This window comes from Pomacea canaliculata, linkage group LG7 (assembly GCF_003073045.1).
Source record: "Pomacea canaliculata isolate SZHN2017 linkage group LG7, ASM307304v1, whole genome shotgun sequence".
NCBI classification, from domain to species: Eukaryota; Metazoa; Mollusca; class Gastropoda; order Architaenioglossa; family Ampullariidae; genus Pomacea; species Pomacea canaliculata.
This window is the reverse complement of record NC_037596.1, coordinates 7,271,860-7,413,990: the sequence shown is the minus strand read 5'-3', so window position 1 is coordinate 7,413,990 and position 142,131 is coordinate 7,271,860. Positions and strand designations below refer to the sequence as shown.

At 40.2% G+C, this 142,131-nt stretch overlaps 11 protein-coding genes across 19 annotated transcripts in view; 7 read left to right on the top strand and 4 right to left on the bottom strand.

Moving 5' to 3' along the window:
- LOC112568007 (BTB/POZ domain-containing protein KCTD21-like) overlaps positions 1–734 on the bottom strand; it is a 9,817-nt gene extending 9,083 nt beyond the window's left edge. Inside the window, exon 1 of the mRNA XM_025244989.1 lies at positions 308–734. The gene's annotated coding sequence lies outside the window, so the exon portion shown is untranslated. The remainder of the gene's footprint in view (positions 1–307) is intronic.
- A 1,651-nt stretch (positions 735–2,385) lies between these two features.
- LOC112568005 lies at positions 2,386–11,369 on the top strand. Its single transcript, XM_025244988.1, has 6 exons — positions 2,386–3,162; positions 3,793–3,829; positions 4,440–4,541; positions 5,354–5,452; positions 6,519–6,692; positions 6,885–11,369. Exons 1-5 carry the CDS (start codon positions 2,812–2,814, stop codon positions 6,602–6,604), a joined length of 675 nt encoding a protein of 224 aa, XP_025100773.1. The 5' UTR covers positions 2,386–2,811; the 3' UTR covers positions 6,605–6,692; positions 6,885–11,369.
- LOC112568002 lies at positions 11,130–13,198 on the bottom strand. Its single transcript, XM_025244984.1, has 3 exons — positions 13,013–13,198; positions 11,960–11,994; positions 11,130–11,698 (listed from the first exon to the last, which is right to left on the bottom strand). The coding sequence occupies exons 1-3, from the start codon at positions 13,179–13,181 to the stop codon at positions 11,144–11,146; spliced, it is 759 nt and encodes a 252-aa protein (XP_025100769.1). The 5' UTR covers positions 13,182–13,198; the 3' UTR covers positions 11,130–11,143.
- A 688-nt stretch (positions 13,199–13,886) lies between these two features.
- Positions 13,887–65,925, top strand: LOC112567987 (histone H4 transcription factor-like). The gene is given in 11 exon segments (XM_025244955.1): positions 13,887–14,121; positions 15,397–15,661; positions 16,360–16,586; positions 17,233–17,332; positions 17,880–18,032; positions 61,443–61,520; positions 61,908–62,028; positions 62,329–62,467; positions 63,120–63,182; positions 63,184–63,248; positions 63,960–65,925. Coding segments are annotated over 11 exon segments (1,878 nt in total). The 5' UTR covers positions 13,887–14,091; the 3' UTR covers positions 64,597–65,925.
- On the bottom strand, positions 20,688–40,655 carry LOC112568003 (estradiol 17-beta-dehydrogenase 2-like). Of its 2 annotated transcripts, none has more exons than XM_025244985.1 (6): positions 39,945–40,655; positions 23,902–24,173; positions 22,178–22,390; positions 21,719–21,902; positions 21,130–21,267; positions 20,688–20,801 (listed from the first exon to the last, which is right to left on the bottom strand). In XM_025244985.1, the coding sequence occupies exons 2-5, from the start codon at positions 24,155–24,157 to the stop codon at positions 21,201–21,203; spliced, it is 720 nt and encodes a 239-aa protein (XP_025100770.1). In that variant the 5' UTR covers positions 24,158–24,173; positions 39,945–40,655; the 3' UTR covers positions 20,688–20,801; positions 21,130–21,200. The 2 variants fall into 2 exon arrangements, with proteins under 2 accessions (XP_025100770.1, XP_025100771.1); XM_025244986.1 differs by lacking the exon at positions 39,945–40,655 and adding an exon at positions 30,478–30,978.
- A 14,071-nt stretch (positions 65,926–79,996) lies between the features above and the next one.
- Positions 79,997–86,526, top strand: LOC112568004 (BAG family molecular chaperone regulator 1-like). Its single transcript, XM_025244987.1, has 7 exons — positions 79,997–80,067; positions 80,509–80,643; positions 80,795–80,886; positions 82,088–82,150; positions 83,301–83,414; positions 83,918–84,088; positions 84,220–86,526. Exons 1-7 carry the CDS (start codon positions 80,022–80,024, stop codon positions 84,277–84,279), a joined length of 681 nt encoding a protein of 226 aa, XP_025100772.1. The 5' UTR covers positions 79,997–80,021; the 3' UTR covers positions 84,280–86,526.
- Positions 86,527–93,886: 7,360 nt separating this feature from the next.
- On the top strand, positions 93,887–101,925 carry LOC112567992 (NADH-ubiquinone oxidoreductase 49 kDa subunit-like). Its single transcript, XM_025244966.1, has 13 exons — positions 93,887–94,034; positions 94,511–94,620; positions 95,363–95,472; positions 95,698–95,778; positions 96,446–96,566; positions 96,849–96,961; positions 97,538–97,612; positions 98,234–98,397; positions 98,623–98,742; positions 99,218–99,347; positions 100,182–100,277; positions 100,806–100,947; positions 101,416–101,925. The coding sequence occupies exons 1-13, from the start codon at positions 93,943–93,945 to the stop codon at positions 101,451–101,453; spliced, it is 1,392 nt and encodes a 463-aa protein (XP_025100751.1). The 5' UTR covers positions 93,887–93,942; the 3' UTR covers positions 101,454–101,925.
- A 2,104-nt stretch (positions 101,926–104,029) lies between these two features.
- On the top strand, positions 104,030–113,411 carry LOC112567990 (homeobox protein PKNOX1-like). Of its 5 annotated transcripts, none has more exons than XM_025244961.1 (11): positions 104,030–104,110; positions 105,875–106,014; positions 106,346–106,423; positions 107,167–107,338; positions 107,741–107,936; positions 108,428–108,600; positions 108,708–108,831; positions 109,108–109,250; positions 109,637–109,713; positions 109,974–110,224; positions 110,463–113,411. In XM_025244961.1, the coding sequence occupies exons 2-11, from the start codon at positions 105,911–105,913 to the stop codon at positions 110,669–110,671; spliced, it is 1,527 nt and encodes a 508-aa protein (XP_025100746.1). In that variant the 5' UTR covers positions 104,030–104,110; positions 105,875–105,910; the 3' UTR covers positions 110,672–113,411. The 5 variants fall into 5 exon arrangements, with proteins under 5 accessions (XP_025100746.1, XP_025100748.1, XP_025100747.1 ...); XM_025244963.1 differs by lacking the exon at positions 104,030–104,110 and adding an exon at positions 104,143–104,395; XM_025244962.1 differs by lacking the exon at positions 104,030–104,110 and adding an exon at positions 104,640–105,380.
- Positions 113,412–113,761: 350 nt separating this feature from the next.
- On the bottom strand, positions 113,762–126,127 carry LOC112567984 (cilia- and flagella-associated protein 91-like). Its single transcript, XM_025244948.1, has 18 exons — positions 125,931–126,127; positions 125,441–125,517; positions 124,752–124,909; positions 124,193–124,282; positions 123,555–123,611; positions 123,016–123,200; positions 122,548–122,725; positions 122,084–122,179; positions 121,360–121,421; positions 120,826–120,970; positions 119,707–119,884; positions 119,247–119,363; positions 117,826–117,897; positions 117,073–117,219; positions 116,329–116,550; positions 115,620–115,768; positions 115,347–115,438; positions 113,762–114,709 (listed from the first exon to the last, which is right to left on the bottom strand). The coding sequence occupies exons 1-18, from the start codon at positions 125,998–126,000 to the stop codon at positions 114,522–114,524; spliced, it is 2,283 nt and encodes a 760-aa protein (XP_025100733.1). The 5' UTR covers positions 126,001–126,127; the 3' UTR covers positions 113,762–114,521.
- Positions 126,128–128,009: 1,882 nt separating this feature from the next.
- Positions 128,010–132,991, top strand: LOC112568000 (tetraspanin-3-like). The gene is made up of 8 exons (XM_025244980.1): positions 128,010–128,148; positions 128,263–128,420; positions 129,058–129,276; positions 129,818–129,892; positions 130,739–130,840; positions 131,051–131,281; positions 131,866–131,949; positions 132,379–132,991. Exons 2-8 carry the CDS (start codon positions 128,367–128,369, stop codon positions 132,493–132,495), a joined length of 882 nt encoding a protein of 293 aa, XP_025100765.1. The 5' UTR covers positions 128,010–128,148; positions 128,263–128,366; the 3' UTR covers positions 132,496–132,991.
- Positions 132,992–135,482: 2,491 nt separating this feature from the next.
- Positions 135,483–141,040, top strand: LOC112567986 (zinc finger protein 572-like). 4 transcript variants are annotated; one of them, XM_025244952.1, is made up of 4 exons: positions 135,483–135,619; positions 136,484–138,224; positions 138,738–138,983; positions 139,402–141,040. In XM_025244952.1, exons 2-4 carry the CDS (start codon positions 137,576–137,578, stop codon positions 140,487–140,489), a joined length of 1,983 nt encoding a protein of 660 aa, XP_025100737.1. In that variant the 5' UTR covers positions 135,483–135,619; positions 136,484–137,575; the 3' UTR covers positions 140,490–141,040. The 4 variants fall into 4 exon arrangements, with proteins under 4 accessions (XP_025100737.1, XP_025100735.1, XP_025100738.1 ...); XM_025244950.1 differs by having other exon boundaries at positions 138,738–138,995; XM_025244951.1 differs by lacking the exon at positions 135,483–135,619 and adding an exon at positions 135,696–135,769 and having other exon boundaries at positions 138,738–138,995.
- The last annotated feature ends 1,091 nt before the right edge of the window (positions 141,041–142,131 follow it).

Sequence of the window (142,131 nt, the reverse complement as noted above, 5' to 3'; positions counted from 1 at the left end):
TAGACCTATCCGATCGAACAGCACTAATTTGTTTGTCCGCAGGTGCTACACACCACGAAGGTTTCAAATTTTCAATTTACTATTTTCCACAGGGAAGTGTGCGTTCAGCCATGTATGCTCGCTGTTGTGTCAAAGGTATGACAGCTGTTGTGTCGGCAACGAGTAGTCACACTGTGTGCTGACACGGAAATACGTGACAGGAATGGTGAAGGTAAAAAAATGGACAGGTGACAGGTGTGCAATTCCGAACGTGAACAAATGAACAAATCGGGATGCAGACATTAAACACAATCTTACTTGAACCTACCTTTCTCATCAGGTAGTACTCACGCAGCCTCGTTGAGCATCTACACAACTGACACACCGAAGCCTTTGAACCCTGTCAGGTAAAGAAATCAGTCGAAAAGGAAACCACACAGGTAGCTCAACGAATGACGTAACCTTGCCGAGGCGCGATCGGTGTTGACAACCGAGTGTATTTGTTGAACGGAGCTTTTCCTCCGTTAAGCTCCCTCCTCCGTCACCTTCAACAGCTTAGAGGCTGCCATCTTGGTCACGTGACTAGAAGCCGACGTAAGAATGACACACTGACAAAAGCAAAGGTTGTAACCAGCAGTCAGCAGCAGGCAACCCAGCGATGTACATTATCGATGTGCATGAGTGTAGACGCTGTGGTCGGAAAGCCCTGCGCGTGTCCTCTGTCACCCTTCGCCCGCGCGTGGCGGCGCATGCGCGTTAAAGAAGTACGCAGCGGGCTGTTCCTGTCGTCTGCAACACTCGTGGTCCGTCGCTTTCCGTTATTCATCGTGCGTTTACAACTCTCCGTCGAATTTTAAATAATTAGTCACTATAGAGAAATTAAAAGCGAAAGATGTTTTAATAAATTTCCTTTTTTTGAACATGTTTTTGCACCTGGTACGAAGCAGAAACTGGGAGCCGTTTTTGTCGAGTTTTTTATTTTTCATTTTAAAAAGAGTTCAGGTATGATGTTTCCGCGCATACCTCTGCGTCGCCGGATACAGATGACGTGTACATGACTCCATCACAGGTCCCTGCGTCCTGATCAATTTACAGATGAAGCGAGTATTGCATCCGACTTCGCAGCTATATGATGACTTTTGGTATTATTTGATGGATTTAAGCATCACAACCGACATCATCCCATGGAACTCTGTGTGTGACTATCGAAAGAGAGGCAGAACTGAATTTAGCCACAACCCAGAGCAGATGCCACCCCATATCCTACCCTCATATACACCAAACAAGACGCCAAACCTGAGACCGGAGTGGATGGACATCACAGACCTTCATAGCCAGTGGTGAAAGGCAGCAAACAATCTCTGGCCGACAGTTTTGCTTCATCCCTCGCGAAGAAAGCAGTCAAAACAAACAAACAAACAAGCAAAGTATAAGAAGAGGAACCAGAAAGTAGATCACTAAATACAAGAATAACAAGAAGTATGCTTTTACTTAGATGGAATTTAGCATCACAACCTGCATCATCACTTCATCACTATGGGCACTGTGATGACTTGTATGTACTATTTACACGGAATTAATGTCAACCATCATTACAAGGCACTTTTATGAATCGTATAACTTCTTTCACTGAATGAGCGATAGAGAGAATAAGAGAGAGAATGAGAGAGAGGAGAATGTTTGTTTTTGTTGGAGTTTTTGATTGTTGTTTTTTTTTGTTTGTTTGTTTGTTCTTTGTTGTTTGCTTGTTTGTTTGTTTTGTTTTGTTTTTGTCTTTTTTCCTGAGTCCTTATTTCTTTCGTTTGCTACTCTAATGGTGTGCACTGGCCTCTAAGACTGATGTCGACAATACTAGTGATAGTAGTTGTGTAATTATTGGTGTTCACATTTCTAACTTTTGAGCTTATCTTCATGAAACACAAAAAAAGAAAGGAAGAAACAAATAATTCCACCGAGTTCTAACAAACTTAACTCGCAAACTGACACCGCACTTGATTTTCCCTGTCTACAGAAATATCTCGTACATCACTAGACCAGCAACGCGTTTAGTTTCTTTCATACTGTAATGAGGGGGAGTGTCAATGGGGAAACCATCTGCATTCTCGAAATCAAGATGCTGTTAACTTTTGACCTGTGGGTTCCGTTGAAAATTGCGTTATGCCTTTTTCCCTGTATATGAAACATACATATGTCATAAATCCCCATCTTCTTGTGATTACTTTTTGTCTATCATACAATACAAGACTTCAAGAATTTCGAAGCGATCTTCCTTTTTTTTTCGAATATCTGCCTATTGTCTGACAGAAAATCGGGAAAATTTTAACAAGGAAGTCCCGTTACGACGAACCGAAAGTGTAGGCCTGGGGTCGTAACGGGAAATGTGAGGTCATGTGAGTAGGAAGCGATTGTCTTGATGCAGCTTGCCTGCTCTTCACTGTGTCTGTAGCCACAAAATATCTATATATGACCTAAGAAAGGGACTCAATTCAAATGCTGTGGATTTTTCCCTCGGGGGATGTTATACTTACCGGGAACTATCTCTCAACTTAAATTACCGACCGCCAGCTGATATCTACCAGTCGGCGGGACGATAAGGAGGCAGACAAGACTGATGGCTGATGATATCCTGATTTCAGACAGTCCCTGCAGGCCGGCTGTCATAGCAACCGGTGGACAACAACTGCACAATACCAGCCAAGAAAGTGAGGAGAGTGTGTCCTATGCTCAGCCTGTTCCACGTGGTGTACCTCGGAGGTGCACCTTGGATGTCTGCGGACATCTGAGAGGAAATCAGAGCGAGGTCGGCATCGCCAAGAGGGTCAGACCACCATCATGTTGCCCAGCTACCACCGTCATTACTCTCGTTCAAAAACATCGAAGACAGTGCTTCGAATAAACTACTGTTTGATGTTCGTCTGCTTGACTGTGGTCTTTATCTACGTGATGACACTGTTGTATCTACACAAAGTTTTTCGATGGCCGGCGCTGGATAGTTTCAGACAAGCACTGCAGTCAGATGGAACTGAGAGGGACTTTCCTTTCTGTGTTCAAAAGTCGATGTGGACAGATAAAGACCGTTTCTCTTTAGAGAAAGAATTTGAGTACAGGATGAAAAGAGACAGCAAGGGTGAGAGGATGATTTGCTTCAACTCCCTTGACTGGATTCCTGTAGTCATTGAAAAAGTGAGTTACTTGCCTTACTTTTTTTCCTATAAATAATCAAAACTTTAAATATTAATATATGTCTCAACTCTTCCATGAATCAAGTACCACTCGTCCTGCCTTGGTGGATCCCATAGAAACAAGTGTCCATCGTATTTTGTTGTAAAGTTTCGAGTGATTTAAAAGTACCCAAAGAGGTCAACATCTGAGTCAAGTAGGACACCATAGTGCTAATACTTTTTTGTACTCAGGACAGTCCAACTAATGGAAATGCAATTACCATCACAAGTGCGGTATTTCCTTCGGACAAAATGTTTCTTATTCGGTTTTATATATAAATAACATCGTTTCATTATATCGGGATTACCCAAACAAACAAGAAAGAAAGATTTAAATATTTTTAACATTATATGATGCGTTTCGCTGTCTTTAAATAATTGATTTGTGAAATTAATGTTTTGTCAAAAAAATACTTTTGATGTATGAACTTTTGTCGGGATTTTGAATGGCTCGCGGACATCATCTGTATGTTATGTAACCTGAAAATCCTACAGAATAGGAACCCATTTCCTCTTACCATCTCCTGTTGCTATTGTCGCTTTTCTTATCAGCCAAGTCACACATTCTCTCGATTGTTTTATCTGTCTGCAGAGGTCTGAGCAGCTGCTAGCCAGGCTTCCTCGTGATGGTGAGTGACATTTCTTTAGTTAACACTTCTGTGATGTCCTATGGTGGACGAAACCTTTGGAGGTCGGTGTTTCAGTTGCCAGGCTCACATCAAGATTGCTGGATGGCTAACATGGACAGTCAGCTAAAGAAATCACTAGAATTGAAAGAAATTTGTGAAGACGAATCCGAGATTGAGAATGCATGTAAACAAAGCTACTACTGATTGGGGATTGTTAGTTACTCTTTTAAGTTTAAAATAAAATTGACCCACTTGTCTTGTGATATAATGATTATTTCCCTGCAAGAGCTTGCAGTTAAGATTAAAATAAAATTCGACTCACTTGTTAATGTCTAGTGATATGATGATTATTTCCCTACGATAGGTTACAATTAAAGATTACAATTAATAGAACACGGTAGTCCATGTAGATATCTCCAAACTTTTATGAGTTTCGTTCTTCTGTTCGGGATGACAGACGCTGACTCTCATCATTGATAAATATTAAAAGTGTCGTGGCTGTTATTAATATAATGCCAATAATGCTTGATATCAAACTCCAATGCTAAGGTGTGATTATTTCATACAAACTCAAGCATATTGTTAAGAACAGTTTTCATCTACCTTTCAGATGACCAGGTACAGAATCTCACGGATTCTGCTAGAAGACTTTCCAAGAACGATGCAAAGGTCTTTCAGCCAGGTTCGAGTTTAAAACTGTTTGCTGACTCAGGTAATAAGAACACAAATTTATGGTAGTCATCAGTAATGAGCTCGTCAATAATCCACCACGAAGAAAAAAAATATCATGATGATGATGATGATGATGATAATAATAATAACAACACTAATAATACACTACGCTCGCTGTATGTTTTTACTTTCGTTCATCCATTAGCTTGAGCCTACTATAATTGATGATATGATCATAAACGTGTTTATAGTATAGAGTGTGAAGATAATAATGAGGCATTGTCATTATTAAAAGCGATGCTAGAGAGATGAATGAGAATGAGAGAGCGCGTGTGTGTGTGCATGGGTCCCTATCTTGCACAATCATGATGATGACTTGAGGATGAAGGTGTTGTGAAGCCCCATTTCACGAAAATGAAAGACACAAGTTAGAATTTCTTTGATGATATTCTACAAATTTAACAGTGTTTGACCAAAGACTTCAACAGTTTCGTTTTAAATACGTAGCAGTCGACGGTTATTATTCACAGAATTTGTTTCAAAGCGAAAACGAAATAGCCGCCTCAGAAGTCAATTGGAGTATTCAGTAGGTTCCCCAGCACAATAAATAGAATTTTAAAAGTGGAATTTTAGTATTATAGAATGAAATGAAAAACAAAAATACACAGTAAGGAGAAAATAGCGCTGCATTGTTCCTCCTCAGCCCTCTTTGAAATCAGGTTCCATTCCTGGCAGTTGGGTTAAGGGTCATTATTTTTCTGGAATGACTACAACAGGAGCTCCTTGCTTATAAAATAATGATCCCATAACCTGCACATATATTTTAACGAAGATTCCAATTTGTGTTTCTAGAAAGTTCTTCGATTTCGTCGTCTGGTCAAGACTCTTTTCCGACTCGGCTGTTGCATCCCATGGTGTATCTCTGTGCCAGGGACAACAATCAGCAAACAGGTAAACAGCTATGAAGAATTTTATTTTAAGTTTAGCAGTTCGTTACAAAAGACCATTGGGAGCGAAAGTAAATAAGTTACAGATAGATTTCATTGACTTATTAATTGCAGTTATTTATTTATAGCTGATAAGTTTTTCAAACTGACTTCTCTTGACAGCTGTAGCATATTTCAAAAATTGTATGAGACGGAAATAAGAATAAGTTTATTCTGGATATTTTTGACTCTAATCAGTTACACCAAGAAGTTCCGTTACTATTATAGCCTTTGTTATAGCCACTTCCTTGCTGAGGAAGTGTCATTAACCACAGGAGAGAATCTTATATCCGGATATTTATGTACATATATATTTACTATCACATTAGTTCCTGTGTATAACGTAAGCTGATCGAGTGCCTGAGGCGACTCAAGTGGAGAATAGTGTCGACTATATTTAGTAAATGTTTATATACTAGCGCCATGTCAACATTCGTAGGGTCTTCCCCGATTTTCTCCTAAACTTTATTTACTTCACCAAACAGGAAATATTTGCACTACAGTCTTATAAAGTCGCGGAACTTCGTGATGATTGAAAGGCGGTCTTTTTGTTAAACATAATGCCAAACTTGAGTGTGGGGTGGTACTGGGGATTTAGGTCATAGATTTCCCTGAGAAACCTCATATATAACTTATAGTGTAAAAGTGTAATTGCTCGCTGTAAAGGTACTTTGACATAACTTATGGAATAATTAATTACCGTTATGTCTAATAAAATATCAATTTTGCATTGTATATTATTAAAATTCTCATACTACTTGTTATAATATTCTATCATCGTCCTGCGCAAACATCTTGTATGAACTCGCATCCATTTAGCCTGCCAATAGAATGAGATATAAGCTTCGAGCGCATGTATATGCCGCGGCTCATCCACCCTGGTGATGGAATCATAAAGAGCTGTATTATCTCGATCTTGGGCATTATCAAATATAATGTAAGCGTATGTCTTTACAATGTTTCCTCTATCAACATTCATAAAAGACTACTCGATGGTATCAGCACTAACATCATTTTGTTGAAACTTCCAGCCTCTACTTTTGTCAAGTGGACTGCTCCTGATGGGGAAACGACTTACCTGAAGTCTGTGCAGCTGAATGGGAGAGAGATGCGTTAAGAGTCACGCGATCTGGTTACTATTTTGTCAACAGTCACCTGGAGTTCAATACATCGATCACTCATGAGCCAACACACTACCTTCGCAGGTAAGATAAGCATCCGAGCGTACGTAACACCTGACATAGTCAAGATTTCTACACCTGAAAACGAGGTGTAGAACACAAAGTATTCAGCACTAATTATGATGAAAAAAAAATTGATGTTTCAGATAAAGGATATTCCTTTTTTTAAAAAAATCTAGGCATGTATGTAAAACATGGACTATTACTTTTTTTCAGGGTCAGGAGAGGTACTCAACAAAACCCTAGTGAGGTCCAGTGTGCTCAGCAAAATCTGGGTCCATGTCTCTAGTGCAGGGTGTATTTGAGCTAGTTGAAAATGACACACTCAGTGTGGGCACTCACAGCTCAGTCCACCTCATGCCTAGCACATGCATCAGTCTCTTCCTTATTTGACAGCAAGACTATTTTTAACATCTGGTTTTAAAGCAAACAATTATAAGTGTTTTCTTCTTCTTTGTGTCATGGAATTAAAATCTGAAATGTTTATTCTCTAACAGTCATAAAATCTACTATCCTTCTAAACTCATTAACCTATTGTTCCTTGCCTAAAGTGTTCTATGAGCATAACTTTTATGTCAGTACACAAACAGTTATAAAAAGCCATTATAAGATATATATAGTATCACTACCGTCCATTTGTTTTGGTACTACCTCTGATGGTGTATATTTTCTTTCCAACCGCCTAATATTCATGTCAACCTTACTATATAGATACATCATTATCACCATGAGATTTCTGCAAGTATTCCCTAAATAAATACAGATGTTCCCCTTTCATCACATTTTTCTTAACATATGAACTTTTCCGTTTTTGTCTCTTCGGTTTTATGTTGCCACTATAAAGGTTCATATTTCTTTCACACTGCCATCAATACCATTATAATAATAACCTAACAAACCTGATCATGTCACCTTTAGTACCCTTCTACATAACATTTCCAGGTCTTTTTCTGGAACAGATATTATTATTGCTAAACGGCCACTAATTTATTCAAGTAGTGATGCACACCAGGCAAGAATATCACAGTCTTGAAACACTTATGTGATATTATTGTTTACATTTTCATAGTACATCTAGAAGCAATGGTTGTAAAAAGCAAGTTTTGCTGCTTGCGTTTTGTGTAAAATCACTTTTTCCTTGCATTTTTTTTTAGTGAAATTCAGAGGAACCAATTTTTTGCATGTTTAAGACCATGTGTCAGACAGTTGCAAGCACATCTTACCTATTCTGCTTACTCACAAAGCCTTGACTGAGAGAATAAAGGTGTTTGTATTCTGACAAGTTTATACATAGACAACCATTTTATACATATGTATATAATACATATTTATTTATAACATTTTTATTCACATAGTTTTAAATGTTATATTTACTATACTTTGATTGCCAGTTCAATTTTTAATAACCTTTATATTAATTTTTAATATGATGCACACATTTCATGGATTTTGACTATTTTATTGATACAATTGTTCAAAAGTTGCATAATAAAACAGTGTAAAAAGAGTGCTAGATTATGTGTGCTCGTTATGATTCTGTATCCAGAAACTTGTCAGGTCTGCATGTGTGCAAGCGTGTGTGTGTGTGTGTGCATTCGTTTATTTGTGCATGAGTAATGTTAATGTTTGCTTGTGTATAAGTTGTTGCAGATTGGAAATATCTGCCGACTTACATAAAATACGCACCAAATAGCTTCAAGAACTCTCTGGATAATAGTTCAAGATGTAAAAATTAAACCAACTATTTTTTTTTTTCATTCACAATTTGACCATTTCCCAAACTCAGAAAATATCCACACAAAAAACATTCACACAAGAAAAACTCTGGAAATGACATATTAAATGACCCATCTTAATTAACACCAATAACATAAACAAAATGTTAGTCACTGAAACTTTGACACGAAATCATTATTTTCATTCCAAACGTTTGCATATGTAGCATCACTACTAAACAGACTTCTTAGTCCTGTTTGCCCCCACTGGAGCATAGGACTGCAAACAAATCAATAAACAGAACCCAAAGAAATAACAGATCAATAAAAACAATTCGAAGTTGCACAGTAGTTGACATGATCGTTGGTAGAATATGGAGGAAATAATGTCGTGTTTAACATTTGTTTTTCTCTGTACCTCCCAGATGTTTGTCTGTTGAAAGAAAATAAGACTTTTAAACTAAATGCAGAACAAATTAAATGTATTTTACTTTTCTTGTTTTACCTCTCCCCTCACCAGGCAGTCACATTGTGTTTTTTTTGTTTGTTTTTTGTTTGTTTTTTTAATATAAAGTCGTGAAATTATATATTTTCAGATAAACTCATAAAATTCATATAATCAGCCAAGCTTATTATAAATTTCTGCAATTTCATATTAACAAGTGCGCTAAATTCCTCAATCTTGTATTTCCTATTTAACTGCAGAATAAAAATTCTTAAGTCTGGCTGTTTCTTCTCTATTTTACATTTATAGATAAAAAACTTTGCTTCTAGTAGTATATTCTCTAATGTCTTATCTATTGGACAGTTTGCTTCATATCCAAATAGTATTACAGATTGGTTAAGTGCTAATTTATTATTTTTAGAGCATTTTTCCCTTATTGCCTTTCCTAGGCTTGTCCAAAATAGTTTGGTTGCCTTACAGCGCCAAAATAGATGTTCAATTGTCTCCCTTTCGTTGCCCCAGAAAGTGCATTTATTATTAACTTCTATCCCCATATATTCTGCCAGGGAGTTTGTACCTAGAATTCTGTGTGTAATTCTGCACTGAAACCATCTCAGTTTAATAGATTTTATGAGCAAATAAGCTGAAAATGTTGATAGAGCATTATCTGATGAATTATGTGCAATTGCACAAATTTTCAGTTCGCACCACCCACCTTGCCACTGGCTGATTCTTTGGCCAGTGCTTTGGTCTTTTCTAACGAAGCCAAAAGATGGCCATCAATTTTCAGGTCGGATATTGTTGATTTGGTCCAAGGTGTGCACAAGATTGCATGATTCAGGAATGTTGTGCCGGATGATGAGCGGAAGGCACAATCTGAGCTCGCACACATGAACACCTTGCTGTTCATGGCTCCTGTCCCCATCAGCTCTTTTCCCTTGTGGCAGTACACAATGTGATTCCTCAGGTGACTTAGCATGCGAGCACTGTAGTTACAGTGACAACACTTGATGGCGGTATTTTCCTTTGCTTGAATTCTTGGTTTTGGAAAGGATACTTTCATTGGAATAATCTCCTCTTCCTCAGCATCTACTGGCTCTTGCTTGATGACAACCTGATCGAAACCTCCTGTTTCAGCAGATATTTCTGGATTAGCGTTCCCTTGGGAGGTACCCTGTATGCTACCTTCTGCATCCAAACCACTGCAGGAAAGCTTCTCGTCTTATGTCAGAGGACTCTTTGCGAGAAATGCTGAGCTGTTTCTCTTCCTCCAATGCAGTTTCTCCTTCCTGCTCACCAGCCTCTTCCAATCTGCCTTCCTCGTGTTTGTCTCCCGCACTCATTTTCTTCTGGAACTGCTTACACTTTTCCCCCCTTCTTTTCCACTTGAGGATGATTGTGCAGGGGAAGAGCTATCCTCTGCTTTGATTAATGCCACATACCTAGGAGCCTTGCCAATGTGCTCGCGGTCTGAATGATCGTTCACCTCACTCTGACTTTCGCTGGTGAACGGGCAGTAGCCACAGTTCCAGTACAGGTTGAATCGCATTGGCTGCATGCTGCTAGCAGAAGATGGTGAAGGGCTTGGTGATGACATGGTGCTGGACAAAATGCTTTGACTGGTTGAGCCCAGTATACCGGAACCTGTTTCATCAGGCTGAGGGGAACCTGCTGAGAAGACCTGGGTGATGACTGGCCCGCTTATCACAGCAGGTGAGGCAACATGCGTGGTCTGTACAATAACAGCTGGTGTGAAAGAGACTGGATTAGATGCTATACTACTCTGCACTGTTTCCTCCGTACTCTCACTTGTGTTATCTACCTCCATGTCAAAAATATCATAGTCTGAGGTTAAACTGCCCACAAGTTTCATGTCTGTGTTGGTAGACTGTCCCTTGATCTGAGAATCATCCAGCTTCCTCAGCTTGGCTGGATTTTCTTTCTCATGGCTTCCACCATTATTTCCTTTCTCTGTGCCATCTTTTCTCTTTGGTCGATTGTCGAGCCGTGTTGTGTTGGGATTTTGGACACGCAAGTAATCTGAGAGTAGAGTGCAGTACTGCATCAATGATGCCATTTCCTGAAACTCTGGGTGGGTATGGAAGGAATGCTGTATGACATCAGCCCTTGAGAAAGACTGATACCGACAATACTTGCAATGAAAGCGATGATCCATGATGTGGGTTATTAGCTGGTTCTTGTTAGATGTAGAAAATGAACAAAAGTTGCACCAGTAACATTTAATATCAACCAAAGCCATAAGCCGTCCCTCTCGACTTAATAGCTGGGTGTTTGCGGATACCCCACAAACCATTTCATGCTCTTGCACATGAAAGTATCTCCTCTGATTCTTTGCTGCCAATTTTCGTCTCCATCACTGCCGATGTAAAATGTGACTTATCTTTCTCAACCATGTGACACCGCAATGTTGGAGTCCTTGGTCTCAGAATTCTGCCCATAGGAATACCATCATCACGTTCTCGGACGCTTCCTGATGGCAACACTCTTCCTCTTTGTCCAAGCCCTGTGGAAAATGCTGCTGTCTGACCAATGCCAGGAAATGCTTCTGTCTTTCGCGCCATTTCAGCTGGAAGCCTACCTCTCCGATTTGGTTTAAACCCAATGGCATCATTCTGTGACAACAGGTCTTCATTCTTTTTTAGCAGCTTTTCCACAACATCCTGTACATTTTGAACAGTGGCATTTTGATCTGCAGACTTATTTCCAAAAATTTCTCTTATTTCTGCCCGAAAAGTGCCAGACCAGAGGTCCTCTACTGTCTGTGAATGTGCATTTTGAAGTGAAGTAACGTTGCAAATTCTTGGTTCCCCTATCTGCTCATGGCCATTGTCAACTGGTTCTGTCTTCACCTGCAGCAAAGGAGGCAAAGCCATAGTCAGATTTATAAACACAGTTGCTAATACTGAATATTTTTGTCTCTGCAGACTTTACAAATTACTTTACAGATGCCAAGAAAATTATTATACAAAAACAATAGTTCTTTTTTTATCTTTTACTTGATTAAAAATTGTCTGTATGAAAATAAACTTTCACACTTCAGTTAGGTTTTATTAAATATATTTATGCATAGATGATATTTCTTGTGACCTCGACATCTAGGTCAGTCTCACCTCTACTGCTGGTATCAGGCCTGGCTGATCTTTATCTGAAATAATTGACAGTAAGCATTTTACACAAGGTATTTATAAATCCCTGTTACACAGTATGTCTGTGAAAAAACTAAATAGGCAATAATTCTGGTATATTTATTACAAACAACACAACTACAAATTTTCTCTAGACTTCACACAAGTAAAAATTAATAATCAAACCACTTGATCTTGCACATACTGACCAAATATTGTCTATTAATATGGATGCAAGTCTACAGTTTTAGCTGACTTTCAATTAACTACTATCCAGTTTAAAGGAGACAATAATTTACATGTGCTCCAGATCAGCTCAGTTTGCATATGCAATCATACCTTCCATGTGAAATTTTAACTTCTTAACATCCAAAAAGGTTTCAAAATAGCAGATGATAATACTATAACTTTTTTAAAAAAATCCAACAAGAAGCTAAAATCGTGGATATGAGCTAAGAGCAAACGATCACTACAAGTGCTCCTTTATGAAAGGAAAATGAATACCAGGGGATCGATTGAAAAATTAAAAGAAATGTAAATGTTTTTATCTTAGATTCTTAATAAGAACTCTTTTTTACGTCTGGAACACATGCATACAATAAAAAAAAAAACCTCTACTGGTATGCTCTTAAACAGGGTTAGACAGACGAGGCATCTGCCTAGGGCCCTGAATAGTCATCAGGATCCCTGTCAGGGTTCCCAGGGATCAGGGATGGTGCCAAGTATGGACCTTTCATGCATTCGTAAGGACCTAAGTGACAGTCATCAATGCTTAAGTTTTTCTCTTGTATGGTCGGAAAGATGTATTATTTATGAATCTGTGGTCCTCTCTATTAAAATCTCAACTTTTTAAATTAAATAATTCTTTGCTATTTACTGATCTTTAAGCTATTGGCTTTACCGTAAATTAGACTATAGGCTTAATAAAGTGTGGAAAAAAAACGCAAAATGTTATGCACGCTTTAATTTAATGTGTTTTTTAAAGTACCCACATCGTTAACTAAATGAATCGCTTAAGATAAATAATTGTCAACTTACTGGACACACTTGCAGAGATGGTCGGTGCCGTCTGATTTTGAGCAGGTTTTGGATGTTCTTGATTACAAAAGTAATCAGTTACACAAAAGCGTGCATCTTTCAGAAATACTTTTATTCCCCTTTTGTGTCTTTCGGTAACCATGTGCTTCTTCAGAACACTTTCGCCCATTGACGAAAGATTCAACGATATTTTGCAGGCAGCACATCGTGCCAAATGTTTATCGCTCGAGTCTCTTATTAACCAATCTTTATACTTGTCTTCCTTTAGCCAGTTCTCCTGAAAAGAGCACTTTCCCGGCATCTTTCAAATTGTTAAGCAGACAAAGAAATGTGGTCGACACAACGAGAGTGAACTCGCGAAAGGCCGAACGGAAGTTCCCGTCGCGAGCGAGACTGGGTAGTCATGTGATTAAAATTGCAATGCGGCGAAAAAGTCGACTCCGAAAATAAATTTGTGGTAATATTTTATCGATATAAGGACTTGTAAGGGTCACAGAGAAAATGTAAGGACCTGTGTGAGAATTTGTAAGGACCACATGGCAAATATAATTGGTGTTTGGCCTTACGGCGCAAAAAACGTCAGAAGATCAGCGTGCCCGAGACTGAACTCAGGGCAGACCTTCCTGGTAAGGGCATAACCGTTGCGACCGGACCGCTCTCTGTATATGCAAGCCAATGTAACATTACACATAGTGCTGTACATGGCATCTCATGGTCATCCTAGTTGAAGCATCGTGCTCACATTTATCGACTCTCAACTGCAAGTTGTTTTTTTGTTTTTTTTTTTTTGCTGCGCAATGAGCATTCTTCTGAATGGATACCTGCGCATTACAAATAGACATCCTCATCATCAAGTAGTTGACATCTTCATCATCGCCATGTCAATGTATATGTCAGCACGTAAAGCCGTAGCCAGATTCTTGAAGACTGTTATTTTTATTTATCCTTTATAATTATGGATCCAAGTAATACTAAGCATTTCAAACGCTGTGCATGTTAAAAGAAATAAAGTATCTCGATTGTGTGGGGAGGCTGTCGATGAATAACTCTGAACCCAAAACTTTGAACCGGAAGTAAAAATGTTTATTTCCGTTTCTGCTACTTTCGAGGTCAGTTGAGCCGCGGATTGTACATTATCGACTATTTATTGCTGTAAGTTAGAAGTATCCAAATATTTCTTCTAGATCGTGATAATAGTTAATATTTTAAACATGTACACAATTTGAATTCCAGCCCATTTACTATGCTACTGTGTTGAACTGTTCCCGTCTTATTCAAAGTTCTGTTTTTCTCTTCTATTATTACTTTGGATTAGTTGATGTCCACGAGTAGAATAATACAGCTCTAAACTCAGATTTACGGACTTCATCGAAATCAGTGCTCAGATCTTCTTAACGTTCGCCTCCCCACACTTACTTTGATTTAAAAATAACAACTGTTAATTGTATTTATATTCGAATCATAAGCTGCAACAGTGAGAACTAAGTTGTGCAACGCGCATTATTCGAAATCGAAATCGAAATTGAAAAATTATGTTCTGAAAGGATATGCCACAGCTAGTGATTTGTGATGATTGGAAAATAAAACGTCACCTCCATCAGACGAGTTTAACAGCTCTAGCTATTGTTTGTGTATGTGTTATCGTTTATGACCGTTATTTAGGCAGTTTTAGCCCGATTCTCAGCTTGCACAAAGGCAGTTTAGTAGATAGTACCACTTGCTCACTCTGTCCTACACTTTGGAGTCAGGAGAAGCTGATTAGGAGGCTAATGCTTGTACAGAAACAGACCTGATACATAGCGAAATAGACCGATCTTCCTCAAATTACCTCTCATTTAACTTAAGAGGGTTTTCTTCAATCAACTTATCTTTATATCTGTATATAACTAGATATATCATCACATTCTGTTTAATAATTACAACAAGATTTATACGTTTGTAATAAAACTTTTCTGCACTTTACTGAAAGTGTTATACACTGAGCATATTCATTATGATGAAAAGATGGGACATTTAACAGGTCATGAATAAATGGCCTAGGCTCTAAAAATATGGTTACTGACAGTACTATGTCTAGTAATGGAAATAATGTGCTTGAACTAAACTGTGCATTGTGGATACAAATGTTAAGCCTTGACCTCTGACTACCATGTAGATGTAATTTATTTTATTGTAGCACAGTAATTACATCATGTAAGGAGACATTACTAGCGTATACTTATCTATTATGGGGTTATAAGATATGAAAAGGAAATATCTGTATAGTTGTATTGTTGGCTGTTTACATTTATAAATTGATTATATTAGTTTTCAGTCTTTTTTGGGTATGTACACTCATCTCTGTTTTAAAGTCTCATTTGTTATTCTATTTTTCTTATCTTCAGAAGTTATATCTTTCAAAAAAGACATTCTCTTCAGTCCCAGCAATGTCTGAGGCAGAGACAAATCAATCTCAAGAAAGTGAAGGAGGCAACATGCTGAAAATCAAATGCAAACCACCCCCAGTGATTAAAGAAAGCGAGTTCCGCTATCAGTGTGAATGGGACACTTGTGACCAGATTGAGACTGATATGTCAGCATTCATCAAGCACGTTGGTACCCATGTAGTGAAGTATCATCAACAGACTCTGCATGCAGATTTGGGTACAGGTATAAATAATTGTGCTGTGCACTTTTGAACAACAACAACAAAAAGAAAACAGAAGTTTGGTATTTAAAACAAAAAGCTTGTGTGTCTACAGCACTGTCATTTAGTTCTAAGTCACATGCTTACAAAAGATCAGTAACAGAGTCGCAGTGCATTAACTTGGCAGAATGGTGATAGCTTTGCTTCTCTGGGCTAAGCAGAAAAAAATAAACAATGCTGGTTCAAAAATGCACACTGACACAGGTACTTGATTTCACATTCACACACCTGCATGCACACAAAATGTAGGATGTGCGGTGCACTTTCAGCTGTCTGGTATTCGTTGTGTTCACTGTACTTTGAGAAATGATCTTTGGTTAATCGGGCAATTTTCTTAATGTCCTTCACCATTAAGCACTTTGTGCTAATTACCATGAGGAATTCTAAACTGGACAGCTGGTTGTAAGATTTAAATCACAGATTGGTTTTGGAATCGATAGAGATAAATGCTTGTTTCTTTAATTAATTAAGGATCATAAATGTCAGCTTAAAAAATTTCTGGGCAAGTCCTCACTTTGAGCAGGCATTGAAGTAGGAAAATAATATTGATAATAGATGTGATAAGGATTTTAGAACCTTTGATAGTTTAATTGAAGATGTCATATACAAAGATGAATTTTATGTTTGTTATATTAAACAGCACCATTACATTTTATTTCAGGTATATGTTACACTTGTGGCTGGCGAGCTTGCGGCACCCAAATTATTGGCTCTGAAATAGATTTTAACCGACACATATATTTCCATGTGTTCCACGTCCGAATCAAGTACGTTGGCACTCACCTCAGCAACACCCTTCGTCTGAATACTTGTCAGATTGGAACACAGAGCCGCAACTGGATACCAGAACTACCAGAAAATTTAGAATGTTCTTGGCAAGATTGTGGTGTGAGTGTCTTAGTTAATTATCTTGTTTAGTGTTACAGTTTTAAAACATTTATGTCTTTGTAATTTTCTTTTTTTTTTTTTTTCATTGAAATACCTACAGGGTCAGAGTGACAATTACAGTAGACAGTATGAAAGGCATAAGGTGATGAATGACAAATGAGTAACAAGACAAACTGTTCACAGAAAAACAGAAAGGTTGTTTTATGGCCCAGTAGATTTTTCTATTTTTAATCAGAAGTATTTGTATTTTATGATGATCTGTTTGTCTTGCAGTTGGAATTGCTACATAGCGTTTGCTGTTGTTTACAAATTGTTTTTTTTTTTTTTTCATAGGAACCAGTTTCTTTTTATTTTTGTGCCATTCTAAAATATTTCTTGATCTAGGTCTTTATGTGCTTTACTAAGTCTGCAAGAGTGATGTTGCAATGTGATGCATCTCTATCACTGTATTTTGCTATCCGGTCTATGCTCCTTGTTGCCATTATGGGTGTTATTTAATAAAGGGGTAGCTTTTCATGTGGTTGGTCCTTAGTGTTTGCTTTATTTCATATACAATAATATTATCAATTGCAGGGTCTTTTTTCCCATTGTAGGAAAATTTTCTTTCGCTCTTCAAGATATATGTGAGTAGAATTTTCTGTTCCAGATTATCTATGACAATCCATATTTGTTCTATTGCCATGTCAGTCTTCATGCTCAGGTCTACTCTGAAGGAAGAGATGTGCCCTGCAAATGTTTATGGGCAGGTGAGAAGGAAAAATCAAATGTAAACTGAGCTAAATTTGTACATGACATGTTGATTAAAGCATGGTTACATCCTGTCCTAGGCAACAGCACCTTTTCTAAATATTTCCAACTGGCTTTTCAGTCACAGCATCAAAACTGCCAACTTGCAGCACACTTTACCCCATTCTAGAAAAGTTCTGCTTTTTACTGTGATGTAAGTCAACAGACTCTATAAATAATACTTAGTCTGTTTCCACAATGTCCTGTGATACATTTATGTTGACTGTGCAAATCATATGTAAACGTATGCATGCTTCCATTATATATCATCATCATGAAGTTCTAATACAAAAGCATTAAACCACAATTGTTATTTTGTAAAAGTTACTTGGAGTTAGTTTAGTTTATTCCTTGTTACTCTTTGAGGAGCTTAGGGCTGCATAGTGTATTGGGGGTTGTTACATAATGTTCTACAAGTAGTGCACGTGTATCAAAAAGTTTTTCTCTTTGTGACAACCTAAAACGTCTTGATAAATATTCAGCGGTGTTATGTGGTCTCCTTTTCAGATTGTGATGCAGTTGTGCGCAGCAGGCACAGGCTGAAGGAGCATCTACGCAGTCATACTCAGGAGAAAGTGATTGCCTGTCCCACTTGTGGAAGTCTTTTTTGCAGTCGAACAAAGCTTGTAGATCACTTCCTTCGCCAGACGCACTCAGACTGTGAGTATCACTTTTTTTTGTGTGTGTGTGCTAGTGTTAATGATCTTTTGAGGTAGAGGATGTGCATTAACATAGGATACTAGGGTCTTATGAATGAAGCATCACTTCATTTTATATCAAACAGCAGGTTCAGATTGTGACCAAAACTTATTTTCTCTGACTCTTTAATGTTGACAGTTTTTCTCCCAAACAAAATCAAAGAAAATTTTGTGCAAGCAATTGTTTTTATGGCTTTAAGGAAAAATGGTTTATTAGGACTTTAAATTTCATAATTGTCAATTCTTTTCTTTCTCCATGTTCGATATTCTTATTTCAGTTTCATCTTTTATACATATTTTAATTAACCTTTTCCTTTCTTTATGGGTAATTGTTTCTAGTGGGACTGGTAGTGTTAACACACATTATTAATCTTAAACCATGTTCCTCATTATGAATATAGGAAGAAAAAAACATGGGAGGGGAAGTCGTGTAAAGAGATGGTAAAAACTTTGTTCTCTGCAGAGAACAAAGTCTTTTACGTTATTATTATTTTCCAATTGTTTTTGTTTTTAAGGTGGCAGTTTTAGAAAAAAAGAACAAATGAATGCACAAACACAAAGAAATTTACTGGAGATTGTTACAATTTGTAATGATTGTGTTACAAGGAAAGAAACCACAAAATGTTTTTACTTTGCAAAAATGCTGCACGTAAGATTAACATGAGCATTTGTGTAAATCAAAGATGCATTTGTGGTACCCGTTGATCATGCTCTGCTCTAAGATATATATATGATACAAATGAGGCATAAGTATTATATGTAGGAAGGTAGAGAAAAAAATAAAACAGCAAGAGAGTGTGACAAGCAGATTCGGCTGGATTTTTAACATCTCCCTCTCGCTCTTAAAGTTGCATTTTACTCCTTTTGCAGTATATATTTTGCCATGCACTCTTAGGTTCATGCACAAATTATTTTGAATGAGTATTTCAGTAATTTTTTTTTTTTACACACGTGGTTAAAGTGGTTCCTGTCTGTAGAATGTAAACATCTTGCGAGAATCTTCAACTCCCTTTAATCAAACCTTTTAGAAATAAATCTCCAGAAGACATGCAGTTATAATACAGTATTGTACGGATTCTCTCACCTTCTGAAGTTTTAGTGGGGTTTGCTTTTTTAAAAAATTTTTCAGAAGTCCTTAACAGGCCTCAAAGCAGCTACATCACTGTCAGATAACTTAAGCAGTAGCATAAGCCATTACTCAAATGCAGGAAATTTTTAACTGTGCCTTACAACAAAAACCAAGGATGCTAATCTCTAAATACAAAGTTATCAAAATGATTGGCAAAGAAAACAAATCTTTCCTTGATAAACTAAATGTGATATGCAAGGCTTTACCAGCAATTTTTTCCCTGTCAACAAATGTTTAATTTGAAACTGTGAAAGACGTTTTTTTCCTTACAGGCCTGATGGAAACAGAAAAAGGTAGTTCATAGTCATGTAAATTTGTAGGATAGCTTTAAAAAAAGTCCCTTCACATATATTTTAGACATCTTAACATTCTGCTTTGTTATTGTCACTTTATTATGCACAGTAGTTTCTAAGGACTAGAATTAAAGAGCACACTGGTGTAATATTGGGATATTTGTTTTAATTGTGGAATACTCTTTTCCACATGCCTCCTGAGTTGAAAGAATTCTTTTGAGAATTCTTTATAAAAGATGAAAGATTTTGGCACATTACAATAATTTTTTTTTTCATCGTTTAACTTTGTAGAATATCATATGAAGTTCTGAGCTAGTGTGAAGTCACAAAAAGATGTGATCAAAACAAACTGAAACAAAAATGTAAATGTTAATGCAACAAGTATAACATGAGAAATGCACAAGTTAGAAGAAAACATAAAGCAGGCAGTATACCCTTCAGATATGATTGTTCACACCATTTTTAGCACAAAGGCCATAACTGTGATGCTATAACCTTTCCATTGGAAAGCCTTCACTTTGGTTAACTTTGTTGGAAGGCTCAGCATCACATTCTTTGCAAATATGTATGATTACTGTCACAATCACTCAGTCTTAATCTGGCCATTAGAGATCTTGTTGTGAATCCCAGGAGGATCAAATTTATACCATTTGGTCAGGGTAGGTACAATTAAATCAGATATGGCTGTTGGCAGGTGAAGATAAAGAAAAGGTATGGATCGTGCCAAGAATCCCTTGTAGTAGAATGCTTTTGGTGATTTCTCCAGTAAGGCATCGGCCATTTTGTCCACAACACCAGAAAAGTCTGAATTTAGCATATTTGTGTAATCTGCAGTTTAAAGAAAAACGGTTAATGAATTACAGCAGGGTTTCCCCTCAGATAGAAAGGTCACATAAATCACAAAGTTCTTAATTGTGTAAAGAAAATTTGCCAACAGTGTCTAAAAACAAATGATTTGGCATCGGGGATTTGAAAGCAAAACTTAGGTCAGAGGTCTCATTGTGTACGACATTTTGTTATAAAATGTTAAGGATACTTGTTTGTGCATAAAAAACATCATCAGAGATTAAAGCTATATCTAGGCATATCTTTGAAGTTCGTTATAGTAAATTGTCATGTGTTGATTTTCCTGCATCACTCTGCTTTAGGAACTGCCTTTCTAGTTCTGTTGTCGACCACAAATTAGTGAAGTTACCTTGAACTATGCTTTTGGGGTAAAAACTCTCCTGGCCGTAACTTAGCCGCACTTCTTCTGTTGCTGCTTTCCACCACCTGTCTCCGACATGCTGCTTGTCATACATCAAAATGCCTGAAATTTTTTTTAAAATTTAGGAATGAATAAATCATAATTGAGTATTTGTTAGCTGTGCGTCTCTAAAATGGTCATTTTTATTTAAACACCACTTTAAACATTAGTATTTATGCATTTACTCATCCAACACGTTCAGTATGCTTATCTTTCAAGCTCTCAAGGTTTGTGAAAGTAAAATCCAAATGTTTTTAGCTGATTTCTAATGGGTTAAAGGAATCGCTTACGCAAATATGCTGGATTCTGGGACTGGTAGCTCAGCATATCTGGATTTATGCTGGTGTCTTATCTGTGCAAAGTCTCTCTGAACTCCAGACCAACAACATACCTGTTCTGTAGCCACTGGGGATGATGGTAGAGACGTTGATACCCCAGCATTGCAGCTCTATCCTCAGTGTCTCAGTGAGATAGGCCACTGCAGCTTTCGATGCACTGTAAGTGGCTGCATATGGAGTGGGGAACAGACCTGACACACAAGAGTGAAATGACTTTACCCAACCACTAGGCCAGGAAGCTTTCATTGCAGGCTATATGCCAAGTTGCTAATCATTGCTGGTACAGCATCATTCACACAATCTTCTGTAATTCAAGATTTGATAAATTGACTTTAGCTTCTATCAAAATCTGTCTTCTTTCTTACTGCTGACATCTGCTTTAGCCAGTAATGTGTGATGAGGTACCAATCGGAATGACAGTATCAATAAACCGTGGCTTAAAACAGGTATCATTGCTGTCATGTCAGTTCCATGTATCAGTTATGACATTTAAATAAATTCTGTTCATATCGTACTCTAGCTGAATTAAGACAAGAGCAAAATTTTGTTTTAATTGGAAAACATTAGAATTGTTGGCTGTGTTTTACACAGATGCTATAATTGAAATCTATGAGGGGGGAACAAAAGAATGTGATTACCCACCAGAGTTGCTTGCGACGTTGACCAGCCGACCATGGCTTAGCACGTAGCAGAGGTAGAAATGCCCGAACCACGTGCACCTGTCCCATGAAGTTTACATCCACCAACCGTCTGATATCATCTTCTGTTAGAAGTTCTAGGCAGCCAATATACAACATGCCAGCGTTGTTCACAACTCCCCATAGCTCTGTTACAAGAGGACATTTTGTCAGACGTTTGTAAAAATTTGTAACTGCCAGTGGTCAGTCTGGTCTAGTGATATTGTGTATGTAGGAATTTGAGGTCCTTTTGTTGTATTTTTGGGTTTCTTTTGTTTTTTAGGCTTTGGAGTTTATCTGTGAAGCGGACAAAATTTGTTATTTTCATCTTTTTGACATGAAATTTGACTACCTCAGTAGACAGGAAAAGTTCTTTTTAGCTACTATTGATATGTCAAGAATAATTTAAGATTCTGTCACAAACCTTTGCCGTGGAGCTCCTGCTTGATGCGTTCTGCCGCTTCCCTCACTACGGTGGGATTACACACGTCAACGGTAATGACCTTTAACCTGTCCGAGCATTCAGACGTAAGAGTGGTTGCCCCTTCACCCCCAGGGTATAGGCAGCCAGCGAAGACGTGCATACCCATGGCATCAAGCTTTTTGGCCAACATATGACCCAGACCTGTGTCGCACCCTGCCGACAGAGAGAGAGAGTAGTTCTGTTTAGAAACTCCAGCAATCACTCTTTATCTTTGTATTTACCAGCTAGGAAATCATCAATACGTTCAACCAGCTGAAATCCCATTTTAGTAACATTGTTTAAAAAGAAATGAAAGAAGTAATAAGAGTAATAAAAATGGTTTGATTCTCCCCTCTCATACAACTTGTTTTTTGACGTACACTATATGCTTTGTAATTGTTATTTCACTGCATTCTGTTAAAACAAGTGCTTCTCTCTTTCATCGCTACTTTCACCAATATTCTATTTTATTTATTTGGGTTATGAAGTTTAGGCTATAGGAATCCTGATCTCTGGATTATTGACCAAATATATCAATCGCCCTCCCCCTCGTTCCAAATTTAAAAAAAGAAAAGGAAAAATTCGTTCTTTTTCTGCAACAGGCGATATTTGACAGTTGTTATGTCATCTTTCCTTCTTAATTACTTTCATTAAAGTTTTGTGAAAATACGTTCACATCCTTAGCACGGAAACATGGCGGCTTCAAATTCTAGGCTGGAAGGTCATTTCCACTGTGCAGTGTCACGTGTCACGTCCGGTCGCTCCTTTCCTGCCTGCCCAGGGGCCAGAAGCAGTTTGTCGCACAGCAGTCAACAAAGTCGGCTTATGCTATCGTCTTAACGGAATGCTGCGCGCTCTTTATCTACCCCAGTGCCGAGCCGTGCTCATGGCCAGTTCCAGCCGAGATTCTGGAGACTGAGAAAGTTGGAACCAATCACGTTGCCTCTTTTTTCCGAAAATGTCGAGTTGTCTATGTCTTCGTGTGAAAACGTTCATGTAGTGTTCCACCTCTCTTATAAAAACTTGAAACGGTTAAGCACGAACAAGTTACGTTCCTTAGTTGGTCTTTAAATCAATTTTGTACGCAAGTCGGAACACTAATCGCTTCATCTTTAACATCTATGACTAAAATATTTTACTTTTGGATGCACATAAAAGGGCTCACCAACACTTCAAAATGCCGGAAAACATCTTAAACCTTATCGTATCGTAGTTGCTGCATTCGTTACTACAAACAGTTTGTCTGTCGTCCGGACTTTTAAATAGGTATTGCGACAGGTTGTTAGTACGGATATCGGCGACTCGGGGTTTTCTTAACCGGAGACTACTGGTACCATGACATAAATCCGAAAACCACCCTTCTCTTATTTCGTGACCATATAACCTTTGGACCTGCTTTTCTCGAAAAGGTCACCACCCTACTTCCACACTTCAAACCTTTATGACTCGCTCAATTTTAGGACTAGAAGAATAAATTTCGTATCGAAAGCAAAGCCAAAACCTGTACATTTCGAAAATATCCAATTTGTCAAATGTCAACTTTCTGACTTAAGACTCATTTCGCCGTGGCGGCTCACAAATCATGAAGAAAAAAAATCTCTAGCACCTCTGGAGCAAAATGTGTTGTCTGAAGCTAGTGACCGCCTAGCCTTTCCAAGAAAAGAAGCCGAAAGCGCACCATCTACCTGTGATGAAGACGGCGCGGCCTTGAGGTGACAGCCTGGGGGAGGGCAGCGAGTGGTAGAGGCAGTACGCGACCACGAGGGTCAGGGTCAAGGCCACCGGCGTGCAGCACGTGGCGCTGGCCAGAAAGGCCAGTGCGGACAGCTTGAGAATGGACAGTAGCATCTGGCTGGACAACCGGACTGAGCCACAGGACAGCCCCAGGGTGATAACGCCGACATAGGCACCAACTACAGCAGCGGCGGGCCACAGCTCCATGGCACGTGATCTTGACCTGGGGACAAAACAACATACGTCAGCACGAGTTCGTAGTCATATCTAGTTACCTAGTGCTTCGCCAAAGGCTCTTCTGAACACTGAGTTAGTAGTAGTACCAACAACAGCTGACAAATATCGAACATTTGTCCAAGTCTAACAATGCTCTGTGTGTGAATGTCACATCAAAGCAGTGATTTGTAGGAGAATTTCGTTACATTAGGACAGTCGGTCAACATACTGAGCACTTGTTTGCCAATACATTGCTGATGCAGTGGGACTATTGGGCACTGGAAGAAATTTGCCGCTTCGGCATTTTGATTGGTCTTAAATCGCCTTCTAAATCGTGTCGTCTATTAAAGCTTCTTTTGGGATGTTTAAAAGTGAAAAGCCTAAACAGCGTTGTTGTCTCGCAAAGTATGAGCAAAGACGCCAGTTAAAATTTTATGAATACATGGAAATGTTAAAATAAAATACAATTGCTCTTTTTCATCGAGATCAAAGTATTTGGGTGGTGGGGACATTCTTTCGATCTGAATCCTCCTGGTTTAGTTACCGCCGAGTGCCAGACAAACCCACTCCTGTGGCAATCCTTGGCGCTACCGTGCCGTGAGGCTAATCCAAAGATCCACGGACCGCAAGCGGACGGGGACATCAGCAAAATGTGTTGAGGGTCCATAGCATCTCAGAACGCAGCTTTGTGCCGTGGAACCCTACGCATGCTGTACTGAAACTGCTAGTCTGCAGCAGTCTTTGGATGGAAAGCGGCAGATGATTCCTCTGTGTATCAACTAAACCATCAACTGTAAATTTCACCAACTCCACCCTCTCTCTCCTTTCTATTTTTAATATTCCCTCTTCCCTCTGTAACCGTATCGCTGTGCTTACCCGGGGTTATTAGACACGCACTTAACGCCGCTGAGGATTTTTAAGACAACACCCATGTTTCGCGTGAACATGGTTTTTATCGACTATTTGCAGAGACGATTACACATCGGTGTACAGTTAATGGGCTAATATTATCTTGATTCATGATGTCAAGAAGATGGCACATGTCACGTTTTAATGTAAATGCATGTAAATTTATGTCACTATCATTTGAGAACCAATAATTTAATGTCCGGTTTCTTGCAAGGCGTAAAGAATCCTACGACAGTCGTAATGTTTTCAGATCCTTCACACCGGATACCTTCGTTTTCAGGACCACTCGCTGTCGGAAATTTTTTTTTAACATGGTTTAAAGCGCATTACGTGATTTGCGCATGCATTAACGTCCCGGTGACGTATACAAAACGGTTTCATGACATACAGACTTGTCCATGTTTCAGTAATCGCGTTATTACTCGATCGAAGTCTATAGCAGTCGAGCTTCTTTGACGAAAGTAGGAAAAACCGCCATTTTGCTTACAAATAACGGAAAGTTCACTGAAAGACTGGCCTTCTTAAACTGTGTTACATATGGTGAAAAATATGATTACTAAAATATATGTTCTTAAACTATTTTACATACAGTTACAAAATACTTGCTGTTCTCTGGGTGGTCATTTTGTCATTCATCCTGGGTATATTATCAACAGCGTAAATGACTAAGAAGCACTCTCGTAGCATCGATTGTTATTGTAGATTTTTTACTTTTCTACTTTGAAGTGGAGTTCTTGGGGGCGGCCACGTGCATCGTGTTGACAGCTCGAGCAAGTCTCTAGTTTATAGGCGCTATCGTTTCGTTGTACCTCGACAGCTAGTCATGAACTGCCACAAATAGTCTTAAATTATCGCAAACTTCCTGACATGTGCATGATGTGCAGGTAAGATAGGCTTACCTGTAAAGGGAAGTTATTCTGGTTTCAAGTCCGTGTCGAATTGTTGCATGCTTTCGTCAAACACAAAACAAGTGTAAGTCAACTCTTCGAAGAAGGAAGAGGGTGCGCCAAAGTCTGTCCTCTGTACAACATGTTTTGGTTGCTTCTGCGTCTTTTATTGGTTTTTCTTGCGGGTTTTGTTTTCTTTTGCGTTCTTCTTGCATTTTATTGTTCACCGTATCCACGATATTTTTGGTTTAGGTTCTAAGCTTCCTGGCTGTCACTAAAAGCGTGTTAGTGCAGGAACAGGTGGCTGCGCCGTGATTCGACAATATCTTTCTCCGTGTTGTGATAACCGTCCAGGCTAGCTGCACATGTTTCTAAAACTGTTAAAACTCTTTAAAGTCGGAAAAATCGCTTTTTTGCAATTTAGATGCCATGCACAAGCATACATTAAAAATGTTTGATGAGGACGAAAGTCAGTTTGAAAATTCTAAAATTGTCTTGATGACTATAAAATTATCTAAAGAGAATTAAGGCCTGAAACGGTTTTAAATTAATAACGTGCAGCTGGCGCATGGTTTGCACCTCATGACAAGAACTCACTGGGAGTTGTATCCCTTTCCTTGGATGGACGGTAGTCAGCACCTATGTGTGCGTGCAGGAGGGGGACGAGGGAGGAGTTGAGACAAGTTCTCTCCGCGCCGCGCTCGCAGACGATCGCTTGCTGTTTGCACGTGCAGGCCGGCCTTTTGACCTGCGTAGGGGCCGCCTACGGCAAAGGCGGCTCGGTTCTTTTCGCGGCAATCATTTCGGTGTTTATATTCCGTTTCGTGATTATTTTGCCGAACGTGCCTAATAGGTGAGATGAGGTGCGCTTGACGTCACGCGGTTGCACCCAACTGTATCGCACGCATGATGCAACTTTTTTGGTTCTGAAAGGAGTAGCATGATATCACCTAGTTTGTTTATTTGTTTATTTATTTTTTTGTGAATTAAAGGAAGACCACGGAGTGCGATATTCAGGAAAGCTTCGTCAGCGAACTTGGCTTCCCTTCCCCCCTCAACCAACCCTTCTCCACGCATACCTAACTCAGGCACGTTGTCTTCCTGTAAATTCACTGGCACGCAAACGCACAAGAGCTTAGCGCGTTCCAGCACATCTTGGCTGACTCGAAGGAACGAAGGAGAAGTTTCATTCATTTGACCTTTCACATCCGCGTGGAGTTACCTAGACTGTAAACTATGCAGACTGATGAATCTTCCAAAATTGGCTTTTTGGCACGAGACAGCAAGGCTTGGTTTGTGTGTTTTTTGTTTGTTTGGTTTGTTTTGTTTTTTGATATTGCTTTGGTTTGTTTGGTTTGGTTTTTTGTGGGTTTTTTTTTTTTTTTTGTTTTTTTGTTTTTTTTTTTTTTTGTTTTGTTTTTTTTTTTTTTTGGTGGGGGGAACTGGAACTGAATTTTTTAAAGTACAAAACAAATTACACAGCACCACTATCAGTTCCAGTAAGATGGATGGTGTTACAGAGGACTTAGGGTAGTGATATGTTATGCATGCCATCGAGGCATCGTGCGTACTGTTTGATTTTACGACAATTACGTTAAACCTGATGAACGTTTATTGCTATATAAAACAATTCGTTTTGAAGAAAAAGAATTAAGTATTGGTCACCTTCGGTAGTCCTGACGACATTTTTGGTCCAACACATTTTTCTGAAGATGCGACTATGACTTTGAAAAAAATGAGAGTTATGGGTGAAAAAAAAGCCAAAGTCACATACTAGTCAGTGTGTCCAGCTGCACGTTTTGTTTTTTTGTTTTTGTTTGTTTTTTTCAACAGAACTAATACGGTCGAATGTTAGACGAAGCTTTATAACCGTGATGTAAAATCTTTTGCCAAAGTTTGTCACACGTCCATATTTGTCCGATTAGGAAGAACTTTTTGTTAATGACACGTGCGCGTTTTGTGTACTTGTGATGACCTGTGGCGGGAATTTTTGTTTCCCTTTTCCTACAGGGTGTGACTCCAAACTTAGTCGAACGGTACATTTTTCAGACTTTATTCTTTTTTCTGCGATTGCTGGGCAGATTTTTCGTACGACCTGTACGTTTTGCATCACGTAGAAGCGAACGTAAATCACCTAAGAGAGCTTTAAATCACGTAAACAAAATTTGGGTCAACTGGAGGGGGTCGACTGCAAACGTAATAGAGCATAGGTCAGAGGTCTCCTCACGTAATAAACAGAGTATATGCTGGGGGGTCTCATCGCGCAATAAACCAAACCTACAAAACCTGGCTTTCGTCATTGTTTGCTAATGTTAGTGACAGGTGTGAAGGCATACAAAAACCATCCAGCTTTGATTATACAGTTTCTAAGACAGACCTGGGCAAAGCGCGGCCCACGGGCAGGATCCGGCCCGCCTCCTGTCTCTGACCGGCCCGCCCGCTGGCCCGCCCGTCAGTATATATACTATATACAGTATTGGGTAAAACTGAGTTAACTATATTAGTCCGGCCTTCTAAAACCATCCCAATTTCTCATGCGGCCCCTTGGGAAAATTAATTGCCCACCCCTGTTCTAAGACATCATGGTCACAACAATATGAACACGGGTGCATTGATTATTAAAATCTTGTGATCTGAAAACCGACAACAGTTTTAAGATTTATTGAAAACACTAAACACTTTTAAGTGGGGATCTGAAAACCTCTTGCGTTTTGTGGATGGGAAACACTGCAGACTGTCAAGTTTCAACAAAAGGTGTGTTGGAGGAGGGGAGGCCAACACAGTAATCTACAATAGGTTTCAGCACTTATTTTGTGAGGGTCTTCTCTTCATAGACGCCATTTCGGTAGACCAGATATCCAAAATGTTCTTGGCCAAGCCGTTTCTAACGAAAGTCTTTATGAGTCAAAGAAAGAATTACAAGAGAGAGAGAGAGAGGGGGGGGGACGATTATTTTCATCACAGAATATATTGAAGTCAGTGTTAGCTACGGCGATGGCGTCTCCAGGTAGTCGGCTGGGTTGTCGGTTAGCTAACACTATAGGAAGGGAAGCTACACGTGGCCGCCTGTTGTGCGGACAAGAAAGCGAGCGTGCAGACTACAAGCCGAGCGAAGACGCTCCGTCCCCGAGAGAAAGTCTCACTAGTATAAGGAGCTCTTTGTCATAAGGCTCTGTGGGATCCCTAGGCACTTTGTCGACATGAATGTATTGCAGTACCCGAGCATGCAGCATGTTCTCGGTGACACGAACACGTTTATAACTGACGTGAACAACGACCACACGCACAGTCAGTGGAGTCGTTAACCACGTCATCGTCTTTTTCATCGTTTGTCGACGGAATGGCCGACTCCAGCTCCGGGAGTCCAGGGTGGCAATCGCCAGACGAGTTGGCTAGTAAAATAAGGCTTTTGATTGGCTAGAGGTCGCGTTGTGTGACTTTTGCAACAGGTAAAGTAACCGTGGGTGTAAGTATTTGACTTTTAGGTGGATTTACCTGCAGGGCTTATTGTCTCCAAGACTTACAGAAGACAATGACAGTCGGCGTGGTGGATAAGGTGTAGCCAGCAGTGAGGTAATGGTGGGTGTGAAGTGGGCGTCTGTAGAGGAGCTCGACGCTAAGGAAGCACTTTAAAAGTATTTTATTTATTCTGATTGCTGCTGACTGCCGCGTTGCTGCAAGGATGTACACTTTCTCCTCATCCTGGCTATTGCACTGACCGAACTGGACGGAAATGACGTCAGCCGCGAGCAAAATTTCGCTGTTAAATCGACACGAACGGAAACGATGCTATCAAAACTCTAGGAAGAGGCTTGCAATGAGGTTCGCATGTCCTGAAATTTATGAAGGCGTACCATACAGCACAGTACAAACACTAGTGTGTGACGATGTCCATAACCACACCAATAACCCTAACCATTGTTACGATATCCATCGCCAAGTTATCTTATGATATTCATAACTATGATGTGTGTGATATTCACATTCGATGCACGAGGCCTGTTAACATGCTGTGATGCCGCACTCTGTTCTTGTTCAGGCCTAGCAACATCCGCAGGCACCGACAGCAGCTTCCCAGAGAACATAGCTGTCCGGAATATCCCTGCACGGTGTCGCACCGCACGATATCACTCGTAACAATGTCATAGCATAACACGACATAACAGTCATAATATATCGGTAACAATGATCAGTGGGGTATGTTTCAGGTGGGATAAGACACTGGTCTCAAGAGCAGGATGGAGCGCGCGCACGCAAACACACACGTGTCCTTCCTCTTGTCCTTTTTCGGTGTTATACCTACTAAGGTAGGTCAGTGGCAAAGCTTCCAAACAAGCGTTTAACCTAGAAGTCAAGTCTGGTTACACCAGCACTTACTCCAGTCACTGACTTTAAGATCACCTAACTCTTGAGGATTAAATGCCGACAACGCCGCTTTATATGTTAGTCTATTTATCTGTGTACATTTGTATCTATGTATATTGTTTTGGATGACGGAAAGATCTTGGTACTTACCTTGCACTCAGTGCCCTCGCAGTGCGGTGTTAAGAGTATATAACCCACTCGTCAAGTAGACACCAGTACACTTGTATCGGTCACGTGTAACCGCGGACAGATGTACCGCTGCAACCACGGACCTACTTACTCGGTCGTCGTCGTAACCGCGGATAGGAGTGCAGCTACGAGCAGTCGCCGGCAGTTGAGATGTAACTGTTGTCACCCCAGTCGTGACGTGACAGCAGTACAGACAGTAGCAGTGGACAAGACGTATACAGTCGGCAGCAGCCCCGATGTAAACAGTTGTCGGGAGAAGAGTTGCTGTAACAGATGACGGGGGGGGAGTGCAGTGACCGGTATCCCGCAGTCACACCAACCGGCGACCAGCCCTGTTTGTCCAGCCAACAACAGTAGTCTGTATGTCTGCGCGACTCGTGCCCGCCCCTGCCGGAGACACGCCGCCGTAGTCCCTGCACCCAGCGACCTCTTGTCTTTCTTGCCTTCGCTTAATTCGTCACACCAGAACGGACTCGCGGTGAAAAGGGGGAGTCTATGGGGGGAGTACAGGGGGGGGGGAGCGGCCTCCTTTTTCTACTCCCTAGTCTTTTCACTGGTCCGTGCAGCGTCTCCTCCTTTTCATGGCCGCGGGGTGCATGTAAGTGCACATTTCCGCCCCCTGTATGTCGCAAACTTCGCATGTATGATCTCTCTCTCTCTCGTGTGTGTGTGTGAGGGAAAAGTTAAAGCGTAGTCTTAATTAAGATACCCGTCCCAAAGAACTTATTTTTTTTTTTTTAAATAATCAGCGATCATTACCGATACCAGTTTTGTTCTTCGGTTAGGACTGGAATCGCAGACTTGGTTCTGGGTGGGAGAAAGGTTCCCACAGGATGCCATAAAAACCTTTGGCGTTCTTGCAGCTGAGCTCTTGTGTTGATAGAGGCAAAGAAGGGATGCAAAACAGTTGTCGCTGTACAGGGGCGCGCAGGGGTACTTCAGTAGAGTGAGAGAAAACAAACGGGGGACAGTATGATTAATTACAATGTAACAAAATAAGCATGCATGATAAAATGTTGTCTAAAGGAGGGGTACTTCAGTAGAGTGACAGAAAACAAAAGAGTGACAGTATGGTTATAATGTAACGAAATAAACATGTATGATAAAATGTTTGTCTAAAGGAATGTTAAGATAATTAAAATGTAACTTGCAGATAGGAAATACAGCTCAAAGCCCAGCAAGAATATGTAGCAACCCCATTCCTGTTGACTTGCCTACGTGCGGCAGTGGTGCGTGTCGCTGCCATTTTGTTTGTTTTACCACTATAGTAAAAGAAAAGCTAGTGAAAAGTTGTCTGCTCAATATTCGATGCGTCAGCTGTTGATTTGAGAAAATTAAGAAAGGGAACCTTGGACACCTATCTCCAGTGATATTATTTCTGATGCTATGTGCACAAATGACAGCGTACCTTCTCCCTCCTTTTTGTCTTTCTTTTTGCTTGTTTGTTTACTTGTAAAAGGACAGTGGACACAAATATGAAGGCTGCCCCATAGATACATTTTCAGACGGCACCGGCCTTACGGAAATGATTTCCATAGATGGCGGCTCCTGCTACAGACAAGAGATCGTTATCTTGTTCCATATTTAGCGATAATTGTAGAGTTGAAAACGAGAGAAATGGTTGTTGGTTTTATGGTTGTTTTGGTGAAATACTTATTAAAGGATAAGTAGTAAGAAGAATGAACAGTTACAAATATTAAATATTATAATTATTGATGACAAACTTACTTGGAATGCTCACGTAGAAAACGCAATTAAGAAAATGCACATCCGCCTGTACAGTCTACGAAAAAATGTGCGCTTTCAGTTTCTGCAAATATTTTATATTTTCATTATATGGGGCATTATGCCATTCAGTCTAGTGTTCTGTGGGTGGGTGGAGGACATTACATAATACGACCGCCACAAAATGAACAAAAACATTTAGAAAAGCTGGAAGGGTCATTGGGTGGAAGCTGAACGATATAGAAACACTGACAAGCTTCTGTCAACAAACAGAAATTGTTGCCGAGAAGTAGTACCCACTGCGACAGTGTTTGACATCAGATGCACTGGCTGAAGTGATGGATGTAGAATTGTGCACTCACTTATCGCCGCTGCAATCCAGACATACAATCGGCTGCTGGGTGGGACAAGCACGTGAACCCAGATGACCACACTGCTTGCTCCCACCTCGAAGCGTCCTTTTTGTAGACTTGTTAATTGATGACATTCTCTCTCTTTGTTTTGCCATGGAGAGTGAAAGTGTGAATGCGTACAATTTTTTTTTTTACAAATATCTGTGAGAGTGACTGCAAGTGCCAACGTAAATAATTACAGGTGAAGAACTAAAATTGGATGGCGACATTTTAGGGTTTGTTGTTGCTGTTTTGTTTTGTTTTTTGTTTGTTTGTTTGTTTGTTTTTTACTGTATTTTATTTTTTTGCTAAAGTTTTTATTGTTACCGTTAGCAGACACATCAGTTTCCTATAATGAAAATATTACAGATGTATTGTACAGTACTCAATCCAGTTTTAGTTAGTAGTCTTTTAATTAAGAACTAATCTTTTATTGCCTGAAATGGAAAATTCTTCAGTTAAGATACCGCTTTTAGAGACATGGGCGTTGAGGAATACGGTAATGGGACACTACCCTCGAGCCCTGCCCACTGGCCAGGGAGGAGACATCCCACCTTCTCCCGCCACACGCGCAGCTAAGATTCTTTGCCTCGCTGTCAGGAGGTCTGACAACTGCGAACGGGTCTGGAACCGGCTAGCGCTGTGTCGAATGTTCGAGCTTCTGCTTTCTCTGTGTGTGGCATCTGTTAACAGGACTGGTTGCCTTGCCATGATAAAGCCTTAGTTGCATACACGATGTAAACAATTTCCCCCTTCCCTACTTTCCCATTTGTTGCTTATCTGTGATCGACAACAGTTGGCACCAGTCACCTGTCCTCGGCTCGCTAGGTGAAAGCTCTCTTCTGTTGGCATTCACCTAAATGGCTGCACATTTTTTGGCACCAACTGGAACCGCAGACTGTTGTCAAGGCAGAAGTTCTAGAATCATCTCATAACCTTATTTTGTACAGTCCGACCACAAGAAACGTACCTTTTCTTAACGCTTCCGGAGAGTGCTCTTAACCAGGCCAAAGGCCGAAGCGGCAAATCTCCGAGTGTTTAAACTCCCATTGTACTGGCATATGTATGGACAATGTATCGGAAACAAGTCTGGTTTCACTACCTTGACCAAACTTCCGATGTTCTGACAGTTTGCCCCAAACCACTGACCTGTGACCTTCACACACAACTCCGCCAAAGTTGCTCGAACGTTAAACGGCCTTTACACACTGACCAGCGTGTGAACGGATTCACCTGTACCCGCTATACTATCAACAGCTAGTATTGTTATCTAGGGCCGTACCCGTCTGTACGGTGCACAACAAACCCCCACACAGCACCAACAAACTGAAAGCAACGGTCGGCTGCATCATCGCCATGCGCACGTAACTGAGACATAAGAGAGACGTAAAGACGGTTTAGAGTTAAGATACCTACCCGGAATTTGCGCGACAACCCATTTCAGCTTTACTGCATTAGACGCGTACCTCACAAAATTTCGGCTTTAATTGTTCATTGTTGTTTTCATTCACGCTTTCATGATGTAAAGAAAAAGTAAGGAAGTGTGTATGTTAGGGTGGTGGGTAGGAAGAAAGTATGTCTTTGCTCCACATGACTAAGCCTTCTTTGACGACGATGATTATCAGATTTCACAAATGATGAGAGAGCGATAAGTCACAAAACAGATAGAGCTGTCATAAATATTATATCAATTATAGTGTTACCTCTCATCCGGGCTTTATTAACTATGATAATAATTATATGGACTTAATTGTTTTTGTTTGTCCTTCTTAACTGGACAAATATGGACGAAGGTGGCAGAACATGGCGGTTTTACAGACTGCCATACTTGGTCAAACATTCGTCCCTATCTTCCGGTTAAGAACGGCGCTCAGGAAAGAGGGAGAAGGGGTATGAAAGGGGCGAGAAGCGGTGTTTGGGTGACAGGCGCTAACCGTTGCGCAAGCGGGTGGGGAAAGGTGAGCTAATGAGAGTTTTCCAGGTGCGAACTTTGGCTGTGACGTCAGTGTGTGAGGGCTATGATGTCATTTCCTAGCAGCTGCTCATTAGAACGTTATACCTCGGTGGCAGGGGAAGGACAAGGGGTTGGGGGAAGAATAGTTTCGGCGTTAGACGATGATGGTAGGATGGGGCCGGGGAGGGAGAAAAGACTGGAGCGGGATGGGTGTTACTCCCCTCCCTCGAGTAACACCCATCCTGCTGTATGCCCGGGACGGGAGAAGGAAAGCTTGGTAATAGGAAAGGAGACAGGTAGTCGAGACTAGTCAGGAAGAAGACAGGTGTGCGTGTGGTGCACCTTGAGGCTACTGGCAGGCACTTCACGCAAAGAAAAAATGAGGGGGCGACCTTGGGAAGTGCAAGCCGCGGCGAGTACCAGGCGGCCACTTGAACGGTTTAAATCCCCCGCTCACCCACCTCTTCAGCTTCTTTTCTTTTCTCCTTCCATGTGACCTTTCTTCATATGCTTTTGTACGCTTCTGTATGCTTTCCAAGCTTATCTATTGTTAGAAACAGCGGTCTCTCGCCGCGCTTGTCCCCTTTCAGGTCATCGTTGCGACAGCGAGACCGGGTGGGGTGAAGGGAAGTGGGAGGAAAGACTACGAGGTTGCGCGTGTCTGTGAGAAACCTGTGTGTCAGCATGTCCGATTGAAGTGGGGGTAGAGGTGAGCTTGAGAATGGAGCAGCGAGAGAAAGAAAGAACATGTCCTGATTCGGTCTTGGGGCTGCGGACTGCGTGCCGAGGACGTGTGTCAGAGTGCGAGACATAAATGTGATGACACGCGACTATGCCACATTACATTGTATCCTCCCACCATCTACTTTGCTCCTCCAAAATAGAGGACCTGGAGGAAGGAGATGGGAGGCGACTCAGCGCAAGTCAACAGGGCGCCGAGCTTAATGGCGCGGCAATTGCCGGGGTGTGTGCAGTGGCAAAAATGTTGTGGAGTGCTTCGTTATTTTTGAAAAAAAGAAGAGGTAAGCACTTTTTGAATAACATAAAAAAAGACCAAACAAACACACTTGCAAGCAGCTTATCTCATTTTGTCAGTGCAGTCAGTCAGTGCATCAAAGGATTGGCCATCAAGATGCAGCGTGCAGTGTGAATAACAAAGGTCGCCACACCACGGTGCGGTTTGGCGATATGCGACAGACTCGCCTGTGATTTCTTTAGGAACCTGAACGAGTCAAGGAGAGACCTATTCCCTCCACCACCCCCACTCCATCGCATATACTGGTGTCAGAGTGGTTTCACCACTTTCATGTCCTCAGCAGCTTCCACAGCTGGGTTGCCGCTTCTCATTGGTAGACTAGAGGCGGCAGGACTTTTCCTTTCCCTGTTGCCCTTCTCCGTGCTGGAAGCGGTAAGCAAAAGATGTCACTTCTGAATGCTCTCAAGAATTATGCGAAGGTTTGTTGGCTAAATGGTTAAACTCAACCCTCATCATCAGACGAGAACAAGCTGTCGTTATCATCACTGTTTATCAACACCTTGTCAACTCATCGTCCCCTGTTTCACCACGTCCATTTCTAGCTTTACGACCGCAGTGATAAACAACGCTGCCTTTCGTCAATGGCTAGACTGCTTTTTTTTTTTTCGTTAAGGAAAAGGTCTTTGGTGGAAAGTTGAGAGCTTATTGCTTAGCTCCAGGCGCCCATCAGCCGGTGGATATTATTGGCTATTGATCTTCGCCAGTGACATGACCGATCGGGGCTACTTCGTGTTGTACGAGGATCCATGGACGTTATGCTAAGGCTTCAGCTACTAGACAGTAAAAGAATACAAGGTTTCTACTATTTAAATAGCAGCAAATTAGCAATATCAACACGGACGCCACATGGTCCTTTGAAGAGACATCTGTCCATTGTTTATATAGATAAACCTGTGCCATGGTAAACTGCCAGGTATTGTGCCCGACAGCCATGTAGGAAAGTGTATTCTTTGATACGTAGTTTTCTTCCTGCAGCCACCCTCTAACAGTGCCCGGGGTTGAAGACAAGCCAGCAGGACACGGCAACATTTATCTGCGTGATCCGACCTCATTTTTCTTGTCTCACCCTCGCTCACATCGAGGTCCTCCTGTGTCCAACACTTTGACAAGACCAAGCAACTGCCAAAACCACATCTCCGCTCATCATTTGATATCCTTTACCTGCAGGTAGGGGTGGTGAGTTTGTTTGGGGGGAACAGCTATTTTGCTAGACTGACACCTGCGAGGCGTGAGGGCGGGAGGGGGTGAATAGAGGGGAGATAACGCCGTTCGTTGTACAGCTTTGCTTCTGAAACGTGAAACTGCTTTTATTATGCTGTCAGGCACCTTTCCAAGCGCTGGCCACATGACTATCTGTGAACTCTGCAGTTTACATTGGGAGTGAAAAGGAAGTTGCCGGGTGCGTGTGTGCGGAGAAGGGTTGGGGGCCGGTAAAGGAGCAAAAAGCTCAGTGGCCAGAGCCAGGTGTGACAAGTGGAATCAGTCAAGCGTATCCAAGTTTTTGGGCTTGTGCCTACTTTTCGATTTGGCAAAGATAACAGGAACGAAATGGGATGAAGATAGAGTGGAGGGCGCAGGAAACAGATAGGAAAAGATGATTGATTGTAAGAAGCTAATTTGCAAGCAGGACAGGTCTGCCTCAAGACAAGTAAACTCCAAAACAGATGTAGACATTGATCTTATCTGCTTCAGCCCTCCCATGGCAGTTTGAAGCTGAATGTAGTTACCAAGTGTAGTGACTATATTTCAGCAGCTGTTGCTGTCATGAAGAAGTATGTCTTGTGTTGCAAGTTTTTGTTTTGGTATAAGTAAATACGGCAAATGTTATGGTGATGTGTGAGACAAGTGTTTTAGCAGATAAATAGGATAAGTGTCATTGAGTGCATACCTTCTATGCATTTAAGAATTTTTATCTTTAAATCAGTCCCTAATGGACTAAGTAGCAGAAAGTCATCCTGTCTAATGGTATTTTATAGACATTTGCATATTCTGTTGCATGTGTCTCTATGTTATTCTGTATTTTTTGCCAAGCACTTTGAACTAACCTTTGATGGATAATACACTTTATAAATTATCTTTTTTATTGTTATGATTAAAGTGTGCATACCAGGTATTATAGAGATGAATGAATTTTTCTGTCTTGCCCTCTGCAGCATGTCAGATTCTGTATAACAGAGTATCCCATCAAATCACACTAGACCTAAACAGAAGACTCTACACGAAATGTTTCATTCACTGTTTTGTCAGGCTGTTGTCAGTTATTTACAATAAAATAGTGTTTTGTTTTAAGAAGATCCCTTTGAATGAACAGAAGTCAGCCATTTCATAAGAATATTGGCAGTTTGCCTATAATGGCAAGAGTATTGAAGTCAATGCCCAAAAGATTTTCTCAAATGCTATAAGCTAAATCTTGAAGGAGGGTATTTACCAAGTTTGCCAGGTTCCACTAACACCTGCACATGCTTTGTTATCACGCTGGCCTCTGAAATAATCCTAATGGCATTGTATTTTCTACGTTCATTAGTCTTAGACATTAATGTAGCCATGTCAACTAAATGCAATACAACATGATAAGTTTTGTGTGCACTCAGTCTAGCATTAAAACCAAGAAATAAGTTTTAAAAAGTACTCTTAGGAAGATTGAATTTTTTTTTTAAACTCATGCTTGTAAACAAACTGCTTTTGGCCTTTTTTCCTCTTCTTCCTAATGTGTTTCAGAGATAAGTTAAAGGATGATAGCAAGTTTGGTTTTTTTTAAAAAAAAGGAGAAAGAGGAAGAGACAAGATGTAAAGCCTTCATCATAGACACTGTTTTGGCTTTTGCAACAGACATACAGATATCAAGAAAAATCTCCGACAGTTTTGAAGATGAAGCTTGTGACATTAACAGCAGACATGACGGTGTTGTGTGTGAATTTTGTAGTAATAGGTCTGCCTTTCCCTGGCATTTGTAGCTTATTTGATTCTGCTCTGTTTTGATGGGTTTCTGGTTTGTTTTTTGTTTTTGTTTTTTTTTTTTTTTTGGTCGGCTTTTTTAAAATTTAACAAGCAGCACATTTTATCGTTTCTCTAACTGTTTCACAGAGGTGTAACTTTTGAAAATTGGTTTTGCCTTTACGAGCAAGTCCTTGCATTTCCCCGTATTTTCGGGGACTGTTCTTGGAGTGTAGTTAGGGGTTTGGGGTGAGACTAAGGTAGTGTTGGTGCTCAGTCATCCATGAGGACCAAAGCCTCAACACTTCTCTCACCTGGTGTCGCCATACATCACCCGAGCTCTCTCTCTCTCTTTTTTTTTTTACCTATGACTGGATAGGACTAGCAACCACTACCCACAAATCGCTACAATGCTATCCCTCCCCCGCCACGACTATCCTTATGTCTAACACATAGGTGAAGGGTAGGAGGGGGTGAGTTCATAAATATGCATTTGCCGACAAAGCCGTATGGGTGGTCTTTCAAACTAGGTTTTAGCAATAGGAGAGGACAACCGTGCGAGAGGTGAGGACGCGAGTGGGTCGCTGGAAGACCGGTGTGTTGTTTTGTCTGGGATGACGGGCCTTGATGTAAGTATTAAGACCACACATCGGATGAGTAATGTGGAAATATACGAGCCTTTTTCTTTTAAGATGGATGGGAAGGAGGCGAAAAAAGAGGAGGAGAAGGGCGGACATTCTATTCGACACACCAGCGAACAGTTTAAAAGCCCTCGCTCTGGGTAAGAGACATGAATGAGGTCGGACAGGGTGTTCACGCACGACACTTGCAGTTAATGGCCCTCGGGAACACAGGAAATTTTTCTGTTGCTGTTACCAACACAGGAGAGTGTGTGTGAGAGAGAGAGAGAAAGAAAGAACGACGACACAGAACTATCTATTACAACTACCTAAGTGCAGTCGTTCGAATGTTAGCTCATTGTCATTGTTCTGGAAAAATCTGTTAGAAAATCATTAGAATTATTATGTTCCCTAACAGTTGTTTACAATTCGGTGGCCGTTACGGCTAAAACTACATCCGCAGCTGTCCTGGTTGTTGTTTTGCTGCTGATGCTTTCATAGGGTGGAGCATAACTAGCGCAGCCTGATATCACGATAACACTAAAGAATATTTACTGGTGGTTAAGGATCCTTCCCTCGCCGGGTGCATACTGAAGTAGTGCACTGTGGTAATCGCGGGTACAAGCGAAACGTTATAAATTGTGAGACGAAAGGAGGGAGAAGAGAGAGAGAAGGTCGCGAGTGAACTAAGTCGCCAAAACGGGTGTGTGGGGTTGGGGGATGAAACCTTACTTCGGGTGTTGTTCCCGGCGTGGTTGATTACCGACCTTGTTTTTGCAGCGGGTGGAATCCTCTTCTTGTCGTTGCAGTAGACCGCTCACACCTCCCAGTGCTCGAGTACGTGTGTCTGCAAGGTGGGCAAGTGACCAGGTGCGCGGCCGCTGGTCCGTGAAGCGTCAGGTGTGCGCCCGTATCCCTTGCGCTTGTCTCGCCTCGTTTGTCGCTTCGTCGCCAGTCGGGTGTGGAACCAGCCGCCACGCCACGAGCGTGTCAACAGCGGGCCGACTCGGCACAGCGGCGGAGAGCGAAGTCGACAGCCACTCGGCGTTAAGGCGGGGCTTTTCTCCGCTCCTTGCACCCGGGATCTTTCTTTCCGAGAGTGTGAGAGAACGTCCAGCTTTTACATACAAAACCCCAAGTGCACCGCCGGGTGGACAACGGGGTGGTGAGCGACAAAAAAAAAAAATCTGGAACTGCACGCGGATGCGGTGGCTGGCTGGTCCGAGAGACCCCGCGCGTGCTGTGTGTGTCCTCGCCTTCGGTTCCTGGGCCACGCCAAGCTTCAGCGTCGAGGATTTGGCCGTACTGCGACGTGCAGCATGGCACTGCTGCTGCTGTTGCTGCTGTGTTTCTGTTGCTGCATACCTCGGGCAGCGCCCGCCGGTCGGCTTGTTGCGGCAACCCGCGGCCGGCGGCAAGTGCTGTGTGTCTGCGGCTCCTGGCCGGTGCGTCTGCACCCTTGCCCGGCCTCTCTCACCCTCTGCCGGGTGAGCCAGTGACCTCTGGCAGGTCAAGTTACACGTGTGGTCTTCCGGGGGGAGCAGGAGCGGAGCGGGCGCGCGTACAACTGCTGGGAAGTCATGGTCGGGATGACAAGGGGTTGCAGACAGGCCAACTGAGCCTGGCACTTGTCTACAGTACTGGCGTATTTTGTCTACAGTAGTAGTGTATTTTGTTTACAGTAGTAGTGTATTTTGTCTACAGTACTGGCGTACCTGGTATACTTTGAAGTTTGTGCACACTTCAGTATGTTATGTTGATGTTTTTACTACATGACTGTTGTTTCTTTTACATGTGGGAACGTCTACATCACTTCTATATCACTAGTACATGAAGTAGTGACCTGTCTGCTTTTTTTTTTCTGTTAGTAATCAGGGCTTCTGCTAAGGCTAAATTCTTTGGGGTCCCAGGGACCCCTTCTTCAGATTTTTAAGGGGTCCCTGTTCTTCGCCCAAATTTGAAGCCTGGGACCCCATTGACGAAAATTGAAGGGGTCCTCCGAACTTTTAATGCGTACTGTACGCAATTTTTTTGTGTAAGCAGAAGCCCTGTTAGTAGTTTGGGGACTTGTCTACATTACTACTATTGCTAGGGCATTCATTTAGTAGTAATGGTGGTGATGACTTCTTTTACTGGTTATTGGCTGTTAGAAGTAAAGTTTTTCGTGCCATCGGCTCGGTGTTCTACGTGGAGTATCGACGAGACGAGATCAGTTCACGGTTTGTGCACCTACCAGTGGACCACTTGTCGCTCCCTGACCTGTTAAACTGGTGTTCACAGACAGTGCCATTCTGTTGTTATTGTTGCTCACACAAGAGAAAATGCCTGGAGGAAAACACTTAATTTCTTATCTCGAAATTGCTTTTAAATTCACTGAAAAAAATCCCAGCATTTTAAAGAAGCACAATAAATAATAAGTTAATAAACATTTACTGCAGACAAGCTGCATAATTATCAAATGGCGATGTTCATACAAATTGTTAATGGATTTGAGCCCCCCTCACCTCTTTCCTCCTCCCCAAGGAAAAGCAAAATGAAAGAGTGTCGAGTGATGCAAAGTGATGTAAGGCGACGCTGACGTTAAATGGACAGGTTTTCTCAACAGTTGTCTGGCTGTGCATGTAATTATTGGTTGATGTATGTGTGTCCGCCATCCAGGAAGGACTTCTTGAACCGGCCTTAGAGAACGGATGTACTTTTCGAATTTATTTTTGAAGGAGGCGCAGTGGGTGGCTTGTCCATCCACGAACTCTCGCTCTTTCGTTCCTCTTTTTCTCTCTTTCTCTCATTCTATCTTTCCCTTTCCCTTTACAAATTTCTGACTTGCATCCCAGACGCTGCCTAAAACATGAATTACATTTACACAAAAGAGAACAAACCCACTCCATCCACAGATATACCCTTTGTAACTTGTTTGTTTACTTTGACCTTTGTGTTTGTAACTTTTGTGTGCAAAAAAATTTTCCTTTTTTGTTTTACGTAAAAGCAATAGTCGGTACTTGTGACAGTTCTGTTTTTCTCCATGGTGATGTCCACATGCTCAAGCATTGCTAGATGCCCCCTTCAGGCATTAATATTAGGGAGAAAGAAACCGTCTATGGAAGTACACTTTTCTATTTTTTTGAAAATAAAAATCCACGCTTAGTGCACAAATGGACTGTTAAAATTTCATTATTGTATTAAAAGAACAATCAAATGCGGCGTGCAGACCCTCTGACAGACATGTTCTATTTCGGGACACTTTTGGTTCCGTGTGGTTTGGTTTTCAGCGCCCCGTGACCTCCTGACCTGCTAAACGTCAACGCGATGATCGAGAATTTTTTTTTTTGCGGCAAACATTTTTCCTCTCACCGGGTGACCTTCCTTATTTCGCAGCGATGTCTATTTTGAAACAGTCAAATACTATTTGTCATGATGTAGCCACTGAGGCCACTTTTTTTCTTGGTCCTCGTGTGAGGTCTTCGCAAGTATTCGTAAGTAGCAACTCTCTGTTATTAAAGTGAAGTAACATGGTCATTCAATAAGGCATAGTCTTGAGAACGGTGTCTTGTAGCAAATCAGAAACCTTTGCGGCCTTCCAACAGCACTTGTGGATACAGTAATTTAGTTTGTTTAAGGACGGACATATTTTCCAAATTATGTTCCGTGATGGAGAGGAAGAAGAGTGGTTGCTGCGGCTTAAAACCCATTATCTCCCAAATTATTATTTGAGTAATTTTGTTTCCTTTGTACAAATTGTGTTAATGTGAGTCCCGGAACACAGACAAATAATGTTGTTGTTGTTGTTGTTGTTGTTGTTGTTGTTGTTGTTAGATTTGCGTGTGTAGATGCCCTCTAAATATGAGATTGGGAGGGCTTAAGATATTTTAAAAAATCCCTGTTTATAACTGACCTCTGAAAAAGGACACTGGTAAATCACGGGCAAAGCTTTTACAACCTTGGCGAGTGGTAATACACATCATGTCAAATGGCTTCTTTCTCATCACTTATTAATGCACCGAACATAAAAATCGCCGGAAAAACACGAATCTCCTGCAGTATCAGGAATTAATAAACAATTTCATCGCTTGTTGAAATGTTTCCTCTGAGCTTGTGGTAATGAAGCAGGTTTGCCTTCCCGAGGTGAGTAGATGGGCAAACCAGAGGTAGCGGTAAAAGCCCCACATCCAGGGACCCGGGGAAGGCCTCCCCAAATCGTTTTGCCAGCCGGTGAAAGGTGTCCCCTTCCGATAACTTTCTCTCACCTAAGGTAAATATTGTTGAGATGGTGATTGCTTTAACCGACGCGAAACAGACTTTTTTCTTTTTTAAGCTCATACACATAAACTGAGCAGGTATAATGATACAGAATTGTTTGATAATACTGTTCTCATTATGAAGTGATAATCTGGGAGTAAACGACAATAAAAAAGACTGAATATCACAATTTTGCTTTTCTTGCCGTTGGTCATATATTTTTTTATTATTTATATACTCGTAAAATCGTTTGGATCATAAGGAATAAATCTGGCTTCCTGTAGTTTCTGCGGCCCTATGCTCCTCGAGGAGTAACAAGAAATAAACTAACCAGTAACTTCTTGCTTACTTTCTGGATTAAAAAAAAAAATTCTTGGTTCGTTCTAGGTTTATCGCTTCCCATTCGACCCAACCACGCATGCGCAGCGGTATCCTTTTTCAGGAATTTCCACTTTGCCGGTCGGTGGCTCATGAATCAGAAGTTACTTTGCCTGTCAGGTTCACTCAGCCAGACGGTTCTCTTCCCGAGTGCGGGCAATTTTACCCATGGGTAGACTGCCGATGTCCGTGAATACCAGTCCTAGGTGAAAATCGGAAGTGACATCATGGCGGTGGGTGGCCAGTCGTCTACTCCTTGTAAATATGGTTGAGCAGGGTGTCTCTAGCAATAAAAATTGCACGGAAATTACTAAACCTCGAAAGCGCAAGTTGAATGCTCGGGAAAGAATTCAGAATGATACAGTCTCAAATGATCCGACATTGAGAAGACAGCGGGTCGGTTTAGTTTGTATTTCTAGGACCAGCTTCATTGATGATGAAGTCTTCTCCATCTTGATGAGACTTCCGATGTAAAAATGGTCGTGTCAGCTGGAACAGTTAATTATCTTCATTCAGTTGGTAGTGGACTATCATGTCTAGCCACTGCCATCCATATGCAAAAAGAAGAAAAGGAACACTGTAGAATCTCAGCGGTGACTAGATATTATTTAAACTGTCACCAAAAAAAAAAAAAAAAAAAATCATGAAATTTCAGCAGCAGCATGGTTCATATAGATGCAAAGATACCGTTTGGGTAGTCTGATGTAAAAACACAAGTTACAATATCCATCTTTCTGGGAGGACTGTAGACAGTAAAGCACACGCCACAAGCAGAGATGCTAATGCAAGTCTACTGCCAACATGTAAATACTTGTAAACATATTGAAACGAAGATGGAAAAATAGTTGATGAATAACGTGAAAGAAATGAAAACAGGTATTTAGCGTGAGTGGGGGAAGAAAGTGCAGAGGTGGTCTAGCAGAAAAAGCGCTTTTAAAATACAAAGTCAGCTCAGTGCTGCCACTCATAAGAAGACAATCCAGAAAATATGCTGGACTAGCTGTGCTTTTTCACACCGTACTTTGACGGTTACGTACATCCAGTAAATCCTCGATCATTATTGCTTACACCAGTGTTTCTGTGTCTTTGGCTTATTTTTGCTATTTTTTCTCCATTTAAAAAAAATTCTGTTTGATGCTGGGGTTTTTTTTTTTTGTCTCTTGTTATTTAAATGTTCAGCTGCGGCTTGTAAAATTTGAAGAACAGCTTCTCATTGTAACCATGATAGCGTGAAGAAGTTTTTTGTCTGCTACCTTGGCAGCTACTTTCAGTATTTCTGAATTCCCACACTCCTTAGATTACAGACATGGTACTTCATGTTCTACGGCAACTTCATCTAACACGAAGCCACTCTTATAACGAGTGTTGAGTGTGTAATCTATTGACTATTGTAAGTGAAATTTTTTTAAAATTTTAAATACGGTTTCTATTGAATGCTTATCGTTTTCATGCCAAACGGAAAAGTCGGGTAGCGACAACAGTACTAAACTCGACTCATCATCTCTGTTGAGGACGGCAACGTGCACTGCAACTCATGGTCTCATCTCTGTTGCGCGCTCTTCATTCAATCCTAGTCCTTTTTCACACCTTTCCCCACTTTTCCGCTTATTGCTACTTTCCTGCTCATCTTCTTTTTGCAAAATCACTATACTCTCAGTTCTTGTTACTTAAATCCTCTTTTTTCCCATTTGTCGTTTATTCGCCATCAGTACTGTTATTTATCTTTCCGTCGTTCATAAGTTGTTTGATAGTTCTTTTGTCCCTCTGTTTCCCTGCCCATGTTTCGTTCTAAAAGCATGCTCCTTAGGAGTGTGAGTATGCTCTGTACAAATTTTACATTTATTATTATTCACCTCAGCTGGTGAAATCAACTTTTTGTCTCCGCTGTGCAACGAAGGCCTCCGCCAAGCGAGACGTTTCTTGGTAAGTTGACCCTCCACGCTGGTCCCGGAACTTGAAGGTGAGCAGCTCACTTCGTGCAAGAAAACAGCAACACCAGGCTTCCTGCTGGGCGTCTGGGCCGTCCTGAGATGATGCTATCCTACATGAAAGTGCAGTAGCTTGCTAGGGTTGCTGGGCCCAGCTGCATGGCGGGTCGCTCAGGAGGGTGCTGTGTGTTGTCATTGCATGCTGTGATTAGCCTCGGGCTTCAACCGCATCGCTTATTAAATAACCTACTCAGTCGACTAAGTAAATAATGGTAATATATAAAAACAGACAAGAAAACAAAACAGAATAATAATAAATTACACTTTTTTAATGTTGACGTTTGATGAGAAATGAATCCATGGCTTCAGCACAAAAGAAACTTCTCTTGTCACACTGTCACTGGCTTCACAACATTGGAGCAACCGTTACAAACGGTATAACTATCGGCAAGTCGCCGAGCTTTGGTAGAAATGTTAACTCTCAAGGTAGACGCCTTACGCCATTCAGTCTGCTGATGTGCTTCTACTGAGGAGCTGGGCTCGCAGTCATCTGATTTTACTGATGGAAGTTGATTTACCACGATATTATTATTTGTTTTGAATGTTTCCTTTTTCGAAGTACTTGTTGCGCAAAGTAGAGTTAGATAATCCTTTCACTCATCCCTGTCTTTCTGTTTCTCCCTCTCGCCACTTTTGACTTCAGTGTACCAGGAGCCATGGTTAGGAAGTGATAACAACAAAAATGAGACATCTTTGATTTCCCCCACGTACATCCCCGGGAGGGGGTTGGGGAAGAATGACTTATCCTGGCTTCACAACTACGCCCTCAGGTGTCTTCAGGCTCACGACACGCGGGACGCGGATGTTGAGTACACGGGCTTCTGCCCTTGATGTTCGGCGAGACCAACCGCCGGAGATGGAACGCAAAGGAGAGGCTTGTGAATATGCACGGCGTTTGTCTCCCTCCCCTCTACCTCCCCCCCCACCACCACCACTACTTCAACCTCTCCCTACCTCCACGAAGCGATCTCTTCCGCTCCATCCTTCTTCATGGCTTGTGATCCACCCACGCACTTACCCACTGTTTGACCTTCCTGCACCGGACAACCTTCCCCCGCGCGTGACGTCACAGCCGCTCGCGCGCGGTAGTAGATGGAGGTGGATGATACCCAGCGGTGTCTCTCGCACCACCCACCCACCTACCCCAAATCCCCTTGGTCCCTCCCCACTACCCCAACTCATCCCCTCAAACCGATCCTCCTGGCATACCGGTGACAAGCGCCAGAAGTCATTAATCAGCCCTCGCTAGCATCTGGCCCGTTGATTGCCGAGCAGTGATGAGCGAGTGGGTTACAAATTGGCTTCATTTAATTGGAAGCCATAAGGTGGAGGCAGTCTGTGATACGCGCGGTTCCAGCTTAATCTAATTTGGCGGAAGCATTAATTTGGACAGTAAAGCTATGTTTAGCACTGATTTTTGTTTGTTTTTTTAAACACGCTCGCGTTGTTTCTTTTTATAATGACACAAGCACGTGTGTGCGCTCACTTCTCCATTCTTAAGTACTCAGAAATTTGAAAATGCCGATTTCATGCACATAGAAGTGAATAGACAGAATATTGTCAAGGTGTCTGTTCTTTTAATACTTCATTTGAAAACTTCCTCTCAGTCTACCGACCTGTTTGCTCTTAGTCAGGATTCCCGATCGTTATTATTTGAGTCTTTATTCTATAGCAACATTGAGAGCATAATAAGTACACGAACAGTACAATCCCATATCAAAGTTTCATAGTCATTCTCTATTTAATAATAATATCCTTGCTTATGTCTTTTCTCCCAATCTCGGCATTAATTATAATTTCAGTTGCACAGCTTCTATCATCATGATCATCTCTTTACTCTCACTTCCTCTTTTCCATCCCCTTTTATCTGATTCATTGCCAGTAATTGCTGTCATTATCCACCACAGCCATTAGTTATCATATTAGTTATCAGTCTCATATTATTTATCACAATAATTAACTCTTATTTTCTCTCTCACTCTCTTGCTATCCATTCCTCACTCGTTGTTAACAGTAATTCTTAGCAACCCCCAGCACTGTGCTTATATCACAATATCTATATTCACCGTTGTCTCTCACTTTCGCTCTTTCCCTTTCTAACCTAACCCTGTAGCTTTCATATAGCTCGAATGCATCAATAAGTGATGAGAATAAGTGATGCTGAACAGTTGCAGTTGAGACTTCGACGACCTGGGGTCACCGATGGCACACGATCACCCATCCTCCCACGCGCACGTAGGCACTCACCCTGGCAGACGCGCCACCCGCAATGACCGCCGTCACGAAGACTTTGACAAACCTGACAGTTGCGAGTTTCCACACATCGTCCATCCTACCCAGCTACGCGATGAGCTACCCGCTGTTGTTTGCCTTGCTCCCACGTTCTGCCACCCCTCCACCCCAGCTTGTCTGCCATTCCTACCACCCGTCGTACGCACCTGTGTCGATCTGCAGGTTCACTGCGGTGTAATGGCCATGACGTAGTTGCAACATGGCAAACACACGTCTGCAGAACTACGGGACCGAGGAATCGTGTGGTGCCAACTTCCGGGGCGGTGTAGGGGAAGGGGATGTAGAAGTTAGGGTGGGTTGGAGTGGTGGCGCTCCCCAGTACCCCAGCCATGGAATATCCTTCTCAGAGACCTTCCTGCAGCGCTTTCAACACCTTGACAGATGGATTGAAAAGAATAAGTCGCGCTTGTGGATATGTGTTTATGTGCTTGAGCGCTCATGTTTATGTTTTTGTGTGTTTGCACCCATCCGTCTTTTTTAAGACCATGGCTGTCGTCTGCTTATACACATCATCTCTGTTCCCTCCTTCAATGTTTAAAGGGTGGACGAACGTGAAAAAGAGGCATGTGTGTATGTGTGCGCGCACGCACGTGCAGTATTGTTTACAGCTGATGATAGTTTATCAGTCTACCGCTCGTTCATCAACGACCACAGCGGAGAACACTTTTAGCTGCTCCATCCGTCACTTCACCTCACACACCTCCCCCTCACCATCCCACAATCCCCTCGACAACCAGGAATGAGGAACGTTCGCCCGAAGTCATTTGATCCGGCCCGCCACGGCAACCGCAGATTTCAATAAATCTGAAAGGTATTTTCATAGCAGCATAAATATATTTTAAATGGACAAGAATAATAACATTAACATACATTTTGAGGGACAATCAAAAAATTTACAAAGAATATTTATAATTACGAAATACGATGCATACAAGACAGACACGCAAGCTTGTAATGTCAGCAACACCTGTCAAGAAGGCATCCGCAAAAATAATTGTCGGAGAAATGCAGAGATTAATTTTAAACAAGGTGTAGCACCGAGAATCAAACGGTACAAGAATATCTGTCGGCCTGTCTGTCTGATTCTATTTGACACACTAAATGTCAGCTGCTTGGCGTTACATACTGCAGTATCCACTTTCCAAACAGTGGCAAGCAACGGAAGTTTAGGTAATCCCTTGTGGCATGATGAGAGCCGATGGACTCGTTTGATAACGGAATGTCATGACGGTAAGGTCTTCCTTTAAATAAAAACGAAAGAAAACGAGAGATCATGTTGCCACGCAGGCCTGAGGAGTGGGAGGGACGGGGAATCTGGTGTACCCGGAACCGCGGCTGTGAAAGGGCTCTGGCCGTGGTCACTGTAGTTTTGTTTTTGTTTTCTTTCGGCAATTTTTGTTGTGCTTTGTGGAAAGAACTCGCGAGTAACGGTGTGTGTTGCACAACCACACAACAGTTCCTAACGCGCGCGCTCTCTCTCATACTCATACACGCGCACACACATATATCCCGCTTTTGATTTGACATAGCAGTTCATCATAGCCACAAACAAAACACTCTCCGAGTCCCTACCCCCGCCAGCTGCATGGCTGCAGTGCCCCTGGGTGCCCAGCCCGTCGCGCCATCTCGCGTTGACCTCTGCACTAATCACGTGGTCCTCCCCATGCAAAGAGCGAGTGCAGGCCGCTGACCGAGAGGAGCGAGCATTGACATGGACACATTGTATTTGTCAGAGCTTAGAACTCTTTCCGTGTTATCGGGATTGCAGGGTGTCATGGGGGTTCCACCAGGTGCTTTCCGCCCCTAGACTCATCAGACGAGGTGCTGTGTGGCCCCTTAGGGCAAATCGGGGATCAGTGGACTGGCCTTGTTTGTGCCCAACAAGCTTTGTTTTTCTGACTTTCTTATTTTTATCTTATCCCTTTCTTTTTATTTACTATTTCACCAAATTTCGTTGATGCATTTGTTGTTATTTTTACACGTGTTTATTCAGTATTCATTGATAAAATGATTTCATACTAACACTATAGGAAATATGTAGTAGAAATATGTAGTGAAAAATGTAGCGACAAAGCGCAAGTCCGATTGAAATGAGGACAACACGAAAAGTTGCGTGATCAGTGTATCAAAACAAAAAAGTTAAAATTGCAATCTAATGAAGGAGAAAAAAATTCAAAGATGCCAGAACTTAATAGACAAACATTTCTTCCTTAACTTTTAACTAGCTTATTGAGGATATATTTAATTGTTTTCCTTACCTGCTTTGTATACTGAGGGTGAGTGAGATGGGCCGAGAGTACCTGCATGTTTGTGTGCGCTGTAGCTTGTGTTTGTATTTGTGTTCGTGTGCGCACGTGCACGTCCTCGGTCCCTCAGCGCATGCTGGCACTGGGATCTGCATGTTGATTTAAGAGCGAAGGGAAACCCACCTCTGACCCCCGGCATCCCGCGAGGGGTTAATTACTCGACGGTCCCTCTCTCTCGTCATCCAGAGGGTTAACAGCCTTTGTGGCCGACACTTTCAGGGAATCGTTACAAACGACCCATCTCAATCCGCCGCGCTTGCCGCTTGACACTCCAATAAATAAATCTGCCAGCTCCGTCTGGTGATATCACTTCACTCTCGCCATCTTACAAACTTCTTCGCCCTCCTCCCCCGTCAACCTCAACCCAGTTACCCACATCTGTTGACGGCGTCTGCAGGTTTATCAACGCATGATTGATATGCTTGCCGCACGTGAGATTTCGGCGGATTGGGAGTAGGGCCCTTGTTAGCATGTGTGTATGTGATTTGGATGAATGGGTAGGTTGGTTCTGTTGTCTTTGGAACCATGCCATTTGTTTGCTAAGTGGTACCCGATAGGAGTATAATAACATCACAGGGTTTTGGTGTTGGGAAAGGGGTCCATCGTGACCAAGTTTAGTTAGAAAGCGTGTAGCCCTGTAATATATGATCTCTGTTGTGGCCAGTTCCGTGCCAAGAACGAGTCTGCTTATGTTTACCACCCGGACAAATGAATGTAAACTCGCGGCACGTTCGAAGTCACCACACCTTATCGTTGGACGTAATGGACGCCAGTCAAGCGTCGACTTGACGTTGTTATCACGTTAACTGTTAGTGAGACATGTGTGCGCGCGTGTATGAAAGAATAGAAGAGAGAGAGAATGTGTGAGATTGAGAAATGGAGCGATAGAGAACGGGAAAGAACGGGCGTGTTGTGTTGAGTAGTTCGGCAAGTAGGAGCCAGACGTGAAAGGTGCAGAGACGAGAATGGTAGAGTGGTGGAAGTGGGGTGGCCGGCTGGCTGATGTGTGGTGGTGGTTGGTGGTGGTAGGCCTACTGCGGGACAAAGACACGTCGGGTGCATTGTGGAACGAGCGCGGAGTCTGCATAGCTCGTCTTGCACCGCCTCGTTACTAATGTGCACCCGAACACCCGCCGGCGATTGTCAGTTCCGCGCATTCCTGGGAGGGCACACCAAACCGGCATCACCCGCCAGCCCCCTCCCCACTACCCTACTTACCCTCTACCCTCACCCGGGTACTAGGTATGTGTGTTTGCATGCGTGTGTCCGTGATACTTTTTCTCGCCTTTACACACGTGTGGTTTACAGTGCACTCGTACTGTCTTTTCAAGCCTCGAAGTTTACAGGAGAAGCAGGACGAAAAGTTTTACGGGGAGTGAAGTGGGGGCTGTAATCCCTAGTCTTGTTTATGACCCCTGTTCCTCCGACTTTTATGGCCTCGTCTTGCCTGTGTTGAAGAGACTTGTTAAAAAGGGAATTTTTTTTTATTTTTACGAGACCGCGAACTTACATTTCAGTGAAATCGTTGTTCGCTGCGCTGCACTGTGGCTAAAAATAAAATAAAATAAAATAATAGTAATAGTAATAAATAAAATACAAAATTTAAAAAACTACCCATAATGAAAACGAAGTGAACTAACTGCGAACACACATATAAACACGCACGCGCGAACAGAACAAATAAAAGTCCGTCTGTAAGTTTAGAATAACCCTCATCCTGTATCTCCAGCTCCTCACCCCCTACCTCACCCTGTCCACACCCCCTTACCAATGTGCACGCACAGTCGGGTGAAGGTGACACCCGGGGTGGCGTGGCGGCACCCGCCAGACGATGCAGCTGAGAGACGATTACCTTGCAGCACGCGCGCACGCCGAGGGAAGGTGTAGGGAGTTTGGGGGAAGGAGGACTCTTGCACGGGAGGGGCGGTGGCTGGGGCGCCGCCTAATAAGCACTTACGGCCCCGCCGTGGTGGCACAGGTACTCGTTACCTGAAGCACGGAGCCGTTCCCCCTGCAACTAGTCATTTACTTGCAACCTGTAACTTGACAAAACAGGTAAAGCATGTGCCGCCAAAGACCCTCCCTCTGTCTCCTCCTTCGTCTCCTCCTTCTCCTTCACGGAGGATCTGGAGGGAACTGTACCAGGTTCCTTTCTTTGTAATCCTTTTTCTTCCTGTCTGTCTTTCTCTGCCAGTATTGAATCGCAGACGAACTGACGTTGAAGCTTTAATCTGTCAGTGGTGTTGAGTTTTTGTTGTACATCTTGCTTATATATTCTAGAAATGCAGTTTTATTTTGGATTTTCTGTTAGATGAGGTACTTGGAGCTACGTGACCTGTAGACGTGTCTTCCTGCTTGTCTGCTATGTGGAGTGTTTATATTGTATGTATGGAGGAAGCCAACTGTTACTGTACTGGACTGTGATGGGACAGGAGCACTTGCAGCCTTGCTTACAGTTCTTCAACAGAAGCACCAAGGTATGCCAAGGCACCTTACCTCCCATAGTAACTGGCCTGAGTCTGCTAGAGATAAGACTCGGCATCATACCAGTGCCAGAGTCTGTCTGGTCTGTTTAAGGACGGAACACAACTGTCCAGAAATGGTTCACCGAGGCTAAGATGACAGTTTACCCTGGGTACTGAAGCTTGACTGCAGGTGGGAAGGCTAATAACCACCAAGCTTCAGGTGTGCTTGAGGCGGGGGTTGAATGTCTTTGTCAGCTTCATCAGCTTCTGCTCTTGCTTAGCAATTTTTTGCCCAAGGCCACGTCACGCGGTGTTTAAAGCAGATGATTGGTGCTTCAATCAGTGGAGGTAAATTACAGGTATCTGTATGGCAGTGTTTATTATTCGCAGACTTGCAGCTCAGGTGATCGGCGACGATTTGATTGGTGGAAGCGAGGCAGGCCTTTCATTGGTAGCTGGCTGCCTGGGCCTGCTGGGGCGCCCTGTGATTGGCTGGCGGTCGACATTTCTTCGTCTTCGCGATGGTTCGGAAACAATCAGATGCCATCGATTCCTTCCTAGTAATTACTGCCCCGCGTTCTTCTGCCATGTTGGTTTTCTTACCACGTCTTAGCTCATCAACGGGTCTTTTTGTTTGTTTGTTTGTTTGTTTGTTTGTTTGTTTGTTTGTTTGATTGTGTTTTGTGTGATTTTTTTAACGTTTTTTTTTGGTGTATGTGTGTTTGGATTTTGGGGGGAGGAATTGTATTTTTTTTTATTACATCTCAACGGCAAAATTTCGAGCTAAATAAGAATTCGTTACATAATTTAAATGTTTCACATTATCGTTTGAAACTTTTAAAAGCATGTTGCTAGTTTTGAAAACATCTGTGTAGTTTGCATTATAGCATTTGACAATAACAACAGTCTAACAACCTCTTTAATGACAGTACAGATGTACGGACCTCTTTCAGGTTCCAATATGAACAAATGCGGTCTAGAGTCGTGTCTTTTATTAGGCATGGATTTCTTAGCTTTTCATCGTTTGCGTATTTTTTTAAAAATATTTGGGGGGTGGGAGGAAGGTAAGAGATGGTGTTGCCTCTTCATTGATGTTTTGTTACTTTCTGGCTTTGGTACCTTTTTTTGGGGGGGTGGTGGTGGAGTGGAGTAGAGGTTGGGGTTTGTTTCTTTCTTTGTTTTGGTTTTCACTGCAACTTACCATCTCATTCACTTCATTATCTCTCTCTTGCTCTTTACATGCTCAGCTCATCATGTTTGTCTCTTTTAGGCGTTTTCTTCGTACTTCATCTCGGTTCATCGTCTCTACTTTTACTCGTTTAAGCTGGTTGTAGATAAGCCGAAACTTGAATGGAAGAAAAAGAGAACCTGCTGGCTTAGTTTCTGCTTTCACCCCTTCCCCTTTCCCTTCCCCCAGCTTTTCTCTCAATATCACGCGCCGTGAGCAATTATTTTTTTTTTTTAATTTTTGTTTTATCGAGGTTAGGGGGAAGGAGGCGAGACTTTGCATTGGTAAGCAAGGGAAGTGCTGTTTGCTGTGTGCGTGTGGCTGTGTGTGTGTGGCTGTATATGTGTGTGTGGCTGTATGTGTGTTCATGTGTAGGTGTGTGTGTGTGGCTGAAAGCGTGTCCATATGTGTGTGTGGCTGTGTGTCCGTGTACGGCTGTATGCGTGTGCATGTGTGGCTGTGTGTGTGTGTGGTTGTATGTGTGTCCGTGTATGGCTGTATGTGTGGCCGTGTGTGTGTGTGGCTGTATGCGTGTCCATGTGTGCCTGTGTGTGGCATGCAGCAAGAGGAGGTGAGAAGTAAGAAAGTTTGCTTACACGTATTTCCCAAGGCCGCTCCGTTGTGCTGCACCTCCCGCTTGTACAGCATCCGCTGTGGTCTCACACACCGACAGCCACTTACAAGCACATAAAGCCAGTGGCAAAACTCACAGGAAAGGTGATTCTCCTTGGCCACAGGGCCTTTCTGAACTAGTGTTAGCAACAATGGAGGTAAGGGGGAGGGCTACATTCAGCTGCTGAAGTAGGCGAATGGAATTAGCAGAGAAACTGCCTTTGTTGGAAACTTCACAGATACCTGATCCCTGCCTGGAGAAGAGAGGACGGAGCAGAAGTATATACAGTAGCAGTAGTCTTTTCTAGAAGAGTTGATGGCGTTGATGCTGATGGTGGTGATGTGGAGGAGAAAACAGAAGAAGATCTCATTAACACCAATATTTAGTAAGATACTAATCAAGTAAAAAAGCCAGATTGCCACTGGTGAGATCGAACATTCTGAAGTCGACTATGCAGTAGATGCTTATTTCTCCTGTTTGTTTATGCAGCCGGCAGAATAATGAATGAGGACAGAGAAACTGTGAAGCCCTACATGTATATATGTTCGGTGCGGAAAGGTGAATCGCGCAAACAAGCTTAAGCCTCAGTGTGGAGTATTTAGGTTGTGCAGGGATAAAGGGTTGTCGTTCATGTCACCACTTTTTCGTCCCATTTACCCATCTCCCCCATCTCCCCCGCCATCATCTTGATGTGATTTCTTTATTGTGCGTGTGTGGGTGGGTTGCATGTGTGTGGCTCGAAGCTTTAATATCCACATGTTACCTGGCATGGCTTTCTGATCCCGTAGATTTATGGAGTTCCCAAAATAGCAAAACAGATACAGTAATCTGATGCAGGGCGGTGTTTTTTTTTTTTTTTTTTTCTTTCTTTTCTCTTTTTATTTTCCTTTTAAGCCTCGACGAATGTGGGCGAGTTAATCAGTTGACCGGACATGAAATACGCGTAGGCTACAGGAGCACTCGGACACGCTCACATACACACTTAATGAAGGTGCGAGGGGTGTGTGTGGGTGAGCGGGGTGGGTCTTTACACAGATACTGAATGTGCTTGGTCTCAAGTGTATTGTGCATTGTCCCTCCTTCAGTCTTGCTGTTTCAGATGATGCAGGTTAAATTGCTTTGATGCTCGTCGTAATGAGCACGGCTTAGTAAGGTGCGCGGGCGTTCACAGCAAATAGAATCTGAGAGAGACGGACAAAATGTCAAAGAAAAAAGACATCTTGGATGAGTTCCTGCCTGAAGGCAGAGTGCTTGTTGATTCTCTAGTCTGACGCGTACCGCACAACAAACACATAAACAAACAAAAAAAATATTTTTACATTAATTCAGGGACCAGCCAGCAGCGATGTTGACGTGGGCAGAGAAGAGGGAGGATCGGAGGGTGGGATCTGGGGAGGAATTAGGTTGAAAGTGATGCGAGACGATGAAGCAAAGACTGGTGGTTGCTAAGCAACGCTATGCTAATACGTCACGCGCTCTTTGTCTTTGGCCACAGCAAGCAACGTGCTGTTTGTTTATTTTTATATTCCTTGTTTTGTTATATGTGATCTGGTCAGGTTTGTATTATGCGGTTTTCCTTTCTTTTACACATGAAATTGTCTGTAAAGCCCGTTCTTCCCGTGAATGCTACGGGAGTTTAAATGTATTTGTCCATACATAAAATTATCTAAAGAGTACATACAAACCTTTGCGTGAGGGTGGTTCCCATCTCCAGCGAACTGCTTCTGAAATAATAATAATGAGGAGGAGGAGGAGGAGGAGGGTTTATCTAGTGCCTTTTCAAAGATTTACTCAGCGCTTTATATAAATCATTAACAACCAATCACCCATATTCGCAGTTGACTCACTTCTACAACATACACTTACTCATACACAAAGTAAATTACAGACACACGTTCAGGGTCAGGACAGGGTCACAGTAAACTCGTTCTTAAGTTTGGGCTTAAAGGAGGCAAGAGAATCAGAGTGACGAAGGCTGACGGGTAATCTGTTCCAAGTTCCGTCTTTGTCTGAGTGGGACTCGAAGCATAGGCCATAGGTAATGCCAGGCTTTGTTTAAAGGTCAATATTTCTGTTCATACATTAAATTTGACTTGCCACAGCTTGGCCCATCTGCATATTTATTTTTTTAAAGGTCAGATTAAAGAATTTCAAGTTTAAGATGGCTGACTAAACTTGCCTATGAATAAAGGACAAGAATGTTAATGGAAAGAAGACACGCGCGCTCGTGTAACAGCGCGAGATTGCGCGACTGAGGCGTGGGCGGGTGTTTTTAACGGGTGGAGGTGGGCAAGCGGCGAGTGGCTCTAAGAACACAAGGCAGGCAGATTCAAACGAAATCGATAGCAAGGAGGGTGGCCGCGGCCATCTACATTAACCCACCCACGCCATCGCACAAAAGATGTTAAAAAAAGTCCACAAGACATCCTTGGGAGACAGCCAGTGAGGAACCAGTTCCATCTCGTTATGTCTGCCAGGGGATGTGGGGATCGTTGGTGGAGGATGGGTAGATGGAACCTGCGGGTGGGTGGGAGAGGGTGGTGAGGCTGATGACAGCTTGTGACCTTGACACACGGTATTCCTTATCTGGCTTGGAACGCAGTCCTTTATACACACGTGTCAGTGCATCGGTTACAGGTGGTGCCGGAAGAACACGTGTTACTTCGTTTGATTTTTGGTGTTTTGGAGTGCACCCACCATCAAATGCCACAGTCGCTCGTTTCCCGAAAACAACATTGTCGAGGTTCTTGTCGTTGTCCATGGTATCTTAGTTGCAGAGATGTTGCTCGGCGTAGCTGTCCTTGTATCTTGGTTGCAGAGCCATCCCTTGGCAGGGTTGATATGTTATCTTAGTTTCTGAGACAGCCCCAGGCATGGCTGTCATGGACACCAGTTGTAATGGTCTTGCGTCCCGACTGAACGAAAATGTGTTAACAGGAGTTGTATATTTATGACCACCTTCTCCACTAGCTCCTGGCTTAGATCATGGCTTAACTTTTAATCTGCATTCATCTATGGATGTGCAATATGCATTTACATACTTCTAGAAAAAAATGGTTTGAGAACGTAATAATAATAATATTTATTTACTTAACATTCGTGAGATCGGTACATGGGTGCTTTACTCCAACGCACACGCGCTGATATGCATGTAAAATACTTATTTTTACATTTGTGATATAAGTGTATCGGTCACGGGTACGGAAGGAGGAAAGGCAGTAGATGAGATATCGCAATTGACGATCATGGTCGTCGTTATCATCGTCATAATCATCATTGTGATCATCTTCAGCATACATCAGTCTTTTGATGTGTCCATCGCACCTTTTACTTGTAAACATCTTTGTAAGCCATTGGCGTAGGCTTTCGCGGTCGCAAATGGTGATGGATATCTTTATCTCCAAGCAGCGTGGGATGGGAGCCATCAACGACTGCCAGACATCGCGCTAACGGCGAGAACCAGGTGATTGATTTCTGCGATTAGGCGCCTGATCGATAGGCTTATAGTTCCACCTGGACCTTAGCGGCCATAAACACCAGGAGCTGGGTTGTCGCCCGTTGTCTGTGGGTTGTGCCAGCAACGGCAGCGTGATGGCCGTTACACTTTGTAATGCCAGGCCCGAGACCATGTGTTACATGTCAATCATGCCTGCTCCATGTTTTCCATTCTGACAAGATCCCAGCAGTCCTCACACAACATGAGACTTACCAGCTTTTTGTTGTAATTATAATATATATATAATAGTAAGAACAGCTGATCAGAAGCTTGTGGTGGACCGAAGCCGTGTTGGACAAAGTATGACGTCAGCTTGGTGAGCAAGCCAACCGTTTACGGTAGAGCAGACCTGGGCAAACGCCGGCCCGCGGGCCGGATCCGGCCCGCCTCCTGTCTCTGACCGGCCCGCCCGCTGGCCGCCCACCAGTATATATACTATATATACAGTATTGGTAAAACTGAGTTAACTATATTAGTCCGGCCCTCTAGAACCATCCCAGTTTCTCATCCGGCCCTCTAGAACCATTCAGTTTCTCATCCGGCCCCTTGGGAAAATTAATTGCCCACCCCTGCGGTAGAGCATGGTTAAGCAAGCGCATCTGACAACGAGGCTCGGGGAATGTCAGATGTCCCTAATTCAAGTGTAGAGAACATTTGCTGTGCTTGTTGTTGAGTGCAGACGAGCTTCAGTTCTTTCGTAACCCTTAGTAGAGTTAGTAGCTGTGATTTTGTTGTTTCTCTGTTCTCAACACGATTCAAAAAGAAACTCGTCAGATTATTATTCAGAGCCCTTCGCATCCATCCAGCCAGCTGAGATAAATATACATGGTGCTTAGGACAAGGACACGTAGGTTCCGCTTTAGTTTTTACAGTCCTGTCAGTTAACTTCGGTACCAGCTGTTCTAGTCCGTATGTGTGTGTGTTTTGTGCAAATCCACATCGTTCATTCTATCGTAATAAATTATTTTGCATTACTCGTTTTGTATGTGTGAGGTTCGTAAACTATGGTTTGTCAATTTTGCTGCTTTTAAAAAACTCTTTCGCTGTGTTACTGTCGACTGTTGGCGGTGAGAGGAAATTCGCAAAAAAAAATTCTTCTTCATTTTCTCCCAAATTCGCAAAATATCGCTTTCTATTCTGTCTCTGTCTCTCTCATTACACGTTATTCAGCATGTGTTTTTATGCCTGCAGTTATTTTTAAAAGGAACCTTGACAGTAGTAGTCACTCTTTTTTTGGTTTTTGCTGCCTGATCCTCATAAATATATTCTTAAATTTGAATGAAACTCCCTTTTTTTCCCCTTCTGTTTATTTCTTAATATTCTGGTCGAATCTTTCCACGTGTCGCAGCGACAAAGTCAATGATCTTCAAATGCTCCTTAACAGGCAGACACTTCTGACAGTGTCTACAGTTCTTCTTGATGACATACATGTCCTGTCGAGAGAGTTTTATCAACTGGGCCTCCCGTTCTCTGTGCTTGCATGCAGGACCCACAGATTGAGGCTGTACCATCCGTACGACCTGAACACTACTGTGTGCCAATGAATGGAGATCATGGAAGTCTGAACCATGATTGTATGAGGGTCTGTTGGGAACAACGGATACGAATGTGTTTTGGTATTGTTGTTTGTTGTTGTGCTCCTATATAGACCTCTTAATTAAGTTGTATCTTATCTCATTATAGTGTCGAGTGTCCGAGTTTCTCTCTGTAAATGTAGAGGGCGTCTTTGTGACTGTGAAAGTGAGACGCTTTGTCTCTGTCCGCCAGCAGGTAGCAAAAGCCTCCACCAATAAATTAGACGGCGTCCTGTCTCTGTTTCTCTCTCTCACACACACACACCCTCCCCTATACACCCACAAACTTTGCAACTGTTCCTTATTCCCCCATCAATCTCTCGCGCTGTGGCTTTACGATTATGGCTATGTGATCTCATATTGAAGCATTCACGGCGTATTTTGGGAAAAGTTGTCTGCGTTTTACAATCCGTGACTGTACGACACTCTTTCTCATGTTCCCTCCCTTCCCTCCACCCCAACCTCGTTACAAGTCCTTGACCCTGACGGGTCGGGCAGCAGGTGTGAAGCTCCCCCTACCCCTCCACCCGGCGTCCGCAGCCTTGTGCAGCGCATGTTGGCGTACAGGTAGTCTTCTCAGGTGAAACAATGACGACCCTTCTGTCGTCCTCTCCAGCCTGCGTATGTGCACAGTCTTTGTTGTTTTCATTCACTTATGTACCCGTGTGCACTGGCTGTCAAAGAAGAGGAGTGGGAGTTGGCGAGTGACGAAGTGTTGTTAAAGGTCAGAAGAGAGGGTTGAAACGAGTACGTGCAGATGAGCCGCTTGTCGGGTGCACGGGGGCAATGAAAGGAGCGGAGATGGTACACAAGGGATGTCCCAGTCGCGCCAGGGACACAAGTCCCCAGTCCTGCCCGCTGGTACGGGTCAGCAAGAACAGCAAGTGCAACGGGTGGGCGCGAGCCCGGCGTCGTGTGTATACATCGTGTGTATGCATCGTTTCCACTGGGGCCGTCTGCATGCGACTGGCGTAAAGTACGACACAGAGGAAACAAAACTTAAGTAAAAACTCAGTATACGTAAGTCGACAGACAACAAATATTCTGCTACGAAGCATTGGTCGAACTCTTGCTTAGCATCAGTACAGTAAAGACCTATGGTCCAGGGTCTGGATCTCATCCCCGGGGACGTTTTTGGGTGTGGCACCTGTTCAAGTCGTGGGGGATGGGGTATCCATGCAAACCGGTTTCATCCTCCCTCTATCACATTTCTCCACACAATTACCACCAGGTGGAAGAAGTTTCTTGGCAAATAAATCATTCCCGTTAATGTGATGGGGAGTGGATGTGTGTTTTCACCTGATCAGTTGAACTGGGAAAACTACTTTGCTGCCAGCGTTTGCCGCACACGCCTGAACCTTTGAGGAGATTCGGCACAGAGTACACATATGTATATAACTATGCATGCCAGCTCCTTTCCCCATTACTTCCATCAAAAAACAAGCAAACAGCAAGCCAAGCAAACAAGCAACAACAAATCTGGTGGTCAAGGACTATTACGAACATCCCTGATAGCATTTAAACGTTTTATAAACAATTTGCTGTATTATTTATGTTGTTATTTTGTTATTTATGAACTTCTGTTTTCAAAGCATTTGCATGCGTGATTAGTGTTTACTAGAAACCAATAATAGTTGCAAAGTTGTTGACAATGAAAGTAATGAAGGTTGTTGGTGGCTTGTGTTGCAGTACAGCGGTATGAGTGCTCACACTGCAACCGTCGCTACACGACCGAGAAGCTGCTGAGAGACCACATGCGTCGCCATGGTAACACCTGCTTTGTATTTTTATTTCACCCCCACAACTTCCTCCTTGTGTGTATGTGTGCAGTGAGCTTTGCGTCAGAGGGTATAGGCTCTGTGTGTGTGTGTAGCCCTATATGCTTAGTCAAAAACTGTTTTCTACACCGTCGTTTTCAAGATTTTATTTAAGGAAAACTAAAGCTCTTTTTTTCAAAAAGTAGGTTCTTTTGCTCATTGGTTTCCAATCTCCCTTTTTATACTAGATGTGATCCGTTCTTGTGTTAAATATAACCTGTTTTCATTGGTTTTTGAACTTTATTTATTTTTGTAACCTTCCTTCGCTGAACCTACTAAAAGTTGTTAATGTACACACTGTCCAGTGTGTGACCTGAGTGTTTGTGATTGTCTGCAGTTGACCATTACAAGTGTCCGGTCTGTGACATGACCTGTCCTACACCAGCCGCCCTTCGCCAGCACGCACGCTACAAGCACACGGAGGTGAAGCCATTCAAGTGTGGTCACTGTGAACACAGGTGAGTTGGGTGTAGTCACTCTGAGTGTAGTAGTCACGGTCAGGATCTGTGTGTGTGTGCGTGCGTACATCTGTGTTTGTGTGTGTGGTGGCGGTGAGTGCAGTCTGGCAAGTTATGTAAGGTCGTACGAAGTACACGAGAGTCAGGTGTGAATATTCCGAGCCACTTGCGGTACCTAAATGCACATACAACAACTGCAACTAAAATTCCTTAGAGCACGATTTTTATTTGACATTGATTGTGATATTATTATGATTATTATTATGATGATTATTATTATTATTATTATTATTATTGAAGTGCTAAGTCGGCCTCTGATCTGCGCAAACACCTGGAGAGCCACAACGTGGAAGACCAGTATAGGTGTCACATCCAGGACTGTACCTTCAGCACGCGCAGCTACGGGAGTCTGTCATTTCACTTCAAGAGGGCACACCAGGTAAAGAGCTGCACCGCTTGCTAACCCTCCCAAAGATCCTTAAAGAGAGATTTAGCATGCTTGGAGGGTACAGAGATTCAACACAGCGAGAGAAGATAGAGCTGGAGAAGCTTTAGCTTGTTCCCAGAAAGGAGAAATTGAACTTGACTAGAGGTTAAAGAAATTTAGAATGATTATAGGATTGAGAGCTTAGTATGCCGCGAGGGGGATTTATTGAAGCTACAGGGGGCGTAGTTATGAAGTGAGCGTAAGGCGTTGCCCTGAGGTAACATGGGGAACTCGAGGGAAAGTGTCTTGTTTCCGTTCATACTTCTTTACATGGACCTCTTTGCCACCAGGGTACAACAACCGCTGAGGGATCTGGATATCACTTTATAACTTTGGGAACAATACTTTTTCTCTTTCTTGTTCCTGATCGCCCCCAGTGGTATCATTGGGCCGCAACGGAAACAATACACTTGTCCTTGTATTCCCCAAGCTGCCTCAGGACGACGCCTTACCTTCGCTTCATGACTACGGCCCCATGTGTTTCAAATAAAAGTTTTAAAAAGCTCAAGCGATACGGCAAGGGTATGCGACGTGTACATTTAGAAGATAAAATGTCTTGAATAGTTATTATTTCCGTGTAATTAGAGATTGCTGATGATGACAGGGTACCGAGGGCAACCCACGGTACATGTGCCATGTGTGTAGCAAGACCTTTGTAAGGGGTGGTCTTCCTCTCGATGCACCTCAAGAAGAAGCACTTTTTTCAGCGGCCACCCGGTCACTCGCGGTTCAGGTAACTACCTAACCCTGTTCTCTCTCTCTCACACACATTACATCCCGCTCTGTAGGTTTTCGTGTATGTACGCTTATCTTTTAGTCTTCTGAGATGTTTTCACTTCTTACATCGCTACGATGAGAACCCACAGCTTGGAAACTCACATGGGCCGAGCACCGACACGGTCCCTTGAGCACACGGCACTGTTCTTGTATCTATATTATTAACGTAAGCACATTGACGCTACACTGTGTGCCGCCATCTTTCAAACTTCATTGCTATCTAAGCTGATGAGCGCAAGGTTTGTGCAGATGAGTGCTGCACGCGACTGGACTAGTGATAAGAGCTTTTTCGTTTAAAAGAAAGGAGAAAATTCTTAGAAAGACAGAGCGACCTCGACTTTATAGTTAGAGTGAGCTTTTCTGTTGGTGGGAAGGGCAGATAATTTGAAAGCACTTCGGGATTGTTGTGCTGACTAGTTTTGACGTAAATGTAGACGGTTTGTAACAGGTGGTGCAAACATGGGAGTGGTGCCAGTAAAGTGCTGTCTAGACAACTCTTCATCCCCCGTATCGATGTGTGTGTGAGAGAAAGAGAGATTGTGTGAGAGAGAGAATGTATATGTGGCGGGAGGAAGAGAGTGAAGTGCGTGTTCGTGCTACACCTGATCATTTTTTTTAAAAAATTTGTTTTAATTGAACTCATTATGCGTGTACGGTCACGTGACAGGTATAAGCTTCATGAAGACGGCTTCCTGCGGTTGCTGACAATTCGCTACGAGAGCATCGACATCACAGAATACACCGCCGACGACGACAACGGCGACACTTCGGCCTCTTCCTCGTCGACAGCCTCCGAGCAACAAACCACCAATAGCAGCATCATCAACAACAACATCGTTCCCAACGTCATCAGCGCCGCCGACGGCAGTCACGTAACCATTCTGGCCCCCGTTGCTGCTCCTCTCCCCACCTGGGTCGCGTCGACAGATGGCGAAATTGAGCAAAGCTCGGCAACCACCCAGGTGGCGGACATCTCGGTTGAGGTGGCCTTTGAGGAGGAAGGAGGGGCAATGGGGACGGGTCGGAAACGTGCGAGGAACCGTTCCACGGTGAAGAAGAAGACTTCCGGTAAAGAGCAGGCTGTCTTCCAGCCGCCTAGACCCGTGGCGACTTCCGGCGAGGCCAGAACGAGGCCGAAACGCCGAAAACAGTGCAGAAAGTGTCGTGCGAAGCGCCGCAAGCTGCAGCGGCCTTGCAGCATAACAACCACGTCGAGGCGGCTGCTGCTGCAGCAACGGCAGCGGCTTCCAGCGATGATGGCGACAAGGGAGGGAATTCCTTGTTGGAGGGCGCGGGCGACCTGACGAGCAGTGAGTACAGCGACTTCGCCGATGCCAACCTGCACATGCTGGGCGACGTGGCCCTCAACCCGCCCAAGGAGCTCAACTCAGTGGTCTCTCTTGCCTTGTGATAGTTGGAACGCGTGCGCGAGTCTTTCTGGGTCCATGGCGTCCATGGCCTCGTCTGTCATTAGCTGACATCTTGTTGGTGGGACGAATGGATAGATGACTGTGTTATTACGGTGTGCGTCGGATTATTGCAGCATTTTCAGAAAAAGAGTTGCATTTTCAATTCTTTTTCTTCTTATGTTGATTAAGTTGTTTGTGTGTTTGTGTACGTGCATGCGACCTTTGGCATCTGTTATCTTGTGGTGTGGATATAAGACCTTCTTTTAGAACCCTTAACCCCTTAACTTTGCATCTGTGAATAGATACTGTAAATGAAAGATGGGTTGCTGATGTATGTATGAGCACTGGGGTAGGTTATTTCGGTATTAACATAATGTAAAATGCGAGAAGAGTTGGTCTTGTACCCTCTTGTCCATCTGTGTACACATCTTTGCGCGCGTGCGCCTGTGTATGTGTGTGTGTGTGGAGATGGGGGTTTCGCCATGATGTGGCAAGAGTTTGTCGCAACAGTTTTTCTTGAAGTGACTTAGGAACACAACTTTCACAGTGCGTTGGCGATTTCTGTGCTAGTGTTGAACAAAACAAGTAGACTGCCAACATATGCACTCAAAAAAATATTAAATTTATCTAAAGTCACAGAGACTAGCAGAGAGGAGCTTAGCACTTACCATAGGCGGCTATGAAACTGTTCAAGTTTTAAGCGGTGATAAGATGTTGATTGGTTAGTAAGTTTAAGCGTCAACAATCACAAGTGAAAAGAACGTAGAACTGTTTGGATCTTTTACCAGCGATGGAGTTTTTACCCGTGATTTTTGTCTGGACCAGTATTGAAGCCTTCAGGCGCCCGAGAAAGGGATAAAAGGAACCAAACATATAAAAGAACAATAAAAAATAATCAGAATGAGCGCCCGCTTTTACGAAGCACTGCGATAATTTTTCAGACGGTGTTTAATAACAACGCTAGCGTAATAAATGCTCGAGAAAATGGGGAAAACTTGACAGGTGGCGCGAGCAAATGGAGTGGTTTATAGCTACAGTCATGTTCCTCTTGATGCTGCAGAAGGCGTCATTGTGTTTCCCCAAATGTTTCCGGGCTTGTGTTGTTCGTTTTTGTTAACATACACAAAGCTCCAGCTTGTTGCGAAAACATCAGAGAGCTGTCAACATTGCCAGCTTCTCCATTCCAGTCGATGCAGTTATACTCAATAAAGGAATGTCATGGGATGTTTTGTGTTTGGTTTTGAAAGATGAAGCAAGTCTACTGTAAAGAATAGCTAAAACTTCTCTTTCTTTTCAATTTTTTTTTTTTTTACCCTGTAATCTTTCCCAGCGTTATGGATCTTTTTATGTATAAATATACACAAAATATCAACAGTAAAAAAAAAGTAAATAATTTTGGAACAAACACCATGTTATCTAAGGTCTACGGTCCTTTACTTTTCTTTGCTTTTCCTTTTCTACCCTCAGAACTCCGGAGTGTGACTTCACGGATTTAAAATCCGGCGTTGACTCGAAAAGAAGCGTGAGTTATAGAAGATTTGTTTGTTTACATCTCAGATTGGAGACTGTTGGAAATACATTTCACAGGCTTTGAAAAGCAACAGGTTTTACAAGCACATATAATACAGGGTATATTTACTGCAGGTCAGGACTAAGAACAGGTAATGTCAGCTAACAAGAAATGGCGCTATGCACTCAAAACCCAAGAATGCTGTATCACAGGCTTACAACATGAAATGTCATCACAGAACTAGGATTTCAACGAGAAATTTGGGTGGAAGTTGAGGAGGATGTCAATAAAATAATTGTCACAAGTCCTTCAGAAATCTGACATATCGGAGCTACACAAATAATCGATTTCACAGATCCGATAACATGGGTGTACAGTCCATCTCACATTCAGTACAAAATGAAATCAGTGTACTGAGATGGAGAAGGATCGAGACTAGCGATTATTGTGTATAATAAGTTTGTACACAAATTTCTGAAGATTCGACAAGATAACCACGCTAACTAGCTGTGCATGATGATTATAGTAACCAATTAATGGGCAAAAGAAGAAACGATAGTAGATAACTTCATTCTGTATAACTTTTGTATACGTCGTCAGCTGTATATAATACATTATTATCGATTTTTGGTATATACGAATGGATCATTGTAAAGCCATACAACAGTTATGTACACATGATAAGTAAATAATTTGAAGATATATTATTAGAACCAAAGCAACACGATTTAAGATGTGTAAATCGACATAAGTATTATTCCAGATTGTAAAAAAGTTTATAAACTGCAAATGAATTTTATGAACGTCTCTTGAACTTCTAAATAAAAATATAAAGGAAACCAGGGTAAATATGCATGGCATTATTTATAGTCTGATTGTTGACTGGTGTTCAGTCGGGTACCACCGTTATCGTCGGCCTCTTCTTTGTGTTGAGATGCCAACGGATGGACACAGCTGTTGCTAAGCGATACCTCCAGACGAAAGGAAGAAACTGTGAAGCTGTCGAGGCACATCTGTTTTACAGACAGCACCAGCTCATGGTCTACACTCTACAGTTTACGCTGTTCTCGCCGTCGGTGACGGAGATAGAAGACGGCGGCGACGACTATGATGGCTGTGACCACGAGGATGGAGAGGAGAGCGCCCACGATGCCCCACATGTTCTCACTCGTCTTGTCAGCTTCTGTAACAGCATGGGAGGGTGTTCTTAGTTTCAAAACCCAGGTAAAAGCTGCAGTGTAACTTAAACAGATTTTTGATCAGATTTGAGGAATTAGAGTTTTTTTGTGAATGAAGCCTTCACACTTTTAATCAAAAATTCCTTTCGGGGGAGTCTGTAAATGTGCCCACAAATAGGTTTCTGAGACTATCGGCCACGTGATGGTGGAGGTGCTGTTACTGGACCGTATGTTGCTGTTTTTAGGGGAGGAAATTTGGAAATTTTGTGTGGGAGGAGAAGGAGATTTCTACCTGTGTTGTGCGCCCAGAATTGCAGTGTGAAGCCGCCAGTGTTCCAGCGGTCGTCGGCGGTGAAGACCAGCAGCAGCTGCCTGCCGGTGCTCCGGAACCTTGGCGTCTCGCCACCACACCAGCGTCCGAGGGCGTCGTCAGCGCTGTTCTTTGGACCTAGTGCGAGCAAGCACGTAAGCACACACACACACACCGCACACACACACACACATACACATAAATATGGATCAAAGAGATAATAATATTTTGGGCGCACGCGCACACACTGTCTCTCATTCTTTCAGCTTCCATTCACATTCGCTCGCCTTCTCACTCACGTACTCACTTTTCCCCCTCTTTCCTCGTGTGTGTATGTACGTGTGTGAATGCGGTCTTGCATGCCAGGCCTATACTCACCATCAAACACCAGCACGACATCGGAGCAGTCACTCTCCATATCTGACGTCATCACCTCCACCTCTATTATCTCGCCCTCGTCCGCTGTCAGCAGCCATTCGCAAAAACTGTTTCTGCCAAACAGAGAAACCAGTCGAATGAACACAAATAAACTGTTATATTGAGAACACTAACGATTACCTGTATTTCAAATAACAAACAGTCTAATAATAGACCTGTCACTAGTAGGTAGTTCCTGTATAGATCCGACAGGTCTAGTGAGCTGAAGCTTGCCTCTAAAGCACTGCTGGGGTGTAATATTGTTTATTAATGACTGGATAAGGCTTAGAGCAAGATAATTTTTCACAACTGAATATCTGAATGAATGTTCACCCCTACCTCCCTACCCCCCTCTCTCTCTCTCTGAGCGCGCACACACACAAACACTTTCTCTTCGGTTAGAGATAAACTCGCAGGAACATAATCATCCACAGAACGCTGTGAAGGCTTCAGTCAATGGGAAAACTGAGATCATATGTTAATTAGTTATATTTAGATAAGCGTGACATTATGAATTTGACTTCTTTCTCTCCAAGCTGATGGTTGTATCTCGAGAATTAAGGGGTTGTAGCTCCTCCGTCAATATTTATTGTGGAAGTCTTTCCTATTCATCGCATGTCTCATTATTATTTGCATTTTGATGCATCGTTTTGTTCGCCTGACTGTTTGTTTGATGGTGATTTTCAATTAAAATTGTTGAAAAGTTTAATCATTTAAGAATCCATTTTCCTGTAAACTCCGATTTATTTCTTCTGTTCTTTTTCAGATAACGTAGTATTGCTACTTGCTAGATGACAAAATATTTTCAGCATGCAAGTGTTATATATAAGTGTCTCTATAAATAAACATTATCATCGTTGTTGTTGTTGTTGTTGTTGTTGTTGTACAACAACAACAACAACAACAACAACAACAACAACAACAATGAATGATGCTTACATTGGGTAGTAAAAAGGAAAGTTCGGAGACTTAAGGTTCTGCTTGGTGCTGTTAGCTGCCAACTCTGTGCGTCTGCTACATCTTCCAGTGGCTGCAGACAGAAAATCTTTGTGCGGTTTATCATGGAATGATTGCGTGACACACACACACACACACTGACACACTGACACACACACGCACACACACAAACGCACGCACGCACGCAACCAACGTTTTCCCATCGGCTGTACCTGGAATGGCGTAGTAGCGAAGGCTGAAACCTTCGAACAGGTTGTCGTGTTCATCAGTCGTGACGACGACCAACATCTTACGGCCCTGTTGAACGGAAGTTGACACGCCGGGTGGGCACCCCACACCATCGGCCGAGATCCAGAGCTGAAGTTGAGTCACCTTTTCCCGCCAACACAAGATATAGCGTCTCAATTTTTTTTTATTTTTTTTTTTATTTTCTTAATTACACCATAAATAGTCCCTCGTTTACTCCCAAGTCTAATATTCTTCTGGAAAGGCATGGAGGACATAGTTAAACAAGGCTTGACACATGGTTATAAGCAATATTTTTCGGAGATGTAACAAATTTTTTCATATGTAAGCAATATTTAATTACACTGGGGAGAAAAATCCTTCTAGGGTTTATTTTTGGGGAAACACGGTGCGACACGTCCAGAGAAGATGTCATGACGATGTCAGCTACCATCTCACCGTTGTAGAAGGAGATGTAGTCGCCTTTGCAGGTGTCTGATCGGGAGCTGACCATCATGCCTTGGACCTCCACCTCCACTACGTCCATGTCACTGGGTGCGACAAGCAGGTAGCGGCACTGGCCGTTGCTGGGGACGAAAGATGAAATGATCAATCGCTTTCTGAAAGAGTTTTGTATTTACTGAAACCTTCTAAGCTCTTACTGGGAATATGCAATGTGCATTATTTATTATATACTCTAATAATGGGTGTGCGTTTGCACTTAGATTGACTTCAATCAATCAATCAATCAATCAATCAATCATCAATCAATCGATCGATCCTTAGAAGAAACCATTTAAGAGTCCTCTGTTTTAAAACATACTGCACAAGATGGCATCACTGTACTGCCTACTTCGGATATCCCGTGGATCCGTTGCTTAGACTAGGCAGTGTTTGAATTTTGTCGCTGTCTGCCACCCGCCAGTCAGTCTGGTTGTTGCACGGGTAGCCTACCACAGGAGACAGAAATGTCAGGATCGAACAATCGAACAGATATCTTTTATTCGGACTTTGGTGTGTGTGTGTGTCAGTGCGCGCGCGCGCGTGTGTGTGTGTGTGTGCGAGAGAGAGAGAGACTTGAACAGAGAGACTATATGTGAACTGTTTATGATAGTTCCCGGTTATTTTCAATTAGCAAAATAATAATTTCTGTAATCAAGTCAAAACTAAAGCACAGGTTCAGACTTGTAAATAAACAAACAAATCTACTAAAATGAACTCAAGAAAACATAGGTATAATTATGCTGACAGAGGCCTTTATCACTTATTCTCGCGTGACGAAAGATAATTGGTGAGAGGAGGAAATTGAAAAAGTTGGACAAAGAGGAGATAAATAGCAATTAACATTTGAGCAGAAATGATCCATTGTACACTCTTCCGTCCCTGACTAAAGCGAGGAACGATTATGGCCCTCAAAGATAATTCAGAAAGGAACCCACCGAGTGCTGTAGCTCGCAGTAAAATCTTGTTTCCTGAAGGAAAGAGCTTGGCAGGGGAGACAAGCAGAAGGTGTGTGGAGCTGTGCAGCGTGGAATGAAGGCAGGCCTCCCATCTGGCAGCTGACCTGGAGCTGTTGTAGCCTGGCGACAGTCGATGGCGAGTCGTTAACAGCGAACGTGGGAGGTGTCTGATGAAGTTCACTGCTTAAACTCTCCCCTTGTATCTCCCTCCTCTCAGACTCTCTCCGTCACTCCATCCGTCTATCGATAGATTTGCACGTCTTTTCTTTCTTCTCTCATTTTTTTTATTCATTTCTATTCATTTTTCTCTCTACATTTTTTCCTCTCCTTTTTTTTTTTTTTGTTTGTTTCCATCTTTTCTGTCTATTTTTATGTTTATGTTTTTTTCTTCCTTTCTGTTTCCTCCCCATCCCTCTCTTTTATTGTTATTGTTTACTGTCCCTTGGGCTATCTGTCCGTCTGTTAATCATGCAATGCGTTATTTATGGCGCAAAATACCCCTCTCCCCCAACAAAAAAACTTTCCTTTGTACTCTGTATTGTGTACATAGTATACTGCTGCAGCTGTACTGACCCACTGCGACTCACCGTCGTAGATGAATACGCCCTCGTCGCCGCAAGGAATGCTGGACTGGAGAGGAACAAGATCGAGGCGTAGCGTGGTGTTAGAGCCCATTGCCCAGAAGCGAACCGGGCACGGTTTGGATCCTCTGGACAGCAGGGACAGACAAAAGGGAGGTCACTCCTTGGAACACTTCTCCTCCCTTCTTCTTTCATTTTTAATTCTTCTTTCCTTTATTTCGTTCGTTATGGAGAAAGATGACTCGGGATAATAAAAACATCAAGCCATACGTGTGGGGACCTCTAGCAGACATCTTTACAGTCAAATTTGCGCCGCAATGAAGCTTTGACAGTTTTTCAATCTCTTGTATTTTATTATTTGAGAAGGATGAGAATGTGGAATCGTCTGGAAACGTAGCTACCTCGGAGGTGTCTAAGATAAGATGATCGTCTTCCTTGCATCATGCGGAGGTGGTAGCTGTAGGCACCGATCGCTGTAAAGCGAGGGTAAGTCGTTGTCTCAGGACAAGATGGGGTAATCGAGGAAAAGAGTCTGGTGTCCTAGTAACTGCTAGAGGTCCCGATCTTTGTATCCAGACCACAACTACTCCCAAAATATTGCGCCCAAGTGACACGTGACATGTGCAAGAGACGTTTTTCTATACAAGTCTTTCAGTAGAGAATGGTTTGTCAGTAGATAATGGCCTGTGACGATTTTACTCACTGTATAGATGTGGTGTATGGGAACACGATGATAGACCTCAGGGCACCAACTCGGAGTGTGGTTATACTGGATTCACTGCAGCCGGCTGTGTAGAAGGCGAAAAGTAGGAACAAATGCAAAAGTAATGCAAGGAGTTTTTTTTTTCTAGCTGATCTAACCACCTCCCTCACCTTTCTTTCTTTCTCTCTCTCACTCACACACACAAACGCGCTCACGCCTGCATATAAACACACAACGCACACATATACACACGCATTCGTCTACACAATACACAGGTGTTACGTACACACACGAACTTAACGACATAATTTAATAACTAAATCTTTCTCTACTTGGTGTAACTATTTGCAGGTATCTTCAGAGTCATACGTTTATAATAAAGGTTGCATCGGTAAAGTTTGCACCTACTTGTCTTCGAACGAGCCAGCGCCCGCAACCGCAGCACGTGCCAATCTGTGTCTGGGCGGCGAAAGGTAAAGGTCACGAAGGCCTGCGGACCGGAAGTGGAAATCACCTCGAAGGGCTCCGTCCCGTAGCACCAGCTCAAGATGGCAGGGCTGGTCTCTCCTGGGCCTGACAGGTTAAGAGAGAGTATCGTTATTGAACCTTACCTTTATTATTATTATTACTTCATTTGACAAGAAGAAGAGTTAATGGACATGGAGACAATGACAACAATGACGACGACGACGACGGTCATCGGCAGCGTTATCTTCATCAGGGCTGTGGACCCTAAACCACTCAGGGTTCGCACAAGTTCTACAAGGTGGCGCACCGGACTGCGTACCGTCGTGAATGGTGAAGTTGCCGTCGTCGCAGCTGATGGGACTGAAGAACTCAGTGCGGAGCGAGAGACTGGTGTCGTCCTTGCCGGAGCTGATGACGTAACGGCACGTGACTTGTCCTCGCGACCTGCACAGCAAAGGGATCGAGCCGTTGACACAGTTTGTTATTGTTTTGCTGGTTGGTCTGCGTCCTGGCGAGAGATGCTGTTGGGAACAGCTGACTGATGCTGGCAGGAACAGGGTTAGCGAGGGCTAATACTGTCGTGACAGCCATGTATGAAGAGAAAGATCACGATGAGGACACAGAGTATTATAAATATACACATGTGGATATGGACAGCAAGGAGATTAATTTTAATAACAATAAATTTTATAACTCTCTTGTTATACAATTCATTTTATAATTACAGAATTAATTCTTTAACTATAAAATCAAATTGTTACGAAATGAAATGAATAACAACTTCTAAGCATGATGTACATGAAATACTTTGGCTTTACGGATTTTTTTTTAAATAGATGAATTCTATAATTATATAATATAACAAATTGTAACATATAGAATGAATTCTAAAATTATAAAACGAATTGTATATGGAGAAAAAAATTTAAAATTCCCATCTTGGTGCCTCATACATGGAAGAAAGAATATTGCTTGTTAGTGCTTGCACATGTGTGTGTGTGTATGTTTTAGGGAGAAAGAGAGGTGGATGGGAGAAAGCAAGAAGGAGAGAGAAGGAAAGGAGAAAGAAGACAGAAATAAAAGAGAGTGGTGGAGAGACAAGCACCTGCTGTTGCCAGCTGTGTAGTTTGGAAGGTCAAGAAAAACTGGGTTGAAAGGACGCCTCCAGCCTGACCGTGCCTTCAGGGTCGCATCTGCTGGAATCTGAGGACAAATCGTTAACAGACCTGGAATAAAACACGAATTCCTCCGTTGGTGGAGACTTAACCTCGATACCATCTGCTTTATCTTTTGCTGTGGGGGAAAAAGTTCAACTGCCTTGATGCTGCCACAGTGATGCATAACTGTAGCTATGGAAACTACTGCTACTGATAGTGTGTGTCACATCCAAGGATTGCCTCAGGAGCTGGCACAAATGGCTGAGGTCAGATGGTCAAGTGCTTTTATGGCATTGTCCCATCAACATGAAACGTGATGCCGCCATGCAGTTTAAGAGTGTAAAACAGAAGCGAAGCTTATGATACTGAGAACTGTCTGTTGAATCTGATTTTTCCGTTTTATTTGTGTATTCTAATATGGATTTGGTATAAACGCACTTGAGGACTGCCATCAGCCATTCACGCCATTCAGCTACCCCAGTCATTTCTGCCACGCTCCACCGTTTACCCACTCCAATTATTCCCTCACTTTTTCAGCCACTCCATCCAACCATCACCCTTTAACCATTGTTCTGTCACTCCTCATCCACTGCTGAGTCGTTCTTCAGCCGCTCCAACCGTTTACGTCCCACTGTAGCCTCATTATCTATTCTCTGCAACTCTCCAACCTTTCACGCCAGTCTCCGATGCTCACACTTGTCCATGGCGTAGTACTTGAGAGCGAAGCCCTTGCCAGTCAAGTGTTGGTCAGTGTGAAACACCACCAGCACCGACCCCCCGCTGGACCTAATGACCGGCCGCTCGCTCCCACACCACTTGCTCAGCAGCGGCTTGGTGGGGTCCATTCCTGGGCTCGGTCAACATTTCAAAAAGATTGAAAATAGCATTACCAAAAAAAAAAAAAACAGCTACAAAACATGTCTTTCCGCACTTAGCTGACCCGCGTAAATATTTTCGTAATTTCAAGATAATTCTCATTCTGTAATTATTAGCTCCATTAAGAAATAATTATGTAGCCTTCGTTTTTTATTGATTTATTGATGATCTTGAGGGATGTAAAAGGTTTGTAATTTGTTGACAGCGTCGGAAGTTGTTCCCTTGTAGTGAACTATGTAAACGTGATTGTCAATGTATGATCTTATCGGAGATAGTGTTGACCTGCGTATAAATAAATTAAATATAAGTTTAGTAACGTTTCTTTGTACCGTCATAAACGGCTACATAGTCTTCGCAATCGCCACCATCCCAGTTGATGATGTCAGTGGCAACAGCCTCGATTTGAACGATCTGTGCAGGCGACACTGCCGTCAGCACCCACTGGCAGTCCTCGTTACTGCAACAATTAACCAATGTCCGAGCTCGTTAGTCGACCATCAGCAAAAATGTCTGTCATTACGATTGCCAAATGGATGATATTGTTAGTTTGCGGGGGAGTTTTTTCTGTTCGCAAAGCTTCTGGATGGTGCCGTGTCAATATAAGCCACAGGCCATCATCATCAATCATCAATCATCATCATCATTGTCTTCTCCGATAAGCCGCTTAACAACCTCCAATATCAATACTTCTTCAAAGTGGCTACTAAATAATAGCGAGGAAGAAATGTTTGGGGTGTGCAATTACGGTGACTAATAATTACAAATGAAAAAACAAAAGCATCAAGTATTGCGTTTTGGTCTCACACTGACTTTTCATAATCCACTGGATAAAATGGAGACGTCAACATCTCCACGGTCGAGTGAACATCTTTGTAAATCACCTTCTTGCCACACGATTCACCTGCAACTAACAAAACATCCATCTCTTCACATTTCTCCTAAGGGGCTAAATGTCAGAAATGCATTAAAGAACAGCAATATCACTTGACTAAAATGGAAGTTATGACTTCCTTAAATTTGAATAAAAGTCGGGAAGTTTTCTACCATGATTTCTGAGAGAAGAATTCTCTGCTATTACCACTAAGTGGTGTGTTAATATTTCCCTGCGGTGGCCGCTGTTTAGACAGGGCGTGTGACCATGTTATAAAGATTTCATGATGTCTTCACTTGGTCTGAAGGCATGCAGTCAGCCATTGCCCTGGGGTACCCTGCTCTAGTGTGTATTGATTCCCACCATGGCGCTCTTAGTGATGTCCGACTCTCGCAAGGAGGTATGGACCACGGCACGTGCGCACGCACTCACTATAAACAAATACAACAATCAGTACAGCAAGCGAATGGCAGGCTCACCATTTGTTTCAGTTACAAAGACACAAACCGACTCGCCAGATATTATGCTAGGACTGCGAGTAGGATTCAATTGTTCTGGCTGTATCACTCGATGGTTGCTGTGGAGATGCGAGAAAGAACTGTTGCTGTCAGAGCTCTGATATAAGCGAGGACTGACTTTATATTGGCCAGAGTTTGTGTGATTTGTCACGAGTTCATACCCCACAAAATGCCCTACCAACTCACCTTTAAAATTGAATCTGCCAGCGAGTCGTCTGTTTGTTTTTCTCTTTCTCTCCACACACACATGTAGGGACACACACACACACAAGAGAAATAGAGAGAAGGGGAGAAAATCAAAGTGAGTCGGATAAACAATAAATACACAAAATCAGAACTAAACAGCTGAGATCGTCATCTCATCAGCCTGTGACTAAAAAAAAACAGAAAATTCAGACAAATCCAGGCTGAAAATTGGCGTTAAAGATTTAATTTTTTTTCGCGAAATATTTTTTTGCAGTATCCCTCCTATTGCGGTTCGAAGCTGCTCGTGGATATGACGAGCGTAATATATACATATGTGTGTTTATGATATCTCATCATCCCCACAAAGTCGTTCTCAAATCACTCTGCCTGCTGCCACCTGCATCCTGTCTCTATTTCCCATAATGCCTATCTTTACTTCACTCCGATATGTCTGGGTGAGTATTAACAGCTCTCTCGGGACTCTTTATAAAAGCCGAGACGTGTGCCTGACGGTTCCCAGCCTTTTATTATTTTTTCTTTCTCCTGGAAACTTTACAGCTTGACATATTTACAGCTGCAAGAAAGAGTTTATTGAGAATGTGGTGGGAGTTGGAGCAAGTGCCCAGTGGACGCGGAGTCTTTTACACTCGTGTACTCTACTGCATCATTTTATGATAGCACTCTCTGTGAATATTTATGTATTTGTCTTGTGATGTGTGGAAGCTTGCAAGAAGCCAAGGAACTGGCTCAGGCGATTGTCTTTCGTTGTCAGCAAAACACGCCAATTCTATCAAAACTTCTTTCTCTCAATCTCACACACAAAAAAATACAGAGAAGGCGTATTTGTTGTTCTGTCCTTTGCTTTTTTTCCTATTCATGTACCTTCTTCGCACCTGTACTTCTACACTCTCTTGCAAGCCTCTTTCCGGCGTTTAACTATATTTTTGTTTTCAAACGTTTGTATTTGTCTCTTCTAATCCATCTTTTCCTATATAAGCATGTCAAAAAAAAAATAATAAAAAAAAATAAAATCCCGGGTAGATATCCTCGTGTATTTGCAGCTTATGGACAGTGGTAATATCGGCTACAAGGCCAATCGGTGCATCCGGCAAAGAACACATAAAATAAATACAAGTTATACAATGGCGAGCTTCGTCATTAAGCTGCACTACTGCTAGGTTCCACTCAAGGCAAAGAAATGTCTCAGAAAATCTGTTGTATGTCTAGTTCATTTCTGAGCACGGACTTCAATCTGGACTCGAGATTTAAACGTAAAGAAAAACCTCATCGGCGTCTTAACGATGTCCTGCTAAGCTTTTACTTACCTTGCGAGAGGGGAACGAGGCAGAGGACAGTGAGGTACGTGAACAATGTCAGAGATGAGCACGCGCTGCACCACACGGATGGAAATCGGAATAAGTTTATCATTTTTACTCTCTGTGCGTCACCCAGCAACACGATCCACCGTTGTTTACAAATATACACAGGAAATTTCAGTCATGTCTGACCGTAGACACAGCAGACGATAGCAGCAGCAGCACCGCCACCACCACGCACACAGCACCAGCAGCAACAACAACACTAGCGTGGTTAGCTTCTGCGCAGTGAAGGAACTCTCCATCGAATCTTGTGGTTCGATCGTGGCCTACTTTTTTTCTGCGACAGTTGAGGCGGCCTTGGGTGGTGCCACAAGATGGACAGTGTCTTCGCGCTGCGTGTCTGCCGGTGCCAGAGTGGAGATGCGGGCAGGGTGAAAGAGGGGCTACACATGCAAGACGATGACATTTGTGGGGTTAAAGCGAGGTCAGAGCGGAATGATAATGGTGTGAGTGTCGGAGAAAGCATTTGTGAAAGCATAACGATAGAGAAACAAACTGCCCATCGAAGAACGCAGAATTCAGCACAATTTTCACATCTTGCAGCGCTCTTTTGGTAATAGGGCTGCAGTTAATACAGAATTTACTTACCGAAACCTACGAGTCTACTACGCTCAAAAGCAGAAACCAAAGGATATTGCCTTAATTTCTGATATCTTTACGTTGTGGGGCTTTGGCATGCTTACAAGAACAACTGTAAATATATTCAATTTTTAGTTAATCCTGTAGGTTGGAGAGTTGCAGTTGCAAGACAGAGTGTGAGGATGGCATGGCTGTTTCAGATTACGTCGTTCTGAAACTCTTTCTGTAGATTCCCATGGGTAAGCTTTCTGGACCTACAGAAGTTTACACTAAGACAAATTGTAACGACAGAATTAGTCTGTCGATGGCTTAGTAAGTAAAAGCGTCACCGTCCAACAATGCTTGTCTATACAAACCTCTTCAAACTAATTGTAAAATTTTTAAATACGTGGATGTATTATGTGATATTTTTATAGCATATGTTCTAGAAGGATTTAAAATACCTCATCAGCCCAACGTCTATAGACTATATATTATAGCATGCAAATTACGAAGCTGATCTAAACGGTTCTGTGAACATACACAGGCACAGAGGTGTCCTGCAGCTCACATTTCCTAATCGAGATAAATTTTCGCTGCAGCTTTGGAGTACCGAGTACGTACTGGCACTTCGTCAAGCAGGACCTGACAAACGGTCCATCAAACCGGCGAACACTCTACCGCCATCTGGAGGCATGTGAGTAGATGATTGAGATTTCCAGCCCTTCACGTAATCTTTGCTCCCTTTTAGAATATCGTATCAATCTATCGATCGTTGGAACAGTAGAGAGCGAGGCAATTGGGACATCGGAACCACGTACATGGGTCCAACTGAAGGCGGCCCTGTGCTCCTCAAAGGAGCAACAAGAAATGAACTAAGCTGTCGATCATTCAAAGTGCCATATGTCCCATAGTTTTAAGGTACAAAATTGATCAGAAGAGACTCCGACAACATAACTATACTTTGCACGATCGATCCCTGCTTTGCTGCAACACGAACAGAAAAATATGAAACTACTACAGAAATGCTAGCTTTATTCAATAACTATGACAAAGTAAATGTTTTTAAAGATATTTCTCGATTCTCAAATGTGATGTTATGACATCTATTGCTGTGTTAGTAAATACTGAGTGATTGCCAGTGTTTCCATAGGAATGGGAATCCCATGGGAATCCCATGGGAAACGTCCCATGGGACGGGATGGGATGGGACAGCACACTTTTGTATTCCCATGGTAGTCGATACTTGATATTGCAAAATAAATTACTGTTATTTCATTCATCAAGGATTTAAATCTTTCCTCTGAATCATCTATTGTATGTGAAGTAGCAGGAATTATAGAACAAAAGCCGAAAAGTGGTTTTCAGTGTTGTCCATAGGATTGTTAATAGCATGGGTCCCATGGAAACATCCCGTGGGATGGGACGGAGATGACAGGCATAAATTGCCATGGACGGGATGGGACGGGATAGAAAAATATGTCCCATGGACAACCCTGGTGATTGCGCTTCTTTTTCAAACTACTTTCATATTCAGGTTACAAATGTCACAGGGATTATATATCCCAATGATTATGATGTTTGATTATCTATAATGAAACCCGCTTTGACAGCTACCCCGATATTCATCTGCAACTTTTACAAATCTTACTGCAAGACAGAGGTTTGTGAGATATCACAGAAAATGCTTTACATTTAGGAGCAAACCCTGGTGTGTCTACTGCTAGCCACGAACTCTACGCATCCATGCATCGGTTTACCGTAAACGTAAACTTCTCGTGGGTTTAAGGAAATCGCAGCAGTAGCAGAGTAAAGATATAAAATTAACTGAAGCAGTAAAGTATTAAGTAACTGAAAAACTTACAAGCTTTATCACAGCATTGATTTTTGTTTTTAAAAAAATCAATGTCGTAAAACGCCGGAAGTTGTGCAGTAAAGAATGTTATTGAGTGATGTCCCTTACAAAATGGCTTCCTACCTCGAGGAACCGTTGAAGATTCAATTAGTCCACGGCAAGTGCTTGTCGATGATAAGAGCTGTTCCCTTCTGTTATGATTCAGAAATATTTTTCAAAATCCTTGTAATCAGATGATTAATGCAAAGAGGTCTTTCACCCTGCAGTCTCGATTGTAGTATTGTTTCTGTCTTGTGATCGGTCTCTTTAGTCTTTAACTTCATCACAAATAAACAGAAGGCTTTAGTAATAATAAGTGGGAATTTATAAAGTGCAGTGTCTCAGCCAAAAGCGGACTCATTGCGCTGAACGAGATCGCAAAATAGTTACAAAGATGTAGAACAAGTTAACAAAATAGTAACAAAGATGTAGAACAAAAATGACAAAGTGAATCTGACATATATATATATACATTTTTTGGTAATTTTTTTCCGTTTCCAGATTAAAAACAAAGTTAATAGTTCGTGTCCATTGAGACATAAATTTGCTATGTTTGCAGGTTCTAATACTTATTTACTGACTTTAAAACCATCTTTGGATGAGGATGGTGATGATATTGACATTTGTCACTTAACTGCAGAAGTAGAGAATTTGACTGGCATCCCTAAAGAGAAGCAGAAGCTTATTTTCAAAGGTTTGTCTTTTTAATCATAGTGGAGTGATAATAAGAACTCATAGTGGAGTGTGGTGTAAAGCAGTGCATAAATCAAAGAACTATTTTGTAATCTTATGCTAAAAATCATTTGGTGTTTTCATAAATTCATACTTTATTATTTCTTTTCCAGGTCGGACACTCTCTACAGATAGTAAGAATCAAACAGGATTAAGGGCACTTGGCCTGACAAATGGAGCGAAGGTCATGGTTCTGGGCTCAAGGGTGAAGGACTAAAGAATATAATTCTTTACCTGACCACACCTACTGTAAAACCTCCTCATAAAGATCTCCTCTACTCTGACCTCCATCCCCTCTTAGATTTGACCAAAGAAAATGTTCACTTTACTTATTTCACTATCGAAATGTCATTGCTATTTCGACTACCTCTCCAGCATAACTTATGACCAACAGGTTCTGCTCTACTGTTTGCAAAAAGTTATGTTTTGAAACAAATTAAGTACATTTTAAAATAGACTGCCTCTGGCCAACCATTTGCCTTACATGTAGAATATGGCTTTTTGCAGAAATAATGTAAACTAAATTAAGCACATTTTTAAAAAGGCTTCTTCTTTATTGCTGTATCTTCATCAGTTTATATCAGTCAATTGTGTGTCTTTTCAACCTTTTGCAGAAGTCTCATATTTATCAAACTGAGATTCTTGTAGCCAAATATCTCTGCACTATTGCAACTTTTTGCAGGAATCCTGTGTATGAAAAGTACATACTGAGAGCCTCTGTGTTTACTATGGTACATATGTATTGATCAATTGCTCATTGCTGGAGAGTTAGTTCCCATGTAAATCTTTAATTAAGTGCAACAGTGGCATGACCTAGTGAAAACGACAAAGAAAAGTACTTTGATAGGGTTTTAAGTGCTTTATTTTGAACATTTAAATAAACAAACTTAAATTTGTAGGTGTTTGAAATCATGGTTCGTGTAATTAAAGTAGATGAGTCAATTTCCCTGCTAAGATCTCTTTCAGTTATGATCTTATTTTGGTGGATTCTAGCAAGTGCTAATAGAGAGGTTCTATTGAACTAAAATTAAGACTTAATAAAAATTAATAGTTCAATAGTTACAGTTATTTTCTTTGATAACATTTGGTAACCTTGGTAACATTTCTACAACATGTAAATCATAAATTCTTTTGATTGTGTTACTGAAATATATTTATTATGTAATTTTGTTGTATATTTTGATGAACATTAACAGGACAGTTATGATTCTTTCAACATCAGTCATACCTATTTTTGTTTTGTTTGGGGCACAAACTGACATTTTTCATTCTCTTTCAGGGGCATTTCAGTAATTTTGCTTTTTTTTTTTTTTAATGACTGATTTACAAATACTTTGGAAAGAAATTTTGCGAGCTGCCCGACATTACTAAAGATGAATTTACTTTTCTCTTCATTTGATTTGCAGTCTCCGTCAGTTGAGGGTGCATCCATCTCATCAAGCCAGGATGCTGGCTCATCAGTTAATAAGGTATTAATGTTGTCTTTATTACCTGTTGTTTTATTGTTCATTTTATTCTTCAGATCAGTTAAATACATTTAAATTAAAAAAAAAATTGTATACAAAGCTTCCAGTTTAGTTACATTCATTGTTTAGGCTCGCCGAAACAAACAGTAGAGAACTTCTTAAGAGGCTAAGCGTTGGTCTCAGCAGACAGATAGCAGTCCACCTATACATGTCCATGATGTAATAAATGTCCATAGTACATGTGTACTCACACATATGTTTATTTATAAAGGTGTGTGAGAGAAAAGGTTAAAGACAAAGGAAGAAGTGAGAGTGCAGAAGAGAGAAAAAGTGAAAGTAAATGTGGGAGCATTTGTTGTAGTTAGGTAAATTGTATGCTTGTATTTAAAGTGATTGTACTGTAATGTGCTGTAATAAAAAAAAAGGTCCATGGTAGAGAACATTTATCATATCCCTCTGTGCTGCTAAGCAGTTGAACTCTTTTCCACATCACATTCGCCATTCTGACTCCAAGGTTACATTTGAATGCTCTCTGAAAACATATCTGTTCACAAAGTACTACCCCTGAATTACTATTCTTAACTCCCTTGTAATACTGTCTGTCATGTTAACCATCATGTAATGATTCCATCTTACACTGTTTATATCCCTTCATACCTTCATTGCTTTACGTTCTACTCTTGTACCTCATCTTTATGTTATTCAGTGTGCCTATACATACCTCACTGTCCACTGGCTGTTATCTTTCATTAATCATTATTAGTCTGCGCAGAGAGTTTCGATCTATCTTGGTCATGATGATGAACGCTATAAGTTCACATTATTATTATTAATATCAGTTGCAGAGGAAACCAGGGTGAAAAGTGTTTAAAGGCAGATTTTGCAATATATTGTGAATATTGAGACATATGTGTATATTAATGTATAAGAGAAAAAAGATAGGCTAGTCTTGTAGCACATCTCTGTAAAAGCAGGTTGTCAAATAGGAACAAATAGAATCAGAGAAACTCATCACACATTACATATGCACTTTGTGGCAAATAGCTGTGCTAGGATTGTTCATATAATTTTTTTTCTGCTGCAAGCAGAAATCTTACATCCTGAACAATGGCTGCATTTCTTTGCTTAGGATTGTCTTAACTCCATTTTGCAGTTGGAAAATTCACTACTTGGGGACCAGGACAAATTGCAAACTCTTGAGTCATCTTTGGAGAAAGAGGCTAAAAATCTTACTACCCTGATAGAGGATATCAACTTCTTGAACAGCGTGAGCATAATAAGGCATGAAACAGTATCATGCAAGTATCAAGGTTTCATTTGATTGTTGTCTCAGAAGTCTCTGTATCCTCACTATTTAAAAATTGCAATATCTTCTTTGGAAGCAGAGTGCGGCCCTATGCTCCTCAGGGAGTAACAAGGAATAAACTAACTTTGGAAGCACAATAATGGGATGTTGAGTTTTGTTACTATAGCAATTTAATTTTATTTAAAGTGCCACTGTTGTGAAAAATTGAAGCTTGTTTATTTTTTTTCCGATAAATTTTGTCTCTCATAACTTGGTTGACACATCTTGAGATTTTTCTCTTAGTTTTTAATTACTGATTCTAGTGAAGGAAAGATGTTGTACATGTTATTGGAAATCAGTTGAGCAGTGTTTCTTTTGCAGAGTGGTACTGTGTTGTTAACCATGTTTCAATGGTGTACTAAATCAAATATGCTGTAGAGTGTAGAGTGATACAGGAGGTAATGTATTTGTGATAACTTCTGCAGAACTCTCAAGGTGCTGGGATTGAACGAAGACAACTTGAGCAAGGTCGAAAGGAGCTGATGGCTTCTGTGGAAAGCTTTATGCAGCTCTTGGAGTCATTAGACAGTCTACAGCTAAGTTCAGATGACTTGACATCACGTAGCAAACGCAAGAATATGGTTGATAGAATACAGGTAAGTGGTATTGTAACATTTTTTGGTGTTGTTTGACACCATTTGATGGGAAGTAAAATGCTGGTTTTGAAAGCATACCATCACAATCTTAACTTTCATAGTCTATTTATCTGTTGCTATTTTCTTTTCAGAAACTTATGGATCAATGTGAAAAGTTGGCAGAAAAGCTTAAAGACAAGAATGATCCTTGATGTTTGGCCTTAACATGAGGTGCCAGACATCTTGCATCCTTTATTTACGAATATAGATCACTGTGATCTTTATATGCTAAGTCAGTGGATTTGGTGGCTGGTATAGAATAAAAGCAACAAGGATATTAAGGAAACATGTCTCATGGTTGTGCAAGGAGGGAAAGAGAGAGAGAAAGAAACATTCCACGGTCTTTTAAGGTGAAAAATCGCCAATGCATGTTTTACTGTTCCAAGAGCAAAGCATCCAAGTTTTAAAGTTTACAAACCATCTAGTGTAAAATGACATTGTACTAAAAATCATTTGTAATGGGATACAGTAAACATAATCATTGTTTAAAGCTCTTTATGGAGATGTGTTAGGTTACTGGAGAATTTGAGATTGATTCAGTTTAATACATCAGTACATAATATTTATTGGAGACAATATTGATGCTTTTAAGACATTGTGTGCATGTACGTGCTCATGGTATACATGCATGAAAATAAAATATTTACTTTGTACCTCTGTGTACATATGTGCGCCAGATATTTCTTTCATATCATTTCCTTTCCTGTCTTTTGTGATTCATTTTAATCTGTGCACAACTGGGTGGTATTCAGAGACAAAAGGTAGCTTTGAATCCAGCTTAACGTGGAATGTTACTACCTTCAAGTTACTGATTGCATAATACATATCAGGTATGGAATACATGTATATGCACTGGAATACAGGGTTAACTATAAATGCACAGGTGATAAAGTTGGTGTGATTGCATTGTCTCATAAATAGGAGGGTATTTTCTCAATTAGAATCTTGTGATGAAGTAAATCAACCAGTTTAATAAAGTGTATTCATAAATCATTAATGTTCATTGACTTATTCAATATGGACAAAATCCACTCAGTTGAGCTGCAGCAGTGAAGACATAAACGTGCGGGTGTGAACTGTATAGGAAGAGTTAAAAAAGCTAACCCAAGCCAAACTAAGAAAATTAAGGTCAAAGTTGCAGCAAGTTAATAGAACAACTGTTATTGGTTTGTTAAAATAGTGTATATTGAATTTTTAATTGCTTTTATATTTTTTGTTAGAAAAGAACATGGGTTTACCTAAATTCATTCTTATGGTGTTGCTAAATTGAAGAGCTTTAAACATATGAATAAAGGTGTTTTTCTCAACCAGCAGTCTGACTTGTAATGCCACAGGTGATTATATCTTTCAAAACACAGGTGAAAACTGCAGTGTTTAAAGGTTTGTATAAAACACATTTTTTTTAAAAACATATTTAGGGAATTAGTATCATTTTATTCACTGATAAACTAGTGATTCACTTATAAACCTTTTCTTTAAAAAATGTTTTACACTTGGGCTAACCTTTATTCATTATCTTACAATGATTCTGGCTTATGCGTTTCAATTATTCCTGTCAGTCCAGTGAAAGGACGGGAAAATGTGGTATTGCTTTACTGGTGCTATGTCATAGGTTGATTCATGATGTATTGCATGATGTGAAGATCTTAAATTATTGTTACGTAGACTTTGTTTTATCATTGTAAAGTGTTGTTAGATTTTTTTGGTTCTCTATGGCACAAATAGCATGTGTGTGTGCTTGCATACGTGCACACACATGCATGCTTATAAAAGAATAAAAAGATGTCTTTATTTGTGCTCTGTCATTTTTTTTTTTACATTCGTCTTCATGAAACATGTCTGGAATCGGCTCCTATTGCTTTTTCTGCCTCAAGACATCCAAAAAATCTTTTACCATAATCTGCTCTCAATAAGTTGTTTATAATTGTTTCCTTTTAGACCTCACTATACCTAAACTGCTGATAGACATATCATGGCTCATTAACTTGAAATGCAATTGTGAAAAAGTTAGGTTTTGAAAAAAGATAGGATGCTTTCTTAGCTTAAGATCTATTTCAGGTTTCTGGTGAATAATGATAAAAAGTATGCTGCCATAAATACTGATATTCTAACGTGCTTTTAATGAATTTTTGTTATTTTTAAGGTGGCATGAGTGGTGAATGATGATCTTGGTGAATTGGGAATGAGAAATTATTTCTGACATAATAAAACAGTTTCTTTATTTCTCAATTTTGAAATAATTTTTACCACCTTCAATTGTACTCCTTTTTTTTTTTTTTCACAGCATGATAATTTTATCAACCTGCATTCTCCCAAGAAATGTTTTTGAAAAAATTGTATTTGTTGGGTTTTTGCTATTGCAAATACACTTCTAAAATGAAAATTAACATTGAAGCAAATTTTATGTCTAATGTGTTTTTTCTTTTCAGAAAACATACTTGAAGCGTGCATGGGAGCGAGAGGGTACATCTAAGTGTTTTCACTAAATGCATGATCTTGATAGACTATGTTTCTTTCACAAGTCCTGTAGACAAGCACTCCATTTAGACTGTAAATTTCAACAAATTAGCAGAAAATAAAAATTCATAATCATTTGGTGTGACTACAAAAATATTTCTTTTATTAAACATAGTCACCAGAAGAGTTCGCAGATGCACTTGAATATGTATAATACATAGGCATACATAAAGCACCAATTGTGAATACCAAATCGATATTTCAGGCATATTTTCTGGAGCTTTTCCTGCTGTTCTGCATTATGTTGTGTCTCAGCTACTTGCAAAATGACCAACGCCATCAAACCTGATTTCATCTTGTACTCAGCCGATAGTAGATTGAGTGGACTGCCATGAAATGGCAATAGTAATGTATTGTGCCGCATAAGGCTCATCTGCATGAAATGGTGCCTGTTATGGATAGAAGGATGCATGGAATTGTGTCTGCTCTGAAGAGTGACATTGTGCATGCATATCTTGAATCAGGCTTTCCTCTTCTTCCTGGACACCAAGTTTAACATTGAGATAGTGCTGTACTACAAGGTCTATCTGAAAAGTAGCAGGGCTGGTGTCACAAACAATTTACAGTCAAATCTCTCTACTATGCCACCCCGCTACTATGCCACTCTCGGTATTATGCCACTTTTGCTCGTTCCCGACTATAAATTCAATGTAAAAAAAAATTTACTATGCCACCCCTACTCTCGCTACTATGCCACTTTTATGTGATTGTTAAAAGGTACAAGTTGTGAAATTTCGCGCAGTGCTCGATTACTATACTGTATGGTAGTGTGGGACATGGCAGTTAGGTGGATGGAACCTAGCACCAGGGATGGGGAGTAGCTGTAGCCTAGCTACAGCTACTGTAGCCGGCTACAAATTTTGTAGCTTGTAGCTTAGCCGGCTACAAATTAAAAAAAGTAGCTTGTAGCCGTAGCTACATTTTAGAAAGTAGCTGTAGCTTGGCTACATGTTGGCTACTTTCACGACTGTAGCACTCTAGTAGTGTACAAAGTATGTCTTTGGGTTGTAGATTTGCATCTATATTCCAGAATGTTCAGCACGGCAGCAATGTAAAAGATAGAATGTCTTTGTGCGAGGGAGGAAATGATGTTCAACAATGTAGCGATGTTCACAGTAAAAAATGTCTTTATTGCGACGAAATAGAATGTCTGTGCTAGAATGTTCGAGGGGAGGGAGAATAAATAGCAGGGCTGACAGTGGTGTGGGACCTCTTTGTGAATTGGAGAGAGAGAGAAGTTAGGCCAGCTGCTGAGAAAAAAGATACTGAATTAAAGAAAACTTCAGTGTGGAATTCAATCTCTCTTTTGCGAAGCCACAAAATGTGGGTATAGTTTCAAATGCAAGAATTGTTGAGAGATAGTTCAGTCTGGCAGGACTTATCATGACAAAGCTGCGCACTAGGGTGACAGACAGCAACTTCGAGGCCAAAGTTCTGGTCAAGTTCAATTCCATGAAGGACTGAAAGCATGTAGATTTGTTTTAAGGTTACCGGTACACTCCAAAAATTAAGGCCAGACACAGGTCGAAAAAAAAGTTTTTTGTTTCACGGGATAGCGCGGATTTTTTTTTTTACCAGCTGTTTAGTCTTTGAATGAAGTTTAAAAAAATTGTTTTACTGCACTCGTCGCGCGATCGGTTGCCATGGAAACAATTCAAAATGGCGCCCAAACAAACATTTTAAAAAGCTTATAACTTCGTCAATTTTGTGAGTAGACTCAAAATTCTGTTTGAAATAGTTACCTAAAAGTAAGATCTACAAAAGTAGGAGGGGGATTTTGCAAAATCGGCTTAGTTTTTTTTATGAATTTTTTTGTAAAACACTGTGTTAAATTTTAAGAAATTTTGATTTAAAACGGTATAACTACCAAAATACTAAATATTTCTTGAAAAGCTCTCCTACAAATGTTTAAATTTATATGAAGAAAGCTCAACCAAATTGCAGATCTATATCTCTTGTCAAAAAGAAGGAGTAGCTTTTGAAGTAAACAGTCTCTAACCAAAACAAGAAACTGAGAAATCGCGGAAAGAAAACTGAAAGCTTAGTAACTTCTAAACTACTCAATATTTTTTTAAAAGCTCTCTCAAAGAATTGTTTAAATATGAATAAAGAAAATTTCAACCCAATTTTAGGCCTGTATCACATGCCAATATAAAGTTATAAGCTTTTGAACTAAACAAGCTTACTAAAACAAGAAACTGAAAAGGCGAAGGAAAACAAAGTGAAAGCTTAGTAACTACTAAACCACTAAATATTTTTTAAAAAGCTCTCACCGAAATGTTTATATATGTATGTAGAAAACTTCATTCAAATTTTAGGCCTGTATCACATGTCAATATAAAGTTATAGGGATTTTAAGTAAACAAACTGTAACAAAAACAATGAATGGAAAAAGCGCGAGCAGAAATATCAAGCTTAGTAACTTTGTTTTATCTAAGCCTTTCATGTAATTTACCTGCTGAATGAAAAATATAACCATCTTTCAACGTGTTACTACATATAACTTTAACATTACTAATAAAATTAATTATTTTATTCACTTTTAGAAAAGTCAACATGGTTGTGTTGTTTACCCAACTGCTGACCAGGCTTCAGAGAAGTTCACAGTAATAAAAACAATGGTGTTTGCAAACATTGAGCAACACAGTTATAGGTTTAGATAGTTATATAAAAGTTCAGTGTCCACTAGCTTCATGGTTTTTGCCATCTTTGCTCTTTTGCTATCTAACATTTAGTGATGCGCGATGTCACATATATTGCTTCCAATTTTTGCAAGCATCTACTGAAGTAGCAGCATTAGTAGGAAACACTCTCATCTTTCTTAGCCTTCAGTTGCAGGGTGATGGGATGAACATCAATTAAAGAAATTATTTCAAAAGCTTATAGGGGAGTATAACCAATTCTTGCAGCCCTATGCTCCACTGGGGGCAAATAGGAATAATAAGAATAACCTATTCATGAAATCTAGAGATACATCACTGGTGCACCAGAATTTAAGCAGCTGCTCATGTTCTGTTCCTCTGTATGCTAGGATTATTTTATGAATTACCTCTGTAGTCACATGGATTAAAGATGGTTTGATTTTGTGGCTAGGGGGTATCTTATTTTCTGTCAAAGATTTCTGGGAAAAGCACTATAGCTGTCTGGCCTTTTAGGGGGCTGACAATGATGTGCTGTCTAGACACTGAATGGCTTCAAACTTGACTAGATAGCAGTTTTCATTGTTTGTTAGGAATGCTATACATAATTGTCTTCACATTCTGTTTGTTACATTTGGTTGGAGTAAGACCATCCAACCCCCACCCAACCTTTGTTTTCTGTGCAAATGATGTAAGCTCTGTTTCCCTACATTCCTGACAAAGTACATAAATAACTAGCATTGTAAGTTCACTCAAATTTGTAAATGTTCACATCTAGTCCTGATTACTACTGAGATTTGCAGCAGAAATGAAAACTTCGCTTTATTTTCAGCTCGCTTACCACATGACTGATGGTGTTTTCGACAGCCGAATTCGGTTCACTAAGTTACTTTTTTTAGCTGCTACGACGGTCTAAGAATGTCCTCGTGGTTTTTATTTTTTTTTTTTTTGCACGTGGTATTGTGAGAAGAAATGAGCGTCTGACAGGCACAATGAACATTTAATATTAACGTTAATGTCTTAGAAAGAAAATATCACTGAACTAGCTTTCAGTTGCTGTCGCCATTTGTTTTATACATCCGGAGGCCATGACAGTTGCCTTGTGGGATACCCGAGCACAGCCGAAGCGTGTTCGTGTGCCCTATGACCCCGTCTAGGTCGGCATTAGTGAATTCTGATTGGCTATATGCAAAGTATGTTACGCATGCGTCCATATAAGGAAGTTTCCGACCCTTTGTGTCGTCTAGAAAAGAGCTTGTATCATAGCTTGGGGCCTTCTAAGGGTTTTGACTCAGCCTTTGTTTGAAAATTCATGTCATGACCTTTCGACCGATATACGATGTGACACAGTTGCCCACGTGGCGAGGTGTGTTGCTATGTCTCAAACATTCTCTATTCTCGCTAATTCTGCGCTCGGGAAAAGTAAATAGGATAGAAGTAGATGTTTTCATTGACAAAATAGACATATTTCTAGATTGTTCTATGAAAAACCACTTGGTGAGTGAATAGAACAAAATATAAACTTTGACAATATGAAGTAATCTGAAAATGATGATGATGGCGATGATGATGGCGATTTGTAATGCGCAGGTATCCATTCCGAAGAATGCTCATTGCGCCATAATGAAAAATTTTTGACAATTTTTCGACCGGTGTCTGGCCTTAAAATCCATATTTTAAATATCTTTAAGGGTTTTTAAATATAGAATAACAAAATAACACAAATATAGCACTTTAAAACTGTTTTTGAGTACCTAAAGTGAAAATTGTGACTTTAATCAACGTTTTTGTTTCAAAACGTACAAGCATTTTAAAAAGAAATTTACACAATACCATAAGTCATATACCAAAGGTTTTGGGTTTTTTGTAAACTAGAGGCACTGATAAGAAAACGGATGCATAAGGCGTTTTGATATCTCAAGATTTCTAGGATATAAAAAATCAGACATGGTACCCCTCGACTCAGTGTGAATGTGGCAATTAAATATTAAGAAAATATTTCGAAAAATGTTAATTTAATCAAAAGTAATGTTTATACCATATTCTCAAATGCATCACTTTGTAGCTTATGCATTTCTAAACAAAATTGCAAAATTTTACTGCTGTAGCACAAGCCAATCTTGAGAAATATGTTTTTATAGTTTAGGACTGGATGTCAAAAACGACAAACAGAGAAATTCAAGCTTAAAGATTTAAAATAAATATATCTTGTATCAGATCATTTTTGAAAAATATATTCAGTGTTATATGCTACATTTGACATCCTACTATATAATTAAAGTCTATTCTAGTATGCCAGGACTATACTTTTCACCTATCAGCTTTTGGAAACAATTAGTTTGTGTTCTTTTCTTTGTTTCAGTGTTAGTGTTAGAAAAAAATGCCTTATGATCTGCTTGCCTAAATTAGATTAAGCAGTGTTTTACTTATATTCCATGCAAACTCATTTATTTCAATGGTCTGTTGTTTCATTGTCACAGTATTGATAAGAGGTTGACATTTTTCATCACCACATAACCTAACTATTGAAAATTCCACCAGGTACCTGATACTTAAGCATCTGTTTAGTTTCATTTCTAAGTAATAGGGAACAAATAGTTATAGAAAACAAATGTTTATCGGAAAACTTATATAATTTCTTTTGTCACTAAAACATGATGAGGAAAAAGATCCAGAAATGTTTAATATAATCGTAAAATACGTGTACTTATTGTGTGAAAAAGGCCGGGGGAGGAAGTGGGCAAGGAATGAATGAAAGTATTTATGGATTCACTAAATAAAATTGTCGGTATATCGCAGTTCTCCGTTTCATTATTATAATAAAAACTTTGTAAAGCAAGTAATAGTGTTTTGTGTGTATGTTTGATGTTTGTGTATGTTGCTACAGCCAGCTGGCTACAGCTAACTTGTTATAACATCACGCTTTTAAAAGTAGCCAAAAGAAGCTGGCTACATTTTAAAAGTAGCCCAAAGTAGCTGGCTACGTTTTGGAAAATTGTAGCTGTAGTGTAGCTGGCTACATTTTGAAAAAAAGTAGCTGTAGCCTAGCCAGCTACAAATTAAAAGTAGCTTGCCCATCCCTGCCTAGCACGCACACAGGGAGGGTGGAGGGTGGCGATGGGGGTAGGTCGCTGGCCTGGTGACAGTCACGTGACAGAGGGAGAGCGGGAGGGGGTCGACTAGCGACAGGATGTAGGTGTGCGGATGTGGTTGAGAGGGGTGGAGGATGAAGAGGTGAGGGGGAGAATGAGAGGAGACAGCTAGCGCCAGCCAACTATTCTTGAGAGCTTTGGACTGACGGGTAACTTGAGCAAATAAAGCCGTTTTTACGAACCCTCCGTATTATGCCACTCTCGCTACTATGCCACTTTTGCTCGGTCCCGGTAGGTGGCATAGTAGGGAGATTTGACTGTATTTCAATTCCGAGCAACAGACTACATGGTTTCCTTTTCAAAATAATCCCCCTTGAGTCTAATGCACTTTTCCATCCTTCCATGTTTTTATGCGCTACTGGACGAGAGTTGTGGAACGACAAATTGTGGCTGCTTCAATATGACAATGCACCTGTTCATAATGCCAAGCAACCAGCATTTCCTGGTAGAGAAGAACACTGCCATCCTGGAAAAACCTCCTATTCAGCTGATCTGGCTTATGTGACTTTTCTTTTCCCCATGCTCAGGGGGTGGGCATCCCAGAAGAATCCTTCCAGCATTGCATAGAGGCATGGCAGAGAGAGATGGAAAAGTCCAGAAACAGATTAGAAAGTGCATTTTTATTGTTATTGATATCACCAGTTCATTTTAAAATTGCTGGTGATCAGGAACAAACATGAGACAAATCAATTTTAATTGTTAAGAGAATAGTTTTAACAATGATGTTGGAGCTGCATATTCTTCTTAGGCCATTTAGCTGGATATGGCAAGAGCAAAAAAGGCACATGCTTTCCACATAAATAAAAATAAAATGTTAAAAAAAGACCATTTGTCCTTTGGGCATGTGTGTGTATGTCCTTATTAATTTTGCAAGCATTATGGATTTGTGTTGCCTTCTGCCATCAACTTGTTGGCCTCAAGACAACCCTTGAATATAATAAACATCAGAGATAACATACACAGAACTGATCTGGAAAACCTCAACCTTCTACGTAATTCATTTTTCTCTTTCTGATCGTAGACATTTTATTCATGAGCAGTCATCCAATTATTTGCATGCAAAACCTTTTAATAACGCTAAACATTCATGCGCCTTACCACTATTGGTTGACAACACTAACGATGGGGATTTGATCCACTGGTTGGATCGTGAGAAGAACAACCTCTGCAACCTCTAACAGCAACATGGGCATTCAGTGGTCCTTTGCCAGGCAACTTTGGGATCTCAACTTTGCGGATGACATCAGCCTGTTGTCCCACAAGCAGCAATTGCACAGTCAAAGCTCACTCGGCTCTCAAAAGAAACAGTGGTAACTGGCCGACGATTTAACAAGAGAAGCTTTGGGCCGGAACCCACAGGGGAGTGCTATTTCCTGGGGCACATCACACAATCAAGCTACAGATGAATTATATTAACTTCTAAATACTTCTGGAAAGTCACACCATCGACATCGTCTGCTACAAAACCAAGGGGCACTACTCTCATGCCGAGTTCTTCAAGCCCAATATGGCGGCTGCAGGCTTACTTGTGCGGAAGGTCGCACCGTCAATTTTACAGAGAACAGTTATAAATAATGCGGTTCCTCTCTCTTTCGTAAGGTATGCATGTTCTTAGTGTACCATAGGTTAGGTTATTGAGTTCTTTGAGATTCATTAGCTGTTATTTTAGTCTAAAACGCTTTGTAAGTTTCATAATCAAGTGATCAAGGACAATTGGCTGTTGATTGTTGTCAAGACTTGCTAATGCATCAGTTTTAATTCCATAAGGACAGTTTTAGGTTTGGCATTTAAAACTTCACGTTTGTTAAGAGTTTTCATAATTGTTATCTGCTTCAGTTGGAATCTACTAATATACAGAAATATACTGTATTGAAAATATTGTAGCCAGACAGTTGAAATGTAGCAAATTTTAATGGTAAGAAAAATATTTATACAATCCATATGTAACTGAAAATTTAATTACAGTTTTTTAGGACAAATAAATATAATAAAACTTTGAGCTCAAAGGCTGTTGAGTGGATGAGTGACGAACACCAATTTTATTGTAATTGTATTAACTAGAACTTCTTTAACAGAGGTGCAGGCAAAGTCTGGAGACCAGATAAGGAATATTATGATCAATTCAAATTCCCAGTTCTATATCCAGATGAGTCACTCGCTGATTGGAAACTTCCGCCTTTCAATGGTGAGTTATGATAAAAGCATGTCTTTTACATTTTTCTAAAATAAAGGGTATGCTTCAAAATAATGGTTCCTTCTCATTATTGTAAAGCTTTTTCAACCTAATTTCAGCAAAAGTGTTTGAACATTTGAAAATCAGCTAAGTGGAAGTTATAAGATATAGTCCTAGGATAACACAATTGAGATTGAATGGAAGCCAATGATTTTCATAAATTTTCTTAATATAAACATGTCCATTTATTTTGCTATTCAGATGCAATGAACCATATATATTTAGTGAAAAACATATACTACTTATGTGCAAAGTTTAAAACAGATAACTGAAAGTTGAAGAAATCATGAAAACTGGGTTGGCTGTAGTGAATATTGTAAGGAGACCACTGGCTGGTGTAGCTAGGTCTTTTGCTTACTAACAGTGTATTGCTAACAAGTAAGGGCTCTATATTTTTATGTAAAACTTCTAAGGAGGCTTTATAGCTGTGTTTTTGGTGTAGAGCACTTAAAACAGAAGAATTCTGGGTTCAAGGTATGCTCTAGAAAAATCTGTCCATTCAGCAGCTTATAGGTGCCTGATTTTTTTTTTACTAGGGAATGTAAAGGGAGTCAGGATGCCCTGGAATGGTGAACCACTTAAATTCACTGCCCTCAATCATTAGTCTTTTTTGATCCTCTAATTTTTTTTTTTTTAAAAATATTTGTTTATGTCATCTGGCAAATTTGAAGAAGACACATGATTCTTTAAACAGAGAAGGCTGTGGTGAGAGAAAAGATAGTTGAGAATGTTACTCTCAACTTTGGTCCTCAACATCCAGCTGCCCATGGAGTTTTGCGTCTAGTGCTGACCTTAGATGGTGAGGTAAGTGTGCCTCTTTACCTGTCTCTTGAATTTTTTTCAGTGGATTGTATCCTAATTTGTTTTTCTTCAAATTTTAAAAATCTGATCTACCAGAAGTTGCATTAGCCAAAACGTTTTTGTGCTATAGAAGTGGTAAGACAAAGATTTATCATTATGTATAATTCAGCTGAGTAGGTGTTAATTGATAATACTTCATCAGTGTGTAAAATGTATTTTTGATTTCAGACTGTAGAACGGGCTGATCCTCACATCGGCCTTCTACATCGAGGAACAGAGAAATTGATTGAGCATAAAACGTACACTCAAGTATGCATTTTCTCAAACCATATCCTATTAATCCCTGTTTGCTCAGAGTTTCATTTTTAGTGTCATGATTGTAGTTGAATAGAGGGTTTATGCACCTTTTTCTCCATGCTATCCCCCCCTCCCCCCAAATAATTTTTTTTTTTAATTATTATTTGTTTTGTTTTTACTGTTGCTTATTTCTCTGCATAGTTCCAAACTATAAGCCCCCTAAAGTATTCATAGATTCAACAACAGTGCAGAATGTATCTGAAATAGAACAAGTGTCTTTTTATCATTGTTTTCAGAAATTTTGATTTACAGAATTGCACACAGTGATCTAAAACAGTGGGGTGGGTTGTGGTCCTTACTTTGAGGTTGTTATAACTGCAGCTGTGCAATACGAATAGTGAGTAGCTGCAACTCTGTGAGCAGTATTCAATTCCCCTGCAAAGTCTTCCCTTCATCCGGAAGAACCATAAAGTGACACATTCTTGAAGGCTATTTTAAGTATTTCTTGATTCATCTTTATTGTTTAAATCTTTCGACTGAGTCTTCCATAATCCCTCACTTCTAAGTTGATACTGCAGTTAAAGCTTACAAGCAATGCCCAGAACATAGGTTGGCAGTGCATTCATTTATTCGTACAATGTGTATTTGTACTTATTCCTTCTGTTGGTTCTTCTCGCAGTCTTTACCTTACTTTGATCGCCTTGACTACGTTTCCATGATGTGCAACGAACAGTGCTTCTCCCTTGCGGTTGAGAAGCTCCTTAACATTGAGATTCCTGAGAGAGCAAAGTGGATACGCAGTGAGTGTTTATACGTTTAAATCCTAAAAACATGTTATATATGTCTGCACTTGACTTGTCAAAAGCACATATAAAATGTTTATTTGTTGTGTATAATAAATAATTAGTTATATATCTGATCCTCTTTTCATATGTAACAAGTGTGGCAATGCCGTGTGTATGGAAACTGTTTTGAAGCATCCATTTGAGCCAACAGAAGCATCATTTGGTTAAAAAGAGCCTTATACGTTTAACTGCAGTAATTGTTTTTTTCTTGATCTCATGGTCCTCTGCTGTTGGCAGCTATGTTTGGTGAGATCACTCGTATTAAAAACCACATCATGGCTGTTGGCTGCCATGCACTTGACGTCGGAGCAATGACTCCTTTCTTTTGGCTGTTTGAAGAGCGAGAGAAGGTAACGTCTGTTTGTTGTCCTTGACAAACATCTATGTTATCTTTTCTTCAGACTTAACGTGGAAAAGTATTAGTGTAAGAAAGATTAAGAGTGATTTTAGTTTCTTCCACATACAGGCTGTTCCTTGATATTCATAGCACAATCATGCCTTATGCATCAATATTTGATTAACAACTGGTAGAATATGTGATGGTTGTATCATATGATTACATGCATGGTTTGTCATTGGCCAAAACATCATTATATGATGCATGATTATACTGTGCATGATAATCACATGACAAAGTTGCCCCAAAATGCATTTATAAAAGCTGAAAAGGAAAGCAAACTAATTTGGTTCAATCTACTTTGATAACAAAGTAATTTGTTTGCTTTTGCTCCAAATTTTACCCTATGTGCTTATCTTTTTACGACAAAAAAAAGCAAATTATTTGTTTATACTATGTAGTATGGACCCATAAAGAGTTAGTCTTCAGTTTATTTATATTTATTTTTTTAGTAAAGTACATTTCTAATGGTATTGCTTTTCTGTTTTCCTTTCTCCCTTCTTGTCATATTCATGGATTTTTGTTGAAGCTGATGGAGTACTATGAAAGAGTGTCAGGAGCACGTCTGCATGCAGCATATGTCAGGCCTGGTGGTGTGGCCTTGGTGAGCTCTCCCTTTGTCTGTGACCTTGGTTTATAAGACTTTGCTGAAAAGGAAATGATATAATTTTTAAGGGCTTTCTTAATCTGTAAACCAGCGAGGAAAATTCATGAAGAGTCTTGGTCAGGGTTAGGAGAAGAAATAATTTTTTATTTGATGATGACTTTTTCCTGATGTTCGGACAGCATAATCTAGGTTGAGCTTAGCATAGCTCAGTAATCATTGATCAGCATAGCAAGCACAGTAGTTAGGAGATAGTATGTTTTTTCCTTTACTTATTTCTGGAAATCTATTATGCTGCCATGGAAAGTAGTTTAGCAGCCTACAGATTATAGTGGAAGAAAGAATTTCTTCTTATTATTATTCCTTTTCGCCCTAGTGGAGCATATGGCCGCAAGAAGAAAGAGCTTATCTGTTACTAAAAAGAGTATATATGAAATATTTGTTGTAAGTCAAGTAATAATGAATTTGCACTGCTTGAAGAGAAAGTAGGCTTTGAAATGGGAACATCAATATTTCTGCATAACTGAAGGCATGTCTGACTATATACATTTATATGTGAACTATATTTTCATGTCATCTTGATTATATTGAATTGTCTTTGTGTTTTGATGGCTTATAAAGGATTTGCCAATTGGACTGATGGATGACATCTATGAATTCGTTGGAAAGTTTGGTCAGCGTCTTGATGAAGTAGATGACCTTCTAACTGAGAATCGTATCTGGAAGGCTCGAACAATTGACATTGGAGTCATCTCAGCTGAAGATGCCCTCAACTATGGATTCAGGTAACAAATATTATATACGTCTCATCATAACATAGGATCTGCTGTTTGTAATGTAAAAATGAATAGAAAAGGAGAATGTGTATGGCAGACCCATGTTGTGTTGAATGTAATAAAAGAAAGGTGAGGGAAATGAGTAGGTATGCGGTGAGATATCAGATGTGGTCTATTAATGTCTGAGACGACACACAGCTGTGATTGAAATCTGAATGTCCATTTTTTCAACAGTGGTGTGATGTTGAGGGGATCAGGCATCAAGTGGGACATCCGCAAGGCCCACCCATATGATGCATATGATAAAGTTGAATTTGATGTACCCATCGGACGCAATGGAGACTGTTATGACAGGTACAAAATGATATTTCTGTCTTTGATTCCTTGTCCCCTGCATGTTCCCTCTTTCCCCTTTTTTCCCCTGTTTTGTGAATTTTTATAGTCTTTCTATTTGTCTTGCAAACTTTGTTTTTTTTTTTCCCTTTTCATTTCTCCTTTCCAGTCAGTCTTGCTTAATTCCAGCTGACTGTTCACTTTGTTTCATCCCTTCCCAGCTAATTAGCAGTCAAAATCTTGTTTGTATTGATCACCTTGCAATTAACTTATGTCACCAGTTTCTTTAATATGTTTCATATCTGTCCTTGTTTTCTGCTATTTATTAGTATCAGCTCTTTCCATTCCCTAATCTATGTCTATTCCATCTGTGCTTTTTCCAACAAAGCTCACATATACCAAATTTCTGCAAGCACTTCAGGCTTGGCACAAAGTTTCAGCAGTATGCTGCTAGGAGGAAACTTGTAACCATGATCTAAGGTTGTCACCCTTTCAGATACCTGATTCGCATGGAGGAGATGCGTCAGTCTCTGCGTATCATTCACGAGTGTCTTAATAAGATGCCTCCAGGAGAGGTCAAGGTGGATGACAACAAGATAACACCACCATCTCGTCGTGAAATGAAGGTGTGAACGTTGATGGACCTTAAGTTAACACCTTGAAATGAGTAGGAGTGACTGTTCAGGCTGCTTATTATTGTTTTTTTAACCTAACATCCAAGATCCCTTATAAATGGTACAAGAACACTAGAGAGTGGTAGAAAATGCATAAAACAGATTAGCTTAGATAATTTGCTGCTAAGGATCCCATAGTTTAGTGATTACTTAAAGCAACAGTTATTTTAGGGAGATTATGTTCAAAAACAGTTTTTATTTTGTAATATGTTGGTTCTTTTTTTTTTTCCATCCCCAAACACCTTTTATGAAGAGTCATTGTAACTGAGTGTGTGGATGGTGCAAGTAAGGAGGAAAGGCGTTGTGCATAATGCAAATTTTATTTGTTTATTGTTGTTATAATAATAGCACCTGTCACTGATACTGACCTCATGATTCCAAAGGCTTATCGAGTTGCTCCCTTTACTTGGACATTTAGGGGGGGTAGGGGAAATCAGCATCCAGTCTTAGTAATAAAAGAAAAAATAATGGTTGAAAGATGCATCTTGATTTTTTTCTGTCTTAACTCAGTATTTCTTAAAATTGTTAACCAATATCCTGTTTGTGTAAGTGGTCTGAACTGTTTACAAAGGACCAGAGGAAGAGATGTTAAGGTCAAGAGTTGTGGTGATGATGAAAGAACTTGAGATAAATGGGAGATGTTGTAAGGAGAAGACTTGGCGATGGGAAGGGAATCCTATGTCAGCTGCTAAAGAACTAAAATTACCTTTGAAATTATGTATTTTTTTTTTCAAAGCAAATTAAGAAAAATGTTCTAACATGACTTTGTTTTTCATGAAACATTAGAACTCAATGGAAGCACTCATTCATCACTTCAAGCTTTTCACCGAAGGTTATCAAGTGCCTCCTGGTGCCACCTACACAGCTGTTGAAGCTCCAAAGGTAAGTTAAAGGATGCTTAGGTAAAACACAAAAGGAGAGTAAGTTTACAGGAGATGACAGAAAAGCTTGTTTCATTCTTATTTCGCAGTAATATCTCTGTCCTAATGGCACATGGGCAGCCATTTAGTCATTAACTTATAACGTTTGAGATGCTGTACATCAAAGGGAATAAATGCACACATTCGTAGGGAGTTATTAAAAAGCCTGTCATTTATCAGTATCCAGCTTGGACATGTAGAGGAAGCAATTCTTGCCTTTTAGATTGCCATTAAATTTAGTGATTTATGACATTCAGTGCTACATCATCTCCTTAAGACACAGGAGGTATCAACTTTGAGTTTCTTGTAAAACTTCTTTTTTAATAACATGTTGATTAATTACATTGGTGGTTAAATCAGCTGGTTAACTGTTCACAGTTGACATGAACGTGTTGTCATAAAAGCGCGTGTGTGTGGGGGCTGATCAGTGGGGAACAGTAAAGTTTTAAGCAGCATTTTAAAAGTGAAACTGGCTTATGCTATCTTACAGGGAGAATTTGGGGTGTACTTGGTGTCTGATGGTACCAACAAACCATACCGCTGCAAAATCAAAGCACCTGGATTTGCCCATCTAGCAGGCCTAGACAAAGTGTCCAAAAAACACATGCTGGCTGATGTTGTTGCTATTATTGGTGAGTAATAGTCATTTCATTCTGTCTTGTACTTGGACCTACTATTTGCCAGTGCTACATGTAGCTTCTTGTGTGTGTTTTTTTTTTAAGTCCTTGGTGAGCAAAATTAATAAGAAATTGTCTTCATTTTATAACTATATGGATGTATAAAATCCTAATTTAAAACTTCATTTTAAAGAGTAGTTCATGATTGCAGATTCTGATTTTCATTCTTGCTATACAGGTCACATTTTCTCTCTCTCATTTCGTTCTTCACATTTTAGCAATTAAGATAAGAGAAAAAAATTAATTCATCTTCTTTGCCCTTTTCAGTATGAGTTTAAAATTATGTTTGTACAGACTCAGATTGTAGCTGTGAACTGCAATGTAGCAATATCTTTGTGCAAGCACACATGTGCAAAGAACATGTACAAAATTTTTTGTGTAAGGAGAAGGTATTCTACTAAAAATAAAAATTGTCTGTTTCAGGAACATTGGACATTGTGTTTGGAGAAGTTGATCGATAAAGAAAGAGGTTGCTAGCATTTAATTTAACCTCAATTCACATTGGACTTTTCTTAGAGATATCTGATAGAACAGTCTGCATGATGAAATCATGCAGACAGCCACCCCATTATCTGGAGTCTTTTATACTCTGTGTGACCTTACCAGTAAATGTTTGATGAGCAAACTCAATAGTTCGTGGACACCAGGACACCATTAAGACAAATAATACATTTATCAATTTGCTTTTGAGAAGCCTCCTTTTAGACCAAGCAGTTTTGGGTTTCTATTTTTTTTTTTTGGAAGAGAAAGATTGAGAAACATAATGAACACTTTCAGTTGTGCTACTGGACTAACTGTAAATATTCTGTGATGCACCTGTTAGATTTAACCAGTCAGGTAAAAAATATTACATTCTTGGTACTGTTGAGCTGGTTATTGCTTTGTATGATGTGACCAAGATATGTTCATTGAATTAAAATGTTTTGAAAAGAATTGCTATTTACAAAAATTTTTTCGTTTGGTGTTTGTTTCTGTGCTGTTTTTTTGGCATGCTGCTTGGAACTGGAGTCAGTTCTTTAATACACATTGAGTTTGCACCTATTTTTTTTTAAATGCCATTCATCTGTATTTTCACACAAACATACCTGCACGTTCAATACACATCAATACATATGTACACATATCCACAGTCTGTATGTTATACACCAGGACGGCTCTGACATTTTAGCTCTCTAGCCCACCATGAAGTGAATCTTTGAAATGTTGGCAGCCTGAAAACTGATAAATTGGAGGGTGCTAGACAAGTCTTAGCTTTCTTATTTTTGCAAGAGGTTACAACCCTTTCTTTTTAGTACCAGCCTGTTCATACTCAATTGAAAGCTATACATGGTTTAAAGTATTTTTCCTTTTTGTCCTTAAAAGGTTACTTTTGGGAAGCAGTACACGGATTAAAATATTTTTCCTTTTTGTCCTTAAAAGGTTACTTTTGGGAAGCAGTAGTGCTATGATGAGTTCACTTTAGACAAAAAAAAAAAATAATAGAAGTACAGAAATGTGGTTTCTGTTTTGATATGATTTCATTTTGTGTATCAGAATATAAGGAAAAGGCCATAAATTTAACGGGATTTTGAAATTATGAGGGCAGTCAAGCGTGTGCACATTTTTGCTTAGCAGATCTAAGATTGCCACTATACAATCATTATCATTTTTTTAAAACTATTACATGAGGTAGGAGGTAAGAACCAGAAATATCAAGTATAGTTTAGAAACGATCAAGAGGCGTGGGATAATTTTTTAAAAACATTTAAACAGCACGTCTACCTTCAAGAACAATTTATCAAGTTTATTTAGAACAAAGGTAGATAATATAGTCTGGTTTAGACATGAATGATTCCTGTCTTTAGCCAACTTTTTCACAGGTTTCTCAGGCCTGATCAGTTTTGGAAAGCTGCATATATGGTACAGGGTTTTAATTGTGAAAATAATTTTTATTCACCACGTACAGTACACCATTCCAAACACAAATGTGCAGACACAATCTCCAACCATCCATGTTCATTAGTATACACATACAACTTCAGTAAATATTACTAAGTTTGTTGTAGTGACATCCTAAAGAAGCAGAATATATTATGTTAATTAATTCCTTAATATGCTTATGTAGTTGTGGTGAGCGGGCTAAAAGGTTGGTTCCAACGGGGAGGTCCGAATCTCTTTAAATATTTCTGTGTTGAGGAAATGGAGTATAACCCAGACTATCAAATTAAGTATAGACGGTCAGCGGTAGGTGTATACAGAGTGGATATATCTTTTACATTATAATGGACATGTTCGAGCTGAAATTATGGGCTCTTGAATGTATGGGAGGATACACAGGATTCCCACGAAATCCCCAGCTCCTCAGTCTGCGGGCTTCGACGAGTAAAAGTATTAACACATTTCTAAAATGTCGACACGCCTCAATCCTGGTGTAATAAGACTTCAGTGGTCACCTGCGCTGCCCACCCTCCTTTACCGGGTCTCGTGTCAGCGCGTGCGAAGCAAGACGGGGCGTAGCCAAAGTAGTGACAGCGCCTGAGTGACGAATGTCAGTCGATGCGTGACGTGGCCACTAGCCAGCGGCGCTAGCACCGTTCATTGCCCTCGCATGCCAGAACTGCCACTCATCTCGCTACGTCCTCTTTACCCCCTCCCTCAGCCGCCGGGGAACCTGCTTTGTCTTCAACCGAAAGCGTTCCCTAGTTCAAATCTTCTCGTCTCTCCCTACAATCAAACAAGAACCGCCTTAACTAAGAGATATTACAATTACACAAACACTTTGTGCATTTAAAATTAAGCCAGTAGATAAAAGAAGACAGCACCGGGCGAAGGAGCTACAGCGCACTTTTGAGGCGCTGAAAGGGATGTAATAAAATTAAACTATTGTTTTCTTTTGTAGTTATTGGTTATGTCTGTAACTAAATTAAATTGTATAACAAAATATAATTGAAAGATCGTAACGCGGAGTTTTCAATCATGAATTTGATAATTATAGTTTAGGATAAATGTTTTCATCCCTTCTATTCCCCACTTCCTACACCCGACACTACACTATGATGTCAGTCACGTGATGGGGTGGGCAGTGTCGATAATTGACGGCCGCCATTTTGACGAAGAGTGACAGTGTCGCCCTGCGAAGGTAAGCCCTCGAATCGCCGCACGATCAGACCATCAACAGTTTAGCTTAAAAGCAGCGCAGTCCTTGCATTTAGCACGAAGCAGAGTCAAGCGAACGTGTTTCTCGCCATTTCGTTTTATTTGTCATGCACCATCCAGCCTTTCTCCACTTATTAATAGATAGAAAAACGCGCATGTTGTTTTTCCTGTTGTTGTTTTGTTCGGTTTGTGAATGGCTCGAGCATGAGAGAGAGAGAAACTGAGGGTGGACTCTCATAAATTCGTCGCTGCGCGCATCGTGTGTGATGTGAGTGACGTGACCGGGCGGGGCTGCAAACCTCGAGCTGTTTCTTTGAACAGCCAGTCTTCCAGACGCTCACCTCAGCTTTGTTTGAAAACCCGCAGAAACATGGCCGCAAATGTTGCTCGAATTTCCAAGATCATTTCTCGCCACGCTTTGCATAAATAAAGGCAGCAGATGTCTGTCTGACCCGTCAACGAAGCATGCTGCCTTGATAAAACATTGTTTTGTTTACTGATTGTGTTAGTAGGGAACAGATGTATATTTTGGATGCCAGGAAAGCACAGCGTTGTACTTAGAAAATGGTAGTAGGCAATAATCTCAAGAAGTGCAGATGATTTACGATAAAATTAAATTTGAATATAGTTGCCTTTATAATAGGATTATTAGCTCCGAAATCGGATCAAGCCTATTGAAATAAATGTTAAAGTTTTGAAGAGTCGACGTAAAGGTTTGTCAAGCAAAACACGGCATCTTGTTAATTATCCCACAGGTTTCGAGTTATTTGATGCAATAAAATGCATTACAAACGTGAGACAGTGATAAGAACAGGTTTTAAGCCATGGAATAACCACCAACTCCCCTCCCCACGGAAATCCTAGTTTAGCCGAAGCAACCGTGTTTTTTTATATTATAATATTTTTTGTACTATTTTCATTTCCCTTGGTTAAGTTCAATAAATATGCATGAGAAGACTACATATAAAAATGACCTATGTTCACTATTTTTAATCTTGTGGATGATATAGTATATCATTTGAACACACATCACAGTTAATGAGAGCTGTAGTAAAAATCAGTAGTGGGAATTTACAATAATAATAATAATTTCAGAAAGAGTTTCTATGACCTGACAATGTCACTAGTATTAACTGTGTTATAGAAGGGTAACTGTTTTTGAGTCAAAGGGAATCTACCATATTCAACCTATTGGGATGTATCAACAATAGTTTTAAATACTCGATGAAAGGGCTGCTGCATGCAGATTCCAGGTTCTCTTAAAGTTAAAGCTTGTTCTTGTTTATGCTGGCTAGTAGTTTCTGGTTTTTTTAATAGTTTGTAAAACATTCTTGATATCTATAGCTTACTTGCTATAATGTCATTCATGTCTGTGCTCCTCATGTAAGAGTCTTTCATTGTTTCCGAGTTACAATTGTCTCCCACCACCATTGTTGATTTGCACTGTAGCATTCCTATTCCAATTATGAAAATATAGATTAGGCTGGTTAACAGATTGATAACATAATATTTATTTACATGCAGCATCTACAGCATATTACTATTAATTGTTACAGTAAATAGCAAATTATTTGCATGACCTGCCTGCTCTCTTTCTTTTTATTTCCCACAATTCCAAGTACAAATACAGTATTTTTGTCCCATTAAGGCAACCATTTTTGTCTTGGGTTACAACAGTTTAGATTCTGCTGTAAGTTTGTTGCTGGTTGCGTTCATGATGTATAAGCTGGAATCTCGTTCATCATAGGATTGATGGTGTGTGCATGGCACTGTGTCAGCCATCATGTCCATTGTTCAAAATCAGCCACCATCCTATCAGGAGAGTCAGATTATGGCTCATGTATGTCTGGCCACCAGCACACATGAAGATGGTTCTCATGATGAGAGGTGAGATTTGTTTTCATTATTCACCCACCCCATTTTTTAAAACCAAATTTCTCTTCATTGAATCCACTTTTGATTTTTATTTAATGTATGCACTTTTCACAACAAATATAAGCTCTATTTATGTCGTTATTTTTATATTTTTGTATATTAACTGAATATGTCAAGGCATACATTTAATTGGTAGTATCACATTGCATGAGATGAAAATATTTTGTTCTTAGTTGTGTACATCCTTGCATATTTTGTCATTGTGATTTGCTATTTCTTGATTTTCTGTTCACCTCATATCAGGTTGTCAGTTTTGACCAGTTACCGTGTGTTCTCTCTGCAGTCATGTCCCAGTGATGACCGTGGTCCAGACACATGAAGGCGAAGTCATGCATGATGAGTGGAAGAAAGCCATATATAAGTATGTCACTAAATACTTGTACAATACTGCCATTGCATTCTCTTGGGCATTTTTTGTTCTTTTTAGGAGATACATTCTTGATGAACTGTAGTCGAGAAGATCTGTGTTTTCAGGAAATGGGACAACACTTCGCAACAAAATGTAAAACTTATTTGCAATTGCGACAGCTTTGTATGGTTTTAACATTTTTTTTTTGGTAAAGATCTTTGCCAAAAACCATGAAAATTTTGTTTTTCAATAATTACCTTCCAAAATGATTTTTTTTTCAAAGTATTTCTACCCCAAAGCACCTTTTAAAAAATTTGTATGATACAAATTATTGCATTTATTTATCGGTAGATGAGTGAGTATAACGAGAATAAAAGGAAGACTTGAAGATTCATACATCACGAAAGACTCAAACATACATTTATGCCAAAATAAAGACCATGGCATAGAAACATCAAACTAAAAATTTGGTTATTAATTTTGTATTAGAGGGAGGAAAAACAATAATTTATCTGCTTTGTTTTAAATAAAAACACCAGTCACTGGAAGTCAGTCATACTTCAAAATCTATCGGACAATAAATATTTCTTAACTGAAAATATTTGTCACTAAGACAAAACTCATGCTAGCTGTTCTGCTGTTTTTGCCTGGGAGTAGAAGTTGAGAGGGAGAGATGCAAAGACAATAGATGGAGTGAGAGGAGTGTATGATCACATGTCAGAATGCTTGTTATTGCATATTTTTTGATGTTCCAGTCATCCGTTGTTCCCTCTAATGGCGTTGCTGTTTGAGAAATGTGAACAAGGGTCACTGTCACTTGATATGTTTGCCACCACAGACTACGACCGAGACATCCAGGCTTTTGTAGAACATCGACAGCATCAGGGGAAGCCATTCTTTGTCGATGATCAAGATCTCGATAGTCTGGTATGGGGCTTTTACTAAACTTGTATCATTTTCAAGCATCAGTAAGGTTCATAGGTGCAAGGAGAAGATTTGGTTAAAAGTACAAAAAAAAACCAAACAAAAAAAACCCCAAAAAACCAAACAAAACAAACATGGTAAGTAAATCTGCCAGATTCACATTGTGATAAACTTGAGTGACAGTACATCATTGCTTTCATGGATTCTGTTTTGCATTTTCTTGATCTGAAACAATTTTCAACTTTCTAACGCGATTGGCATACAGATAGTATTTTTTTCCAGATATTTAATGCCATAGTTTGTCAGTGCAGTTTTTCCTGCTGAAGATGGTGGTAGCGATAATGATGGTGATGATAATGATGATGACAATTATTGCTATTGCCACTCTTACTGCCACTATTACAGATGCTGAAGGCTGTGCAAGTGTTAAGGATCCATCTCTTAGAGCTTGAGAAAGTGAGCGAACTGTGCAAGGACTTTTGTAGCCGTTATATCACTTGTCTGAAAGGGAAACTGCAGAGTGAGAATCTTCTACGGCTAGATGACTTGGATTCTCCACCCCTGTCTCCCAGTCAGAACACCAATACTATGGCAGCAGCAGGTATTTGACAATTCTCCTCTTTGCCTCTTCCTTTTTCATTCTTTTTTTCAGCTTTGTGCCTGTCATATTTCTCAAGCAAAAGATACAATGAGCAATGGGGCAATGGAATTGTGAGATGGGTGGAGGGGAAAAGTAAAAAAATTAAAGGCAAGCTTTGTGACTTATTCAGAATATGCCCATGACATTTGAAATCACCTAAGCTCTCATGAGCTTAAAAAAATCATAAAAAATAAAAATAAGGACAAATCAGAAGTATAATAAAAAGTTTGAAAAAATTGCAGACATTTTCTGTGCTGCATTTCATTGATCAGTATATCCTGAGTTTATTAAGATATTGTGAAAAGGATTGTGGCACATTTGTTAATGTGTCATGGTTTACTAGCTATTTTATATGCAGGTTACCAAGGAAATGCCTAAATTTTTTTATGTAAAGGCCACGACAAATTTTGCAATTTTTTTTATGTTAAGAACTGTATTTGTGTGTAAAACAGGTGTCTCTATGGCAGCAATGCCTCTGCCTCCTGTGGTCAATGCAATGGGAGGAGGAGTTATGATGCCGCAGGGGTTGTCCATGGCAACTATTAGCCAGGGGCAAATTATCTCTGGTAACACAGTGTACCAGATGGTCCACACGCCTCAGGGGATTGTTGCGCAGCCCATACAGGTAAAGATCTGTTTATCTGAATCTGTTAAGGATTCCACATTTTTGCTTACTATGGACATTTTTGATAAATGTTTGGACAATGATAACTTTTACTTCATTGTTTTTAGATACAGGCACCCCCTATGCAGACATCTGTGGGCACAGCTTCAATGGTACATGGGAATACCTCATTATCTCAGATAGGGATGATGGGGTCACCTCCAACTGCACAGCCGCAGGTAACGAGTCCAGGTATACCTTGCATTTTTTTTTTGAGGAGAGGTGGGATCAAATGTTTCACTTGAAATTCAAGCAAAACCTTTTCAGATTAAACTATGATTATTATTAATAGTATAATCAGTAGTAGTAGTCCTACTGTCACTGCCACTCTTAGTTACCAGACCAGCAATCATCTCCTTTATGGTTTTATTTCTGTTGTCATTTATAAACCATTATTTTCTCACTTTTATCTATTGATATATAAGGTCCAAGATTGTTCCATGTAGACTTTTATATATATATATGCAGTCCATGGATCAGGCAGCACAGTGCTGTCTGGGGATGAGTCCTATGATGATGACCCAACAGGAAAACGGAAGAATGCTAAACGGGGAGTCCTGCCAAAGCATGCGACACAGATCATGAAGACCTGGCTTTTCCAGCATCTTGTTGTATGTGGCAAGCAATTAAATATCATCTGATTTCCCATAACCCTAAAATCCTATAGCAGCTTGCATTTAGAAAGCTCTGGTTAATTAACAGAAGTACAGTAGCCAGTGTATTCTGCGCTTTGTTATGTATATCAGACATTTGCTTAATTGAAGTGAACGCACAATGTGACAGTGTTACTTATACTATGTTTTATCCCATATAACAAAAAGTGATTTTAAGGACTGCATGATTCTGCAGGATGATAATGTCATGGAAAGGTGTAAATAATAATTTTTATTTTACTGTGTTTTTTTAACTAAAAAATTATATTTCTTATTTTGGCAACAATTTGTAAGTTTTTAGGGGGGAAAAACCCACCTCAATAATAGCAAAGAATGTTTTGCAGCATCCATACCCAACAGAAGATGAGAAGCGACAGATTTCTAGCCAAACAAATTTAACACTTCTTCAGGTTAATAACTGGTGAGTTGAAACAGTCTTCCAAATGGGTGAGTGCATGTGTGTGCATGTGATAGTGGTGGTGGGGTTGGATGCTTCAACTGGTCATGTCATAGCAAAGTGGGAGAGGGGAGACGAGGGAGATAACTGAATTATCACATCACCCCTATGCTAAAGAGCTGGCTTTTTTTTACACAAGCATGTTTATTGGAATGTTTGAGTGTGGATGGGTATGGACACAATACATATGCAGGTGTATAATGAATATAATGGCACTTTTTCAGGTTTATTAATGCCCGGAGAAGAATTCTGCAGCCAATGCTGGACTCTGGAACTGGGGATGCCAATCGCACTAAAAAGAGCAAACCTTCCACGAGGCCTCAGCAGAGATTTTGGCCAGAAGCCATTGCAAACATCACACCACAGTTACCGCCACATTTACAACAGGCTAAGATTCCTTCACCCACCTCTTCCCCACCGCTTTCATCCCCCAATGACTCTGTATCTGTAACAATGGGCCAGGCGGGGCACCTTGGTAAGTGGATATTTGCTGTTGATTCAGCTTTTATCATGCAAAAATGATATCTTTCACTGAGAAAGATGTAGAGCGTAAATTGGGTCCGAATCAAAAGGAGTTTAAAAGATAAAATGTTAGTTTATAAAACATAAGAACTTGTACGTTTTAAACAAGATTCTATCAGTAACAAGAGAAGAGAAAAATTAGATGCAGCTTCCTTCCTTGTAACTGATATGTATTCTTCTGGACTACACAGTTATGACAGCTAACGGTCAGCTAGTGGCTGCTGGCAATGGAGTCCCGCTGTCTCTTGCTGCTCTGCCTGGCATCATGCTGGGACAGCCAACATTATCAGCAGCTGCATCACTGGGTGCAAAGACACCAGCCTCTGGCAGCGATGATCTGAACTCTAGCAGTGTTGTGTTGTCCTTGACATGTGAGTCAGGAGAATCAGATGGTGACTGATTCATGAGGACTATGCAGAGAGCTAATGTATGATGCAAGATTTTGTGTGTGTGCGGTGCTTGCAAGAGTGTGTTGAGAGGTGATTGATTGATGATGGATTGATTGTGTGTGGAGAAAATGTGAATACTGTAAATTGTTAATGTATTTGTTACAAGGTGTTCATACTTACACCTTGAAAATTGTTGCAGACTTCCTGACAGAGAGAGGGTGATTGTGCATATATGCATGTGTGCTCATATCCTCATGCATATGTAGGTGTGCATGTTTGTGACAGTTAAAATGTATGAATATGGCAGATGTATCCAAAGCCCTTCATAGTACATAGATGAAGTAAGGAAAAAAAATCACAACTGAAGCCTTGGTAGGGTTTTTTAAAAGACTCGGAAGCATTTATTGTTATACAATCATGCATTTTTATTTAGACCTATTATTTTTATCCTTTTCATCTCTTAAGCTAATACTACATTTGTTATTTTAGGCATGATAATCTTCGTCTTTTGCTGTATTGTGCTGAAAATGCTCAAGCTGTATAAGCAGTTGCTCTTTGTTGCTGGCACCGTCCAGAGTTTTGGACTGCTGTTGAAACCTGGCAATATGGAGCGATGCTGTTTAAGCACTGAAAGCCCATCTCTTTACCTCTGCCTCTTTTGATTTCATTGTCATTCTCAAAAGTATTTCCATATGGCTTGTTATGCTGTTGTAGAGGCAGTATGTGTCGGAGGACAAACCCTCAGATTTAAGGTGCACTGATTGTCAAACCAGTTCCCTCAGCTCATTCTGTCCTCAGTCAGCACTAGATGCTGTACTGGAATGTAGGTGTTAGACTGCCAGGTACAGTTTTGTCCCATCACTTTCCTTCATCTTGGACCTCATGGATTTATTTTGTTGGGATTGTTTTATTTTTGTTGATATTGATTGGCAAATTATCAGTCTGATCTGCGCATGTGTGGTCTTTAACTATTTTGTGGACGGGAACGATGTGCAATGCCAGGTTTTTGACCAAATATGACATTTCTGTGCATTGTGGGTCTTGAATCCATACTTTTTGAGGAAGCTTAACTTCATCAGTAGAGTGACCTATCATCAACAGCTATACAAAGAATTAGTCCCCTTCCGCAGAGTGTAATTGTGTTTGTATATTCTGACATCATTTGCTTGCCTTCTATTTTTACCGGTTTTTAAATAAAGCAACTTATTTCCACACCATAGCCAGTAATGGTACCATCATGCAGACCTGAAATCTTACAGAATCATTCTTTGTTTCCCGATTTTGATGTGATAAGAAATCTTCATTGCATTGTAATAGAATGTGTTTGCGTAAGAGAGAGTGTGCAAGAAGGGATAGACTGATTGCTGATCCATTATATCTTTTGTACTAATATTGTGCCATAACATTTTGTGAATAACATTTGCAAGAAAGCCTGATGAGGTGGTAGTAAAAGTAAATGAAAAAAAAATGAACATTTCTGATTTTTTTTTTTTTTAATATACTCGGTGGTTTTTCATAGTGAGCCACTCCCCTCCCCTACTCAATTTTGTTTGTTTGTTGATAATCTCATATTATTCATTTTGGACACAAGAAAATTTATGAGCAAAATTTGCTCATTAGGAGAAGGTGGGTAGAAATTATCTCATATTTTTACAATGAGGTCATGCTGATGCAAACAACAGTGAGTAGTTTAAACAGAAAGGGTAACGAACAAGTAGAATTCTTGGGTGGAAGGAGTGAGAGTAAGTGTTCCATGGAGAGTGATAACATGTAATTTTGAAGGACTTGCTTTGTTACATACCAATGATGAACAAAACTGCTGTCATCCTCACAAGTAGACTGAGGATGATTTCAATGTGCCAGAATGTGTTGAGTATATTAGTTGATGTATGTGATATGTCAGAAATACAATGTGTGTGCTTGAGCGAGTGAGAAAGTAGGTAAATGAAAGAGAAAAAGTCTGAAAACTAAACATTGATTTTTGCGGCATGTTTTTGGTTTTGTCTGTGATATGTATGTTTGGTATTTTTATTTAGTATTCTGTTGTATGGAATGTTTGAATTCATTTATTTCAAGGAAGATGGTTAAGTTGCAACCAGAAACATTTGAATAATTTTTAAGTGTTTATATAAAGTGGAATATTTTCAAGGCAGTGGTATTTGATAGGGATTTCTCTTTCTCTGTGTAGAAAATGGGCTTGATGAACAAATTCAGCTTTTATGGTAAAAGTCTGTATTTTGATGCTGTCTTCCACATCGTTTAGCTGTTCCCCCTCCATATCCCAAAAGGTGTAATTTTTCCGAAAGCTCATAATTAATGTGCTGCTTTAAGCATATTTCACTTTTCAAGAAGTATTCAAGTAAAGACAGTGCCCTGGCAGTAAAAATGTGTTAGCAGTGAAAATTCACAGAAGCAGCAAAATTCATTCCAAGGCTTTGCGTAAATTTCCCCCACCCCTCAACACCCATTTATGACTTTGGGCAAGATATACATAACTCTAAAGAAATGATGCCAAAGGAATTTACCAATGTAGAAAGTATTCTTCAATGTAATTACACTATGTTGGCTGTTTTGTCCCCAGTTGAAAGAGGTGCTTTGTGGCAGCAAACTGAATGAAGCAAAATGAGCATATAAATCTTGTTTTGTGTACAAGCTGTGTTTGTGCTAACAGATCTATGCAAGAAACTGTGTTTTATTATAATGAATTTGTACATTTTTCTACTCAAAAAGAATAAAACATCTGACTTTGGATCCTATGTTTCAAGAGTGGTTTGTTCATTGTGTATTGCATGGAGGAAATTACATATAACTTAAATGAAGACAATGAGCAAAATGTAAAAATTTTCGAATGTCAGCTAGGTAACTGTCCTTGTCAATGAAAACACACAGTCAGGTCGATCATATATGAAATGCATGACCAAAAAACTCTCAAATCCATGATTTGAAAGCTAACTGTAGATTGTCTCGGCCATGCTGTTCTTTATCTGAATGTGACATCTGTTTACAGGTCTGGCTGCCTTGCTGTGATATAGCCTTAGTTGCTGGCTCAGTGTAAAACACCATTTCATCCCTTCAAGAAATGAGCCTCATGAACATGTTCGCTCACTTGAAAAATTACTTTATTAAGATGGAGTGACTTTGTGACAAACTCTCCAAGCAGCATGTCATTTTCTTTGTATTAGTTATTGGTCTTCTGCCTATCACATCACTTAATATCTTTTATGATGGCAAAGTCTTCCACATAAATTTTTGTGTAATTATATAATATATACAGAAACTATTACACTACACTATATTCTTCTGTTTCGTGATTTTACTTGACAGTAAATTCTGGGGGGAAAAAATACCAACACAGACAATTGCACTAACGAACACAGTCATACGCCCATACTCAACCCTACTGACACAAAATGAAAGCATTTAAGTTACAAGTAAAGATATGATTCATCACAGATTAGCTTGAAAATGCCTAAAGCAATGGTGTGATAAAAGGAAGAAAATATTTTAGAGTACAATTATTTTACAGAGTATAATCTATAATTTCAGAGTTTGTTATGATAAGAAAAATGCTTGATCTTTGTATCCTGCACAGTCATCAAGTTTTTTATAGCATACCTTTTGCTCTGCAAGAGATGTTTACAAAAAAAAATAATGAGCACTCAAATTAAACTTGTTTAATTATAAAAATTCCCTAACTGGACCATTGACTGTATCAGTCACTATCACTGTTAAATGCTGAGCAATCAAGCTGAGCTTTATGATTGTCCTCAACTGGATCATTGACTTTCCACAACTGGATCATCAACTGTATCCTCAACTGGATCATCGACTGTATCCTCAATTGGATTATCGACTGTATCCTCAACTAGATCTTTCGACTGTATCCTCAACAGGATCCTCGACTGTATCACTTTCATGAGGAGCATCGTCTGATGTAGAGGGCAGAGGCCGAAGTGGTTCAGGTGTAGGGAAAGTGCTGATAATCTGCTCTCCATCTTTAATGATCTCTTTATGTGCAGCCATCAGGAACTTTCGCTGCTGCTGATGAACTGGACATTTGGAGAGAAGATCAAAACAGTTGTTTGGCATTATATAGACAGAAACGCTTATCATGAAAAACACCAAATTAAGGACAAAATATTATTCGACAACGACAACCTGATATGCTAAGGAATAACTTTCATCACATACTCGAGTGGGGGTATACATCATTTTTCTAGTCTCATGAAAAATTTTCTAGTTTTGGGCCAGGGTTATTTGAGGATAAAATGTGTTTGTAATAACATGCAAATGTTAAAAGAAAATTCTAATAATTGTTTCTATGTGTTTTAGAGGAAAATAAGCAAACAAAGATAGGGAAACAGACAGACCCAGGATGAAACTCCCATGCCCTCTCACCTTCACCCTGTGACCCCCTTTCTCACAAATAACACACACATCAAGCACATGAAATCCCAAAAGAATGGAGTATGTATCTCACGCTTTTGCCTAAAATGTCAAGGATTTCTATTATATCATAAGCATTAATAATATTATTTAAATCGATGCAGAAATGTGTTTAAACTTAGGCATAATCCCTTACATATAACGTTTTAGCCTTATTTATTGTGCTAGCAAAAACAAACAAAATTGTTGCGAAACATCTCTTGAGCACAACATGCTAAGCCATAGACATAAATGACTCACTTTTTTCCCTCACTGATTGTTTCCGGACCTCAGGCAGCAGGAAGGAATGGACCAAATCAGCAACAATCTCCTCAGACTCTAGCTGGGTTCGTCTGCACACAGAAAGTCGATCAGCAGCCTTTCTTTTTTTTTTTTTAAGTGTGCTGAAGAGTTTATATTTGAATGAATTCCTTGTGCTTTTGAATCTAAAGGTAAGAGAAGTAGGGTACTCGCATAACCTTTTGGTTGTTTGGGAGTGAGGTGTTAGAGACTAAGCAAGTAGCATGAACCGACCTGCTCTCAATCTCGTAAGCCACGTCATTGATTTTCTGAGCTTGTGCATGGATCTCTGCTCGTGCCTGGACGTCAGCTGTGGAATCCACTGCACCGAGAATGATGTCCTCCAGGTAGGTGTCCACACTGGTCTGATGCACCTTCACCACCTAGTCAAATAAGCTGCATCCATTCAGGAACCAGGCTCATACAAGAGACAGTGAGGAAAAAGAGAGTGTGTGTGTGTGATATGTCCATTTTTTAATTATGTATGAACACTTGTGCTTGATGTGGTTTAGAGGTCTTGTAGTCTCCACAGACATGTGTCAGTTTATGCTGTTGGGGAAAGTTGTCTGGTACACATCTCCCTGTGAAAAGATTGGGATTTTTACAGTCCTTCAGGATGCAGTCTGCAGTCTGCACAAATTCTCCATAATGTTACATGGGAAATGACATGAGACAGAGCTTTATGGTCAGCTTTGCCCAGTTCTGAGACTGAGTATGTCCCCTGTTCTTGTATGGGTAGGTGATAATAAATATCATTTAGTTGTGGTGGTCTGTAGATGGATCTGATTCTGGTCTTTTATCTTCATGCACATAGAGTACTCTGAGAGAGGGAGAAGTTGATACTTGGAATAAACCACATAGCCATCAACTCATGGACACTTTAACAGCTAAATAAGTGAAATAAAAAATATCATGCTGCATGCACACTTCAAAAGCCTTATACCTGCTTGAAAATTTCATCTTCCTCGCGGCGGCGCCGTTCCTCCACTTGACGTCTGCCACTCTCCTCCGCTTCACGCCGGCGGCGCTGGCGCTCAGCTAACATGGAGAAAGCGTGAATACGCCGCTCCTCTTGTAGACGTATGAGCTCTTTACTCAGGAAATCAAGCATATTGCCCAGGCTTTCCCCTTCCATATTACTGAGTCCCTCATCTACCAGGGATTCCTAATGAGTGACAAACAAAAGCATATTTTAACCTGACAAAAATGAGCTCCCTGAATGTGATGTCTACTTGTGAACACCACATAATAAATTTATATCTTCTATTTACAGAACTAATCTTGTTTCCTCTGCAAAATTTGCTTTTGTTTCACAGTGAAACTGCAACCAATTTGTTTTTATATAGATACAAGTTTTTAAGAGTTTTTTTTCTTTTAACTTATTTTCATATCCCTTAGGGAAAAACTTTGTTATAGGGTTATGCTGTAGGAATCCATGTTTGAAGACTTTCTTTGAGATTGTCACACTTTCTAAAGACAACTGCATTATATTGCCTTCATTTACTAAGTAGTATAAATAGTATATTGCTTATCATACAGGTGACCTCTGATCTTCCCATTCTTAAACTGTAAACATAAATCAGGAACTTACACTGTACTTTTTCCTAACATCCCAAGAGACAACCTTTGCCCTTCATTCAACTCAGAACTTAGTTCTTCTGACTGTTTTTCAATAAAAGTAACCTACTTTGTGTTCATGTAGGCGGCGCTGTCGTTGCAAAGCAAGTGTGTCCTGCATTTCCTTAAATTTCTGAGCCTGCTCAGGCTGCTGGAGGGCATGTGTGGTTCGCAATTCTCGGATCAACTCGATTCTCTTCTCCTTGCCCTCAAACATCTGTAACATATCAGTCAACTGAAGTCAAGCACCTGCTTATGTCCCAGTACAGATGGTTTCAAGCATTTACCTCTGTAATATTCCAACAGGGATGACATGCACACCACTGCATGTATAGCCTTAATCAAACACCCACCGAGCTTCGGGTCAGGAATCTTTTAGAGCACAGCATAAGGGATCAGGGTAAAATGTAACCATGTCTGTGAAGGTTTGACAAGATGAATGAGGAAGTTGGCAGGTAAGGAAACTACAGAAGCAGAATCGGACTGGTCCACATCCCACTCTTCTTCCCTACCTACCAAACTGTCATGGAATGAGGACGACAGAAAAGCATAGACATTTCCAGTTGTGCTGTTGGTATTATTATTCGTGAGACTCTAGTTGTAGCTATTTCATAATATTGCTCATAATACCTGCCATTCTGTTGTTCTCTTTCTTATGGCACCCTAGGTGATCTTGGATAGCCTATCTTCTGAAGCACCGACAGTGACAAAGAAAGTTCAAATCAAATTATATGGGAGGAGAAAAAAAGAGATGGTGAAATAGGAAGGGTGAAAAAGCACTCAAAGGATGACATTGAAAAGAAAACTCCTGACAACAACTCACCATGTTCTGTACAGCACGGCCACGTATCACCTGTTGCAGGAAGATGACTGCTAGTTCCTTTTCTTGCTCCTCCTGAGAGGTATGGGAAAAACAATTTTTTTTTTAAATCTTCTAATTGTTGCTTCTAATCTCTGCATGTCTTCTTTTTTAAGATTCAATGTAAAAAAAAATAATCACGTTTATATATATTTGGAATAAATATAAACATTTGACCAAGAAATTTACACAAATGATACTAGAAATGTCATAATAGCATTTTAAACAAGCAAAAAACTGATTGTTTTTATTTTACTTATTAACCCAGTTTTAAAAAGTCAAGAGGAGCTACTTTTGATTTGCCAAGTTTTGTATTTCTCAAATATTGTATTATTCTATTTATTTAATATAGCTGTATTGATATATAGGCGGTCCTCGACTTACGACGTTGTTCGGATCCTATGTTGCGTCATAAACCGATTTTTGCTGTAAGTCAGAACATATGTACTTACTGTACGTAAATCCAATCCTAACACCTATCCTAGCATAGTAATTATCAAAAAACACATATAAAATATGTTTAATAATGAAATGAAACAGGAATAATAAGCAGTAATAGAAAAAAAAACAACCCACGAAGTTCGCGTTATGACGTTTACGATGCAAAACCACTTAAGTGGAAACAAGGCTTTATACAGTAAATAGGAGATGTGTCGTAACCATGAAACATCTAACTCGGGAGTGACGTAACCAAGGACCGCCTGTATTTTATTTATATTCTGTTTATAATGTCTAGACTGCCAGAACCCTATGCATACAATTCATCAAAATTTTCCACTTTTCTTGAATGAGTTTTTTTACTTATGTCATGTATCTTGGACTCCAACCATCTGGATCACCAAAAGTAATTAAATTTTGTATTTCTTATAATAGCCTAGCTATTTCAGTGAGTGAACAAGAAAATGAAGTGAGATAGGGAAAAGTAACACAAATCAAAGTCATGATAAAAGAAACACTAAGCCTTTACACTTAAGAGAAAAAGTATCTTTTCCAGTTGCGAAAATGTTTGTAGAACCATCTAACCAAAACTGTAAAGGTAGCTTTAATATTTGAGATGACGGCATGGTAAAAGGAAAACTAAACTTGTCAACACCTCAAGTGTTAATGCTGAACCGTAAAAACTACTTTTTTTTCCCCCGAGTGTAATGGTTCAGTTTTATTTTTACTGCGATTACTACCTTCAGTCTTAAATCACAACTTTGTCTGGATGTTTCTACAAATATTTTGTGAGCTGGAAAAGCGGCTTTTTTCCTTGAGTGTAAAAGTTTAGTTTTCCTTCTTTCACATCATATTCACAAGTGTTAAAACTACAAAGTCCTTGTCTACTCCTTCACATTAATCTATGTTGTCTTTTCATCCTTCTCCTAAACTGATGGCATTCTAACCTCATCTGGTATTTCAACAGAAGGGGTTGGAGGCCGTGGTTTAGGCTTCTCAACAACTTGCAAGTACCGTAGTGGTTCCTTTACATTCAGGGACTTATTTTTCTCATTCTGGATGGACTGAAAAATAAGAGCATGAACTGAATTTTCATAAGCAATCTAAAGGCTGAATTTAAGATCTGAGCATTGGTGAAACTGAGCATTCTGTATAACAAAGAACTGATGTAACAGATTTAAAGCTTTGTGGTCTCTAGTATTATCAGATCCAAGAATGGGTGTCCCTTGAAGTCTCTGAAGTGAGAATGTGTGATCTTATTCCTTTATACCCCAAGTAGAGCATAGGGCTGCAACTACAGAGACTGTGTGATCACTTCCCATTTCTTCTGAATCACAGGTAACCATAATGCCACCTTAAAAGCTATTGAAGGATGTTTGATCTCTTTAGCATGTGCAGAATGCATACCTCGTACATCTCCCTGAGCTGATTGATCTGGCGGTACCTGCGCTTGGCGAAACCGAGTTTAGTGACAGGCTCACTCTTGGGAGCCTTGATGCGAGGCTGTGTAACAAACTCCGGCAGCGAAGCCTCCAGTTCTTGCAAGCCCTGGAATGTCGACAGGTATCTGTTCTTGACAACATATCTGTCACAAATTCCAATTAAGCAAATATTTAATTTTTATATATATATATACACACACAGGTCACATTTTGCAAAACAAACTGCATATATGATAGTGGTCCTATAAGATTATAATACAGCTAAAAAAAAAATCCCAATCAGACAGTGATACCATAGCTGCTGTGACATCACAGTGCATCACATAATGCTGCTTTAAATAAACCTGCTGCAATAAATATAAGCACACAAAAGTATAGCACATACTATGTAATGGTTGAGAATGATAATAAACAACTAGGTTTGTATAAGTATCCTCTTAGATGCTCACACAATGAAAAACACCACTTGATGCATTTCTCAGAACATATTTCACGTGGTCACTGTAGTGAATCCTGATTGCATAGATACATCGAGTACCACCTTCAAGCATATCTTTTAATGCACAGTCTTTATCAATGAAGCTTATTCAGACCACATTCTAATAAACAGTTGTTGCACTTGTTACTGCATATGTGTTTCATAGGACCTACATTTTCATTTTTTTTCAAAAAGTTTCAATTATTAAAAAAAAGTCTTTCTCCATTGTGTGTCAAAGTCTGCTTTTAGTCATGCATTGATAATATTTAAATTAATGCAGCACCAAAACCTATTATCAACCACTACAATGACTTTACTACCACTATCATCATTGTAACAACCATGATACAACACCATGGTCACATTGGTACCACTCTCCCTGGTTTATTTCTTCAAGTTTTTGACACACTGCTTTGGCATCATGTTGTTTTTTAAATATGATTAAATGGACTGAATATATAATTATCTTTAGGGCTTATAAAAGTGTGGTGCACTGTAAAATCAAAACCCTCAATGTCTGCATGACCCTCGTCAAAAAAAAAAAATAAAAAGTTATCATTTCATAAAATCGTCTCAGAGAAGATCAGGCTTCTATACATCACTTACTGTTCTGAGCCACGATCAAAAAAGACTCCTAATCGGGTTAGTGGGGCATAAGCCTGGCTGCCTGGATCACTGTAGTCCTTGACAATATCACGAGGTTTGTACTTGTTTAGAATAGCCTGTCGAACTTTTGTAAGTCTTCTGATTGCTGTTCACAGAAAGGTAGCATTGTCTTCTTTATTACTGACCCTTCCAAAAAAAAATTTATTTTACAATAGTGTCTTTAAAGTTGATGAGTGGGGTAGGGGTTTAAATAGTCGGATGGTTGGGTGGATGGGAACAAGTGAGTGACCATTGCTCATTCGAAGGTTGTATACAGGTACATCTACTAGGACATGAAATAAGCTTGTAATGCACTAGGAACTTCTAATTAGTTTGCAAGCCTTGAAATATTTTACCATAAAAAGATATTATTTTATCACAACACTGACTATTAAATTTTCTTCCTCTTAGGAGGATCTCATATACTCTGCATTATTATATGGAGTGGCTTCATTAATTGAAAGCATGATATGAATGTAAAATTCAACAACTTACACCTGATGTGCTCATGTCTGATTATTTTAATCCTGGCCTCTTTTTTTCTTTGCCTTTTCATCCTGATTAAAGAAACAAAGTTAAAATAAACTCCAAATTTAAAAACCGTCTCTTCACTTATTGGTATTAGTATCATCTGTGCTATGCCATCATGTAATCTTTTATGTTTTAGTTACCATGAACTTTCGTCTTTCTTTACCGTATTGTTATTTGAAAATTCATACATATTCCGTTATCAACTACAGCCATTTTTTTGGCCTTAGATAGGTAAACTTGCCTCCTCTAACTACATCACTGACTAAACAAAACTGTCACAAATTCACAACATTCACTTTCTTACTGATATTCCTTATTGGCAAAAGTGGTCAAACTGGTTAAAGACTTGATTTTCTTGCTCATCAAAAACAGTAAATTATAAAACCTGAAATAGGATCTTCAGTCTTTAATGTTTGGCCTAATATGCAATAAACACATTATTCTACAAAATAGTTTTCATACCACAATGCTGGTCATTGTTTGTGTATGCCATGATTGTCTTAAAGTCTGTCTTATTTAAATATTGTATGCCATGATTATTGTATGTATCGTTAACGTTAATTTTACGTTGGTTGTCTACAGAGTAGGCCTTAAGTTGGTCTTGCATTGCAGAAACTACTCTACAGTAAAGCCATTCTTATGCTGGCCTTACAAGGCAGAATCTACTTCAGAAACTGCTCTTATGTACCATGTTTTGTCCAGGCGTTTTATGTTCAACTCCTGGTGATTCTCTTCTCGCTTGATAAGAAGACTTTTCAGAACTTGTAGACGAGCTTCCTGCAGCCTTTAGACAACAAAAATAATTTTGAGTAAAATGCATTCTATCGATGGGCATGTGTAAAGCGACAATGCAAATAAGTCACTAACCACACCAAACCAGGAAAATCTATAGCAGCTGTTTTATGGAATCAGTGTATTATCAAAGTCTCTTCTTGATCAATTTAGTTGTGTCAGTAAATGGCCAATGTAGATAGACCTTCGATGTAAAGTGAAGTGGTGACAAGCTAGTGGTTCTTCTGTGGTTCACAATATTCCATGTTTGCTCAAATTTCTTTCTTTCTGTTGTCTTCCTGATAAAAGAACACTGACAACTGTGATGCAAAAAAATTAGTCTGACCTTAATTTTTCTATTTTTATTATTATTATTCCTACTTTTCAATCTCTTGTTCTCTTAAAGCCCATTCTTTCATTTCCTGTTCCTCCATCATTTTCTTGCGCAGCGGCAGTCTTGTCAAATCACTTAAAGGTGGAAGAGTTGCCTCCCATGCACGTTTGGCACGGGCCCGTTCAATCATCTCAATCTCTGCAAGTCCGGCAGGAAGACCACGACCTGTTTTGAGATAAGGTACATACAAAAATATAAATTTTTAATTCCATGTAAAATCTGATTTGAAATTTATCAAGATATTGTATTTGATAATTAGTATGCCTTAAGACATTTATACACAACACACACATTTGTTTCTAGTTTCCTAATGCATTATATTTTTCAGAAATAGATTTTATACCAATTCATTGTCTTTACAAAATGAACACTCTGTGTTGGTATCTATAAAAAAAATAGTGAGGTCTGACATCAGAAGGGTAGAAAAAGACTGAGAACAAGCTCAATTGTCCCACCATATGAGAGCGTTGCCAAGGTCAGCAGTTCTGGAGCGGAACCTGGGCGAACAACATACTCTGGTGAATAGGGATCAGTCTGAGCTTCCGAATCACGATAGTCTGTCTGTGTGCATATTGTTCTGATGGCAGGTGTTGGAGGTCTCTCGGCAATCATTTCGCTCAGCCCAGCCAGAGGATCTTGCCTGTCAGACATTTTGTCATGATGACACTTAAACATGCATAATTTTAAACATTCAGCATTATTCCATAGGTATTGCTCACTTTTATTTTGAATGTTTGTACATTTGGATATAACACAAATGATTATAAACCAGTCTTTGTCCTTAAAAATTGTTATTTTACAAGCAAACAGATACACAGAATAAAAAAAATATTTGGAAGCAAACCAGAAGTATATTCTAAACTGGAAGAAGAACACGTGTGGATAAAATGTGGGTCCTTTTAACTACTGAAAATACTTTTGTTTTAGAAGTTTATTGATGTGTTGCATGTTTAACTGGACCTTGTTTAAGTCTAGAATGCACTAGAATACAAACCTGGCTGTTGCAAGAAGGACTTCAGGGGGTATCTGCTGGAGGAATGGGATGATTGGCCTGTGAAGCAAAACATATTATTATTATCTATATTAAATAAGGTAAATGAGTGATGGACAAAGTAGTTGTGAAGAATGATACAACTGTTTTTATAATTCCATTTCCCAAATTAATTGACTTTTTACTTATTACATTTAGAATCATTACTTTGCAGTGGAAAATCATGAATATTATAAATAAAAATCATAACTAAAAATTGAATAAGTATAAGATGTGTAGAATAAAAGTTCACACACAATCACATGCAAGCACGCAATGGAAAATTGCATGCATACATATACACGCGTACACAGAGTTATATATTCAAGTACAAACCTAGGACAGTGTAGATGTTTACATATACAAACCTGGGATAGTGTACATATTTATATATGCAAACATGGGACAGTAACCATGTCTTGGAATTCCCTTTCCCCGTACCCACCCTCCTTAAAAAAATTAATTTTCTAGTTTCCCTACCTTATCCCAGCAAAAAGATTTGGAGGTCACATACTTCCAAAGACATAATCATAAGTTTGTATATGCATAAGCACACACAAAAGGGGTACAATTACTCATCACAGAAACTGGCAACTACCAACCTTTTGAAATAGCGGTATCTTTGTCGCCCTGACACTTCTGGGTCTTCAAAATGCTTAGGTGGCACTGTGATGGTAGGGTCATAGTTAAAGCTATATGAAGAAGAAATTAACCAATTGTCAAGGTATTTCACAGACACACCACTGGCCATATACAGCCGGCAAGAAAAATGAAAAGATGGACTGTGAATTAGTTGATGATACATTAATTTTGTGTGCACTGTATGCTGGCATATGTGCTTATGCAAGTGTGACACTTTTAAAAAAGGTACAGAAAGAGGAAAATATTTGTGCTTTTTTTTAATTTGTTTGAGAGTAGCTGAGAGAATTAAAGCATGGAGAGTATGCCTATGCTTATGATGACTTCTTTTCAAAATTTGGTTTCAAATATTTACATTTATTTAATTCTTTTGACTGGGATAAAAAAGATAAATTAACAAAAATGTTTCAACTTTGTAGGTTAGTAGGTTGAGTTTGCATACAGGTCCAGAAACTTAATCTATGCACAATGTATAGTGTTTGTATCTATCAAATGGACACTGTTATAGAGAGCCTATCTTACGTTGAGTAACGGATAAGAGCTTCTCGCTGCTGATCAGGATACCCTTGCCACTGGCGATTAATGAACTTTGGCACTGGATCTGCAGTGTCCAGTTTCAACTGTAGCCGTGGAAAATGATAGAGCTCGCTGAACATCGCAGGGAAGAGTGGCATTTTCTTCTGTAACACATAATCAGCTCTGTGTAATAGTGATTAAAACATCCTTTGGCCAACATGGGGTATACAATACCATCATAAGCTCCTTTTTCCAGATGGACACTTTAAAGAGTTGTTCATAATATCATTGACGTTTGGCTTTGATAAAACCACACACACACACAAAAGTGCACATATGCATCTATGCACACATTTGATAAAGCCACACACACAGCCGACAATCTCTCTCTTACTCTATCACGCACGCTCTCTCTAATTCTCTCTTATACACACTTGAACACACAAATGAGACATATGTAATGTCTTTCTCTCTCTCTCTCTCTCTCTCTCTTTTTCTCACGCACATATACACACAAACACAAATGCATATATGCATCCATGTGCACACTGTACACATGCCTAAACATTTGAAATGATCATTGATATCATCTAGGTCTCGTACCAAAATTTACTCTGGGTCCACTTTTACTAATAAAGATAATCTTCAAAATACTTCCTATTCAACTTTATTTTCATTAAGAACAACAAACTTACAATACGGGAGGCGTCGGTGTGTGCTTTGAATGTTGCCCTGGCATGGTCACGTTCAGAGGAGAGAGTATGCACCTTATCTGTAATAAAGACAAAAATTTTATCTGCTGCGAGGTATTCTTGACAATGAAAAATATAGTTCAATGTTCTCATACATGAACATACTCTGATTTATGTACATATGATCAATACAGTTAAAAAAATGACAGCTGCTAAATTTTTTATTGTTCTTACCATGTTATTATTATATCGATAGAGTGTGTATAACACTCAGATTAGTTTAGTTCTTGTTACTCCTCTAGAAATATAGGGCCACTGAGGAGCAAAGGGCCAAGTAACAATCTTGAGAGAGAGACAGAGGTGGGAATGAGCGTGTGCATTTTGTTTTATACTGCTCAAAGATACAAGAAAATCAAATAAGCGTAAGTGATGATTCTCTCCAGACAACACAATAGTTTGCTGACACAAAATAATAAAAATATAAAATTCTCACCATAGAGATAATCATGTTTTCGAGAAACCTGAAAACCAGGTTTATATAAAGTCTGAGTTTGAGTCGTCATCTTCGCTTATTTTTGTGTGTCTCTTTTCAAATGTTTTTCATATATTGTAGAGGATGCGCAGGCCGTAAGCCACCATGTTTGTGTAGATCCAAGATGGCGACTGCCTTGACGACCGTCTCCCATAATCTCGATACAAAAGTATTCATATGAAAATTGAAATGACTACTTTGATTTGTATAATTTAAAGTACAATCCGAAGTTGAAGCTGGTGAAAAATAATTGTTTTCATTCATTATAAGCATTTTACACTCCGCATTCGTGTGCAACAATGTGTGCGAGGGGGAAATTTGCGCGCGTTTTTTTTTTTGTTGCAACATTGACTCAGCAACTTCAAACTTCTCGAGAAGGTTACTAGCCACATGTAGAGACAGAACAGTGTGCATGGGATCTACAGGACATCCCAGCAATTTTAATGTATGCGTAAATGTTGAGCTAAGGGGCTTCAAAGGGCGTGTGTACTTACGTCATCAAAACAATGGAGGACAGACGATGGCGCTTTCTTTGAACACAACGAACGATTGCTTGAGGTTGCAATAAATAATGTTTATTTCGTTGTGGAATGGCTAAAGACTTTACAGACAACAACACGAATACTTCTTTGTAAACAACTCGTCTTAACACAGTGTTCTAAATGTGACGAACATCTAACGATAAACGCAATGTTTTCATCCGGGGCACTCTCCCGTCAATCACAATAACATAGTCAAACCTTACAATGAAGTACGAAGATTTTACACTACTCGCACTCAGGCCAGTTCTTAGCCCCCGCGGGGCCCGAGGCAAAGGGCATGTGCGGGGCCCTCACGCCACGATCACACGGTTTTAGTTGGGATCTAAAGTCACATATCAATCACAAGCGCGGGGCCCTAGGCAGATGCCTCGTCCGCCTGCCCCTAAGCACGGCCCTGCTCGCACTCTCTTCTGTTTAGCAACGAAGTTCCAGTTCTATTATCTAACTTATGACCTCTCTAGCAATCGTTGAGTACGTATACGTTACTCAGTTTACCGTCTCACTTATCTTAGGGTTGTCGCTCTTAAATTCACATGTCCAACCATTTAGAATCCAATAACAAAAAAACACACACGATGGACACTACCTTGCTCTACCCTCTAATCTCAGGGAGATTTACAAGTCATGACTCAGGCCCGTTTTCCTTCACTATCCCGTGCTTCAGTACTTTTTTTCAACCTCGTTCCCGCTAAAAATTCTCGGCTGATCCGTGTTCACAGAATAAATGTGTCACGGTTAACCCTTTTCCCGCTGGCATTGTCATTCCTTCGATACCTTTATGGTGGTTAAAAGCCAACAATTCTCATCTGTTATGTAGTATTTTTTTTTCTCGGTTTCATGATTTTCAGCTTGTGTGTATGTGTATATATATATACAACCACTTTAATGGACCGATGACTATATTCTCTCACCTGGTGTTGGAGCGGTCCGGTGGCGCAACGGTTAGCGCTGTCACCAATACAGTGAAGGATGGCTGCCCTGAGTTCATTTCTCGTCTCGGGCACGCTGATCTTTCTCTGCACTTGTCATCTGTTTACAAGGCTGGCTGCTTGCCGTAATATAGCCTCAGTTGCTGACACGGCGTAAAACACCAATTCCCCCCCCCCCTATCTCACCTGGTGTTGACGTTCTAATGGATGATGATATGATGATGTTTTTTGTTAATTTTATTTTATTTGCTCTATTTTTTGAGTTTGATGAGTAACGATGATTGTTGTTGTTGCTCACTTCCGACTCGAGAGTTTAAGCCTGTTCAATAAATTCAAACTCTCTCTTTTTTCTTTGCCATCACATAACATGTAGTGTACACGCTGCTAATTGTGTATAATTGTTATCTCGATCATTTGGTCCGTAAGACACACACGCACACACGCACACTCAAACTCACACACATTGGGTATAACAGTATGTGATAACAGAAAATGAATGATGACGCAGGAACGATAGGCTGGTGACGAAAACAAGACTGCAGAACGAGCTCGGCTGCGATTGTGATGACGTCACGACGTTGCAGCGTCGCCTTTCAGTGATTGCCTTTCGCTGACGCAATTTCAACGGTTGCGAAGCGCCTGCCGTCGTCTGCTCGCAGAGAAAATCACATTCTCGTGCGATAGTTACTGACAGTTACCAGCTAGACGGTTAGTAAGCCTATTTTTAAATGCAGAAATCTTTCTCTTTTTTCCCCATTTCTTTCTTTTGCTCTTTGAGTCAATCTACCTGGCGTGTCTGTTAATTGTGAGTGCACTTGTCAGTTGCAGAGACAGCTCACTCTGACTGTAAAGTTCCACGACACCAGGTGTATGTACTGTGTGTGTATGTGACGTACGCTTATCGCGGCTTTGGCCAGCCATCAGCCATGGCTGTCAACTTCTACAAAGCCATCCTCGTCGTCCTCAACATAGTATTCATGGTCAGTTGGCGCCCATACTCATCCACCCATCTGCCGTTCTCGGGAAGACTCTTGTTTCTACATGTCTGTATATTTTTCCTGCTACCATCTCTCTTTCTGTGTGTGTGTGTATATATATATATACAGAAAAAGGACCTGTAACCTCACGGTTGTGAGGGTTGATGTAGTAAAGCCCTCATTTATTTTGGATTAGGTTTTCTTCTGTGATGACTGCTCATTTCCTCTCTTTTCTGCTTTTTCATCTTCACATTTCTTCAAAATTTTCATGCTAGTCTTGAACCAGCAAATTATAATATACCTATTATGATTAAAATATTTATTGATAAAGTGATAAAGCTATTTTTATTAGGGAGGTCATAGACTTATAGTCTTTCCGAATCTCACCTTTTAAGCGAGTTCATTAAAGAAAATCTTACTGAGCTGGTTCAAAGGTGGCTAGTATTATTCGATACTAAAGTGTTTCTGTAAATATATCTATCTTTTGTTGCTCTCTCTCTCTCTCTCTGTGACTGTTCGGGAAACTTTCTTGAAGCAAGGTTTGTCAATCCACAGACTCGCATTCATTTCGAAGTCGAAAGCACCAATAACACTTTATTGTTTCAGTCCTACCAACCGTTTACTTCGTTTTCCACGGCAGGTAATTGGAGTGATACTGTTGGTGCTTGGGCTGATGTTCAAGATAAGGTGGAACAGCGTCAGGGACGCCTTTCAAAGTGTGGAAGGAAAAGGCTTCAACGTTGCTTACGCCGGTGAGACTGTCGCCACGAGCGTCATCGTCTTCGGCGCCTTTATCCTCTTCATGGCGCTGCTCGGTATGGTGGGGGCCATGTGTGAGGTGCGCCTTCTTCTCACACTGGTACGTGAGGAGGGAAGATTCAGGATGTATGTGTGTGTGATCGTGAGTGCGCAACACCAGTGTGTCCCACGGACAGACGCAATCTCAGTGTCCCACTAAGAAAGTCCCACTGACAAATGCAACCTCAGCGAACCCTAGTGATCAAATGATTTGTGTCCCACTTACAAACGTGATTTGAGTGTTCCTCAAAAAAAAAAAAAAAAAACCTCTTGTGTATTTCAGTGACAAAAACAATCTGATTATCCCTTTGACAAATACTTTTCGCGGGGTCCGAGGCATAGGGCATCAAACCCTCGTTGAAAAGTATCCAATAGAATTATTTTAACCGAAAAAAATTATCAGCTTATTCATGGTTGTTTTTTGTTTTACCAACATATCTGCGCTTTTAATATGCGTTGTCCCTCACACAAGTGGCAATAAATGCTCAATCAGCACACGCACACCCATCAGCCTCTCTCACATCCTCATTCTATAATCAAGATTAATATTTGTTTAGATATGTGAATTTAAATCACAAATCCATAGTTTTGTCCCTTTGCAGTACACTTTTCTCGTCATAGTGGCCGTCATTGCCGAGCTCACCACCATCATACTCATCGGGACGAAGGGTTTAAAGGTCGTATTTCGCTCTTTCAGTTTTAACTTACAATACGTCACTTGTAAACATCACTGTAACCTAGAATACGTCACCTGGCATTGCCGTAACGTGCGCTCTTTCAACATTACACCAATTCACAATACACCGACTTACATGCGTTCTTTCAGCTTTATTGTAACCTGTTACAGTTCGTCATATTCTTAACATTACTGTAATCTGTAATACGTTACTCTTCTAGCATCACCATCACTAAGCATAATGCACTCGTTTAGAAATACTATAAACGAAAATACTCACAGTCTTAGCATATTTCTTTTTAACTGTACTAATTTACAGTACTTTTATTTGACAGAATGACTGTAACTTATCCTATTCAAACTATCAGCGCTACCAAAACATCTGTAACTTCCATTACTTTAACAACTTACAACGTTACCATCATTGCCATTACATCTTTTCGTCTTGTCAACTTCACTGTCAATTTTTCAAACTCTTTTCAACTTAACATGACTAATATTTATCAGCACCTACACATATTTCATTCTTATGCCTACACCACAACTCTTTAAATGTTGATTTCCATAGCACCGCATATCAGAAACAAAGAGTTAAAGAGAAATGTCTTTTGCTCCTATAGTATTTATGTTTGCAAGTTACAATTTTTCATTCTTATAGCGTTTATATCATGTACATGGTCTGATCAGAAATTTTCATTTTGTTCACCGTATGAAACTTATTCTTGGCAGCATTAATTGTGTTTACTTATCGTGGGTAGATGTATCACAATATCTTGTAATCGCCATAACAGACGTTCCTTTTCCTAATCTGTTTTATTAAACGGAGGGAAAGGGGTGGACACTTTAGGCCATGCAATCACTGGACAATACGCTCATGAATGTCTTTAAAGGCTACAATGAGACCAACGAAGACGCGAGGTCAAAGGCCATCAGTGTACTTTTCTCTATGGTAAGTGAATGATTATTTAAAGGCTAACCTGAAAACAAAATTATTTTTAAGTACTTTAAGAGCATTGAGCGGAGGATTTCCACTCGACCCTCGAACGTGCAACCTTTTACTCTCAAACTCAATCTTCTTAGTTACCAGGAGTTACCTTTGTCATTCCTGCGGAAACACTGAAATGATTTTTAAAAAAAAGAATGTTATTCTCTTAACCAGCATCAATGCTGCGGCTTGGCCGGGGACAAGGACTTCGATATGAGTTCGAATGACCCCATTATTCCGTGGTTCCCCGACGAAAAAAAGCGAAAGGCAGGTGACATCCATGGCAAAGCGAAGCTTCCTCTAACATGTTGTAAAGGTGTGCACCAAGAACACATCACCCAGAGAAACTACGAGGTCGCCAAGGACTGTCTGCTCGGCCACACAAACGGGACCGCATACACGCAGGCGAGTAGTGACGTGCACAAAACGTTATGTGACATGCAAAATGTTTTATATGGACAGCTTCTCAAAGAGAGAAAGAATCGTACACCATAGCTATGTTAGAGTGAGTATAGCTATGGTGGTGTTACTGGCCAGAGTTACTCAGGTGCTCATCTCCCAAAATTGTAATATCCTTAACTTTGTCAACCACTGATATTTTCAATTATCTTGAAAATCATTTCAGATGAAGGTGTTGCATAAAATCCTTACTGTGATAAAAGCCGTTAACCCTCCACATTGCCGTATGAAATCCTACTTCTTGTCGAAAATTATTTCTTTGATGAAATTTGGAGAAACAGTCAAGCATGCAAAAGTAAATATATTAGGTTCAATCAGTTTATAGTGATCGCGTACGTCGCCTGCTATTTAATTTTGTCATCATTGGCTACTGATAAGGCCCGTCTCTTTTTTTACAATTGTGTAATAAATTTCATTAATTTGGGAACGCCAAGATAAAAAAATTCAATTGAGTAATCAGTTTTATTTGTGTTGGGTTCCCATGTCATTCTACTGTGGTGGTGATATCATGGCGACAATGACAATTGTAGGGATGCCAGAAGGTCATCGCGAATAAAATCAAGGTCTTCCAGAACACTTCTATCGGCGTGGGCATTAGCATTATCATCATCGAGGTAGGGACGACGTTGCTTGCAGCTCGTCTTTCTATGTATCTCTCCATCTACTTGTCTATCTGCTATCTCAAAGATTTAGTGTTTTGTCCTCCCCACTTACATTCTCACTGTGTGTGTGTGTGAGAGAGAGAGAGAGGTTGTATGCTTTTTAGTGTATGCCCTAGGTCAGTTTTCGGCTTTGCCCCAGTACTCGACAAGTTGCTGGACCCTCAGTTACATCTTTCTAAAGTAAATTTTGTTTTCGTTCATTAAGTTCCTGTTACGTAATCAATAATTAGCTGTATTTGTATGTGATCCTTTAGTATCATGCCCTAAATCTCATGCCCTTGTCTCTCTCCCACCCTCTTCCTTCGCGACACACACTCTCTCTTCCATCACTAACACTGTCGCAAACTTCTCAATAATTATTTATCCCTATCTGCTACCCAGATATTGCTTATCCTTGACATCCTGCTGCATGTGTTGTGGAGACAACACAGCCAAGTACTTCAAGCACGCTACACTGGAGTGATCTCAAGGGTCAGAGGGCGTCACAACGTCCACTAACGTCAACGGTCAAAACATACAACGCTCGATTTGTCATTGTGGTCTTATGTCGGGACTGTGTGTGCGTGTTAATCCCTGTTTGACCACTAAACGTACAGCACATATGTAAAGGATTAAATACTAGCAAACGTCTTGTAAACTGATATTAATGAATAAATAAGCTACTAAAGTATACCACAAACACAAGATAACCCCGCTTTATTATATCATTTACGTTACCTTTGTGTTTTTTAAGACTAGAGTATGAGTCTAATTTAAAAAAAAAAGGTATAATATGGAACTCGAAAAAAAGGAAAATTGAAGCAGTATCAAAATGGAGTTGTGTATTGGTTTGAGAAAGTTTGTATGTGCAATGTTAGTTGAGCTTTATAGCTTTGGCTTGAACGTAAGATATCACCAATAAGTGCTTGTGTTGATGATTGCACAAAATGATTAGTTTACTATGGAAGGTCAATATTTAACAAGGAATAAAGAATAAAAATCACTGGAAGGCCAATGGTTGTTTGATTCCTTGGCATGCAAGGCAACGAGCAGAGCGCCAATGGCAATGGGAATGTAGATTTCTTCTGGTGTCTGAAAATCTAGTAGCGAACATCACCTGTCATGGCATGCAATGTATTGACTTGTCTGTTGGTGATTAGGTTTAGATGTCCTTATGTCTACGTTCTTTCGTATATTATTAGTAGGATTTTTTGTGTGTCTGGATTAATAATGAATGTCAAAATGCAATAATTGTCTATATTTGCAAAAAAACTAACATGATTTGTCGTTTACTAAAGTTTATTATGGTAGAAAATGTTTTATCATCAAAATTTCTATACAAATAAGTATTAAAAAAGCAAGGTATTAAAAAATAAACAAATAAATTTTAAACCACTGGTAAAGTTGTTCGTGCAGTCACGGGGCAGAGTAGAATGCCTCCAGATGTCTGGCGAACTAATATTTGACTCCAGAGAGATGCGCCTTTCCAGGCACTGGACCTTGACGATCAAATGGGCCATAAATTGTTCAGTGAACATGGAAAACCTTTCTTGCATGGGTCAAACGAGACTATGTCACACAGTTATTGATTACATGACCATATCTGTTGAAAGTGCTATGCAGGAATATGTCTCGTCCAAAAGATACATCTGCCTATACAGCATATGCAACAGTTCTTATTTTACGCTACATGACATCTTACGTACCCCATTTCCCAGCAAACAAGCGAGATTCGGCCAAGCTTAGCTAAAAACAAAAGAATTTTGAGTTTGGCTGGGTTATTTATTGGCAGGGATGGGCAAGTAATTTGTAGGCTAACAGCTACTTTTTTTCATGTAGCCGGCTACCTACAGCTTACAGCTTCTTTTTCACTAGCTGTATACTTGCTTTACAAGGTTTTTATACTATCGCACCCAATCCCAAGTAAAACACTGCTTAATCTAATTTACTGACACTAGGAACCAAACTGTTTCCAAAAGCTGATAGGGTGGTATAGTTCATACATAGACTTTAATTATATAGTAGGATGTAATGTAGACTCAAAAATGATCTGATACAAGATATATTATATTTTAAATCTTTAAGCTTGAATTTCCTCTGTTTGTCGTTTTGACATCCAGTCATAAAATTTCTCAAGATTGGCTTGTGCTACAGCAGTACAATTTTTGCAATTTTGTTTAGAAATGCAAGTGATGCATTTGAGAATATGCAATTGCAATTCACACTGAGTCGGGGGTACCATGTCTGATTTTTTATATCTCTAGAAATCTTGAGCGGCTTATGCAAGTTTTCTTATCAGTGGCCATGCTTGTACGTTTTAAACGTTGATTAAAGTCACCACTTTAGGCTGCGTATATTTAAAAAGTAACCTTAAAACAAATCTACATTCTTTTTAGTCCTTCATGGAATTGAAAAGTTGCTGTCTGTCACCCTAGTGCGCAGCCGTCCTTCAACCGCAGCACTGCTTGGCACCGTGGGTATTTGTCCAGTTCACTGACATTTCTGTGACAAAGACATCTCTCAAAAGTACTTTTTCGTGCTGCCCGCACCCATTCTTGCATTTGAAACTATACCCACATTTTGTGGCTTCGCAAAATGTAAAAAATTTCAAATAAGGCTGGGTACGTCCATCTTCGTTTTTCAAATGCTCCCGCACATACTGCGGTTACTGGCGTGCGAGACACGTGGTGTCTCTGGCTGTCAACACACCGAGCAGTGAGAGACATACATCCTGTTTATTGGGGATACCTTATATTAATAATCATTAAAAAAATCAGTGTTACATGGAAGATATACACCAGTGTTACATGGAAAATACACAATGACAGTAAATTATACAGATATATTGTATCTCTACACATTTCTAGCTAGTAGTAACAACTATCAGTTTTTCCTATGAGGTGAGGCAATGATCGACATTCTTCGATTTTATACAATCCATTGGAAACAATCCAAAGAGAATAATGACCATACAAGGAATAACTCACGATAGCGGACAAAGAAGGGATTTATTGATGCAACGGTTATAATGGAATAATGGACCTAGAGGTCTCCGATGTGGTGTCATCTTCCACTTTTCTTGATATAATATGCCAGTGCATGCGTGTGTGCACGCGTATATGCTTATCATAATTAATTCACGGAACTTCATTTAGGTCTGTGACTTATTTGGTTATGGCTTTTGTGAACTGAACATTTCAAAAGTGCAAGTTTCAGCGTCATTCAGGCCAATTTTTAGACAATTCTTGTGTGCTACTATACTTTTTATTAGCAATTTGAAGTCTACGAAATATATTTTTCACTGGCTTAATTGTAACAAGATTTTTATTTCCCTTACATTCTTGAAGAAAATGTATTGCCTGAAGTCGTAATGCTTTATCTCATTTCCTGTCACAATCCGTGTTTTAATCTCATTATGTAAAGGTCTGCTATAAAACAATTATAAACAAGTTCTACACGTAATAACTAAGACATTGAGACTGTATTCCTATAATATCCAATCTTCAAACAGTTCAACTTCTATTTAGCGTTAACCGCTGCCTGTTTCCGGTTTTTAAGATTACAGAAAGCGAATAAACAAAGCGTTAGAAAGTAGTTATATCGCGTATAGACTTAAGTCTACAGCCTTCTCCGTGTTGCAGAGGTAAGAAAATCTTACATTTCGTTTTTGTCTTGCATAACTGTTTGCTTATTCGGGAATATTAAGGTAGAAAATCGTCACGTCCTCTGTAGGGGAGGCAACTATATTGTCGTTTTTTCCCCGAAGGAGGCAGACGACTAACTTTCATATCATGTAATTTCTGTGTTTTTTTACTCACGAGAATAGAGGGAAGAAACGTAGAGCATCATAAATTAGTTTAAGCATAGTTTGGGAACCATTAAATAATGTTGTGACATTGCAATGTGAGACCAAAGCAAATCATTGTCTAGATAATGACAGTTTTGGGAAAGATGTGGACAATTTTCTGTAAATTATTTTCGACTCTTTTTGAAAGCTATATCAAAGTAAGTTTTACAGTTTGCTGCAAATATAACAACAAACATTTGAAAGGCACCGAAAAAATATTATAAACTCTAAACCTGTTTATCATACAGTTTATTTTAAAATTGTACTCTTATTGTATTTTATTACATATTTTAGATATTTATGGTTTCAAATAGGTCTTTTCTTGAGCGTTCACAGCATTATAAACCTTTGTGTTTTTGTGTCATATGTTTTACTTTTACTCAGTTACATGTAACATAATTAAATATAATGTTAATAAAACAATGTTGTTACTAGCTACTGTAATTAAAAATTTAATTGATCATTTAGGGCTATTAGCTAAAGATGCTGTGTATAATAAAACTTTTTTTTTTTTTTCAATTTTACTTTAATGGACTGTTGGAAGAAACATGATTGAGGGCTTAGAGAAATGAGATGTAAATTCTGCCTTCAAATATGTTTTGAAACATTATTGCATGTGCAGATGTATTTGAGTTTTGAGTTTTGTACATTTTATTTCAGAATGAAATGGTGCTGGTGTTCTGTATTACAAGATTGTAGGAGAAAAAGGGAAGAAAGGTTCCTGGCAGTGTAGAGATTACACAAGTTTCTTTTAAAGCTTCATAACAAACTCTTTTTGTTTTTCCCAAAGAGGAGTTCTTTTCTATATATGACATTCCAGAAGTCTCATGAAGAAGGAAACTGGTGGATACAAATGTCATGATTAGGGCTGATATTAATCGTAAATTTTTTAAACCATAGAAAGTGCCTGTATTTTTGAAGTTAGTATGGACACTGACAGGCTGGACTTTTAGCTCTAATTAAGAAACTGATTTAATGGAATACAGTAGCAAACATAAAATTGCATTGGCACAGAAAGAGCAGAAGCAAGTGAATAATTAAAAGTTTAATTTTAATGGCATTTTTTGTGCCATTCATAATGGTGCTAAAATAATAGTGTGTGAATGATGACATGGCTGTAATCAATACCTAGAAGTTTTGTGGTCTAAAATGCTATAGAAATAATTTATGAATTAATTCCTTTTCATTTTTCTGAAGCAGGTAATACATAAACTAAAAAAAATTTCCAAACTGACATAAGTTTATAGGTCATATTGCTATATGAATTGTTAAAATTGTTGTGAAAGTCTATTTTCAAGATAAGAATATTGGAATTGGTTGCCTGTGTATATAACAAGAGGTGTGCATGTCTTTATCTGCTCATGCATCATTTTCTGCTTGTCATTGTCTTTGAGTGAGAGCTGTGAGAAGAATACAAAAAGAAACATATCAAAATGTTTAAGATGTGCACTAAGGAACTCTTTAGTGAGAATGACAGAGAGCATAGTGCAAATTTGTGTAAAAAATGAACCAGACCAAAGAAAAGGCTTGGACAACTCTACTTGCTGTTTGAGAACCTTCAGGGTTAGTTTTAATTTTCCAGATACTCTTGAAGATCAGAATTACACATTGCATCTTAACTTCTAGAAGTGCCAGAGATTAATTTGGCAAGAAGAATATCATATACCAATTAACAAGAAAAAATCTTTCAAGGGACAGCTTGAACAAGATTGTGGCAGCAGAATTATTGGAACTATATTTTCCATAGAGGCCATGGATCCAAACTTCACTCGCATCCCAGCTATGTCAACCATCAACACAGCTGATAATGTATTTTCATCTCGACTCCCGCCAATGCCGTCCTCTCATTTCCCAAGTCCTTACTTTGCAAACTTGTATTCTGAGAATACACCATCCTTTGCCTCAGTCAAATCAGAAAAAGGTAGTATCAACTTTGCCATCCAGCAGCATCTCCAACAACAACAGCAGCAACAGCAGCAAGCTCAGCAGCAGCAAGCATCGCAGCAACAGTCACATCAACAGCAAGATGCTGCAACTGTTTTTTTGCATGAAGGAAATGATGGAGGACATGCCAAAGATGACTCCACAGACACCTCCTCATCCAGTGGCACAAGCAACGGAGGAGAAAATGGCACTTCCGGGCAGCCAGCTCTTAAGAAAAAGTGGTTCACCAGTTACGCCAACACTGATGGAGGATCTACTGTGGCCAAGGCAGAGACCCTGTCAACGATGAGGAAGTGGTTCTCCAAATACGGTTCTCGGGCTTCTAAGCCAAAAGGCCCCAAACAGCCCCGCCAGCCTAGGACACCCAAACCCAAATTGAAAAAGTTGGAGTGTGAAGAGTGTGGCAAGGAGTTCTCTTATCCCTTTGATCTGCGTCGTCACCAGCGCGTCCATACAGGTTTATTTCTTTTACTTTTTCCTTTAAGTGATCATAGAACACCTCTCATTTTTTCTGATAAAACAGTTTGCAGTTTTCTCATTGTTTGTGTATTTGGAAAGTATGCTCTATCTTGCTGAAAAGTTGGTGATTTTAGGATTGCTTGCTCCAGCGCCTGGAAAACTTCCCCTGCCCACTCAGCAGCAATGAGTACCTGAAGGGTGAAAGGTCATGGAAGGAGAGGGTTGGGCTCTGCCTTCCAAATGCCATGTTGAACCACTTACATTTCACTGAACCTGCAGCAATTTCGCTATGGGACCTTCATCACTGTTTTGTTTTCTTATTAGTCGGCTTCTCCCTTTTTGGCTTCTTTTGTGTTGGTTTAAGGTCTCGGCTCCTTAAAATCACATACACAAGTCTCTTTAAGACTCTTTACATTCTAAGCCCATGTGGCTTTTTATACAGAGTAAGGGTTCACATAAAAATCCACTTTGTAGTGCACACATTTTCAAAATTCTCTTGACTTTTCTCCAGGTGAAAAACCATATGGGTGTGATCAATGTGGTCGAGCATTTTCCCAGGCAACCCATTTGGCCGCCCATCGTCGAACACATTTGCCAAAGAACATCCCACAGTGCAGTATCTGTGAAATGCAATTCACCAGCTATGAGAGCCTCTTGGCACATACAAAAGTGCACACCTCCAAGCGGCGGCGTGTATTGGAATGTGAAGAATGTGGCAAAGAGTTCGTCTTTGCCAGTGAGCTGAAACGTCATCAACGTACGCATACAGGTTTGGTCAATGTCTTATGAAGCAGGGCTTTTTTTTTCTCCTGGCAATAGCTGCAAATAGGAAGACTGAGGGTCCCATAGCTTAGTAGAAGCTGTAGGGTGATGAACTGTAAGTGGTTCACTCTCTCAAGGGCATGGCATGTGGAAGGCAGACCCCAACCATCTCCTTCCGCAGCAAGTAAGCATATTTAAAGACTGACTTAAATGAGAGATATTTCAGATTACGTAGTGATTTATAGTTGATTTACTCTCTGTTTTGTTGTCTTGACTTTACTATAATACATCTCAATGTGCTATCAATGTTCTAACAGTTTATTGGTCTCTGTGTTTCACTGATGCAAGTAACAACCATACTGTAACAGGTGCTTGAGATATAGACAAACGTGCATCCTTCGGTTTTAAAACAGGTGAGAAACCGTTCAAGTGTCCTGCTTGTGGCCGTGGTTTTTCGCAGCTGTCACATGTGCAGACCCACCAGAAGACCAGCTGTAAAGGGGTACCCTATGTGCCCAAGCACACCTCTGGCAACAGCAAGCGCAAAAACAAAAAGACAAAGACCACTAGCACATCTTGTCAGACAGGCTCCCCACCTACAGTTCTAACCCCATTATCACCCACCCCTATTTCTGCCATGACTTTCAACTCATCGTCGTTATCTCAAAGTACATCTCTGCAGTCTGCATTCTCCACCATATCACCAACGAGCAGCCCTTTCCACACAGCAATACAGGTCATTCCCCCAACCCTGCCAACCATGGTACCCCCACCGTCAGTTCCTGTGCCTCCAGGGATCCCCCAGTACCAGACCTTCCAGCAGACTTCAAGCCATTTGCCAGGAGAGAGTAAACGTAAAAAATCAAAGAAGTCTGAATTAGCAGGACAAGCGACTGCATTGTCATCCTCTTCAGCGAATAATGAAGGCACTAAGTCAAGCAGCTCACAGACCCACTCCCCATCCCAAGGTCTGCGTGTAAAGTTAAACAAAGCAACTCAGATGTGTGACGTCTGCCAAAAGGAGTTCCGCTACATGAGTGCCTTGCAGCGGCACATGCGCACCCACACCGGTGAACGACCTTTTGACTGCCACATCTGTGGCAAAACCTTTGCGCAGACAGCACACCTGAACAAGCACAAGGCCAAGCACAGTGGGATTGATGAGGACCTTGCCATCATCCGAGCAGCCAGCAGCTCCATAGAGAAAGATCTGTCACAGACTTCCCACCAGGCATCGCAGCAGCAGACGCAGGCACAGACCCAGACACAGCAGACGCAGCAACAACAGCAACAGCAAGGTCAGTCACATCCCTCTCAGTCCCAGACCCCAACTCCTACTTTAAACCAGCAACAAAACCCATCGCAAGTGCAGGTGCAACAGATGCATGTCCTGCAGGCACAGATGATGCCTGCCCAACTGCAGATGACCATGCCTATGACACTGCAGATGCAAAGCAGAGGCCCCTTCTTTTATCACCAGCTCAACCCTGAACCCAAATGAGTCCACTGAATTGTTTTTTTTTATGGCAACACTATATATGCTAGATGCAAGGGTTGAATAATAGGTAGAAGAGTTACATTTATTTTTCTGGAGTATTTCACTGATGACCAAAGCATGTTTGCCAAGGGCATTTATGTGCCAGACATTTGTCAGAACTAAATGAAGATGATGTCAGTATTTACATGAACTGAGTCACCCATGTGTGAAGCAAGTCTTAAGAAGCCATAACTGAATTCAAATCATGAAATGGTCAGATAGCTTTATAAGTGTGACAGTTGTACTAATAACATGTTACCATGTTTGATGTATGTCTCCACTGTAGCAGTGGGTCATAGTTGTGATTTTCACTGCAGATTTTGAATAGCTTTTTATGTATTTTCCTCTACACTAAAGTTCTAAAGTTCATAGTTTTGAGTAGATGTGCTCTAGTGCAGGGGTGGGCAAACTTTTTTGTTGCGAGGGCCGCATTGCTGGGTCATGACTAGTCCGAGGGCCGCACCTTGTAATTGAATACAAAAACGACGTAAAATCGCCAAATTGTAAACAAACGCATTTATTTAATAATGAGCACATGAAATATGTAACACTGTAGGAATAAATAGAAAACCAGAATGAAAAATTAAGCACACACAATTTAATGAGAAAAATGTTTTTGAATACAATTTTGCTGAACAATTCTTTTAAAATTACTGGTAGATACTCTCATAACTGACTGCAAGTTTGCATCTGAAAGCAATGACCTGTTCTTTGACTTGTTTATATTCATGCAGGAAAAACTTTGCTCACAGATGTAACTTGAACCAAATATTGAAAATAGCTGGGGAGCAAATACTCTTAAACAAGGAAATGATTTGTTGGAGAGGCACTTATAAAACTCAACCAGTGACAGGGAATAAAACCTTTCCTTCAATGCATGATCTGATTGAAGGTGTATCAGTTCAAGTTGTAATTCATCAGGTGCATCAAGGCCGGCCATTACGTACGCAGCAGGCATGGGACTTGAACGTAACTTAAGCCTAACTTGTTTTCGGTAATATTTTTTTTGTGTTGCCAAAGGGCTTCTGCGGGCCGCAGAGAACCACTTGGCGGGCCGCATGCGGCCCGCGGGCCGCTATTTGCCCACCCCTGCTCTAGTGAATGCACACAGCACTACACGGTGTGAGTGAGCAGGTACATGCATGCATGCACACACCCATGCATGCTTGCATATACATGACCTAAATTATGTGTGTGCATACCAGTGTATCAGATATATTTATTTGTCTCGTTTTATTTAAATAATACATCACAACAGCCATTATTTAATTACAGGATTACACCACTGATTGTTACTTTAGACAGCATGATGCTTTTTAAATTGTCCAATTTAATAATTTTAATAATAATTGATAACATTATTCATGAGCATTATCATGATGTGTTCCTCCAAAAATCCTTACAGAGACGTTCACATAATAGATTTTACATGTGATCAAGAAAACTTGTTTGGTAAGCATGGAAGAAAAGTTAAAACGATGCCTTAAAAAGGAACTTCCAGTACAATCACAAAGAACTGCAAGAACTTCTGGAAGCAGAACAACAACGAGCAGGAGAGTGTAGAAGTACGAATATGAAGGACATTATGTGATAAGGATGGATTTAG

Coding starts and splice junctions, on each gene's coding strand:
- LOC112568005 (XM_025244988.1), top strand. CDS start 2,812: ATGTTGCCCAGCTACCACCGTCATTACTCTCGTTCAAAAACATCGAAG. Junction 3,163..3,792: donor TTCCTGTAGTCATTGAAAAA/GTGAGTTACTTG, acceptor ATCTGTCTGCAG/AGGTCTGAGCAGCTGCTAGC. Junction 5,453..6,518: donor GGACAACAATCAGCAAACAG/GTAAACAGCTAT, acceptor TGAAACTTCCAG/CCTCTACTTTTGTCAAGTGG.
- LOC112568002 (XM_025244984.1), bottom strand. CDS start 13,181: ATGGGCGAAAGTGTTCTGAAGAAGCACATGGTTACCGAAAGACACAAA. Junction 11,995..13,012: donor CATCTCTGCAAGTGTGTCCA/GTAAGTTGACAA, acceptor CAATTATTTCAG/ATAAAGATCAGCCAGGCCTG. Junction 11,699..11,959: donor GCCTGATACCAGCAGTAGAG/GTGAGACTGACC, acceptor CCTTTGCTGCAG/GTGAAGACAGAACCAGTTGA.
- LOC112568003 (XM_025244985.1), bottom strand. CDS start 24,157: ATGGAGCTGTGGCCCGCCGCTGCTGTAGTTGGTGCCTATGTCGGCGTT. Junction 22,391..23,901: donor CCGCGCCGTCTTCATCACAG/GTAGATGGTGCG, acceptor CTCTGTCGGCAG/GGTGCGACACAGGTCTGGGT. Junction 21,903..22,177: donor GCAGGAGCTCCACGGCAAAG/GTTTGTGACAGA, acceptor CTCTTGTAACAG/AGCTATGGGGAGTTGTGAAC.
- LOC112568004 (XM_025244987.1), top strand. CDS start 80,022: ATGGCTTCCTACCTCGAGGAACCGTTGAAGATTCAATTAGTCCACG. Junction 80,068..80,508: donor GAAGATTCAATTAGTCCACG/GCAAGTGCTTGT, acceptor CTATGTTTGCAG/GTTCTAATACTTATTTACTG. Junction 84,089..84,219: donor ATATGGTTGATAGAATACAG/GTAAGTGGTATT, acceptor TTTTCTTTTCAG/AAACTTATGGATCAATGTGA.
- LOC112567992 (XM_025244966.1), top strand. CDS start 93,943: ATGGCGGCTGCAGGCTTACTTGTGCGGAAGGTCGCACCGTCAATTTTA. Junction 95,473..95,697: donor TGCTGACCTTAGATGGTGAG/GTAAGTGTGCCT, acceptor TTTTGATTTCAG/ACTGTAGAACGGGCTGATCC. Junction 98,743..99,217: donor AATGGAGACTGTTATGACAG/GTACAAAATGAT, acceptor TCACCCTTTCAG/ATACCTGATTCGCATGGAGG.
- LOC112567990 (XM_025244961.1), top strand. CDS start 105,911: ATGTCCATTGTTCAAAATCAGCCACCATCCTATCAGGAGAGTCAGATT. Junction 106,015..106,345: donor GATGGTTCTCATGATGAGAG/GTGAGATTTGTT, acceptor TTCTCTCTGCAG/TCATGTCCCAGTGATGACCG. Junction 110,225..110,462: donor GGGCCAGGCGGGGCACCTTG/GTAAGTGGATAT, acceptor TGGACTACACAG/TTATGACAGCTAACGGTCAG.
- LOC112567984 (XM_025244948.1), bottom strand. CDS start 126,000: ATGACGACTCAAACTCAGACTTTATATAAACCTGGTTTTCAGGTTTCT. Junction 122,180..122,547: donor AGAGAACAAGAGATTGAAAA/GTAGGAATAATA, acceptor TGTTGTCTAAAG/GCTGCAGGAAGCTCGTCTAC. Junction 119,885..120,825: donor TTTGATCGTGGCTCAGAACA/GTAAGTGATGTA, acceptor AATTTGTGACAG/ATATGTTGTCAAGAACAGAT.
- LOC112568000 (XM_025244980.1), top strand. CDS start 128,367: ATGGCTGTCAACTTCTACAAAGCCATCCTCGTCGTCCTCAACATAGTA. Junction 129,277..129,817: donor TGCGCCTTCTTCTCACACTG/GTACGTGAGGAG, acceptor GTCCCTTTGCAG/TACACTTTTCTCGTCATAGT. Junction 131,282..131,865: donor ACGGGACCGCATACACGCAG/GCGAGTAGTGAC, acceptor TGACAATTGTAG/GGATGCCAGAAGGTCATCGC.
- LOC112567986 (XM_025244950.1), top strand. CDS start 137,576: ATGGATCCAAACTTCACTCGCATCCCAGCTATGTCAACCATCAACACA. Junction 138,225..138,737: donor TCACCAGCGCGTCCATACAG/GTTTATTTCTTT, acceptor ACTTTTCTCCAG/GTGAAAAACCATATGGGTGT. Junction 138,996..139,401: donor TCATCAACGTACGCATACAG/GTTTGGTCAATG, acceptor GTTTTAAAACAG/GTGAGAAACCGTTCAAGTGT.